At 39.1% G+C, this 144,179-nt stretch overlaps 5 protein-coding genes and 1 long non-coding RNA gene across 6 annotated transcripts; 2 read left to right on the top strand and 4 right to left on the bottom strand.

Moving 5' to 3' along the window:
- Positions 1-7,434: 7,434 nt before the first annotated feature.
- On the bottom strand, positions 7,435-8,883 carry LOC142100017 (forkhead box protein D2-like). Its single transcript, XM_075184017.1, has one exon. It carries the CDS (start codon positions 8,611-8,613, stop codon positions 7,570-7,572), a length of 1,044 nt encoding a protein of 347 aa, XP_075040118.1. The 5' UTR covers positions 8,614-8,883; the 3' UTR covers positions 7,435-7,569.
- Positions 8,884-36,953: 28,070 nt separating this feature from the next.
- LOC142100016 (forkhead box protein E4-like) lies at positions 36,954-38,180 on the bottom strand. The gene has a single exon (XM_075184016.1). The coding sequence runs from the start codon at positions 38,178-38,180 to the stop codon at positions 36,954-36,956; it is 1,227 nt and encodes a 408-aa protein (XP_075040117.1).
- Positions 38,181-72,436: 34,256 nt separating this feature from the next.
- CMPK1 (cytidine/uridine monophosphate kinase 1) lies at positions 72,437-84,849 on the bottom strand. The gene is made up of 6 exons (XM_075182038.1): positions 84,669-84,849; positions 80,170-80,316; positions 78,786-78,938; positions 77,946-78,022; positions 77,420-77,516; positions 72,437-75,772 (listed from the first exon to the last, which is right to left on the bottom strand). Exons 1-6 carry the CDS (start codon positions 84,813-84,815, stop codon positions 75,728-75,730), a joined length of 666 nt encoding a protein of 221 aa, XP_075038139.1. The 5' UTR covers positions 84,816-84,849; the 3' UTR covers positions 72,437-75,727.
- Positions 84,850-88,910: 4,061 nt separating this feature from the next.
- On the top strand, positions 88,911-110,621 carry STIL (STIL centriolar assembly protein). Its single transcript, XM_075182035.1, has 17 exons — positions 88,911-89,061; positions 90,590-90,694; positions 92,105-92,212; positions 92,999-93,111; positions 95,533-95,717; positions 98,599-98,846; positions 99,766-99,849; positions 100,716-100,802; positions 101,109-101,256; positions 101,343-101,452; positions 101,828-101,942; positions 102,672-103,655; positions 104,695-104,839; positions 106,909-107,134; positions 107,716-107,890; positions 108,051-108,307; positions 109,000-110,621. Exons 2-17 carry the CDS (start codon positions 90,624-90,626, stop codon positions 109,793-109,795), a joined length of 3,852 nt encoding a protein of 1,283 aa, XP_075038136.1. The 5' UTR covers positions 88,911-89,061; positions 90,590-90,623; the 3' UTR covers positions 109,796-110,621.
- LOC142099003 (uncharacterized) lies at positions 101,016-123,251 on the bottom strand. Its single transcript, XR_012678462.1, has 3 exons — positions 123,201-123,251; positions 120,820-120,892; positions 101,016-101,228 (listed from the first exon to the last, which is right to left on the bottom strand). It is a non-coding gene; the product is annotated as an uncharacterized LOC142099003 (long non-coding RNA).
- Positions 121,736-132,885, top strand: TAL1 (TAL bHLH transcription factor 1, erythroid differentiation factor). The gene is made up of 4 exons (XM_075182036.1): positions 121,736-121,879; positions 126,122-126,802; positions 131,123-131,217; positions 131,858-132,885. The coding sequence occupies exons 2-4, from the start codon at positions 126,183-126,185 to the stop codon at positions 132,277-132,279; spliced, it is 1,137 nt and encodes a 378-aa protein (XP_075038137.1). The 5' UTR covers positions 121,736-121,879; positions 126,122-126,182; the 3' UTR covers positions 132,280-132,885.
- Positions 132,886-144,179: the final 11,294 nt, after the last annotated feature.

Raw genomic sequence — 144,179 nt, 5'->3', positions numbered from 1 at the left:
TTCCAAAATGCACTCAGCATATATCTGGGGATATTATATTTACTTTATTATTTTATGTGAAGCCTTAACCTGGGGTGGGGGGGGGGGGTCAGCTCTTTGCTACACCCAAGCCCCACACATAACTGATAAATATCTGAAGGTAGCTTTCATTCCTGAATGCTGAAGTATAAACCAGTCTTCTTATATTAACATCAATTGGGTGTTTCAAACAACAGGACAGGCCAAGGAAGTAAATAAACGAACACATCACAAGGAGAAAATTAAAAAAAATCCTATTATTGACTCATAATAAATCTTTAATTCAAGTTTTCAAGGAATTGACAGCATGTAGTATGTTCTGTCTTTGCGTTTATGACAAAGAACAGAGGCTGATGATGCGTTTGATTACGTCATTCATTGCTGACAAAATAAAAGCTGGTCTTATATTCAGTTTATTCAAAGACAATAGTAGTTATATATTTTATTTTGTGGCCGATCGTCCACGAACTTCAATCGTGTGTAGTAGACATTCCATAGAGATAGATAGATAGATAGATAGATAGATAGATAGATAGATAGATAGATAGATATATTTATTTCCTAATACTGCTGCACTAGGGAAAATCGCTCTTCGGTGGTTCTAAGTAGTGTAAAGGGTTAGAGAGGGCGACTATAATTACATAACCTAAACAGGTCAATGCAACATTTGACACTAACAAAATAGCCTGTCGATGTATTTAAATAGATCGTTGTTTTAGTTACTGGGCCGGATCAGAGGTGGATCAATGACCAGGACAAGGCGATGGGCAATAGACCTACATCTGCCTGTCGCTAGATGAATTATTCAATATTCAGTATTAGCGTAGGTGAGGGGTGACTAACACAGGCATCTGCCAGTACATAGACGTGCAAGCTCACATTTCTATACTTCAAGCCAATAAAAGACATTTACGATAAATGTAATACAAATATAATATAAGTAAAATAATTTAAATAAATATATTTTATATATAGAAAATACCTAAGTGCTGAGTATGTAAGTACTTAACAAGTGAATACCACAGCCAGCTATTTTACCTATGTATCATTATTGCAGTATTATTATTATTATTATTATTATTATTATTATTATTATTATTATTATTAATTAGCAGAATGTAAAAGTGCATCAAAAATTCACACCATGACTGGTTTGTTAACTAGGGGTGGAGGCTTTATGGAAAATATATATATATATATATATATATATATATATATATATATATATATATATAACACATATATATTATATATGCACATACACACAATATAAATATTTTTGAGTATTTTGAGCAATGAAAGATATTTTTAAAGACCGTAAAGTAATAATGTTTTTTTTCCTCGCCAAAAGGATAAATAATATTTACAATACAATGCGACTACCTGATCTGTTCTTACATTATTACTATATACATGGATACAAGTTACTTGAAGTGTGGCCATTTGTCATGTATCAGTTGTGGCTGCAAGATCTGATGGGAGCAGATTACTCAGCCGCCCTGTGTGCAGGTCCCTCTGAAGGGAAAGTATCGAGTTAGGAGGCTCTGAACACTCAACCAAATCAGACAGACTGAATAGAAACAGGAGTCTGTCTATTGTTTAGCTCCAGAAAGTGTAAGTGTACTGTAAAGCAGATCACAGGAGACTGGGAAGTGTGTTGTCATTGTTTAAAGATAATCTGCTTTATTCTATACCAGGGAGAAACTATTACTAGAAAAATAAAATATCAAAAACACTGAAATGAGAAAATGAATTTCCAATATAAAGCACATTGTCCACTCACAGTTTGCCAACCTAATGCTCTTTAGCTGTATTGAAACAACAAGTCCGGTGCATGCTGGGAATTGTAGTTCAGCAAAGGCTTCTAAGCCATATGTTGGTAAATCATAAAAATAATAAATAGTATAATTATTTTTAACCATGACAACACTTACGGTGTATTATCTTGCAAGCAGGGCCTTCTTGCCTCTCTGTCTGTCTGTATTACCCAGTATTGTTTTATCACTGAATGTTCCCAACTATAAAGCGCTACGGAATCTGCTGGCGCTATATAAATAAATATTGAAGATGTTGAAAGTGATCATCTGATACTACCTCAACTGTGAACAATGTTGCCTTCCCTCAAGTAAATACATTTAATAAATCAATGTATTGTTTGATAAGAGGTTGCGACAAATGTTTATAGGAGCCTAAAAACAGCTGAAAGGATGAAAGCAAAAGTATTCACCAGGTGTCACTATGGCACCTGTCCTCACATTTAATTTGTGGCCTTAACCCTTTAACTGTTGGGCAAGACATTGCCCCCTTCCCTCAAGTTCCCAGGACCACTGGCAGGCATTAAAATCTGGCGACCACCCACAAAGTTTTGAAAACATGAGATTACCTCTAACTAGTTATACACTGTTACATATTCCATCAGGATATATAATTACAGAGCCACTAAAGATATATAATAGGTCTTAACCGCCTTCAAAACCTTATAATATGTATTCATTTAATAAATTGCATTTTCATTTTGGTCCGCTTCCAGGGGAGGAACGTTATCGCCTAAATACCACAAGACGTTTACTCAACCTAATAACTGGTAAATTATCCATTTCTTAATAAAGACTTAATTATATGAGTTATGGCATAAGTAATAGGGATTTTAGACATTTCTCCGATTTAAAAATAAATAAATTGTACCTGGGTATTTTTTTTTTTTACATGCTCTATAAAAAAATAGTTTAATTGGCAAATCATTAATTTTATAGCGCTTAAATTTTCGACAGAATAATGCCAGATAATGAATGTCAGTTGCCGTTAATTAACACACCCGACTGAAAAAGCTGTGAGTCTCAGGTGCCAGTTATAATTTGAAAATAAATATTTACTTTTTTTTTTTGCACAAATCACATCCATTCTAAAAAATGTATTATACAGAAACTCGAATGTTTAGTCAGAAAGCTTCCATTTGCAACAAGTACTTGAAAGGTAATTTAAATAGACACCTTAAAAAAATGAACTCACAAATAAAATGTAAAAAGAAAAAATACAATAAAAAAATTAACTCCTCCAAGCAGGGAATTTATGGCGATGCAAACTGAAATTCATCTTCTGCATTGATCCTCTCATCGAGTAGAGAGAAAGCATCTTGATTTAAGTTTCTGCAATTAAAAGCAAGTTGCAGCTAGGATCAAGCGTTCTATTTTTATCTGGCGTTTATAAATCTACAAACATTGGAGGCTTAGACATTCGCAAAGGGTGCCTTGTCTTAAGGCCTGAGTGTTTTATTGATCTCAGCGGAGTGATATTATGTCGCTACAGCATCACCTGTGACATTCCAAGCAATGCAACAGCCCAGCCTGAACATCCCAGCACCCATTTAAGCCTAATGGTCACTTAGAAAAACATTGGGAATTCTGGAGTTTATCTTCAGTTCTTTGCAAGCCAGGGAAAGTGTCTGAGCTGTTGGATTCTGAAGAGTTGCTTCACACATTTAAAGATCTCGGTTCTTTACAAAGTTTATTTTAGTGCTCTAGTTACTTAAATCTCCAGGCAGTGTCAAGATCTATAGCCTCCTTAGGATGATACATAAGACATATATAAAGTGGGCATTGGACTGACAGAGAGTTGAAGTTATCACTACAGATAACTACTAGAGAAAAGCGCAGCGAATAGGGCATATTCAATTGCCCGCGTTACTCGCAAAAGTAACGCGGCTATAAGAGTATATTATTAAACCGGATTTCATGTACACACAATCTAGGGTCTAAAGTCACAGCGTTGCGAAGGGGGATCGCCAAATTCCCACACACACACACACACACACACACACACACAATTAATGAAGGGTCATACGGCTCTACCATTGAAATTCTCATGTTTTGTTGTCTTCCTATGCTACTTTCTGGATGTCTCCACAGAGAAATGTCCACGTATATTGCATTTAAATGTGAACACGATTACGTGCAAGTGTACAAAGAGAACAACTTATGGACATATTTATAACAAGACCGATTGTCACGTGTTACTTATAATTGTAGAAAATGGGTTCAGAAAAAAAATATCTCAGAAGACACATTTTATGCTTTCTCAATATATTTATCTTAGTAAAATACTTATAAAATGAAATACATCTGTCACTGACATTGCGAAAAGTTCATCTCTATAAAGAAAAAAAACAACTAATAAACGAAAATATAATTGAGTGAGGTATATAAAGTTATCGTTTAGAAGGAAAGAAACTGAATTTACAAATATACATGGTGTAGAAGATTCTATTTTGTATCACCCCGCAAGCAAACCGTATCAAACAACGTGGATGCATTGGCAGGGAGAATTAATAATGCCAATTTGTTCTTAAGGTTAGGCCATGACTGAGCAGGAATAATGAAAATAATTATCTGGTGTGTGTGGTTTTTTTTTCTGGACTTAAATTATTATTCACTATATAAAATAAGCAGCGATTTATTTGCTGTGCTGAGATAGGGGAAAAGGTTAATGTGCTTAATGTGGATTTAAACTGTCCTAGACTCCCAAGGCTCATGTTATTACTGGGAGGGAGTAGAGATTTTCTGAGGTTTCATTGTGTTAAACAAACCGTGCAAACGGCAACTGTTCCTAATGTCTATTGTGCCCTGTGAACTATAGCTAAATAAGATTCAAAAATAATAATAATAATAATAATAATAATAATAATAATAATAATAAGGTAACAATAAATTGCAGGTTTTGTAGAAAGACAACAGGCTACAAAGTTTTATTTCATTTTCACCAAATTATATCCCCACTATGCTACGCAACCATAAGATTTATTTAAGACTGATATATCTCTGAAAACATGCAATGGATGTATGTACTGGAAGATTTATTAAACATCCAAGCCTTTAAAAAGAAAGACTGACTTAATTTAGAATTTTAGTACAAAATAACAGTACAAAGTTAAAGATTGATTGATTGATCTGACTTAGTATTATTCACGAGCGGTAGAAATGGATTATGGGATAGTTAGAGATCTAGACACTTTCACTTTGCTACTTTTTATATTCGTCAGTGACCAGAGCCCAGTTAGTGACAAAGTGACACCTGTAATTACAATTGTACCAATTACAAACCCACTAAATTATCTTTGGAGGTGAGAAAAATCAATGGCAAGCTATCTAATCAAGTAACGACTTGTTAAACTTTCTATTACTCATATTTAAAAGCACTAGTGACATTAATCCTATAAATGTCCTGTTCGTAAAGGGTTAAGTTTTCTGAGAAGAGTCGCTACACTTAATGATTATTAGACATAAAGCCTGGTCTTTTAACTATTTCACTGTCGGATGGGGCAGTAAAAAACATTCAAAGCAGGGTCAAAGTCTTCAAAGGACTTCATTAACAGACCCCCCCTGCTAATGAAAACTCCCCATACAGCGATTCAGCGTCCAGCAGACACCTCCCGCACATAAAAAGGATTTTACAGAACAGTACAAGAAAATGTGCTCGGTAAACTGGAAAAATGGATGTATTGGTCTGCACAGTGTTAGCAAATGTTCAGTCTTGTAGCTCTTTGTAGAAAGTTGGATAAGCAAGTGCCTGAGAGGGGAGAATTCTTTTCAAAAGTAAAATGTGTGTGTGTGTGATGTGCGACCCCTCTCTGAGGTACTAGAGAGGGCGAGATGAGTATTAGGAGCATATAACCAACAGACTCAAACCAGGCTTTGTCAGGATTAGGACAGATTAAAAAACAAAAAAACAAAACACTAACACAAACCGTCACCATCCCGGATTGATCTGTTAAACTGATTTAAATCCTTATAATGTTGTCAAAGGAATAGTTATAATTTAAATTTTCTTCTCAGTCAATAAATGTCTTCCAACAATTGTTTTAAAAAAAACAATAGCAAAAAAACACTTCTCCCTGTATGTGTATTCTATAGTAGAAGTAATTTCCTACCAGAAGACCGAAATAAATTTTGCTTGTTTGTTTAATCCAAATAAATTGCATTGATAATAGTATTGGTCGAATAATAAAATGTAAAAATCAAACCCTGGTTAAAATAAAAAAGTTACCTGAACAAAATATCCACAATTTATGTTTTCATAGTGATTAAATGATTATATGTATATGTATATATATATATATATATATATATATATATATATATATATATATATATATATATATATATATAGATATAGATATATAGATATATAGATATATATAATCACACACACACAATTTAAGTTTACACTGTAACAATTATTAATTATGTGTCAGCGAGTAAAAAACAAACTACGTCACATCTTGTGTGGTCAGCATTCTGATTAACAATCCTTAAAGAGTGATGAAAAGTTATGTTTCCACCCTACATTTATATAGTGATCAAGTAATTATTTTAAGTTCAAATTTCATTGGGCGCTATTAGTAAATGAGTCTTTAATTAAAGAGATTTCGCCCGTAATCGCCACTAATATATTGGCTATCACTTTCAGCAACAGATTCCGTCTGTGTTTAGATCAGGTATTTACAGTCAATTTATCATTCTGTTACCTTCTTAGAACCTCATTAATTATCCCAAGAATAGCAAGAAAGGCCGTCTCATTGACAGTAATTTAAGTATTAAAATAAAAAAACCTGCTGTTTATGTAATATAGACATTGCCTGTAATAAATATAGATTTAAAATACTAGCAAACGACATCTGTGTTGTTTTTGTTAATAACATCCCTCCCCCATCTCCAGAAAATAGACAAAAAAATGTAGAATTCACAAACATTTATTTAGATTTTCACCAAAGAATGGACAATCTTGTTTCTATTCACAAGCGAATTAATAAAATTTTAAAACACAGGAGAATGCACAGGCAGTGAACGTGGGTGTAAGTGGCCGCCCCTTTAAGAACTGATCTATATATATATTTATATACATAATTACATATACACAACAACACACCATTAGACAAAAAAATACCTTTTTTTTGAGATCTAACGAATTATTCTTTCTGCCCCATTCGATAGTTTGGAAATTACAATTTTAAGCGCTCTCTGCATCAAAGGGCCCATTCGTGCCGTATTGAACAAGTGTACACAAATCCTGAGATAATTGGGAACAGTGCTTATTACACAGAACTCGATTCGGTAAGAGCTGGCCAGCAGATCAATAACGATTTCAATGGAGGGGGGGGGGGGGGGGTAGGCATTGGTACATTAATCGCAAATACATGAACGCCTCAAGTTAACTGGAGGCCGAGACGAATGAGCTGCAATCACCTTTGGCAATTTAAAGAGTTAACTGGTGTCATTTTACCCACATCTCCACAGTAGAAAAACAGTTTATGACCCAATGGAATTTGTATAATGTGTTCAGTTATAAACTGTGGCATCAACAGTAATATACACCCAACATTGTACATGTATACATTTTATAAATAGACTTTTAATAAGGCTCTCTGAAAAGAAACAAAACCAGGAGGTGAGATCTGGAGGGGTCTGATGGCGAAGTCAAAAAAGTTCAACTGAAAAAAAAAAATTCCTACCTTAAATACACAGGTTGAGACATTTTTTTTGGGGGGTGGGGGTTTGATTAGAAATGACAGCTGTTAAGATTTGAGATTTTACTGGAAAAGTTCTGTCCAGTCTGTAACATATTTTCATGCGCCAAGTTTAAATGGTTTTGCATGGGAGCCAGGGAAGGGGTTAACATGGCAATGACCTGTGGCTGGCTCCCAGGTTGGCCTGTGTAGGGTGAGGTTGGGGCAGATGGCTGAACAGATCCCCCAATGATATTGTCTATGGAGAAGGATGTTCTTGTCTGTGAGTCCGTTTTTAGAGTCTGTATGATTGGCAAGGTGGGACTGAGCTGCGAATAGAAAGACTTTCGCGATAGTTCGTTGCCTATGAAGCCGGGCAAAGTAGGGCTGGAGAACACAGACGTCTGTGTGGGCAAAGGGCAATGCGTGGGTTGGAAGGAGAAGGTGGCACCTGGGTGGTGCTGGTGATAGCTTTGCAGCTGGAGCCCATAGTTGTAGCCATAAGGTCCATATCCAAATGCTGGCATGAAACTACCGGGGTCCCTCAGGATCTCTGTACTCTGCTGTCTCTTAAACCTCTTCCTCCTGCGCAGGAAGCTCCCATTGTCAAACATGTCTGCAGACTCTGGGTCCAGGGTCCAGTAGTTGCCCTTGCCAGGGTTTCCCGGCTCTCTGGGGATTTTGACAAAGCAGTCATTGAGAGACAGGTTGTGCCTGATTGAATTCTGCCAGGCGGGGAACTTTTCCCTGTAATAAGGGAACCGATTGCTGATAAACTCGCAGATCTCACTCAGAGTCAGTCTCTTTTTGGGGCTCTGCAGTATAGCCATAGTAATCAGGGCGATGTAGGAGTAGGGGGGCTTCACCAGGGTGTTTTTGGGGTTCTTGTCCACCCCTCTTTGGTTGGAGTCAGAACCAGAGGAGAGGTCCGGGGAGGCTGCGTCCTCTCTGTGCGTCCTGGAGATATTGTCGTCCGAATCGATGTCAGACTGGTAGTCGGAGTACTTCCCATCCTTCACGTTCATGTCACCGACCACATCGATGTCGGTGTCTTCAGAGAGCAGGGAGTTATCAGACATCTCAGTTCCCAAAGTCATCGTAATGAGAGCAGGAAGTCCTCGTCTACTCCCAATCCAAACTCCAGGACCCCCCTAGTGGAACAACTCTGAATGGGATCCTCTGTTACCCACAGCAAAAATCAGTGGCAAAATTCTCCTAAATTGTAAAGGTGGTAGGGGGGTGGGGGGCAGCATTCACCAGCTCAGATCCTGACACCCCCTCATCTCCTCCTCCTTACCCCCTTTAAAAAGTAGGAACTCCTCAGTAACCAAAAAAAATAAAATAAGTCGATGCACCCAGAAGCACTCTCAGCCTGATACTGCTGCCCTTCCCACTGCTCACTCAGCATTTGTACTGCCAGCCCTGTCACGTGTGCACGACGTCACCTCTACTAGGGATCCTACCTCTGTCTCTCTAACCTGATGTGAGCTAGTTGACACCTTTTAATGCCCAGGCTAGGAATCACATCATGGATTTAAATTCGAGGCTTAAATATTTTAGAGCTTTTTTATTTAAATTTTCATTAAAAAGAGCAAAATATCTACTGAAGTCCAAACCGACTCATATGTAGATGGGTTAAACAATTTATCCTAATTAAAGCACATCATCTCATTAAATTATCCTTATTTACCATTTGCAATTTGGACTAATGCCAGTATATTTAGGATGTAGTGACTGCAACAAAAAACTCCTTCTTTCCTAGAACAATACCTCGGTTCTTAGAACTTTTTTTTTTCATTACTATGGATAATCGTTATTCTGTGTTAGGCATTTTGTTAAATAATTCTATACTGCTTTTTATTTTAATTTACTCTAACACAAGGTGCCAGGGTCGTCGGAATAAAACCAACGTCTGTTTGGATACCGTAAGTATTTATAAGAAGAAAAATACATTTTCGTACATTTAAATATTCATGATCAATACAACCAATTGTTAAATAAGTTAAAACCAGTTAAATATAGTTACCTTGTAAACGAAATATGTCAGAAATAATTATCTGGGTTGTAAGTCGAATTTCTGAGTGTTTATCAAAATTGTATAAATGTTTAAACAAAATATAGAATAGTCAATCAGTTTTTAAGTTTGCTTTATTGTATTCCAGCGAACGAAACATTTACTGCAAACCTATGCAACAACTTTGACATCTGTTGATGAAGTCAATGGAGTATTACAATATTATCATTATGGTCATAATATTAACATACGTTAAAAAGAAGGTCCGAGTCTAATCAGAAAAGGGATCGAAAAGTCAGTAAAATTGGGTTAATGCACTATTCTGATTTAAGGATGTGAAATACATTGCTACTATAATACAAGATAACTATGAAGGTTTTCTATATGTCTGTGCTGTAATTACTCTGACATCCTAATATTTGTGTCTGAGTGAGAAGAGCAGATGTTTAAAATGCAGAGTAGCTCTCAACTGCATCTACAAACTGCAACATTACTTAATTGTATCAATCTGTACCCTCTGGCAGATGTTCTGATCTCCGTGTGGTGTAACTGCCACCGAGAATGGGGGGTTGTATTTCAACCATAATCATCCCAAAAAACACGTCGATGAATGGTTACTATACAAATAAGCGCAATAGCATTGTTGTGAATAGCTGCACATTCGGATTTATTTTACAAATGTATGTCATTTAGCAAGTTGTGCATGCATGCTTTTATTATGTATGTTTGTGTGTATTTTTGATGCATAAACATACTTTATTTTTTTTAAATAGGTGTGTAAAAATTGGACTTTGTCTTGTGCTCATATGTGTTATTCTTTTGTTTGTTTGACAAACCGTATACAGTTTTTTTTATGTTGTTCATAAAACATGCATCTTACTATTGAGATATAAGATCTTCCCCTTTGAAGTATACGAATTATAAAAACAAGTTTGCAAGGCTATTTTTTTTTCCTGGCTTCTATTTGGGATCCTAGAAGTTTGTCCATTGCATCTGATCTCCACATTTATTTCCATGTATCTTATGATGCGAGTATGCATATTGGTACTCTACTGATATCTGCTTTAGTAGGTGGGACAGAAATATTTTATATTGAGCATAGATGTATTTTATGTTGTTATTGAGGATAGATCTGCATTACATTGTTATCGACATAGGTGTTTTGTATTGCTTTGTTGTGCAAATATGGCATTCATTATATTTGTCCATTTTCTGTACAGTGGCTTCTCTCATTGGTTCCAAATGAGCACATCAATATTTGAAACATTACATATTTTTATAGCATTAATCTTGTTAAAAGTACATGTTTACTGGCACAGAAATTACATATATCTGCCCACATTCATCACATGCACTTAATTGTTAGCCATTAGCAAAATATGCTAGATCTCTCCCTCTCTCTAGGAATGTTTAAATCGCTTATCACACAAACTCTCAGATCAGCCAAGAGAAAACGTTTGTGTGACATGTGTATCTGCACAAAGGGTCCTCTCTACACCGAATCAGACTAGCATGCAGTCACTGTCATAACTCCTCTGGGCTGATGTATATTTATTTCTTACCCATACAGTAACCTTTTAATTAGGATTTATAGATTTTTTTTGGCCTTTGCCATTCTGTGCAGGCCTACCCTGCAACCTCCTGCACTGTGCACACAGATTAGTGTAATCTGTAATGAGCCATGCAGAAATGGGCCACATAAAACGACTCATTAAGCCTGCATGTACCATTCTCTGCAGTGATTTTATAGATCTATACGTATGCCCACGTAACTCGGGTGTCTAACTAGAGCAGGAAAAATTAGAATGATCTGTATTGTGCACTGGGTCAATAAACACATGACGCAATTGCAGATACTTAGCGCAATATTTTGCGCAACAAATAATGCAATATAACCTTATGAAGGATGGAGATAATATATATGTGTGTATATATATATATATATATATATATATATACACACACATATACATACGCACACACATATATATTGTATACTCGAAAATTTTTGACAAGAATAATTAGTTAATGAGTAATGCAGCTGTATATTTGAGGGAAAAAACTTTTTTTTTTATTTAATAAGGTAAAATAACACGACAGTTATATATTTGTAGAAAATCTATATTTTACAAGATCATGATATTGAGGACATGTGGCTTGGCTAGTAGAGCGGTTCTCCGACAGACCGTTTGCAATTAGATGGAGCGCTCCAGCTGACTTGGGAGATGTCATTTGATGTTGAAAAAAAAACCCCGTATGATTTGTTCGTTTAAAAACAACTCAAAACCACATTAATACGAGAAAATGTAATGCTCAAGAGGTCACAATGTGAATCACAAGAAGGGGCGAGGGATTTGACTATTTAGATGTAATGATCCATTCATTCTCTCTTTATACTTGTAAAATAGTGTATAGGATTTGTATTTGTATATAATCATTCATGATGCGGATATTTGAACATCTTGGGTTATTTGCATGGTAGGATTTGATATATTACTATTAACATGGATAAATCTACTTGTAGTAATTATTCTTGTTCTACTTTTGTACTTCACGATAGGGGGCATTGGACTTGCTGAGCTTGTGCGTTCTCTTTGCGCCTGAATCCAGCGCTATATTGTCTCTGCAAATTGTCAACGTATATTTTATCTGTAAACCTCGACTTAACAGTGCATGAGGCGGCGTGGTCGGTGGTATCTATGCTCTGCGACCCTGCTGTGCTCTGAGTCCAGACTGACTACCCCACAGAGAGTTATGGGTCCTATTTCTGGGGGGAGCATGTGCTAGGCTTGTAATGCGTCCCGTGGTGTGAGAAACTCCAGGGAGAAATTGTACTTTATTCCTACACTGTAACAGGTGTGAGTCTTTATGGACAAGATCCCCATCTCTAATACCATGCAACAAGGCCAGAGCAGCTGGCAGCGACTATAGTACCCACCAAATCGTGATAGCAACATTTTCTTTACCCCTGGCTAAAATCAACAGCTTCCCTCAGTATCTGATTAATGTTTGCACATTTCATCAGTGGTATGGAGCATCGCTTGTTGGTTGAAAATGAGTGCAGGTTGGTAGAGCTTCCTATTCTTGCATTTACCGAAATTACCGCAAGTTTTATCATTTGCGCAGTTGCTACACGACAATTGCGCGACTAAGCTGACGCCACACTTTTGGATCATTTGCAATTGCATCATTTGCATTATGTGAGGAGATTCCAGCGATTATTTGCATTGGAATCATGTCAACTTAATTAAGCGAAAAACATTAAAATTAAACAATATATATATACGCATATATTTCCGTATTAGCGCAACTTCCAAACAGCAGGATATTCTAGGGCTAGTGAAGTGATTGGACAGCCGCACTATCAAAAGTTCGTTTCCATGTCCTAAATTTAGTGTCTGCAACAATTGATTTATATCTGGTAGAAAAAAAAATACTGTTTGAAGGCAACTAATTACTACCTCAGCCACCCAAGATCAAAGTGTTGTAGTCAACTGAATGATACACTTGCGATTTTGAATTAAAACTGTTGTATATATTGTATATATAGAAGTATTTTTTTTATCTTAAACATCTATTTGTAACAAAAGACACAGGATACTTATGGCGTTGTGTCATAAATATATACTTATAAGCATTGTGTGTCTGTTTGTGTTGTCTTATGTTACAACTTTGTATCAAACATTTTATTTGCAACAAAAAAACATAAGTAGGGCAACAATGTATCAAATCTACACAAATAGTCTCACTCTTTAGTGACTTCTATTTAAAAAAGAGCTTGAGTAAAAGTAATTTGCAACGTACCTAAAACACATATTTCATATAATCAAATCTTAATGCTAAAATCGTTTGTATCCCAAAATCAACATAATCTATAATTACAGCCACTTAATTAAGAAGTGGATTGGAAGGGGGATAAAAAAAAAACAGCTGGAATCTTTCATTGCTCTATATCCCATAATCCAGATAACGTGCATTAGGATAGATCTGAACGGAGTTCTGTGATTTAATACCCCATATACCGCTTATTACATACATCGATTTAGAAAAGCTCTTTGCATCAACATTCAAAGGAAATGTAATATGGAAGGAAGATATTAATACAAACATTGTCATTTTATTAAGTAAAATAATAGTTCTGCATCTGTATAATAACAATTCTGGATAATTCTAATGTGTAAGAGAATGATTTCAGCAGCTGCCAGAAATTAGGACCGACCACACACTTTAAACCGTCATTAAATTTCCCTCTTGTATATTTGATTGCTCAGAGTAAATGTCACAAAGCATACTTTTCTTTTATACTGGTTTGCAAACATTTACCTTTTAGCGATTTATGAAAGCGCACGAATGGATCAGAGCAGAATTAGCATTCTGCTGTTTGGAGGAAAAACCATATATAAAAATATAAGTAAAATTGGCATTTTTTTAAGTTAGCAACCGACCACAATAGCACACAATGGAGGCAGATGCAGTTTTTAAAAGTTATTGTAAAACAACCAGCAGTAGGGCATTGTCAGTAAGGTGCAGTAACTTGTTATATACTATAGGCAAGAATATGTACTTGTGTGTCAATGGAAAATAAGTTAGACAGGGAAAGTCTGTCCACAAACAGCAATAGTAAATAGCCCCACCTACAGCTTAGTCTTGAAATGGCATACATAGAAATATTGTGATTTTACCTCTAATACATTGCAGCTGAAAAACACAAAGAGCACTAATATATATATATATATATATATATATATATATATATATATATATATATATATATATATATATATATTATACATATATAGTATACATACATATACACGCACATATATACAGCTGATCATCTAGCTATGTCCTACTATAAATGACAGCCGTATAACCTCTGGCTGCAAATCTATATCTACGCTTTAATTTTTTTGTCATTTTAGTAATTGTAAGTATTTTATTTTGAACCCTAAAAAAATAAAAGGAAATTTGTCAATCTTACATTTATGTGAATGTACACAGATTACCCTCCATACATAAATTACTTAACACCAACATGGAATCACATACATGAAATGTTCCTTAGTATTTCCTGTAATTTAAATCTATAATATAATGTACTTTTAAAAGTGAAATATATGTAATAACTTGCTTTAACCTTTATTTATTTGGTGTCAACCTAGTCAAAAGCACTATACAAACAGGAAACTGGATTTGGGGACATCAAACACTGCTCCAAACGGTGCTTACAATTTAAATTCTCTACCACAAGCACACAAATCCACACATCAGAGCCAATGTCAGGCGATAGCATAGAGCCCAAATGACCAGGAGTCTCTAAAAATCACCAATACCAGCAACACTTACTCATAGTTCTGTGCTCGTGTAAGTAAAGTCTAGATTGTTTTGTTTTGTTTTTTTGGATATCATTTTTCAATATAATAGCCAGACAGCCCTTAAACATAAGACAAATTTAATTTAAAAATGTCAAAATAACCAAAATTTACAAAATTATCAATATCCTGTATTGTTCTTAATATGTTCACATAAATGTAATAATTAATATTTGTAAATGAACTAGGACATTGTTTTTTCTTGACCAGTAGGATTCCCAATATTACGACAATTGTATGTCACAAAAAAGATTGGGAAACAAGTCTAAACTCTGAAAGTAAGCTAAGAATGTATATTTTAACTGTAAATGAAACAAATGGGCTGTAATTCACATTGACTTATTAATTATGACTGTATTTCAACAGTGCAATATTTACTGGTGTGTCACCTGTGTTGACAGACAGAGAGAGCCAATGTACTAGGCAGACTCTACGAAGGGGATTATTTCACAAAGGCTGAATTTTCCACCAGCCTGGCAGATCCAAGTATCCCTCATTCCTGACCACTCAAATGCTTGAAAATAGCCATTTTCTCACCTAATTGGACAGGAAGGAGGCAAACACAGATCTAGCTATCTGTTGAAAGCTGTGTGGTTTAGTAAGTCAGCCTTCAAATGTATAAGTACAGATTATTTAATAGACATGTGGATGAAGGAAAAATGAATAACTCTGAGCATCCCGAACACACACTTTTAGTAAATAAGCCTACCATTGCCCAATAATAATTCCACAGTGATAACAGTGGCGTAGCTTATTAACCTTTAAATGACTGTATGTGAGTGTGGTTTGCAGAATGTCAGACCGACCCCTCTGCTGCGTCAAGTCACCTGTTACTGAGTTCTCAGATCATTATGCTTTCAATGAAATGGTTTTCTGTAACCCATTGCTTTATAATGGAAGAATCTTATTTAAAAAAGTGAAAAAAACTGTCTTTCTGCAGATTGAAATGAAGGAATCGCTATAGCAATAGAGTATATTTTTCAGTCCACTGCTTGCTTACATGGGGCCTGATGTAGCGTTGGATGCAAGACCAACTTATGAGTGCAAAAAGCACTTTTAGCCAAGGATCTGTCTCAGTCGGAGTGCAAAGTGAACGGATCCTTGGCTAAAAGTGCTCCCTCTTGCACCCTCTCTGCGCTTAGAGAGGTGGAACAGGGAAGGTAGTGGGTGAGTGTAGCAATGTAAAGGCGGGTTCATGCATTTTACATGCTATGCTGAGTTGAAAGCAGCCACAGACAGGTCTCTAGGAGATGTATCATTTGCGGGTGCTTTCTGCTGGTGCAACATACCTTGCAGTATTAAAAAATAGAATTAAAAATATAATTACATTTTAAAATAAAGATGTGCACCCCTTCCAAACAGCATAACCAACCCTAGTGCTGTTTGGAGGGGGGGGGATGGGGAAGCACATTTTTTCTTCCATATTAATTTATTTCTACATTTATCAGATATACAACCAGGGTCAGGCTGGGCTGGAGGGGGCATGCCCCCCCCCCCCCTCAGGTTGGTCCCATAGGGGACTACCTTGGGCTGGGTCATCTACATTTTTTTCCTTTAAAATGTTCCTAATAGGCTGCTGAGCTGAGTCTTGCCCCCCGCTAAAATTTGCCAGCCTTCCCATGTTTACAGAGCTGCTCTGATTAACACACTTAAGTGTTAAGGCAGCACAGTGGCTCAGTGGTTAGCACATCTGCCTCACAGCACTCGGGTCATGAGTTCGATTCCCAACCATGGCCTTATCTGTGTGGAGTTTGTATGTTCTCCCCCGGGTTTCCTCCGGGTGCTCCGGTTTCCTCCCACATTCCAAAAACATACTGGTAGGTTAAATGGCTGCTATCTAAATTGACCCTAGTCTGTGTGTGTGTGTGTGTGTGTGTGTGTTAGGGAATTAAGACTGTAAGCTCCAATGGGGCAGGGACTGATGTGAGTGAGTTCTCTGTACAGCGCTGCGGAATTAGTGGCGCTACATAAATAAATGACGATGATGAAATGCATCATGCACACCGGCCCATAAGCCAGATAAAGAGATGTGAGTGTGCAGTTTGCATAGTCTACAGATCTGTGCTACTTGGAATACCGTGTAAATTACGGGATGCAATATACACTTGTGATTTCAGTGTAAACTGCACCCAACTCTACATCAGGCCCATAATATGAAGGCAGCTAAAAAATTCTTATGAGAATACAGCCAATAAACTTTCTAGGGTCTGGTCACATAACCGAGACTGACCCAATATTCGTGAGAACGCAGCCTGTTGTTTGTTTAGGAACCACAGACATCCCTGAAGCTGGAACATTATGTATGAGATTACAGTTCACGAAACTCCATTGACATCACACAGGCCCCTTGTGTTCAATACACAAAATAGCTGCTTATACTATGTGTAGGTAATAGGAGAACTGCAGTAATATAGGCGCTAAGTGAACTGTAATAATTAATGAAGAGATTGTAAGGGCCCCCTTACCTCTCTGTATGTATGTATTACCCAGTATTGTCTTATTAATGTTTGTTCCCAATTGTAAAGCACTACAGAATCTTCTGGCGCTATATAAATAAATGTTGATGATGATGATGATGATGTTATTGGATAAAGCGAAGTACCACGTTTTCGTCAGTATGTGGCACTGTTGCTGTTGTTAACAATAAACCTATGCATTGATGGGAACAGCAACAATGACGCCTACAGGCTATTAGACTGTACTCATTGCCAAAGAAAGTCATTCTCTGTATTAAGCCATTTACCTATACAGGGAATGGCTGTAGTCAGAAAATAAAACACTTCAGTATGTTTTTTAGTGATACTCCTTTTTCTATCAACATCCTATAACTTATTATACAGTTTGTTATATAACTGTTCATTTTTTTGTTTCAGCTTTTTCGCCTTGTTGTTGAATGATAGACACCTTTGTTTGGATAAGAGGAGACAACTTATTGTAGTATTTTTTATTGCACTCCAGGGGGATATTTTCCCATAGGAGGGAAGAAAAGAATGAAAACAATGAAAAATAACAATATTTATTTAAAAAGAACATGATCTAAGTTTTACGCTGCCAAACACCAGAGTGACTGCTGGCGCCGGGCCTGTAATTAAGGTATTTAAAATGCTTTAATATTTATCCTAGAAAAAGTAATTATTATATCAGGCTCAAGGGGGAAATATAGTCTACATCTGGGAGGGTCTGGATCACAAATATAATTAGTACCAAAAAAAATAAACCCAAGCAAGAGGTTGCATTAAAAAGACACAAATACCTAGCAGCCAAATGGGGCGCTATAGTAAAGTTAAAAGTCAAGTTCTCTCAAAGCTCCTCAAATCCAGTATGGAGCTGTAGAGTGTTACGAAACTGTTCCACAAACTGGGTCTTGCCACGGAGCCAGCAATATGATGAAAAACATTGAACTGTTTATTACAGAGAAAAATATCCAGGATGCAATGAACACAGACCGGTTCAGAATAGAATCAGACTTTAAAGAAAAGCAGATAGAAGGAGTAATGCAATTGTCAACTTACCTCCAGGAGAGATACAGGTGATTGATTAATGCTGTACAAGGAAGCAGGGGCTGGCTAAGCATGGATATCAACAGAAACAGAGAAAGCAGGCAGTGATGCAGGGTACAAACATAAACAGACTCAGGAACATCAATGACCAGCAAAGGATACTGGGATAGGCCGGCATATATAAGACACAGTCAGGTGTGCATGATTAACTAGCTGTGCTAGTTAACCCCTGGTAGTGGAAAAGGCAGAACAGCAGCACCTCTGGAGGATCACAGGTACTGCAGGGTAATAAACACACAGAGACACAAGGCAGATCATAAGACAGAGGGACAAGTCAAAACAGGTCAACATGTGGCATTAAAGGGCATTTCCTTTTCAAAACTGGAATGCTCCTGTCCCTTATCCATATACTCCCTAACCTGGGATTCATTCACCCAGGAGACTTGATTTGCGGAACAGGCGGCATGGTAGAGCCCACTCCTCACACGTCACTCTGCCTTGTCCTCTTACTGATGTAATTACTTTGAAAAAATAAGTGTGGTAACTATTAGTGCTGGGACTTTCAAAGTGTTACTGTGGATAAAATTACAAATCCGGGGAATATTATGGCTAACAAATATATGCATTTTTAATGGTCAGTAGTCTGCAAGGTCACACAATGAAACAAGGGACAGAGCCTAGGGGGAAAGGTAGGAAGCATACTCTCACCCACTCTTACAGAGATATAGCCAAATAGGGACTGTGTCACAATCTAGTGTCATCTAAGATAAAAAGACACCGGTGACTGGAGGCCACGATACCTAGAGCAAAATATCTGTACAGAACTTGATAGTGATGTATAAAATGTAATGTGTTCATAGAACAAAAGGGATATCTGGTCCAGAGAATGGAGTTGGCCTGAGACGGTGGTCAGCTCTACAGCCAGGTTGCATGAAACACAGATATCTTTATGGTAGTTACTGTACAGGAGTCTAATTATTATTCATATCATTATTGTAGATGTGTAAGGTGCCATAGTGCTCCAGAGCGCCGCACAGTAGGGAAAACAGGACATACATAAAACAGGGACATACAAGGTAGACAAAATAAATACAGACATGAAAACTAAGGGTATGGAGGGCCCTGCTCATTCTAAGTGGTAGAGGGCACACCTGAAACAAGAGGAGCGAGTTTGGCTCAGAGTGGAGTTTGGGACAGTTGTGAGGGTGCATTAGTGTGAGCAGTATCATCAGGGATAAGGTAAGTTCTAATAAAGAGATGGGTTTTAGAGAATGTCTAAAGATTTGAAGGCTGTGGGAGAGACTGATTGAGCGTGGTAGGGAATTCCATAAGTGGGGAGCAGCACAGGAGAAGTCTTGTAGGCGGGAGTGAGAGGTGGTAACCAGAGACAAGACAAGGCGCAGGTCAGAGGTTGATCTAAGAGGGCGGGAAGGAGAGTATTTTGATATGAGATTTGAGATGTATGAGGGGTGGTGTTTTTGAGGGCTTTGTAGATAAGGGTGAGTAATTTGAATTGGATTCTGGAGGACACAGGGAGCCAGTGAAGGGATTTGCAAAGTGGTGCAGCAGATGTGGAGCAGTGAGAGAGGAAGATCAGTTTTGCAGCAGCATTTAGGATGGATTGAAGTGTGGATATATGGGTGTCAGGAATGCTAGATAGCAGGAGATTGCAGTAGTCAAGATGGGAGATGATGAGAGAACGGATAAGAGTTTTGGTAGCATGTTGAGTAAGAAAAGAGCGTATTCTGGCAATGTTTTAATCGATAGGACTGGGCGAGAGTTTGGATGTGAGGAATAAAGCAGAGGGCAGAGTCCAATATGAATGATTCACAGGTACAAGCAGAAATAAGGATTCAGATGCACAGTTAACAAATAACGGCAGTAAATAGTGATAGTCAGAGATATAACCAAGGTCTAGCACCCAAGGACTGGCACACAAGGGGCGGACAAACGATGGGCAGAGGTATAGCCAAGTTCTGATATGCAGGCGGTGGACAGATATTGGTTAGAGGTATAGCCAAGGTCAGGTACATGGGAATTTCGCAATCACACATGCTCTATACTGCTCAGAAAAACACAATAATCTGGCAACTGCGTGCTGGCATTGCCAGATCTTTATAGCCCCAGGTATGTACCTGGCACCTGTAGTGACTTTACTGCCTGTTTAAGAAATCACCTCTGCATTCCATTACCAACTTTCAAGTCAGTGTAGTCCATGTGGATCGCTGTCCCAATATCACATGTTGCTTCTCTGCCCCACTGGACACTAATACAGCAAATATACGTTAGTTGTACCTCTTAGTTGCCCTTTACTCTGCAATCACTTTTATCTGTGTCTTTTATTTGAAATTGAAATAATCTAGTAAGCACTGGGCCTGCTAATACTTTAGTTATTTTATGACAAACGGTGTTGATCGTTGTATCATCTGTCAGTGTACCAGTGCTGATAGCAAGTGTAAATTTCAAGTACACAGAGACCTATCAAAAATGTGTTTTTTTCTGCAGGAGCACTACTTTGCTAGCAAAGTTATTCCAGTGACGCACAGTAAGGTGTTAAGTTAGCTCAGCTCCAGGGAGCTCTAATTCAACTGTGTAAGGCTAAGTACACACTGGCCCGATGATTGCAGGAAAAACCACCAATCAGTCGACATCCGACCATTTGGTCAGATATCGTGTGAGTGTGTATAGTGACACAATGATCTAAAGTCGTCCCAAAGTGCCGGTCATCGTTTCATTTCGTTGGTCACACTGGTTAATATTTTCTGACCAATCACCGACCAGATTCTAGTTATCATTTATTTAGTACATTCTACAAAATGATACCTCAAATCTGATTGGTTGCTATAGGCAACATCTCTACTTTTTCAAACCAGCAGTTTAGTAAATATACCTCATTGCCTTTTTAAATTTCCACCTGCAAAGTCGCCGAAAAATCCTTATTTTAATACATTTATCCTGTGGAGTGGTTTCACGGGCAATTTGGGTGAAAATAGTTAAATTCCCTGACAAAAATTACAGCTTCAATATTGCTGCCCTCAACCTGACTGGCAGCATATGGGTGAAAGGAGACAGATTGATTATAGTAGCATAAATAATCATGAATGCATAAAATGCTTTATACATTCCTTTTCACTATGTGTCTTATGTTGTATTTAAAGCACAAAATACAATCAACATAAATGGTGCACTTGTCAATTATTTTGGAGGCTATGAGTAGTAATAGATCGTCTGTCTTAATTGATTCTCCAGTTTTGTTTGAACATTATAGGTTCATTATTAAAAAATGTAAATCCTTGCTCCATATTGACTTCACCAATTACTGTGTTCTGCGTATGTACCAAACAATAGCCAGGGTAAAACAACAACAGTGGGAAGAACAAGACAATAAAATGTGCTAACAGCAGATGTGTTAAACCTAGAGAAACAAAAGTGCCATTAATAATAAAAATGAAAACTAAAAAGTATTTTTTAGCGAGCAGGGACTTTTCGTGGCAAACAATGGACAGATCGAACATTTCAATGGTTCCCTTTCATGTTTTAAGGAAATGTTATTGTTAAATTAACAAAGCTTATACTGTTAATACACTTGTGGAAAAGGGGGAATCAAATTATAACGGCATTTGACATATGAATAACTTTAATAAATGCCTGAAGCTAGTGAATGTGAATGCTTTTGAAAAATTTTAGGTGCAAGTTCAACTTTTGTATTTTATGAATAGACGCTAATTGTCTGCACAAACTGTGACTGGACGGCACCATGAATATTTAGTGACTGTGACTTTGTAAAGCAGCAGTGCGCCACCTTGTGGTCAGTTCTGAAATTGATACCTGGTTACCAACTGTTATTATCGAAATGTTTGACAAACAAATAAAATAAAAAAAACTGTATTCATTTCAGCCAACGAAACCATGTACAGTTTATACCATGCAATGGAAGACAAAGGGCCTTATGTAAAGTTGGATGCAATTTACACTGAAAACGTAAGTGTAAATTGCATCCCGTCTTTAGATCCGTGCGGAATACTACGCAAATTGCACAAAAGCAACTCTTTATCTGCCTTATGGGTTGGTGTGCATGATACACTTAAGTGTACACACACACACACACACACACACACACAGACAGCCACACAGACTAGGGTCAATTTTGTTAGCAGACAATTAACCTACCAGTATGTTTTTGGAGTGTGGGAGGAAACCGGAGCACCCGGAGGAAAACCACGCAATCACTGTGCTGGACTGTTACTACGAGAGTAACCTCCGTTATAACACTACATGGATTGATCTGTGTGTGGAAGATTTAGACGGAGCAAATCATTAGTTGAGAATGGTGTTCAATCATTAGCACTTATATCAAGTACTGTACTACAACATCAGTGTTCCAATATATTGACACTGTGTTAATGTAGTAATTATCTCTATCCACGCTAATGCCGTTATATCACTAACAGTGAGAACAGTTTTTGACTCAATTAGTTCCTTTCTGAGGGTCTGTTCAGAAGTTTTTATTGAGAACATAAATTATCAAGTAAAGTGTGACTCTTTCTGAAGAATACAATATATTCAATCTATGATAAATAAAATTGAACTCATTGAGTCATTATCACCTTAGCAGTTTCTACTTTCTAACTGCAAACGGACGGGTAGTGTGTAATGTAACCAAATAGGGAGGAAATATTATCATTTCAACTATCTCCCAGGTTTACAGCATCTAATCCATAATTGTGATTATCAAATTACAAGGACAATAATTTATATGTTTATCCCTCTGACACATACATTGATTATGATTAGATTGTGTCATGGATTCAATCTAGTGCAGTATCGTGGCTGGACATTATTCTGTCCATTTTAACAGTTATATTTCTGTTCTACATGTCTTCTATATTCCTATTTTAATATTTCGCTACTAGATGGTTTTTATGTTTAATTATTCAATAAAGTTGTATTTAACAGGAAAATATTTCTATTGATTGGTCATCTTTTTGTAATCCATGAGAGTACCCCCATACAATCTTTCCTTATCCTATTCTTTGGATTTTTCAAATTACAAATTAACCTACCAGTATGTTTTTGGAGTGTGGGAGGAAACCGGAGCACCCGGAGTAAACCCACGCAAACACAGGGAGAACATACAAACTCCACACGGATGTGCTGTGAAGAAGCCTCAGGCCTCCAGGGAGTGCAGGGGTAGCGGGGAGGGCCTCGTGGAGCGGCCTGAAAATTGTCTGGCCTCCCTCAACTCTAGGGTGCACCCGTTGTAGTCCTGCCACTTTCAGGAAGGGATAGTGTTAATGGACCATAAAAACAACTAAAAGACACAAAGTCACAAAATCTGCATTGTTACCGATATTCATATGTAGGGTGTTGAAGAGCTCAGATAACAGTAACATAGCTAAGCTGTCACTCTGCCTTGTGTAAGAAGATAATGCAACTATTGTGACAATGATTAACATTGAATGTTTGTACATTTATAAAGGGGTGCGCTTTGTGTGAATGGGATCCAAGTGAATAGCAAGCATGCAGGGAATTATTCTCTTTTATGCAGCTCCACATTTTTGTGATGTACATTACAATACAATATAACAATGGGGTAAAGTGAAAAGAAGTAGACAAGGTCTTCTGCAAAATAGGATACAATAAAACCTTAAACCAGAAAAGATAGACACACTAAGGGAAAAAAAATACCAAGTTGGATGTTTAAGTTTTGTTATATCTATGGGCCCTGACATTGTTAATCTGTGCTGTTAGGGGACCCTGCTCCTTCCACTATCTAACTCTCAGTCTGTAGCTTACAGTCTCTCTCCATTCCCTTCCACACATCACAACATCACCCTGGTCATATGCAGTCCTGTCCTCACTAACAGAACCACACGAGGCGACAAGTCACTGCCTCCTACAAGACCAGCTCGTTCATCTTCTGCTGCTGTGGCCATTCTGATTGGCTACAGGCTGCTCTCTCCTCGTCCAATTCAAAACCGGGGGCACCCTGGACAAGCAGGTCATGAAGATACAATAAGGTGCTTAGACTGTAGTCAAGCGTATCTTAAAAACAGAGCACAGGCCAGCAATGGCCTTTGTTAAAGTTCATTAAAACAAAATAATGAAAGGTCACACATGACATTTATTTATACATGATGAAATTATAAATGTATATTCTATAGTAAATGTCATCAGTTTTTCAACTCAGCTTTTGATGTCTCTGATTCCCTGATAAACTACTATTCTGTACGGCTTGACAACAAAGAGCATTTTGCTACAGAAAAGCTCTGTTCTATTTATCGATTTTTTGTTTTAACTATAATGTGTGGGAGGGACGGTGTCGCAGTATTAACACACAGAGCTGGGGCCATGGGTTTCGTCCCATCCAGGGCCACTTTTTGTGTAGTGTTGGAGCAGGTTTCCTCCCACAATCCAAAAACGTACTGGTAGGTGAATGTTAGTATTTGTGCGCTAGAGAAGTTAGATTGCAAGCCCCATTGGGGCACGGACTTACTGACAAACGGCAAGCACATAGTTAGTCAGTTTTCATTTTCCATTCCTCATCTCCCGCTTGGTCCTTTCCAGGCTTATAATAATATGCAGACCAGCAGTGAATTCTTTGAGATGGTCTCTCAGTGATTTATCACCAGAGCAGGCTGTGGTCCAGCAATGCTGGTCTATCCACTACAGAGACCCCCACTCTTCTGAGCATGCACAAGGGTAAGGGGCAGTGAAGCCAGAACTGAAAGCCCAAATGGAGCCCTATTGCACAAGTCCCAACCACTGCATCTGCTCCAAAAAGCACCTGGGGGTTTTCTAGAGCGGATTGTTGCCACCCCAAAAAAATGTTGCTATGGGAAGAGACAATGGTGTGTTATGCCCCTACACCCATGGGTTCAATAATGGGAGAGGGGACTGGTGGCAAAGCAGATGTCACAGATTTAAATAAACAAATTACACCTCCTTATCTTTGTTTAATTTAATTTAAATTATGTTTATGGAATGTAGTAAAAGTATGGAACAAATTATATACTGGTTAATACATGTCTCAAATTCTTACAATTCTCAGCGCTTGTGCACTGACATTTTTAAAATAAGCACATCGTTAGAACAGAAATAATGGAAATATCCTTACAAACTGCAGCACCAAGTAAACGGAAATCAGGAATTGCAGCCTGCAGAGGGCGATATATTCCCACAAAGTATACCCTGCAGGCTCACTATGTTACAGATAAACATTAATATTACCATAAATCTCCACTCTGATAAGGAAATAATCTCCTTAAACTGGGTACCCACCTATGCAGATCACACGATAAACGACCGTTTGTTCAGATATTGCAAGAGAGTGTGTACACTCCCGCGCTCACGTTTTATCGTACCAAAGCATATCACATCTGTTGATTTGGTTTTCTAAACATCCTAAAAATCACAATCAACGATGGAACAATGTCGTGCTGATGTGGAAGTGTGTACGCACCCACGACCAGGCAGAGCTCTATGGAGTGTGCAGAGTCATCATCATTTATTTATATAGCGCCAACATATTCCGTAGCGCTTTACAATTGGGGACAAACATAGTAAACTAATAAACAAACTGGGTAAAACAGACAAAGAGGTGAGAAAGCCCTGCTAGCAAGCTTACAATCTATGGGACAATGGGAGTTTGACACATGAGGTTAAGTCTACATTGGCAGTCAGCCCAGCCAGACTGCAAAGGTAAAAGTGACTCATAAGCTAAATGATCCTGTCACACAACAATGGTTATCAAGGGGTAGTTGTATAACAGGTGGTAATAGGGTAATGTACTGAGGTTAAGAGGGTGGTTGAAGAATATTATAAGCTTGTCTGAAGAGGTGAGTTTTCACAGTGCAGAGTCACGATCTTCTCCACAGACGATTATGACAGATGAAGAGCACAGATCTGGAGGTAAATCGTGTAGGTGTGTACGCATGAATCGCCATGATCATCAGGATTTTCAATCGTTGTTAAAACTTTTACAGAAATCACGTCTGAAGTAAGGTGTGAACCCAGCTTTACACAGGGGCTGCAGTCAGAGAATGAAATATTCTTTAAATGCTACAAATACGTGTAATACATTAAGTATGTATATATGGCTGCAGACAGGAACTATATGCAAATAGGGATGTGCTTTAGTGCCCTCCGCACTTAAAAGAACTTAAGCCAAAAATAACCCCCCCCCCCCCCCCCCATTCACTGTACCCCTGCAGTTCAGGTGTTGCTCATCCCAATCAGCTCCATTGATAACTCTTCAGTAATTGCATCTTACTTCCAATTTACTCCTTGGGGTAAATGTATCAAGCTGAGAGTTTTCTTGCGTGTTTGAAAAACCAATCAGATTCTAGTTATCAGTTATTTAGTACATTCTATAAAATGACAGCTAGAATCTGATTGGTTGCTACAGGCAACATCTCCACTTTTCAAACCCGCCGGAATCTCTCAGCTTGATACATTTACCCCCATTTTGGAGGTCAGGGAGAAGTTACCATAACTGGCACCGGCGGGTTTCAGCATCTACTGAACGTTGTAGGTTCTGGGTACGGGACTCTTTTAGTCCAATTAGTGGAGAGGGGAAGTTATTAGGGAAATTAATTATACATTTGGGTTTTATTCTCTGTACATAGAGCTTTTACAAGACATGCAGATATAGGGATTAATATCTACTTTACCAGGGTGCAGATGTGTAGTGAACTTGGTACCTGATTGGACAGGATCTGAAGCCTTAATCTAATCATATGCAGCATTCACATCTCAAATGCTGGAATATTGAGGGGCTCGCGTTAAGCTGAACGCAAATTGCCTTCTTGGCCTATAATGTGCTTTTTAACATCCGGGCATTCGCTCAATCCTGTAATTTAGGAACTAGTTCTTTGTGCGCTTACCCAGAAGTAAAAAAACGTATTCTACTTTAACAAAGCAAATTGCGTTAAATTTAACATGAGTCACTGAATCTCCACCCCGGGAAACAGCAGCTGTGACCATGTGACTGTGAAGGTTCCTGGGGAGTCACTAAAGAAAAGGGAACGACCCTATATATTGAAATGTTGACTATTTTGGAAATAAGCAGCCCAAGAGATTTTAATTTATTAACTTCAAAAGGAAATAGCATGTGTGGCGCAGGTATCCTTAATGGAGGATGGAACAAGTGTTCTATAGATCTCATTTCTTTAAATGTTTTGCATGGTAAAGAAGTTATACGATTATTCTATCATTCTGTAATTTTTCATCATGAGGTGGCCTATAGGTGGAGCTGTTTGCTTGGATGTGAAGCACATTTATTTTTTCATTTTGGCCTGTAAAGTAATTTTCTTGCCTCGAGCTGTCAAACAAAACAATGTTTCTTACTCCATATTCAGTTCTAGAAATTACTGCATACGCATTTGATCTTAATTCACATATCCAATCGTCCAATATGCCATAGGTCTGTTTTCCATAAAGTTCTTATTTTGCTTGGACCTCATCAGTCTTGTTCCACCACAACTGATACAATAATAATATTGGGGCTTATTGGGAATTGAGTACTATTAACTTGATTTTGGGGCTGGTTGGGAGGAATAGGCCCATTTATTAAAAATAAATGTCATTCATTTAATGTTAGTGCTGATGTGGGGAAATTGGTCTATTTACTAAATGTGGATGTTATTAATGTTTGGACTGCTGTGTGGGAAATAGACGTAATTTATTAAGTGGGAATGTTATTAAGGGAACTAGGCCTACAGTGTTCATTAATTGCTCAGTGTTCATAGGAGGTGAATAATAACTATCTCTTTTCCAAACAGGGCCCCATCATTCCAGGATCCGGCCAAGCAACAACTGAGCTTAAGACTTTGGCAGCAGCATCAGGTACTCAAAGCTGCAGTAACAGGTAGAAGAGAGCAGCGCAGTCTGCCAACTGCTCTGATTCTGGTTGGAATGTCCACTTTACACTACTCTTCTCAGGGACGGACCTAGACTTTATGTTTGGGGGGGGTTTAGCATAGTCACACTCCCTTCATTATGACTGGCTGGTCCCGATTGGCCCCGTTACCTGGTCATGATTGGCCTTGTCCCCTTTGATCGTATCTTAGTGATTTAAAATGCATGCTTGTGCTGTTGTGTGTGGATCAGTGGTTAGCACTTCTGCCTCACAGTGCTGGGGTCATGAGTTCAATTCCCGACCATGGTCTTATCTGTGTGTAGTTTGAATGTTCTCCCCGTGTTTGCGTAGGTTTCCTCCAGGTGCTCCGGTTTCCTGCCACACTCCAAAAAACATACTAGTAGGTTAATTGGCTGCTATCAAAATTGACCCTAGTCTCTATCTCTCTGTCTGTGTGTATGTTAGGGAATTTAGACTGTAAGCTCCAATGGGGCAGGGACTGATGTGAGTTAGTTCTCTGTACAGCGCTGCGGAATCAGTGGCGCTATATAATTAAATGGTGATGATGATGATGATGATGTTGTGGGTGGGGATTACCCCGATGCCCCCCACCCCCTGGATCTTCCACTAACTCTCGGAAAGAAAGACACACATGCACCTACATTTCTGGTCTGTTTGAAAAGGTAGGAGCTTGGGTCAGCCTAGCAAACAGTTAGCCACGCCCTTTATGCTGACATAAAGGATCAATAAGAATCCACGATCGCCGGGGTGGCTTCTATAGACCAGCCTGGTGTATTACTATTTCATTTATGTGTGTCTGTGGTATTAAGGGGACGGAGGGTTTTGCTCATTTCCAGAACATTACGCCACAGAGATCCTATGGTACTCAGATTAAGGTGGAGGCACTGAGCAACAAAGGAAGCAAGGCAAAAATTTTACTTAAAGACAGGACACACAAATCCGTACACCATCATCATCATCATCATCATTTATTAATATAGTGCCACTAATTCCGCAGCGCTGTACAGAGAACTCATAAGCTCAGAATGAGCTGTAAGCTCCAATGAGGCAGTCCCTGCCTCATTGGAGCTTACAGTCTAAATTACCTAATATAGACACACACACACTCACACACAGACACACACACTCACACACAGACACAGACAGACACAGACAGACAGAGACTAGGGTCAATTTTAGATAGAAGCCAATTAACCTACAAGTATGTTTTTGGAGTGTGGAAGGAAACCGGAGCACCCGGAGGAAACCCACACAAACACAGAGAGAACATGCAAACTCCACACAGCTATTGCTGTGAGGCAGAAGTGCTAACCATTAGGCCACTGAGCTGCCCACACGTACACACGTCCGAGCAGAACAAGAGGGGGGTTACAACTAAAAGAAAAAAGTGTTGCCAATAGCAACCAATCAGATTCTAGCTATCATTTTTTAGAATACACTAGATAACGGATAACTACAATCTGATTGGTTGCCATTGGCAACATCTCAACTTCTTTTTTTTTAGTTTTTAGTAAACCTACTCCTAAGTCTAGGTCGTATCAGTCTTTTTCTCTTTAGGTTATATCACTAACAATGCCAGCTGCCTAACATAGAAGACGTCATCCTGGTGCTTTCTTGCTGTGAAGGAATTACTAGTCCCTAACATGGCATGCCAGTCTTTGGTTGGCAGAGCAGTATTGTGACTTAAGATCCACAATAGCATTACAGCCACAGGATGCCCATCTGTCCTTGTCTCTGGCATCCTGTATCACTGCTCACTGAGTGACAGCAATTTACATGAACACCTGTCTATTTCTGTACCTGCGTATGGGTTGCTCGCACCATTCGCTTCTGTAATAGTTTTTTGGAGCAATCTGTAAACCCAGTAAGGGTGTAACTCTAGCTACAATAGTCTGTGCAACTGCTATGGTGCCGAGTAAGACAGGGACTTTGTCCCAGAGGGAAAAATGTTCATTATGGTATTATCTTAATATGGCTTCATAAAAAATGTATTCATTCATTTTTTCAATTTGGAAAATGAGGATAAAATGACTGTATATATAATTGAAACTAGTATACCAGATTGCTGCTAATGTAAATAGTAGTCTGGCTTTTGACTGACGATGGAGCACAATTTTGCTATGGAGTCCAGATATTTATAGTAATGCCCCTGATCAGATGTGTAGCTAGTTCTATGCACAGAATGTGTTGTTTGGCAGCTAAACCTCACACACATATTTAGCCTAAATCACTGTGATTCCTCAATTGGGCTTTCCAAGACCGACCCACTTTAATACAAGTGCCCTTGTGTACAGAGTGAGCGTTTCAAAGAGGGCTAAATCAGGTCTGAGATGTTTGACGCCACCCTGCTCAGGGACCAACACTTGCACAATTGTCTTGATTGAGACCCCACGGAGTACGTGCCAGACCCCATGCATGCTCATAAGAGCAGAGTGGGGGCTTCAGAAGGACCAGCATCCTACCACTCACCTGATGGAGGGATGGCAGTGAGCACCCCAACACTCACCTGCTGGATGGATGGCAATGAGCACCCCGCCACTCACCTGCTGGAGAGATGGCAGTGAGCACCCCGCCACTCACCTGCTGGAGGGATGGTAGTGAGCACCCCGCCACTCACCTGCTGGAGGGATGGCAATGAGCACCCCACCACTCACCTGCTGGAGGGATGGCAGTGAGCACCCCACCACTCACCTGCTGGATGGATGGCAGTGAGCACCCCACCACTCACCTGCTGGAGGGATGGCAGTGAGCACCCCACGACTCACCTGCTGGAGGGATGGCAGTGAGCACCCCACAACTCACCTGCTGGAGGGATGGCAGTGAGCACCCCACCACTCACCTGCCTGAGGGATGGCAGTGAGCACCCCATGACTCACCTGCTCGAGGGATGGCAGTGAGCACCCCATGACTCCCCTGCTGGAGGGATGGCAGTGAGAACCCCACGACTCACCTGCTGGAGGGTGACAGTGAGCACCCCATGACTCACCTGCTGGAGGGATGGCAGTGAGAACCCCACGACTCACCTGCTGAAAGGATGGCAGTGAGCACCCCACGACTCACCCGCTGGAGGGATGGCAGTAAGCATCGCATGACTCAACTGCTGGAGGGATGGCAGTGAGCACCCCACCACTCACCTGTTGGAGGGATGGCAGTGAGCACCCCATGACTCACCTGCTGGAGGGATGGCCGTGAGAACCCAACGACTCACCTGCTGAAAGGATGGCAGTGAGCACCCCACGACTCACCCGCTGGAGGGATGGCAGTAAGCAGCGCATGACTCCCCTGCTGGAGGGATGGCAGTGAGCACCACACGACTCATAGCAGCCTTTGCATGTCTCACTGGCCCTGAGATGAATCATTTTTAATGCAGCACAGTGCACTACCTTATTGGCACTCGTATATTTTAGGCTTTAGCCTATTTAGTCACTTGAAGATAATTCTGGCTGCAGTGAGATATGATGCACCGGTGCTCAGCTGCCTTCACTGGAACGGATCTGATCATAGATCTTTATGAGAGACTCTCTGTACCTACTGACATTTGTTTGATTAACTGGCTGGACCTGAATGCTGCTGGTAATATATTTCTGTCTGGCCAGCACATGAAACAAATGTCAATCTGTACAGACAATTGCAATTCATAAAAGAGATCAATGATTTCTTTGATCAGATCTGTGCAACCTAAGGTCATAGTGAACATAGCTGAACACTATTGCATGATACATTTATTTATTAACAGTTTGTATAACCAGCATACATATTACACAGTGCTTTACAGAGAATATGTACAAAGCATGATTCTTAGCAGCACTGTAACACAGTGGTTAGCATTGCTGCCTCCCTGTGCAGGGGAGGCAGCAATCCTATCCGACCAGCATCCTATCTGTATGAGTTTTGTATTTTATTCTAGTATTTGCGTAGGTTTTCTCCCATAGTCCAAAAGCATACTGATAGGTTAAGTGGCTTCTGATATGATTGACCCTAGTCTGTGTGTGTGTTTTGTCTGGTTGTAAATTTAGATTGTAAGCTCCAGTGGGCAAGGACTGATCTGAATGACTACATATATGCTCTATATAGCACTGCGTAATATGATTGGTGCTATAATATCAAATAAATAATATTAAATAAATACTGGATACGAGACGCAGGAACCTAATGATCCATAACGATCTATACAGTTTCTAAGCATGTTTAATGAATGAAACCGGATTTAAAAAATTTGTTCCAATAATAATCAATGTGTCAACGTGTTGATTATGTTTACCACGTGTAACCTGTTCAAATGAATATTGTAAAAGTCCTTACCCATCTATAAGTTTTGATACATTTTCTGCAATGAATTGAAACACAAGCAGTTGAATCCAATTATACAAATATACACATTTCCAATAGACTTTGAACATTAATCGCTCAGGATGTATATGCATAAGTTGGTATGAATCTGAAACATTGTAAATCCATTTATTGTCTGTGTTTCAATGCATTACAGAAATTGTATGAAAACATAGTTGGATAAGGATGCTGACGCTTTAGGAATCTTTGAGCAGGTCAGAATATTTTTCATCAATTTAACAGGTAAACCATGATTTATAGGGGTCACTGAGAACAGCTGCATTATTCTGGTGCTCTGGCTTATTACAGATATTGGGCCTGATATATCAATTCATTAAGGCATGTATCTGCCGATTTTGTGTGTATCGGCGGCAAAGTCACTCTGCGTATGGCACCTATACGCACAACTCGGCCGATACGCACAACTTGGGAGATAGGTACATGAACGTAGCTCTGTCCCCTCCATCGTCGTACGCAAAGGACACTTACTACAGCCTACGATTTCAGTTAGAGAACTGGGCGGGAAAGAGGAGTTTTGCATAGTAACATACATAGTAACATAGTAACATAGTTGATGAGGTTGAAAAAAGACACCAGTCCATCAAGTTCAACCTATTTTGGATCTCCTGCGATCCTGCACTTATATTTGAAAATTAATCCAGAGTAGGCAACCGCCCATCTGTTTCAATTTTGAAAATCCCCCCAGACTCAATATTGCAATCCAATTTTTACCCTATATCCACTACTATCCTTTATTTTAAATTAACGGTCGTATCCCTGGATACACCTTTCCGCTAAAAATTTGTCTAACCCTTTCTTAAACATATCTATTGAATCTGCCATCACAACCTTCCCTGGCAATGAATTCCATATCTTGACTGCCCTTACTGTAAAGAACCCCTTCCTTTGCTGGTTGTGAAATTTCCTCTCCTCTAACCTTAGGGGATGACCACGAGTCCTGTGTATGGTCCTTGGGGTAAAAAGTTCCCATGAAAGCTCTCTGTATTGACCCCTAATGTACTTGTACATAGTAATCATATCTCCTCTTAGAAGCCTCTTTTCTAAAGTAAACATGCCTAAACTGGCTAACCTTTCCTCATAACTTAATGACTCCATACCCTTTATCAATTTTGTCGCCCTTCTCTGAACCCTTTCTAGTTCCAAATTATCTTTTTTATAGAGTGGTGCCCAGAACTGTACTGCATATTCAAGATGAGGTCTTACCAATGATTTATACAGTGGCAAAATTACACTGTCCGAATTTACAGTAGCGGCGCGCCAAACTCAAGCGGGCACAGCCACGTCCGAATCCAGCTCTAATCAACTGAAAGTTACTTTTGTTTCTGCCGCATCTCTTGCTCCAGCTACAGGGTTAGTCTAAGTCCTGATCAGTAGTGACGACAGTCTCGTATGCATGCTATAACATGTGTTTGCAAACATGAGCAACTGTAAAAATGTATTTTTTGCTCAGTAGACATTAAGATCATCCTAATAAATGTATTTAATGGAAAAAAAACAAAAACACTTATTTTTTAAACTGTTTTATCATTAATGTCTATATTATTAATAGGTGACATTAATTCAATTTTTTTTTTCCCTGTTTCCCTGTGCATTCATTTGCAACTTTATGATCCACATCGGTACTGGGGTATCCTGCAGTGTCTTGTATATTAGAGCAGAGCAGACCTGTCCCCGATTTCAAGAACACGCGTATCTAGAGATCTGTGTCTTGATGAATTCAGGAGTATACAAAGCCTAAATATGAGCGCATAATACTGCAGGTGGGCTGCGTTCAGAGTACGTGACTTGATGAGTCAGGCCCATTGCATTTATAAGATGTAAGGTAACACAAAAGTGTGAACATTATTGTTTTACAGATTTAAATAAACATTGATCCAAAACAAGAGAGCAATAATTATGTATCCATAATTAAAGAGTCTGAGAGAGAGAGAGAGAGAGAGGTAGCATGACAGAGGAAGGGAATACAGACATAGCGAATGCAGAATAGAGAGACCAAGAGGAAAGGTGGAAGAGACAGAGAAAAAGAAGGGATGAGAAAGAGAGATACAGAAAAAAGAGAGGGGGGAGACAGAGACCGGAGGATACAGAAGAGGTTGTGGGACCGACAAGGGGCGATAGGTATAAAGAGAGAACCAGACAGACAGGGAGATTGAGAGTGACAGAAAGACAGACAGACAGACACAATATATATATAAAGAAAGAGAGAGAAGGGGAGAGAGGTGGATAGAGAGGCATGCGGACACACAGAAAGACTGACGGACATATAAATACACAGGGCCTGATGTAGAGTAGGATGCAATTTACACTGAAATCAAAATTGTAAAATGCTTCCTGAAATTTACACAGGATTCCAAGTCGCACAGAGAATACTATGCAAATTGCGCAAACACACCTCTTTATATGCTTTATGGGCCGGTGTGCATGATACACTTAAGTGTATCAGTCAGAGCAGCTCTGTAAAGCAGATAAATTAATAAATAAATGAATGTAAAAATAAATAAACAATTGTGCTTCTCCCCACAAACAGCACGAGGGTTGGTTAAGCTGTTTGGGAGGGGGTGCACACCTTTTTTATTAAATGTAATTATTTTTTTAACTTCTTTTTTCAAAACAACAAGGTCTGTTGCACCAGGGGATAGCACCGGCAAAATATACTTCTCCTAGAAGTCTGCATAACTCAGCATAGAATATAAAGAGTGTGAACACGCCTTTACATTGCTAGGCTCACCCACTACCTTCCCCGTTCCACCTCTCTAAGCGCAGAGAGGTGCAAAGGGGAGAGATCCTTCTCAAGCGGAGTGCACACTCAGATGGATCCTTAGCTAAAAGTTCTCTTTGCTCTTATGAGTTGACTTACGTCTGAATCTACATCAGGCCCATAGAGAGCAGGCACAACAAGTGGAGAGACTAAATCAGACAGACGCCAGGGGGGTATATTTACTAAATTGCAGGTTTGAAGATGTGGAGCTGTTGCCTATAGCAACCAATCAGATTCTAGTTGTCATTTGTAGAATGTACTAAATAAATGATAACTAGAATCTCATAGGCTGCTATAGACAACATCTCCACTTTTTCAAACCCGCAGTTTAGTAAATATAACCCTAACAGGAAGAAAAACAAGAACAATTGGGAGAAGGGGGATCAAAATTTGAAAATTAAAGACACATTCAACAGTCTGAAGCGGAAATGCCAAAGAGATTAAAAGGAAGAGAATAAGAGATGGTGAAGATAATAAAAAACATTGCAGTTGTTGTGCATAATAAACAACAGAAGGGTGCAAGTCTCTGGGACTTGTAGTTCCACAAAAGCTGGACTACTACAGGTTGTCTCCACCTATTCTACAGTGTAAGGGTTATTGAAGTAGATCTCTGGTGTTAACTCATATATGGAAACTTTGAAGATTTAATATTTTGTAAAGTACAAATTCACAGTGAAAAACAAATTCTCTGAAAGTGTAATTTCATAAATATCTCTCATTAACCTTTATAACATTTGCACTTAGTTCAAAATATCGGAGTGGGACAACCCCTGGGACTCCAGCTGATCTAGTACCACAAGTTCCACAATGACAGTCCCTCTGCCTTATAAGATCATGACAAATATATGTGTACATCTGTATATGACGTGAACGTTACTTAGGTTTCATTTGACACCCTCAACAGTCATTAACAGATTAAATGCATCGGTATTTTAAATCAAATTGTATCTAAAAAAAAAAAATAATGAGGTCATAGTGCAGATTTATACCACAATATTATTTACAATGATAATTGTTCCGCTGATCGCTCACACTAAACATGTATTCTGCCTGGATACAGCATATAAAAATAAGGAATTAGGCACAAAAAAATAATAATAACCGTGAATCGTAATTCTATAACAATAAATAAAAATAACATTAGTGGCTTATTTAAAATACATACCAGGAATAGCAACCTGTGTCTCCCTCTAACTGGCGTGGAACTACTAGTCTCAGCACGCCCTGCCAATAGCTCCACAGCAGCTGGGGAGGCACGAGGTACTAAAAGCCTCGCCGTAACGATTTTAAGGCTGGTCTAACCCTGATATAAAAAAAACATGTTATGAATGGCAAAAAAGTATCAAACAGAATATTTCTGTGCTACAAAATATGAGCAGGTGGGGAACAAAATTAAAGTATCAACATGATAAGGGTAACTATGTTACAATTAATTAATTATTACACTACAATATTCAGTGCATATTGTGCAGCAACGATTGTCTTTTCTGGAATGAAAGAAGTTTAAGGTAACGTTCTGGAATGTCTGAAGTCCATTACAAACAATAAAACAGTTACTTTGATTTACATGTATCTTTCTAGCCCGGAAGAAAAGTTGGTTTGTCTCATATAGGAATTGTTGTTGTATTGACAAACCCCATTCATCTGGGGAGTGGGTAATGTCAGGAGCTGCTCCGTGTGTCCTATACAGGTCCCAGGTCTTATTGACAGTCTGTTGGTGGTGCCATATATCTGAGAGTTTGTGGGGGAGTAGCTGGCCTGGGGCACCGAGATGTGAGGTGGAGATGAGGAGTATGAATAGGCCAAGTTGGAAGACATGGAGTTGGCCGGTCTGTTTAGGAGAGACCCGACTCCAGTAGGACTAACTGGTTGAGTCTGAAAGCAGGAGAGGTCCCCTACGGAACAGCTGTTGCCCATATTCTCCAGGTCTCCATTTAAACCCATGGAGTGGTGGTTGAGGTCCGAGCCTGGAGATGGCTGCATCATGGACTGCTGGTTGATCAAACTGTCTATGCTGAACATCCTGTGCTGAGCTTGTCCAGACCCACCAGGAGCCTGGTAGTGATGGATCATGGCTGGGTGGTGGGATGTGGTGTGTATCTGATGGTTATACCCAGATCCAGCGCTGGAGTAGAGGCTGTTAGGAAAGGAAGGTCTTCCAGCTGGGGTAGGGGTGAAAGCGCTGCTGTTCTGCATGTATCCAGGGTAAGTGGTGATATCTGTCCTCTTGAACCTCTTCCTCCTCCTTAGGAAGCTCCCATTGTCAAACATGTCCTCTGCAGCTGGATCCAGGGTCCAGTAGTTGCCTTTACCCGGGTGACCAGGTTCTCTGGGGATCTTCACAAAACAGTCATTGAGGGTCAAGTTGTGTCTGATGGAATTCTGCCATTTCTTGGAGTTCTCTCTGTAGAACGGAAATCTTTCCATGATAAACTTGTAAATGCCCCCGAGGGTGAGCTTCCTCTCTGGAGAATTGGCTATGGCCATTGCAATCAGGGCGATGTAGCTGTAGGGTGGCTTCCCACGCTGGACGGGACGTTTTCTTCTCCTACCACCCGCAGCTTGGAGGTGGTCATCTTGGTGGCCAGTATTTACCTCCTCAGCAGGGCTGCAGTTCCCCTTGGGCTCAGACTTGATTGAAACACCCTCCTTGACCCTGACGGACCCTGGTGAGTCCATAGACATATTGGGGGAGCTCCCCATAGGGCTGGAAGCCTCAGTAGGGGAATGCTGTGAGTCCACAGTCATGGTACACATACCTGAATAGTAGGAGAAATTTGCCAAATTCATAAACAAAACCCTCTCAGATTCCCCTCAGTAAATGTCATCTGGGATCTCTCCAAGCAGACCAGGTGCTGCGCTCACTCATCCCACCCTTCTTATATATCAGCCAGCAAAAAAAAGAATCCTGGCGCCTCCCAACTTCCCAGCACAATGTCAAAGCCTTTAATTACAATGCCCACCCCTAATGGTCCAGAGATAGCCTTTAACCCAGCGCAGATAAGCTCCTACTATTCCACACAAGCAGTTATCCACGCTGGGTCAGACGTGTGGACACGCAGGTATTTGCCTTAAAGGAAAGCAACCTATGGATCTCCAGCTGTCGTGGAACCACAAGTCCCAGAGAGCTGAAGAGGCACAGGTCGCCTAAGCCTGTCTTAGAGGCATATAATGGGTTGGCACATGAATCTGTGCCTTCTGGGTGGGCTGGTACAAGTATATGACCTGAGGATTTGTGGAAAGGTAAGAAGAGGTGTGACTTTATACATGTAAGGAGAATTCATGGCTTGACGACGTCGAATTGAATATTTCTGCTAGGACCTTCCAGAAAGTTGTCTGATATAGTGGTATGCTTCTGGCACTGGTATACACTTTTATTGCTAATATTGTATTACAAAATATTCTCAATTGTTGACAAGAAGAAAACTGTTATATTAATGGCCAAATTTGGTCAATTCTATTAGCAACATATATTAAAAAAAGCAAAGCAGGATCATGTAACCATTTCAGTGCCAACACTATCACTTAATTTATTATAAATCGTAGACTTCACGCCTGGCTCTAACGCAAGTTAAATCTAATACACACGGTATTAAGTTAGTAAGGATTTAACAAGGATATTCTGCCCATATTTTAACAGGTTCATCTACACATTTAGGTATGTTATAATTGTCTTATTTTATGTTTTGAACTATTCGACCAATTAAATTATATTGAAAAAGCAATATTCGCTATATAATACAATTCCTGACTATATAAAAAAAACAATTACGTCGAACATAACGGAGACTATTTCTTTTTTATTCTTTATTTGATTTCTAATTATTGTTATTAAATATATATATATATATATATATATATATATATATATATATATATATATATATATATATATATATGTATATATATTTGCGATAATGGATGGAAAGTTCTCTACAGATTAATGTCTGAAAAGTAATACTGTCGTCAAAGTTTAACACATCTTTAAAAAAAACCTGCAATAGAAAAACAGATAGTAAATGTATTTGGCGAAACAATATTAGAATTAATTTATATCTTGATACATGAACGATGCTTTCGACGAGTTTTAACGCCAATCTGCAGTTTCTTCCTAAATATTGAATCGGGGATCCCTTATCATAGAAAAGGATCTAGTGGATTAAACGAATAAGAGGTCATGATAGCTGGATTACTGAGCTTGGTCTGGGAATCACGAATAGCACCTAGCAAGGGAATGTTAATTGATATCTCTAGTAATAAGGGTATTATTTATATAGCGGTAAAATGAGTCCTTAGTAGCTGTGTAATTGGTTTGTTAATCACCTGGATATTCTGACCCTCCATTGCCGGCGTGGGAAAATAATTAAAGACTTTTGTATCAGACCAGGGGGGTTAGTGAAATGACCACTGATCAGAACTCACCTTTGCCTGACACTCACTTGTAACCATTTACATTAATACAACATGTTAATTCCTGTTTAACGTCAGTCACATTAGCAATCACCGACCTCTGACATTTCTTAGTATATTGTAAACCTCACCAATTGGAACTGAAATCTTCAATTTGTCCAACTTGGATTTAAATGTATGTATCTAGCTTCACTGTGTACAAATAAAACGAAATAAAAACAAATTGTCTGCTTCTTGATTGTGTTGTTCCATTTTCACATAGTAAGTGTCATAGATTTTAACGTCAGATATTGGATAATATCAACATTATCCAAAGCTACAACAGGAAGAGGTTACACTGTAATAACTCCACCTCCATAAACATGGTTGCAAACACGATCCTATAGTTGCTTTTGTTGAAGAATCCACATTTCAGACTTCATAATTTCACTGTAAACTTATATGGAACTAAACCCCTACTAATAAACGTGTAAATGTGATTAATTAAAAAAAGGTATACAAAAGTTGCTCACTACATGCTGCCAATATTTTGTGAATCTGTTCTAGATCACATCAGTGACTTTAATAAATAATAAAAAAAAAATCTGCCCTGTTTTAGGACACTTAAATGTGGGAACATATTTTAGTATCTTCCTTCCTTTGGAATTAAGGAATAAATGTGCTTAATATTAATATTGTAATAAAAAAAAAAGTCTATATATATAATAAACTTTCTCACTGCTTCATTCTCTCAAATAATAATAATAGTACTATTTTATAATTATACAATAAAATAAAGTTACATAAATGGTTATATCCAACTTCAACAATGTAAATGTATGAAAATTGAGAGATATGGTATATTCTGTTGTACAAAATTTCTTTGTTAAGAATAAAATTAAAAAGTTCAATGATAAAGCTGCAGATCACAGCTAACCTTCACTTCAAGACTGACCTATCGTTTGCATAGGTTTAACATAACTTTTTTTTAAATAAAACTACAGCCATATGATATGAGGTTTGTTCGGTCCATAAGCACCATGTTTACTTTTGGGTTCCAGGTACTATAACCATTAATGTGGGTTAATCTGTGTCCTGGGCACGGTTGGGTGTATGAAGGATTATTTATAGGTTATGCATATTGGGCTAAGGGGGGCACAAATAGGTGCTGAACATGTAATATGGGTGCCAGCCAAGTTAGTACTATGGATGGCTTCTTTAATAACTTGATGGATGTAGCAAAACGATATAACCCACAATAGCCAATCATGAATTCACTTTGGTCCTTCGAGTGCAAGCTTGACTTATGAACGCAAAGGTCTGGCTGGATGCTATGGGTTACAGCACATTTGTGATTTTTTCACCAACTTATTAAATTAACCCTAAAAGTCTCATTTCTATACACACAGATCCCTGCTTATGATGACAACAGAACGACAGACCTTTAGGTTGCTGTATTTGATAGGTTGTAGATTGCTAACAGCCAATCATATGCTGGCCTCTATGCCCCTGAGCACGCCCTCCTCTTTTCAGATTTGGCTGTTGATTCCTGATGAAAGCTGGGGTAAGGGTATACAGAAGAGCGATGTACAACCCCTATAACATGGCTAAATAACACTATGGGGGGGAATTCAGTTGGCTGCGTTACTGCCGAAAGAAGCGCGGCCTGCACATTATTATTGATATTACGGTAATAGTGCACCTTATTACCGTTAATAGAGTAATCTTTAATGCTGAATTTTGCTTGCAGCTCAGGGAGCCACGAGCAGAAATCAGGGTTAAAATTACCCTATTAAAACTGTTTTAATTGTGTTGATTTAACAGTAATATAATTAATGCCGCGTTGAGCGCGATCAAATTGAATTCCCCCTATGAATTGTTTTCATTATGTTTTATTGTTAATTTCTTGTCCCTTGTATTTCTAAGGCTAGGTACACACGGGCCGGATGATTGCACGAAAAACCTCCAATCAGCCGACATCCGACCGTTTGGTCAGATATCATGTGAGTGTGTATAGTGACACCATGATCTAAAGTCATCTCAAAGTGCCGATCATGGTTTCATTTGGTTGAATACAGTTTAATATTTTCTGACCAATCACCGACCGGTCATGCAGTGTGTATACACTCATACTCACCATCTCCATAGAGTTTACAGAGTCAGGCTCTTTTCAGCCGATGCCAGCAATGAATCTCCCGGTGAAGAAATGTAGAGAGTGCTGTAGAAGGAATAATTAATTTGTTTGTTCTGAGTCAGAGGACCTCATTTAGAGTCGGAGGCAAAGTCCGTTTTAGGAGCATCCAACAAAAAAACACTATCATGCATGTGCAGAAAGAACCAAATCCGCCTGCATCTTGGACACTTGCGCCTAAAACAGACTTTGCGTCCGACTCCAAATCAGGTCCTATATGTTCATCACGTGTTTGTGCAGACTTAATCCAGGTGCTCTACTTTCATAGCACAGTCCTTAATCATATTGGTAGGCTCATGTTAGGCTGGGTACACACTACAGAAAATTTCTCCAGATGTGATAACTTTAATTATTTTACCAACGACTGAAAGTCCCGATCAGCTGCCGATTCATGTGCACACACGATACACGTTTTATAAGATTTACTGTCAGATCTGTGCTCTTCATCTGTCATAACCATCGGCTGAAAGGATCGTGACTCTGTAAACTCTATGGAGATCTGCCTACACTGCTAGTCGTCAGAGGAGAGCTGGCAAATTTTAGCCCGCGGGGCAAGACTCGACTCAGCAGCCTATTCGGAGCATTTGAAAGGAGAGAAATGCAGTAAACAGAGACAGGGACTTATGTCAATGACTAAAACCTTATCTGTAAACCACTGCAGAGTATGTTGGTGTTATATAAATAAAGAATAATAATATATAAGGGTAAATGTTCATAGCTGGACTTTAAAGTTACGCTGGTGATCAGGAAATCCCCTTCATTGAACATCTTAAAACTAACATTTTCCAGGATCCCAGTCTAACATCTCGCTCTATAATCTGCATGTAACAGGCTTTGAGTCCCATTGCGGAAAAGAAGAATGTATAGTAAGTATTGAAAGTTCCCTTTAAAGTTAAAATTAGTTTACAGGAGGGACAGAGGTATAGGGGCTTATGTAGAAATGGGCGCAAACTGCAATGTCTGTGTATAATAGGTTTGTTTAACTTCTGCACATGCCCACAAAGCACTGGTTAGGGGGGCAGCTATTGGTAGACTGCATCACATCTTGCACTTACGGCCGCTTGCGTCCCTACGTGCTACATGAAAAAACAGTCAGTATTTAACTTATGTGCAAAACAGAAAACTAATTTGCACCCCTTGCATTGTAACATGGTTTTGTCCAGGAGACTGAAATAAGAAGCTTCTCAATTTAAGATCCTTAATGAATCAGGCCCCATGGCCTTATTATTATTATTATTATCATTTATTTGTTGGGCGCCACAAGGTTTCCGCAGCGCCGTACATAGTAGAAACAGTAGACCGTACAGGGTTAAACAGTACAGAACGATAAACACAAAGTACCAATGCTTCAGTAACTCCGGGACAGCCATAAGGAGTAAGGACAGAGCAGAAGAACAGGTATGGAGACACGGGGGAAGAGGGGCCCTGCTCATAAGAGCTTACATCCTAAGGGAGGGTGGACAAATCAGGCACGAGAGGGAGCTGGTGATGCCAGGGGAGTGAGGGAATAGCGAGCAGAGTAGATGAGGGGTTAAGTGGACGGTTGATAAGCTTTGAGGAACAGGTGAGTTTTAAGTGCTCGTTTGAAGGAGCACAGATTGGGAGCGAGACGGATGGAACAAGGGAGGTCATTCCAGTGCAGTGGGGCAGCTCGGCGAAGTCTTGGAACACTTATCTGTGTGGAGTTTTTAGATGTTCTCCCCGTGTTTGCGTGGGTTTCCTCCGAGTGCTCCGGTTTCCTCCCACACGCCAAACAAAACATACAGGTAGGTTAATTGGCTACTAACAAATTGACCCTACTCTGTGTGTCTCTGTGTGTGTGTGTGTGTGTGTGTATGTGCGTGTTAGGGAATTTAGACTGTAAGCCCCAATGGGGCAGGGACTGATGTGAGTGATTTCTCTGTACAGCGCTGCGAAATTAGTGGCGCTATATAAATGATGATGATGATGATGATGATGTCAGGAGTCGAGAAACTATTGGTTGCTTGACCACTAGTGTAAGTTACAAACTGATTGTGATGACCATCAGCTTACATGTGTCTGGCTCAACATCCCTTGTAAAATGTGTCTTTATTTGGCCAAACAGGAAATGTTTCTATATTTTGGCTAATTGACCTTAGATATGACCATCTTTTCTGCCAAACAAGAACAGGAAACCACTAATATTGTCACTGAAAGTCGATACATTGTCACATCAATTCTTTATTGAAATGTTGAATCACTCATATTATAAACTAATGTGTTTGTGATGGGAACAGATGTATTATAATAAGTGCATGAATGTTTTAGCCATGTAAATCTCATAGAAGACAACACGGGTGGTGACACTAAGTATAATGGACAGATACTTTATGCAGCATAGACAACAGATTTTGACACTCTCTTCATATTCCCTGAAACGGTTTAGTAAGAATTTCCTGTGCTGGGTCATTGAGTTATTGCTCAGTACATTCCATCCTTCCACCAGGCAGACAATATTCCACCTAATCCGGAAGTGCAGTGCTCATGTGATGTGATTTCGGGGTCAAGTCTAATTTTGACCCTGAGACTGCTTGGGGCATACAACATGGTTTGGTCGTAAGTGATTGACATTATTCACAGGTAAGAAAATTTGAAAAAGTGTCAACTTTAACTACCGAACACAATGTAAAATCTCTTCACAGCAGAGTAGAACTAATATTCCAAAACCAAATCCTTCACTGAAAGTGGACTGTTGTACATGGCTTAGTGGTTAGCACCTCTGCCTCACAGCACTGGGGTCATGAGTTCAATTCCCAACCATGGCCTTATCTGTGTGGAGTTTGCGTGGGTTTCCTCCCACAGTCCAAAAACATACTGGTAGGTTAATTGGCTTGTTTTTAATTGACCCTAGTCTCTGTCTCTGTGTGTGTTTATGTTACGGAATTTAGGCTATAAGCTCCAATGGGGCAGGGACTGATGTGAGGGTGTTCTCTGTATAACGCTGCGGAACTAGTGGCGCTATGTAAATAAATGATGATGAGTCTCCTAGTCGACTGTTTAAAACTAGACACAGCAAGACATCATCATCATCATTTATTTATATAGCACCACTAATTCAGCACCTTACATGTGATAGAGATGCCTTATAACTATCAAAGGGCAACTTAAGTTTGTATGTACTTTTTACAGCTCCTGCCCTTATTTCCTGGAAGGCTGTACAAATATGTGTGAATATTCCTATGGAGATTGTAGCTATTAAGAATTTATACTAATAAACCAACCCATAGCTGTATTTTCTTGCGTCGTTAAGCTTGCTTTATTACTGTATTGTGAACAACTGTTTTTTATTTTATTTCAGAGCTCATCGTTGTACCATATTAAAAACAAATATTAGAATCTATATTTTATATTAATCTATATTATATTTAATATTTATTCTTTACACTTCAGTTGACTTTCAAACGTTGCAAATATCTGATTACTATTTTAATTGATTGTAGAATGCTTATAATTGTTCGTAGCCACCAATCAGATTCTAGCGATCAGTTATCTAGTACATTCTATAAAATGATAGCTAGAATTTGATTGGTTGCTATGGGCAGGTTTGATAAATCTATCCCAAGGTATTTTTGTTCAATTCATATAGAATGCAGAGACAACATGGTGTCAGAAGAGCCTTTGTTTGTTTTTTTCCCCTCTGAGTTAATCTGTCTCAGGTCTATAAGTGCGTCCAGATATACACATAATATTGTGTCTTCATTTATGATCATCTTCCAACTGAATTTACTAACATGCCCAAATATGATCTGATTTGTTTGGCTTTGGTTATTTTTGGGTATCATCATCATCATCATTTATTTATATAGCGCCACTAATTCCGCAGCGCTGTACAGAGAACTCATTCACATCAGTCCCTGCCCCATTGGAGCTTACAGTCTAAATTCCCTAATATAGACACACACTCAGAGACAGAGAGGGAGACAGACAGAGAGAGACTAGGGTCAATTTTTTGATAGCAGCCTACCAGTATGTTTTTGGAATGTGGGAGGAAACCGGAGCACCCGGAGGAAACCCACGCAAACACGGGGAGAACATACAAACTCCTCACAGATAAGGCAATGGTCGGGAATCAAACTCATGACCCCAGTGCTGTGAGGCAGAAGTGCTAACCACTAAACCACTGTGCTGCCCACTGGGCTACACACTGCGATGCCGCAGTATGTGTGGCCGACATTACAAGTACTTAATTTTTTTTAAGAACACTCATTTTTACCACAAGGCCTATTTTGCAATGTCTTCTGTACACATTTGCTCTTATAATTACCAGACTATTCATCTGCAAATCTCTCTTTAGTTGTGCAGACCATTGTTTCAACTACGCCCTTAAAGATTCCTATTGTTTGTAGGAATATTCTACTTCTGCCAATAATTTCTTACACATACTCTGTTCATGTCCATTCTCTGTTACTTCCACCACTGTGTTTTCATCATGATCAGAGCTGTACACCACCAAGCAGTTAAACAGACAATTCGGAGATTCTCATCCCCAATACACTTACCATATTAGTCTGATAGCTTGTAACAAGTTAGGCCTTTTGTGTTACATTGTTTATTTTCAGACATTTTTTGCTTTGGTAATGCGTGCTGGTGGCAAGTTACTGGTAATTACCTGTAAGAGGATAAGTGTTTGTTGCCCAAGGCTTTAGCACACTGTCTCTGTCTGTTTCCTTCCATCAGATGGACACTAATCTCTCTATTAGCAGAACACCCTGGCAAACAATGACCTGTGAATCAAACCATTAAGGAGAATGTTGTTTCACACCTTCACCCAACCTCAGCCATCTTTACCCCACACCACTATATATAGTCCTTGGGTTAACCCTTCTACAGCTAAAGGGGTAGTAATGGAGACACATACATAACGGTATTTATGAAAACTGTTTTACATGAAAAATGTGATGTATCCAATAGCAAACTATCAGCCACTTTGTTTCATTTTCTCAGTTCAGTTACAAAAATATCAGCATTTGATTGGTTGCAAACAGCGTTTCTTGTACGCAGGTTTTCATAGACACCCCAATGTAATAGAAAAAGAAGTCCTGATCAGCATGTCGATTCATGTGTACACACTATACATGTTTTAGAAGATTTACCCTCAGGTCTGTGATCTTCATCTGTCATAACCATCGGCTGAAAAGATTGTGACTCTGAAAACTTTATGGAGATCCTGATCGTGAGTGCGTACACACTGCAGACTTGGAAGGACGTCGTTCCATCATTGATCGAGATTTATAGTCCGGTTTAAAAAATCAAATGGGACGATTCACCGTGCTTTGGAACGACCAGTGTTCTTTATTTCAGTGTACACACTAATGTAATATCGGGCCGAACAGTCTTTTATTGTGTGATTGGCCCCGATAATCATCCTAAAAGCCTGTAGTGTGTACCCAGCACAACTAGAGAACTATATAAGGACTCTGGGAACTGTGAGAGGATTATATGCTGCCTGATAAGTGAGGATTACCAAAGAAGTGGCACACTTTGCATAGGCAAACCGATGGGGGGTTTCCTAGTGCTTAGAAACCCCCCTCCAAGCCTGGGGCACTGTATAATTGAGGTGGCTGGACCCTGCCCACGCTTCACACGACTCTGCTTGAAAAGGGAGAGCTGCGTGCACCTAACAGTAGTGCACGCAGCATTGCCCGTGTATATTATGGGGATAGGAAGAGTTGGAGAGCAGCCAAGCACTGTCTAAAATTATAGCCACGCCCCCATGCATGATGGTCACGCCCACATGGCGGCGTGGTGTGGAAACCCCCCTCTACAAATCCTGCATTTGCCCCTGGCTTGGGGCCTGCTGTTCATAGTGCGTCAACTTATCAGTAGCGACCACTGTAAAGTAATGGCGCCCTTTGGTGTCAGAACATAACATAGTTTTGAATACTTATTTTGTGCCTTCTGTATTTTTAGCAGGGTTAACTCATATACAGTGAAGAAAATAAAAGTATAAGTATCTGGTGAATCAACTGATCCAGAGCAAATGCCATTTGCCGACAGCCAGATCATATTCTATCTAAGTATACCCCCATTAATAAATTGTGCGAAAATTGGGAAAATTTGCAAGAGGCAGAAACTGATCAAGAGAAGTGTTCAGTGCCATCTCCAGGCTTGGTACAATATGTCACTATTATCATCGTCGTCGTCGTCATCATCATTATCCTTTTTAAATACCTTTCATCTTCTTCATCATCCAATTTAAATGCCAGTCTAAGAAGTAATAACAGATTTGCAGCCCCTTGTGATCTTGTGATATAAAACTTGGAACCAATGATTATCCTTACAAACATTTTGCAGTCGATCTTTGTGTTGTTAATATTAAAATAACCCTCTTTACTAATGGGTCATAACATAGAAATACCATGTATGTTTTAAATAGAAGAAAGCAAAGTATGATCTTTATTCATCATCATCATCATCATCATCACCATTTATTTATATAGCGCCACTAATTCCGCAGCGCTGTACAGAGAATTCACTCACATCAGTCCCTGCCCCGGTAGGGCTTACAGTCTAAATTCCCTAACACACACACGCACACACACACACACACACACACAGACTAGGGTCAATTTGTTAGCAGCCAATTAACCTACCAGTATGTTTTTGGAGTGTGGGAGGAAACCTGAGCACCCGGAGGAAACCCATACAAACTCCTCACATATAAGGCCATGGTCGGGAATTGAACTCATGACCCCAGTGCTGTAAGGCAGAAGTGCTAACCACTACGCCACCGTGCTGCCCAATCTTTATTAAAGTTAATCTTTATTTCTACCAGATTTTCAGGGGATATTCCTTAAAATATCTGTGCAGATTTTTTTCTAAGCCGTTTTGTTAAACACTCTGAGTAGTGTGCAGTGTGATGTTTATCAGGCTGTGGTTGAATTTGTGGGTCAAGTTATACAAATGAATTTAAACACGTTCTCTGTCTTCAATTATTTACAAAAGCAGTCAAGATGTCAAAATGTTATGTAAGTCAAGCTTTGCTTTTCAGCTGTGAAGTCCAAAGAACAGACTCTTATATTTACTATGTACTGAATATCACTACTTTGTACAATTCACAAGAAATTAACCGAAAAGTCCTGTCAGCTCACTGCAGGGGAAGTTCCTGTCGGCTTACCTGAAACAGGCCTTCATCTGATCACTTTGAATCTCCTGCACACCCTACGCTTCACTGCACAGATCTAAAGGAGATGTCCTTATAGATGTTTTTTGCTCTATATTACAGACTGTTATCCAATGTTTTAGGCTTCACTGTTCCAGTTTTACAAAACAAACATTAATAAATAGATATTTTATATTTTACGGGATAATTTGCACATTTTTCCATTTTTAGTTTACTTATCTTAATTTATTATATATTTATAGTGCAAGAAATTTGGGCCTATTTCCACGGGTAACTTCTGCAAACTTCCCAAAGTCTGTGTGTGTGTGTGTGTGTGTGTGTGTGTGTGTGTGTGTGTGTGTGTGTGTGTGTGTGTGTGTGTGTGTGTGTGTGTGTGTATGTGTGTGTGTTAGGAGATTTAGACTGTAAGCTCCAATGGGGCAGGAACTGATGTGAATGAGTTCTCTGTACAGCGCTGCAGAATCAGTGGCGCTATATAAATAAATGGTGATGATGATGATGAAAAGTGATCAAAAAATTTCAGGAGAAATGGTAAACTCTTATAATGCATATAAGGAGGTACCCTTGATGCTGGGATACAGGCTTAAATGGTTTGATCTAAAATATGAATCAATATCTCATGTTTTCATTTTGCTAGATACACACAGATATGCAGTGTGACGGATAAGCGCTGACAACTGTCTTTTTGTTTTGTATACATATATGGGCATTTATATTGCCATGCAGCTGATACCATATACAATATGGGATATACCGAGTGCGGGCTTATTGCCATGAAGCTGGTACCATCTACAATATGGGATATACCGAGCACGGGCTTATTGCCATGCAGCTGATACCATATACAATGTGGGATATACCGAGCGCGGGCTTATTGCCAAGCAGCTGGTACCATATATAATATGGGATATACCGAGCATGGGCTTATTGCCAAGCAGCTGGTACCATATACAATATGGGATATACCCAGCATGGGCTTTTTGCCACGCAGCTGGTACCATACACAATATGGGATATACCGAGCATGGGCTTATTGCCAAGCAGCTGGTACCATATACAATATGGGATATACCGACGCGGGCTTATTGCCATGCAGCTGGTACCATATACAATATGGGGTATACCGAGCGCGGGCTTGTCTTTTCTCTTATAATGTTGAACAGGGAACTCGTCCTTTTAATACCACATTTATTATCCAGACATAATACCACATCTATTATCCAGACATACACATGTACAAACCAGGGTCATTTTTTGGAGGGCCCTGCAGTGTGTTATTTCCTTTAATGCTCAAAATATAATTCGAGTGGCTTCAAAAAGTCCAGCCTCAATCCCCTTAGACAAAGAGAAGGCAGTGACTAAGACTGACCGGTCTCCACGTCAGACATTAACAGATTTGGACATGTGTGGGATCCATGAGCCCTATCTATAGGGAAATCTAGTTTTGGATGCCCCGACTATGAACAGGTCACCCTTAACACTCCGAAAAAAAAAAAGAGCGAGAGAGAAAGAGAAAGGAGCCTGAGGCAAAATGTTCTGGGTCTAATCCTTTCTGCCACTCTGCATATTCATGGAACATTGTCATAACACATCAGGCTGTTTGGTAGGACAAAAGATCTGTCGGCACCCCCCTCCTCATTCCTCTGATGGGGCAGGAGACAAATGCTGAGTAAACACTTGGAAAGAATTCACTGGGCCCATTCTCACAGTGATGAGAAAGGCCCGAGTCTTTCTTACAGGCCCAGAACTGCTCAGTACATTAAAGTACGCCCCATGTGCCGTGAAAGAGGGGCCTACCGATGATGAAAACATGGATTATCTCATTCCACTCTCCTTGTATCAAACAACCGCCTGCATTCTGATTGCACTTGGTCTGACACGCAATTACAAAAACAAGGGACGTTTAGGGAACATGGCAATTGTTCCTGAAATTTAACAGATGACCTTGTTCTACTGGGAAAAACATTAGTTGTTGGCATGTGGCCCCTTATCTTGTCATTTCAAAGACCTCTAGTCCTAAGGTCATTGTAATGTATTGTAATGCAGGCGATCCGTCCGTTTCACAGACTTCTCCACTTGTACCAGATATTCTCGAAGGGGTACTAAAGAACAAACAACAACAATGAAGAGGGTTTATCCTTAGTTAAAAATAAACCTTGTCCAAATCTCTATTTTTTAGATTGCAATATAAAGTACATGGGAAGGCTTTTTTTAAAATAAACTGTAACAGACAAGTTTTAGTTCGGCAACATGTATATAGCCAGAGCTGCTGATTACATTACATGCAATTTGTGATATCAGGGAAATTGTTTTAAAAATAATAATGTAATATGTTATACAAAAGTTACCTAAACTGGAAAAAAAAAACCATGGAGGACTACCCTTAACAAACAGCTGGAGAGCACTGCGCGGTTTCTGCTACCTGGTGAGTAGCCACCGGTTTAGCCAGTATACTGTTGAAAAATTCCAACACCAAAGTGACACCATAAATAAAGCTCAGTGCAGCGCTGTTTAGGCCACATCTGCTTTTGTATGTCGATGGGATGATTCCAATGCAAGAATCGCAAAACTACATAAAAAATGCAATTGAAAAAATGAGCACTGCATGATTTACCTACGGGGACAATCTTGAAATTTTATAGTGGGAGATACTACAAATAAAATCTATTGTACAATGTATATTGTACAATAGACATTGTACAATATACAATGTCGGTCGTTGCGGTCGTCGCGGTCGTTGGCAGCGCTCGGCCAACGACCGCCGCCTCTCCTCCACTCTTATCACCTCTTCCCACTCCAGAATCCAAGACTTTTCCCGTGCAGCCCCCCTTCTCTGGAACGACCTCCCTTGTTCCATACGTCTCTCTCCTACTCTGTGCTCCTTCAAACGTGCACTTAAAACTCACCTGTTCCTCAAAGCCTACCAACCATCCACTTAACCCCCATCTCCTCCCTTTTGCTCGTCCTCCCTTCTCTCCTCTTGCCTCAACTGGCTCCTCTTGTGCCTGGTCTGTTTACCCTCCCTTAGGATGTAAGCTCGTATGAGCAGGGCCCCCTCCCCTCCTGTCTCCATACCTGTTCTTCCGCTCCGTCTTTACTGCATATGACTGGCCGGACTTTCTGAAGTATTGGTACTTTTTGTTCATTGTTCTGTATGGTTTCACCCTGTATAGTCTACTGTTAGTACTGTGTGCGGCGCTGCGGATACCTTGTGGCGCCTAACAAATAAATGATAATATTAATAATAATAATATATGATAGAGATAAGCATCACAGTGACACATACAGGATTTTCATGGGATTCACTCGATGCTTACTTTTTGTGAAATATTACATAACATTTTGATATATGGATAACATACATAAATTATACACACAGATGTATAAATGCAAAATGCATACAACTAGGTAGAATACTGATGTGAATCCTGTCATACTATAATCAGCTAACTTAAAATGTATTTTTAGTGTAAAGGCTCTGGCAGTAGAATTACAGCTTATTTTTCAATTTTCTTAGCATCTAATGGACACTACTAATTGGCACGGGAGGATTTAAGGCACTGTGAAGATATTGAGCTTATTTGTAGCTTTTTTTGCCCACTCAGCTCTAAAGGGGCTATAATCACTGTTTTCTCTGGAGTGCAGTCCCAATAACAATCACTTCATTTGACTACTCTGCTTGCGGGATAGGGACTAAGTTCAATGCCCTCCTGCTTTTGACAGGTCCACAAGGAAGCAAAGTAGACTTGTCCGAAGTAGAATGTAGATCCGGGGCCAAACTCCCTGCTTTAAGCCCTGTCCAGTTCTTGTAGTGTGGACTCGGTGCAGGCTGGTCTCAGATAACCCAGATAATTCTCCACTGGACTGGGCACCTGTATAACAGATGGCAGTAACTAAGCCTCCACCAATTCCTGGTGTTACAAGTGGGAGACTGGGAAGCCTGGCTAAAGTCGAGGAACAAAAGGCATCCGTTTGTTTGCCCATAAAAGATAACTCACTAATCTCAATTAACTCGTCAGTGTCATTTTGGCCAAAAATGGTTCTATAGCCAACAAGTCATTTTGATCAACATGGCTGACTGGTAGTGGAGGGAGCTGTACAAAGTCTTTAGCCAGCAACTGACACAACTTTTCCAGGTGCCTGCATGTGACTGGTGCACTGATAAGAATCAGTGAAGCCAACTTGCGCTCCTTTAAATTAATGAAACATGTACATGTGAATAAAATCATTTGAGAGAATACAGCCAAGATAATTAACTGTGTTCAGAGCACCGGACTATATTTTCTTTTGTTTTCACATACAAACAGTATGTAAACCACTATGTGTCAGCATATGCAGAAATAGAAGAATTTTGTGCACAATATAGCTATATTGGGATAAGCTCACCTGCCAACGTCAAGGCATCTCCTGTAGGTGAGTCCCTAGTCAGTTTAGCAACAAGTATACCTTTGGGTGTCACAATTTAAAACCTTCCTGTGTCTCCATTTTCAAAATATGACGCAATCTATGAAGGGAGGGTTCTGGCTCCCCAAAAAAATAGAAAAAATAGAATCAGTGAAACCAAGTTGCACTCATTTAAACTAATGAAACGTGTACATGTGTATAAAATCGTTTGAGAGAGTGCAGCCAGGACAATTAAGACCACTGTGTATGTGGAAACAAAATAAATTATAGTCCGGTGCCCTGAAATAAACAGCATATAAATCACTATATGTCTGCATACACATCAGGTAGAAGAATTTTGTGCTATATTGGGATGCGCTCACCTATTAACGTCAAAGCATTTCCTGTAGGTGAGTCCACTTACAATGGCCTGCAATACAGTATGGGACAAGAGGGGATACCAAGCTGTTTTTTTATTTATTTTAATTATGCCTGGCTAGATCAATACATCCTAGGAACCTAGGGCCTGACTGATATTAAGGACCTATCATGGCTTTCTATTTTGTTTACTGGCTCCTACTACTCACTGGTAAAATATAGCTAGCCAGCAGGGACTTCATTGAGCTGTGTGAGATGTCAGATACGGAAGTGTTTGACTGATGTGGTGAACAAGGTTTTCTATGAGTTAAGGATTGCTCGTAGACCTGGGACTACCAGACAGACACTTGCAGCTGGCAATCTCTGCCGGTCATTGTCTGGATCACACGATATTCCTAGCTCTACAAGGGTCAGTGTGGGACCTCTCAGACAGAAATAATTGATTGTGGCACCTTCTGGAGGAGAAATTACACTGGTATAAATATATACTAGAGAAAAACGTCGGTAACCGCCTTAAATTAAACTGAAATGTAATGACTAAATTACTTAATTAATAGAATTCAATAACTTGTTTGACACTACATTACATTACATAAATAACTATATTATCAATCACTATTTTAAAGAAACTAAAGAATTTATTTTTACAATATAATATATATATAAGTTCTTCCATTGAAGTTACATTGCCGGGCATGAACCCAGCAACACGGGCTGATATATGTGACTGCAAATAACTGTCGCAGCTTCCAGGCCACCCAGCTGGTCACATGTTCCAGGTTACCCAGCAGGGCTGCAAAAAACTGTCACAGTTTCCAGACCATCCAGCAGGTCACATGTTCCAAGTCCCCCAGCAGGTGCACAGGGAGAGTTCACTAACTGTCGCAGTTTCCAGAGCAACCAGCAGGTGCACAGGTGTATTACCAACTGTCACATTTTCCAGAGGACAATGGTAATGCATTCTTGTAAATGGTGGGCAGACATTTTTTGCAAAATAACTCAGAAATGACGCAACCAATTACAACCCAAATATTTTTTTGTAAATCAAGACCTTTAATTTGGTATATGGTGTGCCCTGCACAGACAACGGCATAATAGAAATAAGTCACTCATAAAAGTCGTACTTACGCTATCGATATATAGATGAAATTGGGCCCTTTACTGCTGATATGATCATATATAGGAATGGGCACTGACACTGCCGCTATAGCATAGTAATATATAGAAATTTACACTTCATCTGAAATATATGGGAAGTACTTGTACTGCGGCTATAATCTTGTATAGAAATGAGCACTGCACTCAGTATAATAATGATGTATGAAAAATGACACTTCTGCCACTAGTGGTCTAATCCTGTATAAGAATAGATAGAACTAAGAACATACTAAGGGCAATAGGAATTATACATAGAATAGTCTGCAACAACTCTCTCTCTCTCTCTCTTACTCTTATGGGGCAGTGTGCTAATATATGCCATTGGGCTGCTCTAGTATCCCTCTTTATCTTTGGGTGCACATGTACTCGGTCACGATGACATACCATTAACTTTAATTAATTAACACAGCACAGGATCTTGCAGATGGAAAATGAGTAGGAAAGTAAAAAAACAATATATCACACTGTGAAAAGATGTCCTGTTGGCAGATATTCCAGTCTGAGGTCTGAGATCACTTTTATATTGGATCATATGCATTTTAGGTTAAGGGCCCTTTAATTTGTCAATTAAAAATATATCTTATGTTGGCAGCACGGTGGCTCAGTGGGTAGCACTTCTGCCTCACAGCACTGGGGTTATGAGTTCAATTCCCAACCATGGGCTTGATTCATTAAGGATCTTAAATGAAGAGGTATCTTATTTCAGTCTCCTGGACAAAACCATATTATAATGCAAGGGGTGAAAATTAGTTTTCTGTTTTGCACATAAGTTAAATACTGTCTGTTTTTTCATGTAGCACACAAATACTTGATAGCTTATTTGTACACTGAAATTTAAAGTTGATATTTGTGTGCTACATGAAAAAACAGTCAGTATTTAACTTATGTGCAAAACAGAAAACTAGTTTGCACCCCTTGCATTGTAACATGGTTTTGTCCAGGAGACTGAAATAAGATACCTCTTCATTTAAGATCCTTAATGAATCAGGCCCCATGGCCTTATCTGTGAGGAGTTTGTATGTTCTCCCCGTGTTTGCGTGGGTTTCCTCTGGGTGCTCCGGTTTCCTCCCACACTCCAAAAACATACTGGTTGGTTAATTGGCTGCTAACAAATTGACCCTAGTCTTTGCGTCTGTCTGTGTGTCTGTGTGTGTTAGTGTGTGTGTGTGTGTGTGTGTGTGTGTGTGTGTGTGTGTGTTAGGGAATTTAGACTGTAAGCCCCAATGGGGCAGGGACTGATGTGAATGAGTTCTCTATACAGCGCTGCGGAATCAGTGGCGCTATATAAACAAATGGTGATGATGATGATGATCTTATTGACAGAAATTAATTGCGTGTTGGTCATTTGTATGGTGGCACAGTGCTCCGCAGTGTCAGACAATCGTGAAAATAGGACATATATAAAACAGGGACCTACAAGGTAGACAAAATAACTGCAGATGTGAAAACAAATGGTAGGAAGGACCTTGTTTATGAGACAAATTACAATCTAGTTGATAGAGACCATATTTCTTTTTGGAGCATGTGAAATTTTGCTAGATGGTCTCGGGAGGCCGATAAATTAAAATAAGCATTTCATGAACCAATTACCAACAAAATAGTTTATTTTCTATTTGGATAGCAAAATAAAAACTAAATACAAAACTGGTGGTTGAAAGAGTTAAACATACCGAAAAATCCAATTTTCCTAGTGCAAGAAAACAGTAACCATCTATTACCCAAAGACCAAACATGTGCCTTTCCCATCCATGTGTCTGTCAGGTGAATCCCAGTGTAAACAAAAGCAGTTTAATCTCCTAATGCTCCATTAAAAGGCTGCCATTCACTCCAGGAGCTCTGCTCTAAGGGGTCACATTACCTTTTCAGATGGCAGTCATGTCTGACAAGTCTGTGTAAGGGCTGTCAGCCGTCTATCTCCCTTTCAGCAAATATCAGATCTTGCTCAGATCTCCGACAGTAAGGATATGTTGGTGCGTGCCACAAGTTCACTTTTATTATAACACAATAGATGCTAAATAAATCGGAGCTATAAATTGGATAGTCTAGAGTAAGCTGGCCCAACCTTCGGCTCTCCAGCTGTGGTGTAACTACAAGTCCCAGCATGCATGTCCCACCAACTTAGACCAGAGGTGGCCAACCTGTGGTTATCACACTGCTATGAAACTATAAGTCCTAGCATGTATTTCCAACCTTTGTTTGATGGCATGCTGGGACTTCTAGTACCATAACAGCTGGAGATCCGCTTACTGCTCAACTTTGGTCTAGAGAAAGTGGTAATTTTACCCCAGATCAAGGGCTCACACTTGCTCCCCAGTGCACAGTACATGTTTTAGAAACACTCCTGCTTTAAAATAATCTTTTTATTGATGGTCGGGGTGAAGCAGAGCCCGGATTGGGTAAGACACAGCATAGGCCCATGCCATGGGCAGGAGTATATGGAAAGTAGCATTGTTACATTGATTGCCGCAACTCATGCCTATAGGCATGCATGTGTTGTACAGTAGTTGAGCAATGCCCGAACCAATTAAATGATCTTTGAAGAAAAATATTGTAAAAAAAATTGCACTGGAAACAAATTCATGCATTGCAACCTGTTAAAAATGTAAATGTCTGCACAGGATTCCCCCTTGTTTTCACATAAGGACATCTTGGGGCAGCACTGTGGCTCAGTGGTTAGCACTTTTGCCTTACAGCACTGGGGTCATGAGTTCAATTCCCAACCATGGCCTTATCTGTGAGGAGTTTGTATGTTCTCCCTGTATGTGCGTGGGTTTCCTCCAGGTGCTCCGGTTTCCTGCCCCACTCCAAAAACATACTGGTAGTTAATTGGCTATTAACAAATTGACCCTAGTGTGTCTGTGTTTGTGTGTGTGTGTTAGGGAATTTAGACTGTAAGCCCCAATGGGGCAGGGACTGATGTGAGTGAGTTCTCTGTACAGCGCTGCGAAATTAGTGGCGCTATATAAATAAATGATGATGATCTTAGAGTTTTTTCTTGCGGGTCTTTATATTGAAAATGTAATTGCACAGCAACGGTGTGAAGGTGCGACGAAAACTAATGTCCTACAAGCAGGTCCTTCTGGTGTTAACGAGTACATGTTAGGTGCAGAACCTATTTAAAATGTTAAACTAATTATACTTTGGTAACCAATGTAGTTCACTTATACTGGCTAACTGACTATAACATTACATTTTCAACAGGTAATAACCAAGTAAACAATCAACTAGTGTAGCATATAATGAAGCTGCAAGCAGGGCATTTTATACATTCTTAATCCATAGCTTTATTGTCGGAGACATTGTAACATTTATTGAAGAGGAAAACCAATCAATCACTGCAAAAGTAATAATATTTTGACAGACAAGCAACTGTGAGGCAATATATTTACTTCTGCCTATTGCTTGACAATTTGTGAGTACTGTTGTTTATGACAGCCTAGCGCTGGCCGTTTAAATTACTATACGGATCTCAGGTGGGTCTGTAATTAGGCCCTAAACAGAAAGATTAATTAAAAGATAACATTGGAAAAGTGACTTGGGTGCAGAGATCACAAAAATTGTAACCAAATATGACGACATTGTAGAATATTATTTATTAATGACTCTGCAGTTGGAACCTATAAATGGACTTGTTGGTGAGCCCTGTAGAGCCCAGTCTGACACTGGCTACAAGAAAATCGTTGCCGCATCTGTGTGTCAATAACAGGGCTGGATTAAGGGAATGGAGGCCCCTTGGCTAAGGGGGCCTCCATTCCCCCGTGATGGGCTGTACACCAGCTAGCCCTAGGGTAATCCGGCCCTGGTCAATAATAAAATTCTCAGTCCTACGGGCACTGGCAGATACGATGGGCAGGACAGTACAGAAGTGACCGGACACTTAGTACGTGATAATAAGCTACTGTAACTCTTATCCATGTCTAGCTGCAGGCCATTTCTGTAAATCTGGATTCCCAAGATCCATGTTTGATCCATTTGACTGACTCTGCGGAATGCTGACAACTCCAGAATCCATCACTTACTGATGCCTTCCCAGACTGAGGTGACCAGTGTAAGGACTGCTTACTCAGGGTGGTTCTCATGCTGAGTGTGCAGGACACAATTCAACTTCCCAACTCTGTTGTTTTAGTGTTACTTTATGAATAAAGTAAGAATGGAAAAAAGACACATTCAGGGGAATCGGTCTGCGGTCTGTATCATCCCTCCTGGAAAACCCCTAACACTGTGTTCTCGGACAGACACTTCGTAATGGCTATTCAAATCTATTTCAATGCTTAAAGTTCTATTATGTCCTTGATAGCGATATAAACGTGTTATTGTGTGGTTTTACTGTCAAAATAATAGGTAAATCAGGGAAACACGACAGCAGCTGCATAGTGTAACCAAGCCGGTCTCTGATTCCCTAAAGTAGTAGGAGCAGGACAGAGGTAACTGCCTTAGTTGTACTCAGTCCACCTCTAGATAACAGATAGAAGGGAAACAGTTCAGCAAAATTTGGGATTTTCCAAATGTCGGAGTTCTCAGCTGGCAATTACTTAAAATTATGTTTTTAAATAAAAAAAAATCAATAAATACAAAACAAAAACTGAACTATACATTTTAAAATAAATTTTTATATCTTGAAATTATTTTTGTTTTAATAAATATCAATTACTATATCTAATGTCATCTATCTATCTGCATTGCGTGCAGGTCCGTTCAGCAGAGACAGGCAGGGAGTGTGCTGCCAGGCCACTTTGATTGTGTTTAAACACAATCAGAGCAGCCGGGCAGGACGATTGCCCCGATCTATTGATCTATCTATCTATCTATCTATCTATCTATCTATCTATCTATCTATCTATCTATCTATCTATCTCTCACATATCTATCACATATATATCTCATATCTATCTATCTATCTATCAGAAATATATCTCATATCTATCTATCTATCTATCACATATACATCACATATATATATTTATATATATATCTATCTATCTATCAGAAATATATCTTATATCTCTCTATCTATCTATCTATCTATCTATCAGAAATATATCTCATATCTATCTATCTATCTATCTATCACATATACATCCCATATATATATATATATATATATATATATATATATATATATATATATCTATGACAAATATATCTCATATCTATCTATCTATCTATCTATCTATCTATCTATCTATCTATCTATCTATCACATATATATCTCATATCTATCTATCTATCTATCTATCAGAAATATATCTCATATCTATCTATCTATCACATATACATCACATATATATATATATATATATCTATCTATGACAAATATATCTCATATCTATCTATCTATCTATCAGAAATATATCTCATATCTATCTATCTATCTGTCTATCTATCTATCTATCTATCTATCTATCTATCTATCTATCTATCTATCTATCTATCAGAAATATATCTCATATCTCTCTATCTGTCTCAGGTGCTGTATAGAGTCACAAAGACACAACATTCCTTTCTTATCCCACAGATCTGTTATCATGAAGTGTGTTTACCTGGCAGATTAGGCTCACAAAGTAGAAGTATATTTTTAAGAAATTTTAAATGAAAGTCTCTTACTCTGATGATTCAAAGCTTTTGTCTGACTTAAAACAACATGACCCTCTCCAAGATGCTGACGGAATTCTGAGGTTTGACAGCTGCCTCCATATTTTCTCATTGTGTTTGCATGAATCTTCATACCAGTCTAACCACTACGCCCAGTGGTCTAGTCCTAGTTCATATAATCACAACTGAACAAGGAACGTTGTAACCTCTTCACCTCCATATCATTCACTTAATTGAGTTTCGTTTCATCACTACAACAACTATAAAGTGCTAAATCATTTTTTGCTAGCCCATTTTTTTTATAATTTAGGCTGATGGTAATGTGCATGAGATATGTTGTTTCTATGTGACCAGGACCTAAAGAAGAACTCCACCCAAAATTAGAGTTATACTGTGATACCCCTGTCTACAAACACCAGAACCCCTGGGGCTTGTTCTCTACCACCCACTAATCATGAGATACCCATCCTCCCAGGCAGCAGAATCTTTCATTTCAAATGCGTGAGAACTTTCTTATATCAATAGCACTGAGTGGACAGCTGTGGTGGCTGACCAATCAGAGCTCTCGTCGTAAGAGGTGTCGGAGTGCTGAAATTCTATAGATAGACAGACAGATAGTATAGATAGATAGATAGATAGATAGATAGATAGATAGATAGATAGATAGATAGTATATATAGATAGTTCCTCTTTAAAACATTTTGAACACGTCTTGGTTACTGAATATAAGGACAAGGACTAGTCTTACAATGTACAAAGAACACCAAATATATAAAGAAAGAGATGTGCCAGTCTGTTAATCCTAAATACCATCGCAGGTCCTTTGAAACCAGTCTTCAATTATTTCTCTGTTTTACGCACTTCACTGACAGGGCCTCCGAGCCAGTTCTAGAGTAATTGCAGACTAACAAGAGCCTCATTGATTCAGTAACATTTTAGCCGAGAGTCTGAAAAGAGCCCAGGTAAGACTCATAGTATGTCCAAATGACCTCACGTTTTTTTTTTAATATTATCCTTAGACGGCAACCTGCATTTTCAGACTGACACAAAATTGAAGGAAGTGATGACAGCTTCCAATTCAGTTGAGGTATGAGGTAGCAGATTTTAGTTCCAAACAAATCCATTCTGTCTCCAAGTCAACGGGCGCATAATATGCCCTTAAAGGTCACAAAAGCACAAGAGCCTTGTTAGATATTAAAAAGCAAATTGCGAAATTAAATAGACAAATTAACATTAATCCTAATTGTCACAAACATGCTCCCAGCTTTCGTGACTTTGGGAGTATTCGCTGTATGAGGTTACACACGATTCCAGCCCACAGTCTCTCTCTACCTATCATTCAGGTTATAGACCTTCTGAATCGCCCCCACACAACGCTCTCACCCCCCACACACTTTAGGTTTGCCACCACCTATTGAATAGGGAAATAGGACCCACACAGGCACACAAGGCTTCTGTCTACTCACAGGTTAGCAAGGCCCCCCCCAGAAATCAAAGGGTTAACGCTTCACACCTCCAGACTGTTAGTCAAATGTAAATGCAATCACACACTAGGCTTGTTAGTCAAATGTATTAACAAATCGCACACCGGCATTCAAAGGGTTAACTTGGTTGAGTTATATTCTTCTTAACAGGCTAATGGATTTATTAGAGTATCAAGGATGCTACTTACTAAATTTATAGATTTAATATACAAAGGTACAGGACATTCAGATATATATATAAAAAAAAAACAATAAACAATTGACATAACAAACACAAGCAAAACAGTTTGAAATAAAAAGGGTTACATTCAGAGTTTAATTTACATGAGTTGTATAATCTGTGCCCTGGGAAATTTTCTAGGAAGATGGACAGCTTATCAATGTTGATTGATTTTCCCAAAAGACTGACAACTTGTCAATTACTGGTCTCATCTTTTAAAAGACACTTCCACACCTGTCCCCATCCCCAGAGGTTGTGGTCTGTGATACTTTTTTCAACCACCATTTGGTGTGACCTAACTTTTCTGTGGAGTGTCACACAGACCCAATTTTATTATTAATAGATCCCCTATGAATCTACCCATGTATTGACACTAAACAGGACTAGGTATAGGGTATTAATTGAGCTTATACTCATTTCCTCAACTTCTCTGTGTGGCATAAATCTTAATTTGACATATGAGCTGCCCTTTTCCATGCTATTGAGGACTTTGTCATTGGTCTCTACTTTTATTGATTTTAAGTGGCATATTTTAAAACTGAATTATTATTGTCTATATATTATAACCAAGTCAGCACATGATCTCTTTAAGCCAGACACCATGCTGAGCAGTTTCCAAAAGTCTATTCAGGTGTCAAAACTCTATCCCAGGCCAGGATATATCTCACCACAGGGGCCTTTGAAGCTGCTACAGGTGACACTGCTATCTTCTAGCACTGGGATGTGCAGAGTCACTGAATATTCACACAACAGACTTTCTAACTTCACATTTTACACTTTAGGAGCTCAACTTATCAATGGATTTAGTTAAAATACCATATTTACAGTGCAGTTATGATTTCTGCCTTATTCCCCATAATTATGTGATTGTTTAACCGTATAAATAACTGTAAGTTCTCTATGTTCACGACACTAATGTCGAAATAATCCAAAAAAAATTTTATTCTTAAAATTTGAGTCTCCCAACCTGATTAGGTCAGCAGTGGACTTAGGCAAGTGCTTCAACATTCAATAAGGTATGATAGATCCTTTATGAATTGTATATATGGATTTGGGGCAGTTAATGGGCATCTGTATTGCCATGAACAATACCCCTTAGTTGTATGCAACTACTTCATCTATAAACATTGTTTCTGAGTACAATGGCAAATGGTGGAAGAATTGTTGCACTACGTACCGTGCAAATGTGAATTACAATATCCACACTATGACAAGTAAGGCCAAAAGTCGAACGATGATACACGCTTTTTTGTGATAAGTCATGCACATACCTACTAAGGGGTTAAGTCCACCGCATACTCCAGCCAATAAGATCCTAGGGGAGTGGAGTAGCTATCCATATATGTTACCCCCAGTGGCTGTCTCCTCCATTCATTTCACAAACTCCCTCCAGCCCTCCCTTATTTTCAATAAGAATTTTGAGTCTGTTACCCTGATTTGATGCATTACTAATTTCTCTTCTTTATAGAACAGGCACAGTTAGGCAGGAAAGCTTTGTGTCATGAAGAGAGGCATTAACAGTATGCAGTTTATTGTACAAAAATAAAGTGAATAGTAGTGGTGTGTGTGGATGCAGCAACAACCATCCACACTAGCTTGACAACAATAAGATGAAATGCTGCACTGTGTGATCTAAGGACATTCTAAATGCAATGAATAGGGATCTGAGACACTGGATCGCATCACACAAATATGAAATAGCTGTAATAACTTGGCTGATCATTTCCAGTCACCAGGGAAGGCACTCGCTTCATGGGGAACAAGGAAATGACTAATGGCCCACTATGCATGCTGATAGGAGGGCCATTCTCATCCCCTTCTGCAAACACATGAGATGACAACTGTAACACCACACAGAACAATGTGCCACTTCCAGAGACTGCCTGCTGAATTACCTGTGCAATGTTGGTGGAATACAGAGAGACACAGATTTTGCATTTTAGGGATGGAGAGCAAAATTATTTTTGTGCTTACGGTGCAGAATCCTCCCCCCCATTGCTGGTACCTGAGCCCAGATGTTAAGCTAACTGTGTAAATTATGTTCAGCATACACCTTAAACCAATTAAAAAGTAAACTGCCCAAAATTAATATAATCTTCTTCTACTGTTCAGATAAACTTATAAATTTCCAGTCTGGATCAAAATAAGTTATTAGGTTTGAGGAGGTGGACAAACCCTCTGCATCATAAAAGTATCATAGCTTTTTCTGTGGCTATTGACAGGACTGGGAGACACACCAATATAACTACAAATACGGTAACAGGACTGGGAGAGATACTGACAGGTCAGATAGGCATCAACAAGCAAGACCGGATTAAGGTTTGGGAGCCCCTGTATAAGTGACTTGGTGGGGCAGGGGCGCACTTTGGGGAGGGGGGGGGGTGTTCCAGTTTCCTGGAAACCCACCCCTTCATGACCCGAAACTCAATTTTAACATTTATCTGCCAGTACTCTCAGCCTCTTTGCTTCTCTTCCAGGCTGGTAATAGCCAGATCCCCTTCATCTAAAGGACCTTCTAACACCATGAGGTCATGTGACTGCAGTAGTCACATGGTACACAATGGAGAGGGGCTGCTGCAAATCTACTTGTTCCAGTGTGGCTACTGAGAGTAAAAGAGAATCAGGTAGAGCAGTGTTCTCGCAACAAACATTGCTATATTTCTACTGCATTCAGATGGAAACATTGTTTTCCCTGTCATTATTCATGTGTGATATGCTTTAGGCAGCAATTAATCCCAGAGAAGTCTTCAACAGAGGAACATTGAAGTGCATTAGCTAATTTACATGTCAACAATATGAATATTACAACATTATGAACGAGTATTCCCAAAGTTGCACTGCATGTCTTTAAGTGATAACACTAAACGAGATATACTTAGTAATGGACAGAGAGCGATTCTAATTGTACTTTGGTTTTGCTGTGGTCCTCTTATGAATAGTGAATCCCACACTGCGTCCTGTTCCAACAATGAAGGGAGGCAAATTTTCTTAACACTTTCAGATTGCAGCACGTTAAAAGCAATACATTAAAGTTTATAGAACGGGGAGGGGGGGAGGTGAGGTAACTATAACAAGTGCTTTCTGAAAGCTTTGAGGAGTTTTTCCAAAATGGGTATATGTGAATAGTGCTTATTTTTCATGTTGACCAAATACTATACATAGGCTTTCTATAGATCTCTATGGTAGCAGAACCTTTATATTTCTTTACTTGACAGTTAACAGTCGCACACTTAGGGGGGATTCCAGTTGCTCAAGAATGCTGGGGTCTAGGAATGTCTAGGAATAATTTTCTTACTGGCAGGGGCAGATGGAGAGAGCAATGACTCAGTAAGGGGGAGTGACCGCAAGCGTCTGGTCAGGTTAACTAGTTGCAAATGAGTATTCACTGACTACAAACTACTCCTTTGCAACTAGCCCACCTGACCCAACGCATAAGGTCAGACACCCTCAGCTGTTACATTGAGATTTTACTCAAACACTATTACCTGCCTTTGGAGTTACTGCAAAAAGCTCATCTTACTGGACAGGTACATAGTATAGGTTATTGGAAATGTATTGAACAATTTCATTGTTGGGTGGAGTCATCCATTAAATTCAGGTGTTCTCCATAAAACACAACTAAAACATTAAAGTAGAAGACAAAGCACTTTTTTTCTCCTGAACCCTTCCCCTAAATCAACTAGGGATCCCAGGTATGACAGGTCTGTTCAGTAAACTTGTATATGCACCTTGGAGAATCATCCATTGCAGCATCACAAGCTCTGTTTTTTTTTTTCTTCTTGTATTGGCTTGTAAAATACTATAGAGCAGGGGTCGGCAACCTGTGGCACTGGGATCTCTTTATCTGGCACGCCAGAACCGCTTCAGTCAAGTAGTCGAAGATGGCTGAAATGCAGCTGTGTGTTCGCAGCAGCTCCTCTCATTTGCCATTTCGGAACTGAAGACGCCTGAACCCTGGTGAGTTGCACATGAGCAAAATGAACTGCCTCTTGCTGTATTATGTTTAATGGTAGATTGTATTTATACATGCAACTGGTGGAACTACTGTGTGGCATAATATGAACTTAGGGCACTACTGTGTGGCATAGTATGACCTGGCTGCACTACATTAATACATTTGAAACCACACAGCTATAAAGTTTGTATATAATTAGGAATATGTATTTCATTTATTAATTGGTCCTGTTACTATTAATGTTATTAGCATGATGTGACAGGATGGACCACCTATGCCACCCTATCTGTTGTTGCTGGGAACCGGCTGGGCTTACTTTGCCACCGTTCCCTTTCGTTATCCCAAATGCGCCCTCTTGCTGCAGTAGGAGGGGCTTATAATACTGCCACCACTGAACTCCTTTATGGCGCTCAGAACCACGTTCCTTCTGGGTAACTGTCACTGCTAGTGTACTCCTGTGCTGGTACACTTGGGCTGGTAACTCCGGACCTCTTACTATGGATCCGGGTTGCTGTGGATGGATCCTCCCTGGCCTATCACACTGACCAGAGCTGCAGGTAGCAGGCAGAGCGGTGGTACTGGAAAAGCTTGGGTCCAAACCTCAGAATCAGCCAGAGAACGGATTAGATTTTAGGGTCTAATCTGCAGGTCACAGGATTACAGCAATATTGAAGAAGTTGTCAAGCAGGTCTTTGAAGCAGAGTGATGTTTATTGCTCAAGTGTCCTGGCAAAGACAGTCCCACTGATTTAAGGTATCAGTGGTCAGGTCAGATGGAACATCAGAATGATACCTTTCAGACACATGCTATTTTTAGCATCAGGATATACTCTATTTACACAAACATGGATTTACATGCATTGCAAAGCCACTGATATTTATGCTTAGCTATGAAATTCTTAAAAACCTTGCTGTGATTTCCTGGATTTTATTTCAGAGGCAGGAGACCCACTAGCAAGTCAAAAGGTCTGACTGGCATGAATACTTCAGACAGTCGCCGAATACCCATTCCCACAGAACAACAAAAACAAAACAAGCTACTTCCCCACATCACAATACACCAAAGGCTTAGTAAACACGGGCTCATTGTATCAGATATATACATCAGTAATAGGCATATCCTATAGCAAGGTTAAACAAGAGACGAATTTCCTCCCCTGGTCTCAGAAATAATGATTTCCTATCTCACAATATACACAATATAAAAAAATAAGTGCACATGCAATTACATAAATAAGTGCCCTGCGCTATTTGCTCTAAATAAATTTTTACAGAAAGTTATTTAATAGTGATCCAGTCACACATGATAATAATGATAGATAAAGGTTGCCGACCCCTACAACAGTGTGAGCCAGAGGTGAATGTCTGGCACAGCACTGTAGGTGAGGGTGTTGTGGTGGGTTAGTGCGATGAACTTAGGTGCTTGTCTGTCTGTTCTTAATCCTTATGTGCGGTTCCCTCTGAAGTTGTTCCAGGTGCTTCAGTTTCTTTCCTCTGGTGTATTTTCCAGACTGAGACCGAATGAATTTGGTGCTTTATCTTGTGGTAAAAAAATTCTATTAACCAAGAGGAACTCAATGTGCAGGATACAGAGTTCAGCCTTGAGGCTTTCCACATGTTCAACTACTTCATTTTAAAGGGGAACTCCACCCACATTTTCTTTGCGATAGATATATTTTGAAATTTGCTTAATGGCTTCCTCACAGACATATATTCTTCTGTATGTGATCAGCGCCATTCCACACAGAACGAGGACCGAGGAAACTTAGTGTGGACAGACATCATTGATGCAATGCATTGTGGGAAACAACATGGCGAAAAAACGCCTCATCTTTCTCCATACAAGTGCCACAGCTGGCTGAATTAATGTTCTTACATCAACGGTTGCCACACGAAAGAAATACAGCCAGGTGAACGAGCCCTCGTTGGATCCTGCAGCCAATGGCTGCCTACACACACAGGAGGCAGCCATTTTGTGGGATGAACCAATATTCATGCAGTCAATTCAGTCACTAGGAAACCTTGCCAACACTGAGGCACTTCATGGCCAATATTCATTAAGTAATAGTTTCCAGTGAATGCCTAGGCCGAAGTCTCATGAATATTAAGTCAAACCATAAAAGGACTTCTCCATTGTGTGTGAACCATAGGTGCACGTTCAGACTGGGCTAGACAGTTACTGCATTTTGTATAGTAAGTGCGTAAACAAACACACACACAGTACCGTGCTCTAAGTTAGATGCTCTCATACTGCCCCTTTTCTCCAGGTGCAGGTTGGCACGCAAATCTAGCTGTGCGCATATGCCTGCACCCACTTTCTGCGCCATGCGCTGAGCATTTTCACACAAGCTACGCAAACTGGCATAGTATTCACTCTGCATCCGCTTTATGCAATACCTAGGTGAACAAAGAATGAAGATACACCTATTAAATGACTGATGTTACCCCACACATAGAGGATGGCCAGGAGATTGACACACTGCAGTAAGCACACGGAGATCCAGAAGAGTTGACTGACAGAAGTAAAAGTGCAGATTCTAGAACTCTGAATTCTTTTGTCATCTGCAGCGTCAGCTCCTTACTGGAGACCGGCTAAGCAGCAGCAGAGTTTACCCAGCTTCTACACTGTTTAACCAAAGGATTTTAAGCTTTAAACCTTTATCTGCAGGCCCTGGTGAACAATAGTTAAACTACTTCCATTAGTCGACCTTTTCCATTACTGCTAGTACTTCTCGCTCCCAAAATATAGAGGCGGCTGATACTTTTTAACCTCTTGTTTGCCTAAGTAGCAATAGTTTAGGTGTAACTGCTCTGCCCTTTAGCAAAATAAGGATTGAGAAGGGATTTTTGTATATATATATATATATATATATATATATATATATATATATACACACACACACACACACACACAGAGGAAGGAATAAATATATTTTTATTTTGGGTTGTCAAAGGTGGTCAGTCCCCCACTAATAAAATAGTCCTAATACTCTTGCGTACCAGAACAAATATTAATTAAAGAAATGTAACCAACTTCAAACCAATGGCAAAAGCAAAATAAAGGATATTTAAAATTGTATGAAACAGCCACTTACTTTTCTCCTTAACTTTTTTTTAAAGAAATAATCATATACAAATAGATATTGCATATATTTAATAAACTATTTATAAACAGATGGAAGAAATTACATGGTGGACAGACAATATCAATTTTAATTAAAATTAAATACAATTTGAATTTCAATTGAAACCCCATCCCCCCCCCCTCCAAAAAAAATAACGACATGGAAATATCTTTGCCTGTTATGTAATTATGATCATCCTTTCTAAGAAGTACTGTATATACATGCCAGATAGACTTCAATGTGTATCAACAGCCAAGAAGTATAATATGTAAGTATATAGTAGACTACTCATTGGAGCTACAGCACCGCCTAGTGTTCAGTTTCGGAATCCCCCTTAAAAAAATAAACAATTATTATTATTATAATAATATATATATATATATATATATATATATAAAAATATAATGGGAAGTAAAACAAAAAGACAAGGCACACAATAGTGTAGTATTTTGAAAACACAGTTAATATATACTGTGTAAATCAGAGAATAGTGCAGTGTATAGACAAACACCACTCTAGAGAACCAGACAGAACATACATGCCAACTCTCCCGGAATGTCCGGGAGACTCCCGCATTTTGCGAGAGTCTCCCGGGCGAGTGTGGCAATCTCCCGCATCTGGATAATTCTGCCCACAAGTCTGTTTGATCACACATTGTTTGGTGTGTTTGTTCTATCTTATACTTAAACTTTCTGATCTTCAAATCCAGGAGCCTGCGGAGGAGGTGGGCGTAACGGGGGGGGGGGGGGGGGGGGGGGCTCCAAAAATGCACATAATTTTGGACCCGCCCCCAAGACGTGATGACACAAAACGCGTCATTTGACAGCGGGGGGCAGGGCCAAACGCCGCAATTCACCGGGAATCGTGGCGTTTGGGACTTAATTCTGCCCACTTCAACTTTAAATTTCAGTGTACAAATAAGCTATCAAGTATTTGTGTGCTACATGAAAAAGTCAGTATTTAACTTATGTGCAAGACAGAATACTAATTTTCACCCCTTGCATTGTAACATGGTTTTGTCCAGGAGACTTAAATAAGAAGTTTCTTAAGTTAAAATCCTTAATGAATCAGGCCCTAGAACCTGATTGGTTGCTCCTCCCAGTGACCATAGGTGGCAGTACATTGTGATTGTATCTACGCAGTGTATGATATTCTCAGCGAACTGCTTCAGGTCTTTGTGAATAAAAGGTTTGCAGGTAAATAAGCCCCAGCCTGTGATTTGTTTGAGTATACAGTTATCCACAAGATGATCACACAAGCATAGATATTATTTCTTATTCTGAATTTCATATAGACTATGGCAATACCTGGACCAGTGATGGAAAACAGACAATCCTCCGTGCCTTTGTCGTCAGATTTGGTTGGTTTTTTTTTTATCACTTACATAAAATGTTTATGTTATTACAGCTAGGTGTTTCTTTCTTTGCTTGCTCAAATGTATTATTAAACTTATTACCAAGCCAGGTGCTGTCCTTGTGAAGGTTAGAGAACTGCCCATGTGGCCCCTGATCTGTCCTAGACCAGTGTTGGTTAACCTGCGACACTCCAGGTGTTGTGAAACTACAAGTCCCAGCATGCTTTGCCAATATATATAACAGCTTATTGCTGGAAGGTATGCTGGGACTTGTAGTTTCACAACACCTGGAGTGTCACAGGTTAGACAACACTGTCCTAGACTCTCTAGAACAGTTTGTGAAAGCACTTGTTACACCACAGCTTGAGTAATCCTGGACTGATGTTGTAGAATATTTAATCATTTTTGAATCCAGGTAGATGTCTTGGGACTAATTTGGTGTAAAACAAACTGCTGCATGTAAGGGTAGCTTTACTGACAGGCATGGGGAAGGCTTGAAATAAAAGTGTTGGCTGTATGACCTATGTGTAATATAGATGAGTTTTAATAAATCTAACAATAGGGATCAAAATAACATGCGATCAGTTTGATTAAAATGTAACAGCTGATCACCTCTATGTGACTGAAAGTGACAGAAGTGTGACTCATTTTAAAAAAACAAATCATTTAAATCAACACAGATCAGGTTGTACTATAATATTAGGATACATTACATACAGATACAACTTGAATACAAAGAAATAAAAATTGAAAACATTTATTTTTTTTTACTGAAGAGAATATAAAGTGTACAGAATACTTCCTACCACCATTTAATAGTCAGGCATGGAGACTGGCAAGTATTGATACACCCAAATACTTAAGAAACAAATAAAACTAAAGAGTTTGCACCTGGAAATTAAGTAAAGATGTCATGATATTAAAGGACATTTACGAAAATTGGTCCAAACAGTGTGAAAAATGGTGATTTAACTGACAGTAACCAAATGACTGCTTTTTTTTTTTTTTTTTAGTATTTGTTTACTATGGGTTATGGGGGTTTTCCACAGTTACGTGCTCACTGTTTTTCCTAAATGTCCCCCAATGAATCATTTTAGTGCAACATTCTTCCCAGTAAAGTTATATTTCCTCTCACTCCCTTCAGACATAGCAGTGATTTGTCAGCAACCTGCACCCCGTCTTTAGAGATATTACTGCAATACAAGTATACAAGAGAGGCGTTTCAAAAACTGCGTAATATGGTTGGATAAGCCAGATGTATGCTGAGCGGGAGCAAGGCCAAGTGTTTAGCCATGTAGAGTACTCAGAGACCCCCTTCCCGCCAGTTTGTAGTGCAAAACAAAACAGATTCTCCCAACATTTACACAGCTACAGGGGTGTAGTAATCTGGAGGTCAATGTCACTATAATTATTTTTGCAAGAGAAGCAGAGACTGTACAAACAGTAAACATCTGTGGAAATGATCTCATTTATATGATCCCTCTACTGTAAAAGCAGCCAGGTGCAATCATATGTATAACGGCAGAATGTGTGGCTGCCTACATATTTACATAGAATGTGCTGCCTTCATCACAGGAAACTCACTCAACATTTCCTATTTCAATAGAATAACCATCTATCAACAGCGGGAGGACAGTGAAAGCATTCTCACAACTTGGAAAGAAATATATCCACTGCATTTTATTTTTTTATTAAATTACAAAAACAAAACAAAAACCAATAAAACCTTGTTTGGAACATTACAGTGAAAATTTAAGCAATTATATCCGGCATTTGTTCCCGAGAGGCACTCTGGCTGTTTAATATGCTAACTGACCCGCAAGCATGCTAATTGCGTCCACCGCTGTCCCCCAGTTCCATGTCACCAGGCTCCACCAGTGAAAAGCACCAGGATCTAGTTGGGAGGGGAGGGACAAGACACCACTTGGTATACAATTAGTATACAGTGCCCCCCTCGGGTGTACTGGGAGAGGTAGGGGAAAGTCTTCTTGCTATTGGTTCTACATAGCCTATGCAGAAGGGTCCTATTTAAACAAACAAAAATCCCTTTAAAAGAACCAACAAGACCTTCTGTACGGCTGAATGGTAAAGGAGCCAGGACTATGAGACATGTAAAGAACAAGCGTTCGTATGAAGCGGTCTGGACTCTACTATGTTCCTACGCGCAGTTTGGTCTCTCGCTTACAGAAATGGGGCAATTCCCTTGAGCCATCAAGGCTCTGGAAAGCTTAGGGAATAAAATCTACAACATATATGGGACCCACCCACACCTTAATGGTAAGGTGTTATTAATTCACTTTTATACACACTGTCTGAACGGCTGTTGGTTCCCAAGGACAGGAAGTTACCTGCGGGAGCCATTGGTTTCCACATGTAATTAAATGCGTTTACATTCTGTGTTCTGGAAACAAAGCCCATGACATTAGGTTAGAGTACATTTTTAAAAACTGTGCACATTATGCTGATAAAATATCCACTCTCACCTAGAAGCAACAACATCCGATGAGGATTTTAACTTGTACCCATCGTCCACACAGTGCAGACAACCATTCTGTGGGCCGAACCAATATTCTATCTATAACTAGGATCATCACTGACATAAAGGCTGATGTTCTGCCTCGTTCCTAGTTTAGCGCTGTGATTAGTTCCGAATAAAACGATTGGCTGCATTTTAATGACTATTGGTTCCGCCCACAAAAATAGCTTCCTCCGTTCTCTATAAACAACAGGTACGCATTGAAATCAATATTCAAGACCGGCTTGTGTTACCTTCTTCCCGTACTCAATACAAACGGTCTGCAAACTCATGGTTCCTTTACATTCGGTCTCCATTTTATTTCATGTAACATCATTTCATTCATATTACTTTCACAGAAATACAGTTAAAAATAGGTACCGATTGCTGTAGGGAAACTAAATCAGCCAAAAGTCTACCCATCAACATATTTGTACACATGCAATATAGGCGGGACATTGAATTTGCAACCTGAGGTCAATAAGCTCTTTAACCTGTCCTGTGCTTTTAACATCTGCCTTTTACTAATGTGGGCACCAATGTTTCATGAGAACAATGTTAAACTACAGAGGATGCACAGGAGCTGATCTGGTCTAGACCTAACTTGTCGATACACCAGGTCTGGATAACCTGTGGCTCCCCTGCCATCTATCAGCTGGCAAAGCATGCTGGGGCTTGTAGTTTCACAGCACCTATAAAGCCACTGGTTGACCAGACCTGGTTTAGATATAAAAGCTGGACAATATTTCAGTACCAACAAAACCTGCCTTTGTGAACAATGCATTCTCACCAGTTGTGGCAGTGAGAATTATTTATTGAGGTATCAGGATTAAATTGTAACGTGCACCTAGAACAGAGGTAGATGATTATCCATCTTCATTTAAAGGGCATCTAAACCCAAAATATGAGTTGGTCCAGTATATAAAAAGACAGCAATTAAAACTCACAAATATACATATATTAAGGCTCCCATGTTATCACAGGAGGTAAGATATGACATTGTATGTGACTGTTGGCTCTCTCTCTGCAAGCGTTTATCCCTTTAAGCCTCCAAACGGCAGACTACAGCATCCTTCTATGGTGCTATGGACGTGAAGTTGGGTGCACACAGAAACCAATGCCTCCCGTATGCTGAAAACCTTACTGGAAAAGGTCTATAGTTCTGATGAAATATTATACAAAAACAGTGAATCTACATCTAATTAGGTCTTTTATATAAATCAACCTATGTTTTGGGCTTAGAAGTCCTTTAAATATCCGGTTAACTGGTCAAAACTGTCATATTTATTTTAGAGAAGATGTGTTGAAGCTTACATGCACTGCAGTAGTTCTAAAATCAGTTCTCAGTCACCCCCCCACCAACGCACATATATCAGATCTGTCAGAAGCACATGTGTATTAATCAGTGTCCGACTCATTCTACTTACTAATTCCCCTGTAATGTAAACGAGAAGGGCACTAGTAGCAGGGCGTTTACAAGCTCCACCAAGTTCTGACCAGGAAACCATGGTGTTCGAACGCTACTATGCTTGCAGCGTTTTCACACACAATCCCTGTAGTGTAACGGAGGGACTCACTTTTAAGTAGACTGTCTGACACTGCCTGGTTTCCACATGTAGTTAACTGCTTTTACATTCTGTGTTGAGGAAGCAAAACCCACGAAACTAAGTTAAGAGTAAAAATTTAGAAAACTGTGTGCATTGTACACATTGCTATAGGAGGCCTCCTGATACAGACATTGAGCTTCAGTATTGGGTACAATACTTACACTGTTACATAAACTGGGATAGGCGTTAGGATCTCCTTAAAATTATTGGTAAGCCTTTATTATAATGTGCAAGGTTAGAATACGGCGGCCATGAAGACCTCCACATTTAAAATTGGACAACAAAGTTTGAGAATTGAACCAGTAATGAAGATATAGTCTATCCATTCCCTATAAACCATTTCATGAGGACGCAGTCCAGCGATTCGATCGCTGCTAGTGACATGACTTGGCCCTGGCGCACGCTCGCTGATGTCACTGCTGAATGGATAGGCTGAGATTTCATTAACAATGGCTGCCACCAGCAGGTACGCAGCTGCACTTGATTTATATATATATCTAACACCGTGAATGGAGAGAACAGCACATCATGTCTTATGTGTATTTTCTGAATAAATAGACGCGGTAGTGTTACATTAGAAGGACCCAGTAACTACCACAGCTCTGCTGCATCATACAGAACACAGGAAGGAGCTAATTCGTTAGGTCGGGGAACACGCAACCTGTCTGTAGTGGAAACGGATGGAAGCCTGTAGGTTACAACAGGTAGACAGAAGTGAAGGAGATATAGCAATAAGATTATACCCAAAATTACAGTGTTTACATAAAAAAAAAAAAATAGAAAAAAATATGCACTAGATAAAGTTTGTCCCACATGACATGAACACATCTCCTCCAAAACGCGTTAGTTTCCTTCCTGGTCAAAGATTTCCTGGACTTTGATGAAGACCTGAAAGAGAAACCATGGGTAAGAACTTTCGCACCAATACCACCAGTTATATAAACCACCTACTGCACATGTGGCCACCAGAAGGTTCGGTCACAAGATGCTGGTTTCTGTTCAAAGCAATGTACGTTTTTGTTGTGGTAAAGGTGAAAATAAGACATAGCTTAGTTAAAAATATTCAGCGTGACTACACCCCCCCTCCCCCTTTTTAATTTATGGTTTTTAAATACTACACGGCCCACCAGAACATGGCAGTGGTTGTCTACAGGAAGGTCATGCTTAGAGAATTACTGACAACTAAATATGTAGTTTTGGATCGAGATCACCAAGAAAATTTAAAGTACAAGGTGTTCTTCCTATTTCACTGTCCAGTGTTACACTCTTCCCTTCCGCTACCCCGATTCAGAGACACCAGTGGTGCTCGTATGGCACCCCTGTGAATATCTCATCAATGCAAATGGGAAGTTAAAGGGGGAGGGGCATCGACAACTAGTGAGGACTGCTGCACTGGACTGTTGGATCTGGGTGGTACAAGATCAAGAAAAGACCTCAACAAAGGCAAGTACAACTAGTTCTCTTTTTAGAACCACTGTATTGTACTAAAGTAGCCAACACCAGAAATCAGCCAGGGATCAGACCACAACTATGTAATTATACACTTTGATGCAGGAACATAACATATTGGGGGTGATTCAATTCAGTGTGCCGTCCCACAGGAGCCTCACGCGTTTTGCAACTATTAACAGGTATTACAGTTCCTAAACAATTGGCGGGTTTTATGTTATGAATATTCCATGGGAGTCTCCGCACGTGATGTTACGACAGGACTTACCCTGGAATTGAATCCCCCCCATCATTGTCCCAAGTGCACCATATGGCTTACAATCCAAAATCAGGCTTGGTGCCCTCAGACAACATGAAAGACGTACATGTATATTAAAGACAGCAATATTTCCAGAAAGGAAATATAAATGTTCCTGTTAGACGTTATGAGAGTGGACAATATATGCAGGTGTTGTTCAATTACAAATGTCTAAAGAGACCTGACCACCTGGGAAACTACTGTTTTTTTTTAATTAAATTATAAGTGTAGGCTGATGGAAATTTTTAGCATAAAATATTTTTCCCTTACACAGACTGTTAAGGACCAGTAAGCAGCACGCACAGTATGCAAACACCGAAACTGGGCAGCAATGGTCAAGCTCTCCCTTCTTTATGTCAGCTCTGCTGGAGCTCCAGACCAGTACTGAGTACAAGAAGCACTGAGACTGGAGAAACAGTGCAGCTGTAATGTCAATCAGGCAGTGCCAAGTACGGACATGGAGGAGGGGAATGGACAGAGGAGACTAGGTCAGATATTGGCATACTGGACCAGATACCTACCAGGACCTCCCTCGGACAAAATATCACCATAACATTTAAAAATAATAATAATAAAAAAAAAATTAAGACTCAAACATTGCACAACTACGGTTTGCAAATTGCAGTAAACTAGAAACAGTCTGGAATTGAGCAAAATAGTTCATTCAATCTTAACACTGAATGAACATAAAATACAAAAAGGAAAAAAAACAACCCCACACAATAATAATAATAATAATAATAAACATATATTAATATATAATATATAGTCTAGTAGGGAGTTATTACCTTATCTACAGAATGAGAGGCATCAACTTTCCGCACTTTTCCTCTTTGCTCATACAGGTCAATGATTGGTCGGGTGGACTGAAGGTAGGTCTGGATTCTGGAACAAAGGAAAAACTCATTGAGATTCTGTTTAACTTCTCCACAAACAAACATACATCTCTCTTGGAGACGTTTGTGTTCACTTATTTTTTTTTTGCTTCAACATAAGACAACCTAGTTTTCCTTACTGCTGTTGAACACTTTTCATGCCTAATGGTATAAAACAGCAGTGCACACTTAGATTTAGCTATACACAGGCACTTTAAACGTGCACACGTCAACTACATGTAGCGGAGACAGCCATTTTATTGGCTAAACCAAAATGCAGCAATGTCAGCCTATCACTTCGCTAGGAACCAGTGATATCACTTTGTGAAACAATCGACTGCATTTTTATGAATATTGGTTCAGGCCACCAGAAGGCTGAGACCTGGATGCACAGGCAACAAACATTCTTTAAAAAGGGGGATGAAATAGCTGTAGATACCTCTTTTCTAAGCTCTCCCTGTTGTCATCACTTCTTCCACTGCTCTTCCCTCGTTCCAGACAGCGCCCGATGCAAATCTAAGATAAAGGATAATCAGTGAGTGAGAAGCAGATACGAACATTACCAGGTCTTCTATATACAGAAAGCAAAATTCTAACTAAAAATGACAATTCTATAAGAACATACAAGTAAAAAAAAAACACATAAAAGAATGATCACATGACCCAACCCCTTCCAGTACAAATAGCTATCGCCACAACCCACAGATGTCGTATCGTGGCTAAACACTGTACTACGTAGGTTATCGGACTATACGTGAGGGTGTAGAGAACTCACAGCTCACTCATTCAGAGCCAATGAAAGCTGGTATGATGAGGTCACCATACATCATGAGTACATGGGATGGTCCAGAAGATGGCTCACTTCACACATCATGTAAAAGGGACTATAAAGCCGTTACACGTTTAGTTATAAGTTGTCTGTTTGGATACCTGGTTAACATGCAGTCGCATGTAGATAACAGCTACTCTAGGAATACACAAGTGTTCCGTTTTGCATCTCAAATTCTGACAATGTATAGAAATTCATATTTAAACGATACTAGTTCAATATTGGAAACTTTTGTACTTTAGGTGTGGTGGCCTGTCGAGCTGGTCATATATCCCGGGCAATTGAAACACGTTTTAATAATTCTATACATAATATTCATAGTCCAGCAATTGCTCTACTCACACCAAGATCTACGCAGGTTCAAATAAAGGAAAACGGTCAATCGTGTTGTTCCCTATAGAGGCTTTCTAGGTAACCAACCAGTCAGACCGGACGTTCTGTGCTTCTTACCTCATTATCACAATCAAAGAAGAGGACAAAGGAGACCTCCGCTTTCCCGGTCATTGCCTTGTCCCAGCCCTGTAGATTGTCCTCGTTTCTGGGGAAACCGTCAATGAGGAATTTATTCTTGTCAGCGTTGGCAGCCATGGTTAGCTCCATTGCCTGGACAATAGAGTGTTGGGAATTACTCTCGATTCACAACTGTAAAACTAAAAATGTATTCTCTCCATCCAATAAGGCACAGGTTATTTTCAACGGTGATGTCTGGCGACACCTCGCGGGCAATTGAATCTCCCTCTACATCTTATTAGTCTTCCACCCTCCAACTAGGTTAATTGGCTGCTAACAAATTGACCCTAGTCTGTGTGTGTGTTAGGGAATTTAGACTAGGCCCCAATGGGGCAGGGACTGATGTGAATGAGTTTTTGTATAGCGCTGCGTAATTAGTGGCGCTATATAAATAAATGGTAATAATAATAACTTAATTCTGAGCCTATGGAATTAGAACAGTGGCTGTCTGCTTACAACTTTAACAAAGAAACTTCATTTCAAAGTCTTAGCATGCTGATAATTGTAGTTCAGCCTCATCTTATCTAAACCGTGTTCAAGGAATCATGTTTGTTGTAGATTACAGTACAGTAAACTAGGCGACATAGCTGTATTGACACGTGGAAGTTTTTACTCGAATGATCAGTGTATGAGTCATATACAGCTGCTATAAAAAGCAACAAGGAAATAGCATGTCTTAGGAGCACGCTGTGACAGGCCTTTTATCTCAGTGTATAGAGCAGACTTGGCCAACCTCTGGTTTTCCAGCATCAATCTTTATCTGCTGGTTCTAAGGATGGATAAAGGTAATCTCAGAAAGGAACGGCATAGCCGCAAACGCTGAGATTATAGGTGAATATGGTAGAGCAAGTGAATTCGTGCCATTTAGCTCTGTGTGACTAGTGAACTATTTAGTTACCATATTTCAAGTGCTCAAGCAGTGGCTGAATTTGTACATTCACGTCATCTGCAGTAAAAACTCTACAGATACCGTGAATCATCATCAGTTATTTATATAGCGCCACTAATTCCGCAGCGCTGTACAGAGAACTCATTCACATTAGTCCCTGCCCCATTGGAGCTTACAGTCTAAATTCCCTAACATACACACAGAGACAGATAGAGACTAGGGTAAATTTTGATAGCAGCCAATTAACCTACCAGTATGTTTTTGGAGTGTGGGAGGAAACCACAGCACCCGGAGGAAACCCACGCAAACACAGGGAGAACATACAAACTCCACACAGATAAGGCCATGGTCGGGAATTGAACTCATGACCCCAGTGCTGTGAGGCGGTACGGACATCCACACAGTCCGTCAGCCACAGATCCTAGCAATGCTCACCCTCTGCAGCAGGCTGATTGTAATCTCAACTGGGACGATCTTCCCGTCTTTTATGTATGTCTCAATGAGCTCTCCGTACTGAGATCCTGGCCTTTTCCTCTCATCTCGAAGAAGGTCGCCAGCTGACAGATGGGTGTAACCGTACTTCTAAAAATTGAAAGAAGTGACATATGTTTTTTCAATCACAACGCCTTAAAAGGAAAATAACAATACATATATGAAAGATGACAGGAAGAAGTGATCGCCAGCTTTGGACATCGGAAAAGTGCCTAAACATTGAAGTGTTCCCATTGTTTTTCAACTCCTTAAAAACAGCTTAAAACTGTGTCTGTAAACTAGTCATCCGATAGAAATCTTCTATTGGAGAACTTCACTGAGCATGCTCAAAAGTACAGTGACTTTACTGGGAGGAACTGCAGGTCAGGCAATGCCAGAAAATAGGATAGTGGTAAAGTTTCACCTTTTACAAGCTTTTTTTTTGGGGGGGTTTTTTTCAGCCAGAGAGCAATCAAGGCAGCGGTCTGAGGTGGAACTAGTAAAATAGCTCAGTGTAAGGGAAAACCGTTTAGTTGCATCCAAAAAATATGGAAAACTACTAAAATGAGCATCTGTCTTACACTGTGATTAATCTAAAGAGTATTTTTGTGCTTCTAGGAAATGTGGCTTATAATTTGCAAACGCAAACAGTGTTGTTCTGTGTCTTGCAAGGCTCTGAAAGCATCAAACTTGTCATTAGAGTTTGGAACAAGGTCAGGATTTAAAAATCGCTTTCCAGATGCTGCATAAAAATCATAAAATATGGTTTTCATTACAGAATTTATTTTTAGGTAATGAGTTATGTAGAAAAGGGAATAGCTGTTAGTCACGAACAGCACTCACCTGAGCCTGCATGACGTGTGTGTGTGTGTGTGTGTGTGTGAAAAAGGGTTAACCAAAAACAACTACCTGGTCTGTCTAAAATGATTAGATCCTTACCTATCTATGCCACACACTAGCTCTGCCCTACCAACTATGCCATCACCAAGGTTTTTTTTATGAAGAGCTGACACTTTGGTTCTCCTTTAGAACCTTAGAATCTAGAACAATTTACTTTAGTCAGAGTTACCATAGACCACAATATTCTCCCCGGTTTTCAACTATGTAGCGTTTTGACCAAACTGTCGCGTGAATTCATAAGAACACAGAGATTTAACTTATTAAGTGTAATTTAATATGGAAAATACATCCACAATGCTTAAGATAAAACAGTTAATAAAATTACATACAAATATAATGCAATTGTTTCTTATAAAATTAAGAGGATAAAACACAGAATTGATAACTCACGTATAATCAAGTTTCTGGAGCTGGGAGAAGCAGAAATATGGGATACTCTTAAATATCAGATTGACTCCCAAAAGTGAACAATTTATTAATCTAGGTACACACTACAGAGATTTCAACCAACTTTTTATGCCGAGCGATTTTACATGCGATCGATGTTCCGATCGCCCTTTAGCGACTTTTTACAGCCATGTTGTCATGATCAATGACTGTTTGGTACTCACTGTTGTGGATCGGTCGGAAACTTATACACACTACACAACGGAAACGAGATTGGAACGAAAATATTAAACGGTACGACCAACCAAATGAGGCGACAATCGTCTATTTGGGCAGACTTTCGACCATCGTGTCACTACCCACACTGACCCGACTTTTGAACGAGCGGTCGTATGTCGGCTGATTGAGCCGATTATTGGACGAAAACCGTGTAGTGTGTACCCAGCTTTAGAGGTATACTACAGTTTTAAAAAGACTGCTGGAGCCCCCCCCCCCTGCCTGCGATGCGAGAACTGAAAGGTCTATATGCAAATGCAAATTAGGGGTTTATGACTCCTATTGTCAAAAACCTTTTCTAGTCAGGATTTATTTACCCTGTCCTAACTTATCACCAGTATGGTTTACAAACATGATTTTACCTCCACACAAAAGGTCATAAGTTCCCGTTCATCTGCATATCACACATGCCTCTGGTAAGTATGATATTGGAGAAATGAGATATTATATTTTCCTGTGACCCTATTCAGCTTGAATTTGTTATCAACATATAACCCTGTCTCTGCAGTCGGCATGTCTGAGGTTTCCCTGAGGTGTGTTAGATTTCACTTTACTGAAAGATATTTTCAAAGGCTTTCACTTTTGCGACCTGCCATAAATGGATCTGGGCTCTTATCTTCCAGCCCCCTCTGGGGAGTTTAACATAATCAAACACATTGATTTACACAGCTCCTCTGAGCCATGTCACACTATTTCTAGGAATTAATCCACAAACACATTTGCAGATTTATATGCCTAAAAATTAGCTTGCACATGACACTGTTGTACAGTAGTCTTCACAATTAACCAATTGTATAACTAGAAAAGCATGATACTGCAAACAGCACAAAAATAATAACATACATGTTAAATTTAGTTATCCTGTAAAGTCAAGTTATTTTTATCCTGCCCACCCGGGACATAAATTACCCTGCCTGCCCATTCCCCATGCATTGCACAGGGCATCAATGAGGAACCCTATTGAAGAAACACTGTTCCCTAATATTAATAGCCCAATTCCAGCTGGTCAGCCCCTCATACGATTCTAGCCAGGAACAAAGTCCCAGAACAGAAAGACTTATCTAATGGTCTTGCTTTAGTATATTGGCAGGCACATGTCTGTTAGCAGAGGGTCACTTATATTTTACAGTATGTATATTTTAGATATAGTAGCCCTTTCATCCCATCGTGGGAAGCATATGATTTGCACAAAGTTTTTTTTAAAAAATTGTAATAACCAGACATTTTAAGGACAATATTAACACAGAGAGTGGACTCCAACACTCTCTGACAGAAGTTATTGACGTTTGTCAAAAAAATGACCACACTGTCCTAAACCTAATCCTTAATTGAACTACATGGACACAGTTGTTGGACATCCCTTTCTTCAAAATGCACCTAGTGTGCGACACTGCAGTGTGTGCAACTACAGACATTGTAGTCGTTGGTACCAGATTTTCCTACCATTGAAGCCTGGGTGGTCGATGTACAGAAAGGTTTGGTGCCAAACACATCCCATTATGTGGTCAAGAAGTTTTCTTTTGCAAAGTTACAGGCAGTTAAATATGTGTGCATGGGGCATTCACTACAACTTTAACTATAAGTATATTGCCGAGTACAAATTCTACACAGATAGCACGAAGCGAAGTCTGTGCTAAATGACAACGAAGTAGATTCCTGGGCGGTTCCGCTGCTATACGACAGGTTCAGGCTGCATTATTGACACATCCTGCATACTTGGCCTAAGGAATAGAAGTGTAGAGCCAGCACCACTATGCAAGTAGCAATTAGTCCTGCAATTTCTCACAGAATGATAGCGGTGGTTTGACTCAGGGACCTTCAGGAATATGTAGCTAGCTACTAAAAGCATTGAGGTAACTAACCCAAAGATTTCTTTATTTTTTTTTCATCTTATTTTTTTTTTTTGCAACGGTCTCACCAATTTTTGTTCCTTTTGCTGTCTGCTGCACCTAGACACACCGAACCCTGTGTCTTTCCAGCAAAGTCCCATGAGAACCTGAATGAGGCTGTATTAGCTCACTAGAAAATGGAGTGTTGGCCACTGTACAGGTCTATGCACTTTAGGGATGGTTCACAGGGGCGTTGAAATACATTGCTAGCTAAAAGCGTAGGCACAATCTTGAAGTATTTTTTCCGCTTCAACAGCAAAGCTTCCCTACATTAATGTACCATGTACGTAATGAGCATTCCCATACAACTAGAATATTTTCCAGAGCATTAACACTTTTGAATGCAGCAGGCAACATCAAAATTAAAGCAAATAAAGGGTTAGTCAGAAAGCATTTGTACAGGACCAATCTCTTACATTATTATTTTGACTATTGGCATATAAGCACATTAAGTAGCCTTTCCAAAAGCGTGCTTAAAATAACAATAGCGGACAGATTAATAAAATATTTTTCATTATACATAAAAAAAAAATAATTGACAAATAGTTTCTGTGGTAACAGCGATTATCCAAATGGCAGAGCCGTAACTTAGAATTCTAGCGCCCTGGGCGAGAAAGACAAATGCCGCCCCCTAGCCCTCAATTTTAGCCAAATTAACCTAAAATATTCCTAAATTGCGCCCCCCTTCAGCGTTGCACCCTGGGCGGTCGCCCCTGTCGCACAGCCCTAGTTACGGCCCTGCCAAATGGGTCAACCACTTAGAATTTTTGATAATAAATAAAATTATCATTTTATGAGCAAAGTATTTTGGACTAGTGTCTTTCAGCCTGTGACTGACAGGGCATGCTGGAGCTAGTAGTTCCACAACTGAACTATAGGTTGTCTAATACATTGTACTATGGGAGTGGGAGAGAGAGATAATCATTGCTGTGCAGAGACAGAGCAGTAACCCCCAATAAATAAATAAATCTTACACCCCTCCAATGACCAGCTAAGCCCCATCTCACTCACCTCCACTATCTTCTCACACTGGGTGCCCTTCCCAGCCCCGGGCCCGCCGAGAACGAACACTACGAGAGGTTTCATGACAGCGCTGAGGGCAGAGCGGGCAGACACTGGAGGGAAGCGGGACAGAGCGCCCAGTGCACGGAACAGCATACAGAGTATTAGGGAGGGGAAAGCCGGCTGTCTGCTGAGGTGTCACTGACAGGAAGTGACGTGGCTCAGCCCGCTAGACCCGCCCCCTTTTGGGCAAGACTCCGATCGTTAGTGGTTGAATCACCAGTCAGTTATTGTACGTCGCTTCTACAGCCAGGGCCATCGTGTCTATGGGCATTTGCCAATAGTATGATCCAGCCGTGGTCGTGATGGTTGCTGGCATTTGCCCTCAACTTGATTATTTAAGTGGCTTTCTAATAAGATAGTGAGGTTTTAAATTTAAATACATTTACTTGTAATAACTGACAGAACTAAGTTATTTTTTTGGATTTTATTGATATCTCTGGTAACCATATATTTGGTTTCATAATTGAGATGTCTTTTGAATTACACCTTTACTACTGTTTAAAGAGGGGGGCACAGGTAGAAAGTGCCAGGGTCCGAGCCTGGCTGTGGGCCCTGGTCTGCCTTGTAATGGGAGGAACCTCCAACCTGCTTTAGCCCCACTACCTTGGGTGGTTATGGAAGGGGCCCCAAGAAGTCAGAGCTGTAACTTAGAATTCTAGTGCCTGGGGCGAGAAAGACAAATGCCGCCCCCCCCTAGCACTCAATTTTAACCAAATTAACCTAAAATATGCGTAAATTGCGCCCCCTTCAGCGTTGCGCCCAGGGCGATCGCCCCTGTCGCACAGCCCTAGTTACGGCCCTGCAAAAAGTTGCTTTAGCGAGGCCCGAAATTTCTCTTGGCAGCCTTGGTCATCTATTGAAAAATGGAAAAAAAACATACCTAAAGAGAAGTCTTTATTACTCATCTTGAAATCTTCCTTCTTACAGTAGAAGCCATTTACAAAGAACAAAGCTGCATAAATGCAGCTTTGAACTTATCGAGAAGCGTGCAGGTTTTCAGAGCAAGATAGTATTCATGGAGAGGCAAAATTTTGCACAGGCAGATAGGAGGGGTTGAGCATAGTGAAGACATTACTACTGAAGAACGGAGTAGGTGCAAGAGTGCACTTTGTTTTGTGAAGAGATGTGAGCCAGCATGGATAAATACCATTAATAACATACCAAAAATAACTGTTTTCACCTTACTAAGTTTGTGTGGCATGTACTTTATGTGTTCCATCTCTTTGCTGACAGCTGGTATCTTTAAAGCTGCCTGTGAGAGGAATCTTTTCTATGTCTAATCCCTCTTAATTAGAGGAATAGTGTTATGGTTTCAGTGTCCTGCTTGATGTTTTATAGGCAACACAAATGCTCATTACAGACTGGTAGATACCTACACAAGTGTATGAGCAGTGATAGGTGACCAATTTAAAAAGGTACTACTGACATGCTATGCTTTGCAATTTAAGCTTTTTATCTCATTTTAGCAGCCCAGTGACACATGGATTGTTTTTCTTTTTTCTTTCAGGAACAAGAGGAAAAAAGTTATTTCAAACATATCTAGTGTTTATTGCCTCTATGTATGTGCAATTCATATTTTTTTATTTTATACAGATGGAAAAATACAAAATCACACTTTATTTTCTAACAAAACTGCAATGCAAAGCAAGGATAAGACTGCACCATGCATTTAACCTTCATTTATATCAAATAAATTATGGGTTTATTTGTCCTTTATTTTGGTTTTATTTGTCTGAATTCATATAAGGATATAACTTGACTGTGTACTAGGCACTAGGGAGTTGTTGTAATGTCAGCCTTTTAAACCTTTTTGTGAACATCAATATCACAGACTAATCATATTTTTCACATATAACAGCCCATTATATTCTCCTCAATGATTCTCTATTGCCCCCAGGAATTCTGCACAAAGATGTTAGTACTTATTCCTCAAATGCGATAATAGACAACAGATAACCAAGTTAACCAAACCAGGGTCAGGAAGTAGATCAGCAATAGCAGTACTAATGAGCAGGGACAGTCAATGGTTCAGGCAGAGTCAGCGTACAGGAGAACAGTAGAAATAATGATCCCCCAGGTAAGAGTAACTTAACCAATGACGGGTATTACATATATTGGGATCAACAATTTGTAAATGACATGTGCCACTAAGGAGCACATGCAGGGCAGGGCTGGCAAATTTTAGCCTGGAGGCAAGACTCGACTCAGCATCCTATTAGGAACATTTTAAAGGAATGCAGGTGGCCCAGTGACCCAGCCTTAGGTAGCCCACTATGGGACCGGCTGGGGTGGCTAATGCCCCCTGCCCACCCTGTCCCTAAACACATGCTTGCCCATGCAGAACCAACTTCCATTGAGGAGCATAAGCAATGGCAAAAATGGACAAGTGCACGTCTAATTATGAACCTCACAGCTATATAGCTGTAAACTTGGTAACTGTATAGGAGATTGATCCCAGACACTGTTATTTTCTTGTATGTTTGACATTAGAGCAGTGCACCCTCTTTATTGTAACCCAAAAATGTGCTAATCCTAATTAAAGATGTTTAATTAGCATAATTTATTCAGTACAGGTTATTGTAACCAAAAAAATAAGTTGAAAAATGAGAACAGACCATTGTCTCATAGTGAAATTGTTCTTAGGTTCACTCTTAGGACGATGTCACTTTTGAACTTTGTCCACCCACACTAGCACATAGTAATTAATATGTAGTGCATGTCATCCAGCGCCTGCTCAACCAATAGGCCTAGTGCGCAGGATTTTTTTCTTGGGGTGGGGGGTGTCGCTGTTTTTTTCTACTGGGTTTTTTTCTGTTCATTTTTTTGTTTTGTCATGGCAGGTGCAGGCTACTCATTGGCGCCGGCCTTGGCCTAAAGGAGACAGCCCCATCAGTCACCATTACATGACTCAGATGCTGTTATGCTGACATTGAGAACAGGTCACCGTTCTTAATCCAGTCTCACGAAATGTTGAAATCCTTATTTTGCGAAACTGGACCAAGAACTGTGGCCCCTACAGATAGGTAGCATAATAACAATCTGATTTGCTGCTAGGCTGCCTATCACCTAATGGTGACAGACTGCTATATCTTACCCGAGAGTAGAATGTCGGTCCATCGTACTGTCAGCAGGTAAGTGTAATGCTGGTGATAGCAAGTGGCTGGAGGGTGATGAAATGACTGAGGGGACAATGACATGGTGGGTGCTTGTTGAAATGGCTGGTGGTGATGAATTGGCTGAGATAATCATAAATTGGCTGAGGGGTTTGATGAATCAGCTGGAATGTGTTAGACTACCAAGGTATTAGCCGAGGGCAACCGAAACAGTTAATCAGGCCCTGATGTTGTAGTAATGTTTATAAACTCTGTAAACTGTTTATAAACTCTGTAGGTTAATTGGCTGCTATCTAAATTGACCTTACTCTCTCTCTCTGTCTGTGTGTGTTAGGGAATTTAGACTGTAAGCTCCAATGGGGCAGGGACTGAAGTGAATGAGTTCTCTGTACAGCGCTGCGGAATCAGTGGCGCTATATAAATAAATGGTGATGATGATATACAGCTTTTTTGCAAACCCTTTGTTTTAAGTACTTATAATCTCAATGCTTCTAGGTTGGCGTCTTTAGACTTTAGTAATACCGCTTTCATACTGCCGCCCCGGCAATATCCCGGGTTTTTGGTGCAGTATGAATGGGGTATTACAGCGCAAAGGTAGGAACAGTTCAGAGTGACAGGGGCCTAATTCTCATGGACCCACTGTTTTAATAGTTGCAATTACTTTAAATGCATATTTATGTAGTATCAACTGCAAACCAATCATTTGTAACTCCAATGCAATTGTTCACTCTTCGATAAAGCATAATGTGACTACATCCACAATACGAATGGACATAGTGATGAGCGGTTATGAGACAGGAACAGGATTAGATCCGGCGTCTGCCCTGTTGCTAGGACACCAGACTCCTGTCAGCCCGCCGCACTGACCTCTGTACTGCGCATGCGTACAATCCATCCACTCTCCCCTTCCCTCTTTGTTGCCGTTAGTGGTTTGAATTGAACAGCTGTGATAGGCTCATGCCCTTCCCTCTGACCGTTTCCATTGGTTGAGATCGAACGCGTGTCGCTTCTGATTGGCTGAGGGGGCGGGAATAGCGTCCCGGGCCCTGGGGACGTGCTGGCGCCATATTTGTAGTTCCAGCTGGTGGCTGTGAGGGGACCGGTAACTGTCAGTGTGTATCCCGGAGACTCCTCCCTTGGGAACTGCCGCCATCCTTACCGCCCAGGAGCGGTACCGTCCAGTGCTGTAGGAGCAGACAGGGGACTGCATCAATGCTGAGCTCCAGGTGAGTCCTATGATGTCCTCTCATCAGTAATGTTATTTATTGGTGCAGAAATCTGACTTCCCTGCTCTGGCTGTTTTCTGGTATTCTAAAAATGTATTTGTAATTTAATGTTGAAGCTGATGTTTGCATATTAAAATAATCGTTACTTTGCAATAATGCTTTGTCTGCAGTCCTGATTATGCTGTGTCCTTTTGCATGTCATTTATAAATCAGATATCCTATGAGTTCATTCTCCCCCTGCACTACATTGCACATCTATGTCTGGTACATTGTGTACATTGTATTTTTTGCTTCCCTTCTTCTATACCAGTGTTGGCTAAAGCTGGGTACACACTACACTGTTTTCATCCAATAATCGGCTCAATCAGCCGACATACGACCGCTCGTTCAAAAGTCGGGTCAGTGTGTGCAGTGGTCGAAAGTCTGCCCAAATGGACGATTGTCGCCTCATTTGGTTGGTCGTACCGTTTAATATTTTCATTCCAATCTCGTTTCCGCTGTGTAGTGTGTATAACCTTCCAACCGATCCACAACAGTGAGTATGAAATTACAGTCATTGCTCACAACATGGCTGTAAAAAGTTGCTAAAGGGACGTCTGCTCTTCCCTTTATCGTCCTAAACAAGGCTAGTGTGTATGCAGTCCATGGACCGAGCGATCGGAACATCGGTCGCATGTAAAATCGCTCGGCATAAAAAGTTGGTGGAAATTTCTGTAGTGTGTACCTAGCTTAACCTGTGACACTCCAGGTGTTTGTGAAACTACAAGTCCCAGCATGCTTTGCCAATATATTGCAGCTTATTGCTGGAAGGGTATGCTGGGACTTGTAGTTTCACAACACCTTGAGTGTCACAGGTTAGCCAACACTGTTCAATACTGAACCCATCCCTCCATCTACCACATTTTATTTCTTGTAATTTTATTTAAGTGTCCTGACATTAAATACATTTGTATTGATTTTTAAACTTTGTGTCCAAAATAATAACATTTTGAGACAAAAAGAAAGGCAAGGTTACTTAATGGGGTAATTGTCACATTTTACATTTCCATTGTCTCTGTATTATTTGTTACAGGTACGGATATATAGTGTTATACGAATAAAAACGTGTTATTTGCAGGGATCAGATTCAGTTTTTGTTTACTGGATCTATCAGTTTCTTAGAGTATGGTCTGTGGACTTTAGCTTCCATGGATTCCATATTTTATCAACTTAGACTGGCAATCCCTGTGTAAATATTGCTCCTTACTTTATTAATAATTTCTAATGCATGGAGTAGGCTTAGTTAGGAGCAATAAGTTGTACATAATGCATTAATTTATGCAAAAGTCATAGCTTCAGTCAAGCCAAGAATATACATCTTGGTCGAAGTCTTTGTCTAAAATAACATGTGTATGTATTCTTTCTCTAACAGTCCAGGCAATATCCACTTGTGATCTAATAACCAGTCTTTGGAAAATGTTAGTGTCTTGTATGAAGTAGAAACAATGTAAAAATAATTTCCCATTTGTATTTTTTTTTTTTTTTTTAGTTTGACTCTAATGTTTTAACGACACAAATGCAAAATGAGTTTGAAGAAATTACAGCACCACAAGGAAGCCAATCCTACTTCCAATGAGAATCAGATTAATATGAGGTAAAACATTTGTTCTCTGGTTTTGTCAGTTGTCCGACTGGCAATGGCCTGCTAGTAAATGCACTTGTTTATTTCCTATTTGTGCCCCTTTTTGATGATAAAGTTGGGCAGCCATGAGCTGGGGTTCCTGTGTTACATTTGCATTATGTAACGCTTCATAAATTGATATTATTATTGGTTTACATATTAAACATGTAATATGTTTTTTGACAAGGTTGTCAACACTATTTCCACAATATGAGCATGCATTAAATTGTTGTATTGTGTAGGTTAGCAGCAAAAACAATGTTTACACTGATATATATATATATATATATAATTATAATTTTTTCTGTTGGAAATATTGACATTTGGTAAACAGATATTTATGATGAAGTTCAGAGACTGAGTTTATTGGCAATTGTACATTTTGCCAGATTTTAGTGTGTGTTTGGTTGTGGGTCTGTGTCTCTTGGTGCCCTCCGTTTTGTAGTGGTCAATGATAGGATAGAACTGTAGCCAATCAGATCATCAGAATGTTCACAGTAGTTGAGTGATGCTGGTCTTGTGGGAGGGCAGTCATCTGTCACATGGGTGTTTATTCTGATACCAGTGCCATTTAACAGGACTGAGAAAAGTGCTTCATACATTTTCACTTCCAATGTTTGGAGGCAAGGTGTGTCTTAGTCATAGGTAGAGGACAGGGCTGTATAGGCAGTATCATCATGAAAATGAATGGTGTCGTACTGACGCAGGAAAACTGCTTTGTCAAACGCGCCTTTATATGAAACAAAGTTTTTTTTTTTTTTTTTTTATTTGTTTGTTTTTGAGTTTTGTCCTTTTTCAATGACAACTTAACAGGGCTGTTAAATGGTAATGGTTTCTTCTACTATATTATGACAAAACAACTATTCTGTTACCAGAGATATCTGCTCCAAAAGATCACAAGACGACTACTTCATAGCAGACAAAATGGGTATCTGCATTTTCTACTTTGGCATCATACTTGAGTTAGTTTTTAATCTTCTTTAACAATAAAAGCTGCCACTTCATAACTAGTTAGAAAGAAGTCCTTGTTTCCTGTGTCTATATTTGACTTTCACCATATCTTACTGACACTTTGATGAGCTGTCAAAAACTTACTCTTGTTATCCACATTTAAAAAAATATATGCTGCAAATTTGATAACACAATGTGTAATTGGTCAGCTGTTATTTACTGTAGTTGACTCCGGCATTATACAGTATTTGTGTACTGGACAGATGGCTGGAGACCTCTTCACCTGCTGGAGATCTGCCTACATCTGTTGGAGGTTTCTAAAAACATATGTAATTCAGTAATAAGCTTAGCAGTTAAATTCTCATCTACATTTACAACTGTTAAGTTTATGTTTAAAATTTCCCAGTCTTAATTTATTTATTTTTTCTTTAGGAATATGTCAAACAGGATGTTGCCTATAAATTTCCCTCCATCTAAAACTGTCCTCTGGGATTCAACACCCGTGGGAGATACTATAGGATTACATTTCAGCTATTACAGGTAGTTATGATATAGTATTGCCAATCAATTGTTACTGACAGCTGAGTATTGTGCAAATGGTACAAGTATGTATTCTAAGATACTTCTGGATTATTAAAGTTAATAGCTTTTTATACGGTTTAAACATTTCCTAAACGTGATTTTCACAGTAAGTGAAAGTAAGTTGGTGGTCTAGCTTTTGGGGGTGCTGACTCCGTAAATGAGATGTTTGCTCAAGATATGTGTTTATTTTATTTTTATTACGCCTGTTTCCCATGTCATAATATAATTTGCAAATGCTTGTTTACTTATTACTGTTGGATGTTGTTTGCATATAAGCATTGGGAGTGTGTTTAGTTGTGGTAAATTGTTGATAAACCAGAGATAAGATAGAAGTTCTATGGGGAACATGGTTGTTAACATCGTTGTGTGTGTGTGTGTGTGTGTGTGTGTGTGTGTGTGTATATATTCATTTTAATTTTTTTATTTTTCACTTTTTTTTTTATTCCAGTGAGTCCTCTTGCCTTTTTGTTTTTTAAAGTGCAGTTTAACTGAGTAGTGCAGTCAAACACCCTTCTAGCAATGCTACATAGATGGAACTTTGTGGCACAAAAAAACATTTTAAGCTCCTCCGCTTCTCCATAGCTCAGTAGGTTGACTACTTTTCAGCAGTTAGCAACAATGTTTTAATAAAGTAAGAACAAATGTCTGTGTGTTGTGTTGCCTACCTGTTTAGTGTAGTTACATTGTTTTTGGCACAAATACTCACCCATAATTTTTTTTTATTTCTTTGTCCCACCCCCTCAGAAATCCTCGGTTGCTGCTGTCTGAGAAAGCTTTGCGACTCTCTTATCGTCACGCCAAAACAGAGAGAAAATTGTTCTCTTGCTTCTTACTTGGATCTTTTTCCGTGGATGATGGTTGGTGTCCATTTGTTTTGCTTTTCTTAAATAATTGTCTCTTATCGCTCTTAACTACCAATGAAATGCTCATATATTTAAACAGGTTCTTTACCTAAACATAAGTTACTCTTTTCCTATGTTCATGGTGGCCGTATAATCGTACAGGGCTGTGATTGCCAAGTTGGCTAGTTTTAGGCTTGATTTTGAGTTGGGGGGAACTCCTTAGGGTCAACGTTTCTAAGTATGGTCAGTCCTAATAATAGATTGTTTCAGAGCATGCAGTGTGCAGTATACCTGTTAGTTAACAGAGATTCCTAATGCTAAAGTACCACACTAGCTGCAATATACCACTTGGGATGTTTGATACAATCAGCAGTATATGGTAACTGGTGGTAAGTTTGGCAACATCGGGTTGCAGCACCTGGGAAAAATGTTTGAATAATAGAGAGAAAAAAGTTTCAGAATTTGTCAAGTATGTATAAATTTGGGGTAGTGTGAATAATTTTCCGATAACTTATTCCCTTTTTAAGGCCTGTTTATTGGGAGGGGGGAAATTGCTTAGATTACACTTGAGTAAAACCCCCTCCTTGCTTAGTTACTGACCCCTTCGTTAAATAAGTAGCGCTGAAACAAGCTAGGCAAAAACTTGGAGAGAATTCAGCGTTGAGCAACTGAGGATTGAAGCCATCTAGTGGTTTTGATTAGCTACAATGAGGGAGATATGCAGTGAATGTCACACCTGATTGGCCAGATGCTACACCCATTAATCAGGTGCCACAATCACCTCTCGCCAACTGTCCTGGCATATTTTATTTACCTAATTGCCTTCTACCCTGTATGGTCCACTGTCTGTATTTTGTACGGCTTTGCGGAACCCTTGTGGTTCCCTATAAATAAGGATTAATAATAACCCGCAAAGCTGTTTTCCATGTAACTGTGGGCATCTCCTTGAAAGAACTTCAGCTGAAATGTTACGTAAGCGCTACAGAATTTGCTGGTGCTATATAAATAAATGTTGATGATTTACAGAAGGAAGTGGTACCAAAGCCAGACTACCTCTTTAAAAGGATTATCCAGCCAAAGGGCCCTCTCTTACCTCTATCCCTCTTCCACCTGAGAAGTGGAGATTTCTCTCTTAAAAGCACCCCCCAGACAGATACTACTGTGCGCCGCCTGCTGGTTGTGCTCAGGTGTCAAGAATATGTTAATGGATATTTGGAAGAAAAAATTGTAATCTAATAAATTATAATGTGCTCTCTAGGGTGTTCTACAGTGTTATTATAAGTATGACAATTTTATCATTTTCACTGTGATGCCATGGTCTTCGTTACCAATAAAATCGCATTAGATAGAAGTAGAGGTTGATTAAATGTTATTACCTGCTTGGATGGCTCCAATTATCCATCATCCTGCTGTGCATTCCCATCCCCTTATAGACCAACAAAATAATTACCGTATAGACTCGAGTATAAGTTGACCCGAATATAAGCCGAGGCACCTAATTTTACCACCAAAAACAGGTAAAACTTGTTGACTCGAGTATAAGCCTAGGGTGGGAAATGCAGCAGCTACTGGTAATTTTTTTAGATGTATTCATTATTATATTTTTTATTTACACCTGTATATGCATTTTTATTGTACACATTTTTATAACGTGTGTTTTTCAGTTTAATGCTATTATGTCATTTTGATGTATGCTTTCATTGTTGTGGAAAATAAAAATGTGTATACACATAAAATACAAATAAATGATTAACTGTGTAAGTTGTGAGATTTTCAAATCTATTACTTGCAGTTTGGTGGGGTTGTCAGTTGTCAGGACTTGAGTTCCAGGGTCACTCTCACACGTTTTTGTTGTTGTAACGTGCTAGAGAGATTTCAGGCTCCAGATCCTGTAACTTCATCTTCCCCTGTCTATCCCCATTTTGAAGTTCTCCAGCACATTTGTGTTTCTCAGGGCGCCATACTCGTTGCTGCTGAAAATGAAGATCGCTCCGTGACAAAAAAAAAAAAAGAGAGAGAGTTTTTCACCCTCTTACTTACCCCGCAGTGGAACGCATGTGCGTTCCACCAACAGGAAGTTCGGCATTTGGAACGCAAACTTGCGTTCCAAATGCAAAACTTCCTGTCAGTGGAACTCACATGCGTTCCACTGCGGAACTAAACAGCTTAGGGACCGGACACCAGGAAGTTCACCCGTGTATAAGCCGAGGGGGCCTTTTTCAGCACACAAAAATGTGCTGAAAAACTGTACCTTGTACAGTTACCATATTGTTCTTACACTCTTAGACTGTTGATGTTTTTGCCTTGTCTAGAGTATTATGTAACTGGATTTTCATTGTGCAGAACTTTATTATTTATAACAATGTTGTAAATATACAAATAAGGGTTTGTTTTCTGTATGCCCTCCTTAATATCCCTGTTTTTGTTGTTTCTTAGATGAGGAAGGTATAACGTTAACAATTGATCGGTTTGATCCAGGCCGTGAGAAGTTGGGTTGTGCAGGAAAAGTTCCATCTACTCTTTTGCCGGGAGATTTTGCCATCCCCTGCTCTGTTTCTTACAAAGAATCTGGCGGAAACGTGGTGCTGCACACCCCTGAGGACTTTACAGCCTCTTTTAAGGTAGGTTTTTTGACATTGTATTTATGAGCTTCTAAAGCCAGCAATTTAACAGTTAGTTGCTTCATTTCAAATATTTGTTGATGTATAAGGATAATGTACCCACTTGTTTACATTACACAGATACTGTCCTGGAGGGCACAGATCTTACTGAACACTTTATATGGATATAATATGTATGTATTCCCTGCATACCTTGAGACAGTGTGGTTTAGCCACACAAAATGTCTGTTAGTAGGAGGTTAAGTGCCCTCTGGTGGTTTTTAACCACATTTGACAATAAAATAACTTTTTGTGTTTATTATTGATGTGGTGAGTACCACAACCTTTCTCTTTTGATTTTGTCACTTGTCTAATTACTTTGATACATTTACCCCCTTGTGCTCCAATAGCAAAGTCTGGTTTCTTCATCTCGCGGGAGATCGGCGTCTTTGCAGCTAAAATTTAAAGGGGCGATGGCTTGTTAAGGAAAATTTGCCTTTACAAGCCATCGCCCCTTTAGATTTTAGCTGCAAAGACGCCGATCTCCCGCGAGATGAAGAAACCGGACTTTGATACATTTACCCCAAGGTCTCTCTTATCACCGAAGAGGGAAGCTATTATTACATGACTTAACAGATTCACTACAGTTACATCTCTATCTCTTCCTAATCCTTTCCAATGAAGTGTTCGGGACTGTTGCTTTTCTAATTATTGTATGTAGTAGAGGGTATTAATACTGAATGCATTACTCACCATTTATGTAAATCTATTTTATCTAAATAGTTATTTCCATATATTACGTGACTTGTGATCATAACCTGCACACTCTACACTGAAGAACCTGTAGATTACGGTTGTGCAAGGGCACAGTCTTATCATGATTACTATTGTTCCTGATGATGCTGCTACTTGCAGTGAGAGGATGGACGGTAGACCCTGTTGAATGTGCTGCCGGCTTTCACTCCCGCATTGCTACTGCTTTACTTGCCATCTCCTCACATTTTACACCAGAATGAGGACACAAGTCTAAGTAATATGTGATATATTGTTGTGTTAACTGGCTATTAAATCGGGTTTGCAATTACTATTTGATGCTTATAGGACTGTTTAAAAAGCAAGTAAAGCCATTATTGTATATGACCTCAACAATCCTCTTTATTGCGTAGCACAGGAATGATATAAAACTGTGATCACAGGTCATTTTCATGATACTTGAACGCAGTTGTTTTGCTGTGTATGTTGTCAAACTGCAACTATCATAATTATGCAATTCCTTTTCTGTACGTGCTTTAAATCTGAAGTCTATAATTTTTTTGTGTGCAAATCATTCAGTGATGATTGTTGCCTGAGTGGGAATCTCTTTTAGGATTATCATTGTTTATATTGCAGTACTGTACAGATAATATGTAATCCTTCACACAAGTTGAAGCTTACAGACTAATTCCTGTCTGTGCAGATAGGTACAGCTTATGTTGGGTAGTTGTGAAAAGGTCCAGATGGTTGATATTTATAGGTGATACACATGTGTGATTTTGCTTCATGCTTTATGATAGGTGTTCTCTTAATATAGAAACTCCAAAGAGAGGTGATGATTCCTACTCGCTAAAACTTACTATCTTAATAATAAAGTCAGTCAATTAATTCCAATAAAGATGTGTTACAGCTACAAATATCAGGTGATGTGATTATGTTGCTCTTTGGGATCCAACCATGGTTATAAATGGTCATTTTTGCCAACTGGGTGTAAATTTGTGATCAGAACTTAATACGCTGTTTACATAAGAAAAATCAATTGCACTAAAACACCCAAAACATATAACCTGAAATATTGTTTTAAGTGCTCATTTCTTATAGTGCATGAAAATGTATTAAGTCCAACTTACAGAACAAGGTTGATTGTACTGGTGTAGTTATCTATATAGGGAATGTTTGTATCCCATAAGATTTATGGTGTAAATACATATAGGTTGAGATAGTGAGGGTCTTTACACCTGTATCTTTGTCAGTGAGTTCACCTCTCTTTACTTATTGGTAATAATCCATTGTGATTGTATTTGCATTGAACACCCGTACATACTAAGAAGAAATTTGGTGGTGGAGATCCCCTTTTATCACAGTGACTAAAAAAAAACACATTGATTGGGGCATATTCAATTGTTGGCGTTACAGCCAAAAGTAACGCGCCCCGTACACTATTACCGTTAACGCTTCACTACCGGTATTATGGTACTTTTGTTCGCTGGATTTCAGCTCGTGGCTCAGGGAGCGGCGAGCTGAAATCTGGTTTACTATTACCGTAATACCGGTAATAGTTTTTCCGCTGTGAAAACTGCGGACAATTGAATATGCCCCATTGTGTTTCTTAAAAACAAGGCTGGTGACATCCCAACGCCTTGTTTCCGCTCTTCAGTAAACCTTTGTATCATAAGATTCCATTCTTAGGATGCATATTTTATATCTGTGGTCCTATGAGCCAAACACAGTACATATCAAGTACACGTTATGTTAAACTTTAACCATGCTACATACTCTTTATGGCCTCAATCCTTTTTGCATTGGGACTTGCTCCAATAGTTCTGGTAATTGGTGATTGTTCTGTACTAAATATTGCCATTGTGTTAGTGATGCATATCTGGTAGTAATTGCAATAATAGGTTCTCCCTATACTTAAGTTGGAATAAATGTTATCTTTAATACTTTATGGAAGATAAGTTTGAGCATATATTTTCGGATGTTGCTGTGATCTGCGGTCTTTTTGTGGGTTATTTCCTTCTCCCTCTGCATCTTACATACAAGGCTGATCTAGTCCTTTCTGAATGTCAAGTAGTAGGAAGGAGTAGGGAATTAGCTTTAATTGTATTGTTTTGCAGATGAAAAGAAATTCTCATATTTTTGTTTTAAGGGTCTGCAGAGCCATCTTCACAGCAGAGAAGCCTTGGATCTCTCCAAATTGCTCACTATGAGAGCTCATATCACTTACTCTGAGAACATGGACAATCTTCACTTTGATCTCTGCTGGGCGGCCGTCTCCGTGGCGAATACATTTGAAAGTACTCCCATAAAGCCTGTCCCAATTATACCCACGGCCCTAGCCAGGAACCTGAGCAGTCACAATAATATTGCACAGCTTCAAGGAACACACAAATGCGGGTAAGCGTCTGTATTCTGAGTGTTCTTTAATGAAATCAAAATAGTGTCTTTCCACAAATGCTTGTCCTTTTTGACCGTCGCAGTAAAGTGTTTTTTAAAGCACTTGTTTGTTTCTGTTTACTGATTCTATCTTCTCTTTTAATGTAATTTGCATTGATTGCATCTATACCAAAGTGCTGCCGCTGAAGGAGGGAAAAATCTAATGTAATCCAAAGCAATATCTGGCCTCTAAGCCAGGTTTAGTTTAGAATGTATTAAACTTGATGGAATGTATTTAATACATTTAAAAAAAAAATAAAAAAATATGTATGTTGAGATTTTAATTTGTTTGCACAACTACACTTGTGTGTTTTGTTTTGTTTTTATTTGAAAATATTTTATTTTAATATGAAATATTGGTCACGGTACTATATTGTTATACTATCTTTGTTTATTTATATTGTGTGGTACACTTACCTTTCACCTCAGTACAATTTCATCAGATTTACCAGTCTGTAATTTTAGTTTTAGATGTATTGGTTTCTAGTTTGTTAAATTTGCGAATATTCTTAAGATAATTCAGCCCCCTTTCAAAAAAACAGGTTTCTCTTTTATCCCAGCTGTGCTGTGTAGATTTGTGTTGTTCTATTATTGCTATATGCTGCTAATATATGATCCACTCGCACATCAATGTTTGTTAATATAAAGGGATAAATGTAAGATTTGAGTGATCTGTGTAAAGGGGTAGTAATTTTGGGTAAGAGTTGTCTAGGGAGGTTAGCAAGATGGTCTGGGAAATTTGATAAGCTTGCCAAAAGCGTTTGTCATAGTGCAGAAATTATATTACAGCTGCAATTGTTTCAGAGCAAAATCATAATAAATAGGTTAAATAAGCAGTCTTTTTTTTTTTTTTATTTATTTATTTTTCTCCTACAAATAGATATCTGACAATGGATCAAACCCGGAAACTGCTCCTTGTACTTGAATCTGATCCAAAGGCTTATACTTTGCCACTAGTTGGAATGTAAGTTTTCTGTGTGTGTGTGTGTATATATAATGTTTATTTGTAAGCTAATGTAACTCAATTGTAAACTGTCAAAAGAAACCTCTGTGTCCCTTTTAAAGCAATATAAAACTAGTTTGTGTCGAATTTGAAATGTAAGGGGGGGTAAAAATCTCTTGCTACGCAAATGCAGAACAAACCATAACAATAATCTGCAGGTTTGAGTGATTTGCTCAAATAGCCACTAAATATAATGTACACACTGCCTTATGTAAGAGGGAGTCTATCATGACATTTGTGCTGGGTGCGTTTTTTGCCTATTTTAAAAAAATAAATAATAATAATTGTGATAACTTCTACTTTTAGAATATGGTCTTAAAATATGTTTTCCATGGTACTTTAGTGTATATGATTAGTAGAAGCGTTCTAGAACCTTAACCCATAGCGTTATGTGGATAGGACTGGTAGAAGTAAATGAAAGGGCCTCTTCTCTCAGAGCGCTGCAACAAAAGGTGAATTTTATGAGTATGAGTTTAATCGTAAAGAAATGCTAAAAGCTGCACATAAAGCATGCCAAAGTGCAGAACGTCTGTAGTCGCAAATTATAAAAGGTATAGATAGACAAACTAAAAATAAGGGGTGCTAGATGAGCCGTTGTATCAAGCTATACAGGTAACAAAATATAAATGTTTGAAATTTTATTACATTTTGCCTGTTCTGGTGCCAAAAGTGACACAAGAACAGGCAATTCCTGTGATCGGTGTCACACGTCGTCTGTGCCTGTTTAAGTGCTGTATTGGTATTCAAATGATCACATCAAGCTGAACCTTCCTTTACATCTGTATGGACAGTCTTATGTTGGTTTTTTTTTTCCTTTCTCTTTTCAGTTGGTTGAGCGGCATTACTCACATCCACAGCCCACAGGTGTGGGCGAGTTGTTTGCGCTACATGTTCAGATCTTCAATTAAAGAAAGGTGAGTGACAGCAAATGGCCCCATCACAACTCTCCATTTTTTTTTTTTTTATTTTTTTTTTTAAATTTATTTATTTTTTATTTATTTTTTAACCTTTATCCCTACTAATGTGCTATTGTGGTCAAGTCATATTGCAAGATGAGAATAAGGATTATAGTAGTAGTAACACCAGCTGAGCTGGATAAAGGGCTTTATTAAAACTAAGAATGCCGCTGTAGTTTTATGCTGCAGGAATATCCTTCTGGATAAGACTAGTCTTTTCCTTTACCTGGTATCTTTAATATGTTTTGGAATATTTCCTCCCAGGGTACTTTCAGAGGGCGGTAGTTTCCTCATCGTCCTTTATTCGCTCACCCACAAGGAGCCGGAGTTCTACGAGTGCGTCCCTTGTATTGACCACGATCACCTTGGCTTTCAGCTGTTGACCTGCGAAGAGGCATTACATCTATTCAAAGTGAGTTACTGCTTATACTGCATTGATTATTCCAGAAGTGCGCTTGGCTAAGAATACAGTCTCTCTAAAATGTGTATTTATTTCAGAATGTGGAATCCACAAAACAATCTTACCTTCATTTTGAGCTTACTACTCAGAGCCAGAATTCGGAAGCAAGCTTATTTAATGAAGTTTCCAAGACCATTTCCACCACTGTGTAAGTTTCTTAATTTTACTGAATCTTGCCGCATTCTCTGAATGCTGAAAACTGTATAGATTAGTGCAGCTGCTGTATCTTGCAGAAGGAATACTATAATCTTTTCACAGAATCCTTTGGTATTTGCATCTTTGGCACATTTCAACACCTTGGTAAATGCCCCCATGCTGTAAGCTGTTTAGTTTTCTTCCTAGATGAAGAAATATACTTAATCCTTACACTATGTAGTTGATCCCTTTATAGGAAACACTGTAAATACTTTATTAAAGTTTGCTGTAGTAACAGTTTCCAGCCAGAAGGTGAATTCCCCAACCTGACCATAGAGGTGTATTCAGTTCATATAATGTCTCACAGCCTTCATTTACCTCCTTACAGAATGAAACAAAATGTATCTCCCAGTAAGTTATCAGTAAGTGACCATGATTCTGGGGTAGAAGATGAGGATTTTTCACCCAGGCCCTCTCCTCGTCCTCATCCTTCCTTTCAACAGGTAAGATGACAATGTCTGGTTAAAACAACCAACTTCTTTGGGTTCAGTAATTTCATGCTTAAATAGGAAAGTATGTAAATGTGTCTGTTATCTTTTGTTATGCAGCTTCCCCTCCAGTCCCGAACTTAACTTTAACATAAGTTTAACTAAGCAAATTATCTCAATATGCTTCATTAGGCTTGTATATCTTTACCTTCCCTAATTGTTACCATCATTATTTTAATGCTGTTAGCTCTACCCCGGTATTTTATCACCTAGGTTTTCCGCGAGGTACCAAGTGTTGTATATATTTTTCTTAACCTTTGAGGCAGTTGTAGACCTCAGAGCAATGGTAAGATTGACTTTATTGTTACAAGGGGAGAACTTGAAGTTTCTCCTATTGTCTGCACAATTGGATTTCCTAGCAACTAGTGCAGCAGTTATTTTTAGATCCGTTTGTAAAGATCTATAAGTATTGCTTTGTAAGGAAGGCCTAATTCATGTCTCCTCCATGTACATATCGGGGACTTTGTATGTGAAATCCTATGACATGTCACAGGGATATCCATTTCATATGTGGAAGTGCAAAGTACTTTAGCATTTAATACACCGCATTGACTTTGAATATTTGGTATGCTTTCTGGTCCTAACACTGGTACTTCTTGGCTGTCATTTATAGATTGATTTTTCATGACTTCTGTTTCATGGGACAGAGGATAAGTCTTATTGAAATGTATGTTCTTCTTGCAGGTAACTAAGATCCACCCGTCTGTTCCGGAACTCTCTCTGGTGTTTGGCAGTGTTCTAGAACCAAAACATGGGACTCAGAATCCAGAGAACAGTTGTAAGAAGATGCCGCCGTATTCTTCCACTCCACAAGGTGTAAATCAGTTTCTAAGTGCATCCTATCACAATAATGATATGAATGGGAAGGAGTCCTCTCTAAAGCCATCAGGGGTTCATTTAAAAAATGGCAAAACGCAAGCATCAAAACAGTCTAACCGGAAATGCTCTACTGCTGATAAACCACACACTCATCTGAATTCAAATGAACAAATCAGAAGAAATTCCACATCCTCAGCTTCATCCTCTTCTCTTTCTACACCTCGAACTGGTTCTTCCCCAGACACATCGGTTCATCAAGTCAAAGGCTCGTCTGAGCTACAGCTAAACTGTAACATGAATGGATCATACCAGGAGCAACCAGCAATGACAGCAGGTTATCCAAGACAGTCGTCATTACTGCATTCTCCAATCCCCAATGTGACTTTTCCTCTTCAGACAAGGCAACTTGCCGAAACACCAAAACCAACTCCTAATTATTCCCCTTGTCATAAAACCAATGTTTGTAGCTGTTGTCACAACATTGGTCCGATTCAGTGCCATTCGGTTAATTCTTGGCCAGCTGTGAGTTATATAAACCATTATGGCATGGAGAGTCCTTTAGAAGCTCCTGGGAATGTCATCCCACCTTATCAAAACATGGCTTGTTCAAATGTCTGCTGCGGTTGCCAAAAAAGTACCGGTAGAGTACGGAGTTGTTCACCTCCTATAGACAACATAATGTCACCTGGCAGAAGGGATTCCTTGCCAGTGAATGCTTGCAGCTCTCACCAGTGCCCACATGCAGTTCCTTCAGCGATGCCCGCCCCTGGTGGAATGTTAGGACTGTCGACAGAAGCTTACCAACTCTTAGCAGACCAGGACAAGCAACTGAAACTGCTCCAAGCTCAGGTTGGTGGAGCTCCCAGTTAATTTCATAATGTTCTTCCTAGATTAAAGGGTCCCTTAACTTTTTAAATTACATGTAGCATTATAGAAGATCAATTAAGCGTTGCTAATATCGTGAACAAATAATAGCTTTAGAAGTTTCAGAATGTTTTTAGAGCTGCAGATATTTGAGATAAGGGTCCATTTAGACTACTGATCAGTAATCCTATTGATGGACGCTGAAAGATTTCTTTCCGAGCCTAAAATGTTGGCTACAGGGACTAGAATATATGTCTGTCTTATGGGAATGTTTAGGTTTGCATGTGTGAATGTTGCGGGATCAGTGCCGGTCCTTTACCAAGCACAAAACAGCTTTGTCTCGCGCCTTCTTGACTTAGTGTTGTCACATAGCATTACAGAACAAGATGGCGGCATTTACAGGGGAGCAATTGGGCAGAGGGAAGGTATTCTTACATAGTACAGAGAAGGTGCATAGTACGCCTAGTTGTGTAGCACAATACAGAAAATATTTTTCATTTTGCAGAGCAAGATTATTAAGTTTAGGTAAAAGCTGCATTACTTACTATGCAGATTGGCAATTATGCGCTTTTTTTTTTTTATATTCTCTGCAAAAGAACTTGAACTTTGAGATCGTTCAGAGCTTACAATCGTTTGGTCTCTTCCTAGACTTTCTAATGATGCCCGTTGTGTACCTGTGTTGCACGTTAACATTGAACTTATTTCCTGGTGCACTTTGAGCAGTGCCATTTAAATTCTTTACCCTTGCAGCATTGTCGAATGCAATAAGCAGTCCCCTGATTACTTTAAGCCGTAAGATAGGCTACACCCTGCAGCGTTTTAAGAATTAAAGGTAAATGTTCATATTGATGAAAGTGATTGCTCTTTCATGGCGCACCATAGGTACATGGGATATGCCTCCTAGTTTACACCGTTTATACACTCAGTTTTTTTTACCATGTCTGACTAAATACCTTCTTGTGTAACTGTCAAAGTGTCTGAATGTAAAATCCCTACTGTGTAATAATAAATGTGTAACTTGCAGATTCAGCGCTTGTTAGAAGCCCAAACATCCCAGGGTGATTCCAAGTATACACGTTCCACGCAGAAGTGCACAGAGACCACAGCCACTGGGACACAAGACTCTGAGCACACCAGGAAAAGCAGCGTGAGCATCGCAGTCAGTACAGGTACTGCTCCCACTATGTGTTATTAGAGCACAGATAGACTGCACAGTAACATGAAAAGGGTACTACACGCAGGAGGCATGGAGACCTCTAGTGGGCCATTGCTTGATGAATATAGTTTGCTGTGTGTCATTGCTGTCAGTAAAATCTAATGGGAGCTGACAGATGAAATAACTGGAATGCTTATACTTGGCTAAATACGTCCACTATGCTCTTTCACTACTCTGCAGCAGGTATCATCACTATCAGGCATCCAGAATTTAAGTGATGGCTTTGCAGACGTGTGCAGGGCCTGTGATGTTACAGTAACCCGAGGGACTGTATTTTTTTGCCCTCTGATACTGTCCTACAGATGTACGAGGACCTTCCACTGCTGTTGTAGAGTGGGAAGTAGTACTTGTACAGAACTGCAGTGTAAAATCTGCCTTCATAGCTCTTTATCTGAACATTTCATTATTGGGGCTTAGTGGTCCTTGTTATACACATTACAAACAGCTTCCTTTTCATCTTTCTTCTGTGTATACATTCATTTACACTGGATAGACCTTTAATAATACTCCAGGGGGTAATTGAGGGAGCAGAGTATTGACCTTGTTTTCGAAGATTGTCATGAACAGGGAGAGTTCCGATGTAGTGGGGTCATCTTAGAAAACATTGAATGTTTTCATAGGACAAAAGTTTAGTCCATTTCATGGGATCAGTTTTTTTTTTGTTTTTTTTGTACAGATTCTTTATTAATATCTTATATACTATGTATTCTGTGCTCTGATATCATAGCTATTTGTTTGTGTTGTATTTGATACTTCAGAGATCTTATGTTATTAAAAAAAAGTGTGCCTTTTTATTTTAACTATAAGGTGACAGTATGAATAGTGGCCAGCAGGTGGCAGTATACTGCAAATAGTGTTTATCCCTTATCGGTGTCTTTTCTGGAATTCTAGTTAAAAATTGTCCCTATTGAGCTATATCTGGCAGGGGAAACTTGTGGCAAACTGCTGTGGTACTACAAATCCCAGCATATAAGCAGAAAATAAACTATAAAATGCTCACAGCTACTTGAATAATAACGTATGATTCTTTCATCTCTGGATTTTTGGGGGGGGGGGTTACACTTATTGCACAAATTAGGAGAGGTATCAGTGCTGGAAACATTCATAGGTGTTATCGGCACTCAGTGCTTATGTAGAAATTTTGTCCTCACCATGTTCTCTTCTGGATCCCCAGAAATAGATTGTGAAATACATTTCCATTGTAACGTTTATCATCATCATCACCATTTATATAGAGCCACTGATTCCACAGCGCTGTACAGAGAACTAATTCACGTCAGTCCCTGCCCTATTGGAGCTTACAGTCTAAATTCCCTAATATATATATATATATATATATCACACAACATTTACCAAAACAATGGTGCCTGTGATCCTTGCTTCTGAGTTCATAAGATGATGATGATAGAGATTGTTGGATATGTATATTGGGACTGGACAAATCTGGGTGACTAAAATGTGGCCAGTGGAGCCCCAGTTATGTACGCTGTGCCCTTGTTCCGGATGGCATCCTCCTCCTGCTGTGCATTGGAGTTGCATAAGCGCTGAACGCTGTGAGCGGCTTTATAGATGCAAGGCCTGGCGCTGTAAATTGCTATTACAGAGGTCAGACCGGCTCTCGCTGGTGTCTGGTGACGTCACATTGGGAATATCCTAGAGGACTAAAAGTGACTTAGTGCACTGCCTGGAAGCACTAGGACGCAAAGATCCAAGTACATGGGGGTAGGGAAGAGTTCAATGGGGAACAGGCTGGTAAAATAAAATGTTTGCTGTTTTGAGTGGTGGTTGTGGTTTGTTTTTGTGTCGGTGTAAATGGATCACACCTCTTAAAACTTTGAATTCTTAGTTACAATATTGCTGGCTGCTAACTTCACCTAGAAGTTTTTGTAGGTTAATTGAGGTAGTTTGGTGTTGGCATTGGGTATCTTCCTTTATTGGCGGCATGCAAGTGTAGAAGTGTCTATATGTAGGAAAATACGGCATTCTGAAGTGGTAAATTCTGTGACACGTCTAAACTTCTAGGGGCAAGCTTGTTTTGGAACTCCCCTCCATGTCCTGAGGAAGAGGAGTCTCTGAACAAACAGGATGAGTCTGAACTTTGTAATGAACTGAGCGCTGCTGTGAACAATGAACAAGATACAAGTCGCACCAGCATCGCTTCCTCCTTAAAGGCTGTGGACATTTGCAGCTTTGCAGAAAGCAGTCAGCTGACAGAGTGTGGTGGCCGCTCTCCCCCTGTGCTTCTGCCGTGAGTAACCTCTCTGACATTAGCCGACTTTCTTCATATTCCAGCATTTTACTTAAAATACAAGTGTGTATTTGCTTATTTGGTATGTGTGTAATATAATTTTCCCCACGACTTAATACCTCCCCACCTCCCAATTAGAATGGTTATCTGTTAAAACAAACTGTTTTTCTGGGTGGGAACTTTGGCAAACACATTTTACTAGTTTGCTTACTTGACTTTTTCCCCTTATAAACGTCTTATTGATTATGTGCAGGTTTTTTTTTTTAATATGTACATTTTCATTACAAGTTTTATAGTTGGGGCATTATCTCAACATTCCTGTTAAATAGTGGTGGTGATTTTTAGCTAATTCTAATAAAACTTGTACCTTAAATATAAATTTATTTTTTGTTATAAGCTTTGACACAACTCTTTGATATTTTTAATTTAAAGTAAAGACGAAGCAAATTCTTTTACTTTTAGTGCCAAAATGTTACAAGTTGTAAATGTTCTCGGGAATCCATTAATTATAATTATAAAACACATTTTTATTAAATGAGCATAAGTTTATTGAGCACATTTCCTTTCTTTTCTCTCTGCAGTGTTTGTAATGTGCAGAATACATCCCGTTCTTCTCTGCTGCAACTTGATAGGCGATTGTCATCAAATGTCAGCATGGAGGCTGCCTCCCCGGAGCATCCAGGGAACACACAGACTGCGGATCTGGGAATGTCTATGCCCAATATGCCCCCAGAGAAGTTTTACCAGGATTTGCTTGTACGTTTTATTTGCATAATTCTTAAAGTGCAATTTTTTTCCCCCGATGTTAGTCTGGAAGTATCATCATAAAAACTGAATTAGATTGTTCTGCTAGCGTCTTTTGTACAACTTATACAATACATCTAATATGAAATGAAAACTTTTTTCGTTTCTCCAGAGTCAAGTAAACAATATGCTGAAGACGTCGTCCTCTCCGAACGAAGAGCCTAGTGACAATGGTTCCAGAGCTGGATCTGGAGCATGTGGATCTCTTTCTGAGAAGACCAGCGAGCATTCGTCATGTAACACCAGCCAGACTGACCAGGGCGATGTACTGAAGGCCACGCTTAGACAGCTGAAGTCACTTGGGGTGAATATGGAGGCAGAAGCGTCAGCAGTGAAGTCAGACAGTTCGGACTCTGGAGACAATGCATGGTAACGTAATGATTGTGTGTTGTCTTTTGTTTTCTTCTAGTCCACAGTCCTTTACACTTCTAATTTCTGGTATACTTACCAGCTAGCTCTACAAATGAAGATATATATATATGTAATCTCCACTTCTGGACTCTGAGAATGAAAGATAATGGAGATGAGATTTTAAAGGATAATTCTGAGTTTTGAGTGGAATTTGACAAGCTGTATCCCGACCCCGGTAGGGTTGGCCACAGGTGAGAAGAGTTCAGCAGACACCACAGAACTCTCTGCTCCTGACCTGGTCTTTATATCAGGCTGGCAGCGTATTGTACACTGACAGCTCACTGCCTGGGTAGTGTATAGGATTATGGAGGGCAGAGACAGGCACTTAGGATGTCAGGGGACCTGCCAAATCCCCTACCCCCAGACCTCAGCTAAATAACCTTTGGAGAAGGAGTGTAACACGTGATATTTATTATTGATGGATTATGCACATTACACATCATGTCGGTAAGCCTATGGAGAAGCAATGCAGGGTGCCTCTGTCAACTTAATATTGGGGAAAACAGAACTGTAGTGTCATAATGGATTAACTTGTGTTTAACTAGATAAACCTCAAATCGAGAGGCTGCAGTTGGCATTATGACTGCGCTGTAAGTGTTCTACACAGCATAAACGTATTCCTGGTACTAATTGTTCTCCTCTTTCTGCAGTGTTCTTGCATGCATCAGCCCAGAGGCAGTCATCCCCAGACTAAACTACATGTCCTTTACAAATATTGGCTTAAGTGGATTCGTCCCCAATGGAGTTGACTTGAGCATGGAAGCGAACGCCATTGCCTTGAAGTATCTGAGCGAGGCCCAGCTGACACAACTCTCTCTCAATCACGCAAATAAAAACAAACCTCCGGATTCCTCCTCTCACCACAATCTCTTCTCTGGGAGCACTGACAAGAGCATGGTTGGTCTAAGTTTAATTTCTCCGAGCAACATGTCGTTTGCCACAAAGAAGTACTTGAAGCGTTATGCCTTGATGGAGAGTACTGACAGCAGCGACGATGAGCCCGACCTACCCTCAGGAAACAGCTGTACAAATAGCGACCAGTTGGTTAGAAATAAGAGTGTGTCGGACAATAGAGAGAGCCTGGATTTCGGTTCTGGACCTAAAGTAAACCTGAGAATGTCAGACAGAGACGCTCTTGAATCTGCTCACAACCCAGAAGTAAATACATTGAGGAACATCACAAACGAGATGTCTGGAAAGGTTCCTGCAGTACAAGCATCTGAGGAGACCTCTCTGTACCTTCTGAAAGATCTCCACACCAGGGCCAAATTCACATCTGGAAAGACCCAATTCACTGGACACCCTGAGAAGGAGAATGGAAGGAACTCGCCCCTCTTCAACGCAAGAGACTCCAGTTCTTCTGGTAAAAAGTTTACCGGTCCTGGAAGTTCAATGGGGGACATCTTGGATGTCAACCGCCTTCGCCAGCTTCCCAAACTGTTTTAAGGTGTTCAATATACGGCAGTCAGTGAATATACTGCCAGCTTTCCTTCCTATGGAAGTACACGTCCTGTAAATCTGAGCAAATGTGACAATCACTCCTTAAAGATCATTCAGTATACCGATTGCCTGGAGACAGCTGAGGCAGCTTTTCTGTTGACTGGTGCAATGCTCAGCCTATCGGTTCACTAGGATGTAAGGAATTGCCTCAGGTTCCTAGTTAATTGAAAATGGCATAACTAACGGGAAAACTTTACAGTACCCTTAATCATGGCTTCACACTGGGCAAGTTCACTTCTAAAGGACATATGGTTTTGGCTTTTATTTGTTAATTTTAGTTTCTCCTTAATATTGAGTTTTAAAGGTTCCAGCAATGATGAGGCTAAATACACGAAGGATACAAACTTTTACCATGTAGGAACATATTCACAAATTACCCTACACCCTCCTAATCTTTGCTTCAACATGTTGATCAGATCTCTCATGCATGTAATTATTCCACTGTCCCGCAGTTCCCATGTGCTTCCACTGAGGGGTAGTGAGCTCTCCAAGATTGATTATGTTTTTCCCTAGAACACAACATAATTCCAGTTTTATATTAATGATGTCCAGCTCTATTACCCTACGCTAAATAAATAAGGTCACAGTTTGCACTTGTGTTTTTATGCGTGTCCCCCTTTTTGTGTATGTGTTTGAAGCATTGTATACAAATGGTTATGTCTGCGTACCTTGTACATCTAATTTATTCTGTGTTTTTTACATTTGTACTTGTGTATGAGTTAAAATATTTTATATTTTTAATAAAGGTCAACAAATTGTTTTTTATTCAAGGAAATAAGCGCTGGATGTGAGCGAAGTTTATTTTTGTGGGGAAGATAAATTGGAGAGTAATATATTGTTAGTAGAGTTTTCTGCTAGAATATTAGTCATATAGATTTAGAATGTATTTTTGGAACTAGCGGCATAGTGGACATCACAATATGATACCCATATTTTATATTCTGCAGACTAGTTAATCGGCCCTCTACTTCAGTACTGCCTAACAGGTCATGTTCTCAGGATAGCCTCACTGGAGAATGTGTAATTGGTAAGTTGGAGACGTCCGTTCATATTTAGGGATGTTGTTGGGATACACTGCTTCTGCGACTACTGGTTAACAGGACAGGTAATATCACTAATCTTGTTAAGATTTCTAACTTGGAGGAGAATTCAGGCAGCTATGATTAAAGTTCAGGACCTTGAAAGTCTGGATACTGTCAGTAAAAATAATATTCCTAAAAAAGCCTTCAAAATATTAGGGTTTCTGTACTTAGTACAAAACGTTTTACATCAAATCGTTTAATGTATAGGTGACAAATTATGCAACAGGTTTAGATGTAGATGTTCAAATTGATCGATAATTTAACTCCTAGGGGTATATTTATTAAACTGCGAGTTTGTAAAAGTGGAGATGTTGCCTATAGCAACCTTTCAAATTCTTATCTATTTAGTACATTCTACAAAATGACAGCTAGAATTTAATTGGTTGCTATAAGCAACATCTCCACTATTTCAATCCCGCCGTTTAGTAAATATAACCCCAAATTTCTCTACTCTCGCATTAAAATTGCCATGCGGAGAAATCGCATGTACAAAAACAACAATCGGATAGTATTGCGTCTCTCAATTGTATATTGATGTGATTGTACAGACATTCAATCATTCAGAACCATAACTATGACAAAAAAAGTTGGTGGTCAGCTTTGCCTTTTATTTGCCTACCAGACATTTACTGCAGTAGTCGAGACCGTCACTTTGCTGTGGAAGCAGGTCCGCAAATCGTGTGGAAGAGGGGAGATGCGGGAACATAAAGTAACCTGTTTAACCGCTGAATCTGACTTTTGCTATAGCACTTTGCATGGGATGAATTGTTTAGGTTGACAAGGAGAACTGTGCCACATTACAGACCTCTTCCTCTTACCCACAGCGACCAAACACAAGTCATAAGCAGTGTATTTCGGGCACTCCTGCAGTTGCTATACCCCACTGTACATCGGTATACTGAGCGAGGTTTGTTCTGCTGTGAACACGTAGTTGGTGTATAGAGCCAGGATTTGACATGACAGTTGTCCCACGTGTTGTATTAGGGATCACTAACCCCTATCTAGTTGTTCCCACCTTTGCTTGGGCTCTCCAGCATAAACCTCTTTATAATATTCCATCTTCAGACAGGACTTCCTACTAATTGGCTTGTAACTGCTCGATCGGTAGCTAAACAGCACCTATATAATTGGCAATAACTTGCATCCAAATAACTTATTTTGCTAGAGTTTGTATTAAATCTTCTGAAATGTCTTCTTTACGGTTCTAAAAATACATAATTCCAAGCTGATAACGCGCTCCCTCTGTCATTAGTGACAAGGTCACACATTATTCGAAACTTCTTTTGAAGGCACGGGGCTGTGAAGTTTAATATTACAGGATAGCGTATGGAAAATCCTCCCAAATTGCCTGATTTGTAACAGTCGGCTTGTAAAGTCTTTTAACCTAAAAATAACACCCTCTCTGCCGTCCAGGTCTGTTCCATCTCCAGCATATCCTGTGGGGTAGAGGAAGTGGGCTGGAGCCGATAGTGTTTCCTGGATGTAACCTAAACATCAGAGACACTCGCTAGTGACCATGCTTTTATATTGTAAATATCCTTTCCTGCCTTGTAGAATAGGCCCGGCATTGCTAGCTGTCTGCTTCGTAAGAAAGCAGACAGATAACGCTATACCCAAGACAAATATTACACCATACAGGTTGCACAGGAGAGGAATGGACTGGACAAAGTAACCCACCACTGATTAAAATCATTGTGATAATCCTCTTATCTTTCAAGCTGTTGGTTACTTCTCTTCTGACACACCTCTAATGCTTGCCTAACAATTTAATGTAACTTTGTTTACCCTTTTTTTGTATTTACTAATATAAAAGCTCTTGTCAAAGCAGTACATTATTTTAATTACAACAAAGCAATTTCTGATTGGCTCCCAACTCCCAGTCCGTCACAAGTCTGTTAACTGGCAGGTCCAATGGGCAGGTGATGCTCATTAACATCTGGAGAACCACAATTGCCCAATTCTGCACCCGTTATATCTGTATATTTGTTGTGCAATGTGTCTCTAGAACTAACCTTGTATTTGTCCACATTTCTGAAAAGTATGGCCGTTAGTCTAACCTCTTTACAGTAATATTTTAGTGAACGCAGAAAAAAGTGCTACACAAACAATCTTTGACGGAATCAAACCATGACCCTGGCGCTGTAAGGCAGTAATGCTAGCCACTGTGTCACCGTGCTCCAAAGATGTTTTTCATAGATTTGGTGCTGAATGCACTTTTTAATACAGATGTTGGTGTTTCAGTTTACATAAAGTATTCCCAATGTGTTCTGCTGGCTGCAAAGAAAATGACCTTTTGTCTTTCGTACAATTTGTTTACTAATCTGTCACCTATATCTTGAACTCAATCACGGGGTGATATTCATCACAAATTAGAATGTTCACATTCCTTTTTCCAATACTAAAACTAGCTTTCGGCTAAACCCCAAAAGCTCTAGATATAGGCAGACGAGCATAGAAGTTTTCTGAGTATTTAAGGTGAAAAATAATTGAGTGTCACACTTCATTACTATTCATTACTTTTTGGAGAAATATCTGCTAAGTCAGACTGCACGAAGAGGCTGCATCATGTTTAATTTTACCTCTGCTGCCCAAGCAAGGAATAGTGTAAAATTGAAAAATTTGGGTGTTTCTAGCAGTTTTTCTTTCCTTCTCCTGGCACTAGAAAAATGACCTGAAAATGGTAGATAAGAACTTCTTAAAAATGTAGTCAAGAGATCCTTGTTACATTCAATGTACACATATATACAGCCAAAGCACTGTATCAACGTCACATCACTGGTAATATCTAATTACTTCAGTGCCTATTTATGAGAAATTGACATGAAAATGCACAGGGAAAGGTCCTTCAGTACTTTAAGCGAAATGTATTTTTAGAAAGAGATGATGGTAATACTGTAAAGCTGACCAAGCATGATCCAAGCTACCAGATCACTGCTATTTAGCTACTGCTGTGACTAGCCAGGCTGGGGAAATCTTTCTGCATGGGCTGAGGGGCTGTTAGTATAGTAGTTTGTTTCTCTATGCAGGCTTGGCTAACCTGTGCCACTCCAGGTGTTGTGAAACTACAAGCCCCAGCATGCTTTGCCAATGGAACTTCTATCATGGAGTTTGAAAATCTTGCTCGACCTCGTTTATGACTTTTACTTCCCTCAAGGTGCAGGTTTCTGCCTTCTGTGTTATTTTGAGCACTTGCTGGTGCTTATTGCTGCTCCTTGTCAACTCCCCTGGGTCCGCTGCTGGTTCTCCGCAGTTTCTACTGTGAACTCTCAGCCTGATGTTATGACACCACAAGAGTCTCGGCTGCCTCTTTTTTAGTGTTCCTCCTTTCCTTAGAACAGGCCTGTCCAACCTGCGGCCCTCCAGATGTTGTGAAACTACAAGTCCCAGCTATCACCTGGTTGTCTACCAGCAAAGCATGCTGGGGCTTGTAGTTTCTCAACACCTGGAGGGCCGCAGGTTGGACAGGCCTGCCTTAGAACATAAGACTAAAAGCCTTGCATGCAAACCTTGCACCAATACCGCCATAACTAAAGAAAAATAATTATACCGTCACATGACCAATCCATTATTTTGGAGTCCGATGTAGTTTGTGCCCTGTAGGTCATTTGTCGAATTCATGTTCTTAGCATAATTTATATCACCTGTAGCTATTGCCTGCTTCAACCCTTGCGTCAGAAGTGACATTAGTAATATACCTATGCATGTCTTTCCTCTCCTAATTATAATGCTACTCATTAGCTTTCTTTATGCCAAACTGCCCTATCTTAATCCAACTTTCATGAGGCTGCGACCGATTTCCTTTTACAAATGCTGCAAATTTCAGACATAATTGCTTGGTGCTCAGGCCAGGCAACCACCCTTGTATAGGCAGCTTTAATCACTTGTTAAGTTAAAATGAATTTGCCACTTTAGATGAAACACAGAACTAAAATGAGGCCTGTGTGTACCCACCAATTAGAACCATCGATCTAACCAGCTGTTGTCATTGGCTGTTGAACTGACTCTTGTCAAGCCAGAATAACAACACAGATGTAAGAACAAATGTGACTATAGCAAGACCAGCCTACGCGAAGGCTATGGGACCCTACAGGATATACAGGAAAACACATGAATCTAATGGTCCCTTCATCAAAGCCTATTCTGCGCAAGGTTTTGGATGACTAGGAAATTACCGAAACAGGACAGAAGACTCAGAACTTAGTGAAAGGTCATTGAACCTTCATAGCAATCCAGACCAAACTTCAGGCTCTCAACTCTTTCCTGTTTCCTGCTTTGCAGCTGAAGATACAAGACTATTTAGCACTTTTGCAGCATTCCTGACATCCGCCACACAAGCTGTAACTGGCACCTTTCTCTTACTTTGTGAAATATTCTTGATTTATGGAAGTATTCAGACCTGGTTTCCGAGGATAAATGTAATGTAGCTACTACAGTTCATTCTCACCACGGTTTTAAATGGACCTGAACCAATATGCAGCCTATTAGGAATCATGACATCACTGAAGAACTGCCTGACTAATATGAAGGGCTGGTTCCTAGTGCATTGAAGTCCACATTGGTACAGCCCAGATAATAGGTGTTTCGGATTTGTGCATGTGGCAGATCCACTTACCAATTCTCTCCAGGGTCATTTTGCTACTGAACAATTGCAACGCAACACATCATACATATTACTATCTGAATGGACTTTGATACATTACAATCTCCTCTATGTAGTGTTTAATGAACTTGGGGCCTGATTCATTAAGGATCTTAACTTAAGAAATTTCTTATTTCAGTCTCCTGGACAAAACCATGTTACAATGCAAGGGGTGCAAATTAGTATTCTGTTTTGCACATAAGTTAAATACTGCCTGTTTTTTCATGTAGCACACAAACACTTGATAGCTTATTTGTTACCTGAAATTTAAAATTTATATTTGTGTGCTACATGAAAAAACAGTCAGTATTTAACTTATGTGCAAAACAGAATACTAATTTGCACCCCTTGCATTGTAACATGGTTTTGTCCAGGAGACTTAAATAAGAAGTTTCTTAAGTTAAGATCCTTAATGAATCAGGCCCTTGGTCATAGTGCACTTTTTCTGTATATTAGCGCCTTTACATAAATTAACAGAAAATATAATAAGGAATATCAATTATGTTCATTTGGTCAATATTCAAAAGGAGGGACATCTTTTTATATCTTGGGAATGTCCCTGGTAATTACAGACATTTGGCAATTATGATATTTCAATATTTATTTTTTGAATATATGTTTTAGGATTGGCTGCTGATAAAAAAAATAGACCAGGGTATGTGTGTGATAGAGAATTTAAACTATAGGCTGTAATGGGGGCAGGGACTAATGTGAATAACTAAATAGTCTCTGCACAGCGCTGCATAACATATATAAAGTATAATAAATAATATTTCAGGCAACAGTGTCAGAGGAATACAGTCTGGGTCCCGCACTGAGTGATGAAAGCCAAATAAAATAAGAAAATAACAATCTTTGTGGCAACTCAGTGCCCAGACGGACTGTCCTGTGTCCTTTATGAAGCTGGAAACAGGAAAACATTCCTGAACATGAGACCTAAGTGGTTTCGAAAGTTCCAAATCAAAACAGCAAATACAGTCATTAGTTTTACGATGGTTTCCTGCTTCAGCAGGTACAATGTGTAACACACACAGGAAGTGCTATGTGAGGCATTAGGGGGTAATACAATCCCAGTGTGTAATTTCAATGACAGAATCCCCCAATTAATGTAACAGTGATGCCTGCAATGATTAGAGCTGAAGAAGATATTGCCAGCCAAACGTGCTATGGGCACATACCGGCAGTCTAACATTCACCCATGGCGCCATAGGCTTCCAAAGCACATTGTATCCATATCGTTTCATTTGATTTTTAAACTGAACTAGAATTCTCGTTCAACAATGGAACAATGTCCTTCCAATCCTGCAGTGTGTACGCAATCAGGACCGGCAGTGTCCATAGATCTCTATGGAGTGTGCAGAGTCACCATCTTTTCAGCAGATGGTTATGACAGATTAAGAGCACAGATCTGACAGTAAATCTTGTAAAATCTGTATAGTGTGTACACAGGGATCGGCTGCTGATCAGGACTTTTTTTTTTATTTCAGTCCTTGGTAAAATCGTTAAAGATATCACAACGGGAGAAATTTTGTATAGTATGTACCCATCCTTACCCAACCTTAACCTTCATTGACCGGATGTAACAGATTGGTTTATAAATAGTGATTGATTGAATGATTGATTACTATTGGGAACACTATTCTAATACAAAACAGTTTTCTTAAAACTATTGAGCATATTGTAATGGTATTTCTTACACTGACTAGTTGAACTATTTGCAACCATGGTTCAATCTGTGTAGTCAGAGCATTAAAACTGACTCTTAGGTAGACCAACTTGAACGGAAACAGGACCTTACAATGTTTACAGGGTTAAATCAGTTTCTAGGGAAACAGAGCGTTCGAATGTTCAAAGTGCTAGACCAGGCCTGTCCAACCTGCGGCCCTCCAGATGTTGTGAAACTACAAGTTCCAGCATGCCCTTCCAGCTATCAACAGGTTGTCTGCTGGCAAAGCATGCTGGGGCTTGTAGTTTCACAACACCTGGAGGGCCGCAGGTTGGACAGGCCTGTGCTAGACCTACCTGTAGTCAATGAGAGCATTAGAAAAGTTTCAGTGTTAGAAAAACCTGTAGCCAATCAGAACTTTAGAAAGTTCACAGGACCAGACTAATCTGTAGCCAGTCAGAACATTGGAATGGTAAGAGGGCTTGATCAACATGTAGTCAATCAGGCTTTTAGAGCAATCACTGGTCTATACCAGCTTGCAGCTAATTGTAGTATTGAATTGGGCATTGGTTTATACTGCCATGTAGAAAATAAAAGTGTTAGAATATGCACAGGCTTAGATCAACCTATAGCCCACCAAATCATTAGAACTTTGACTAATCATAAAGTCACTCCAGCCTCTAGTGATTTGGAGCATTAGAAAGTTCTTGGAGTTAGACCACAATGTGTCCAATAAAAGCATTAGAATGTTCAGACTTGGACCATAGTGAAAATGTCACTATTCATTAGGTTAGGCCAATCAGAGCATTTGAATGTTCACAACTCCAAAGTTTACAGACCCAACTGCAATACTATCAGCAACAAAATATACATGAAGTATGCCTCTATATGAACTGTAGATCATTAAGTTAAATTATTTCATAAGAACTCTGCAGTCCACTTTTCTCCTACCGTTCAAAAACATAATGATAGGTTAATTGATGTTGACAAAATTGAACCCTAGTATGATAGATAATTTAGACTGTTAGCTCCAATGGGGCAGGGACTGATTACATATTCTCTCTGTACTGTATAATATGCTAGTGTTATATAAACAATAAAAATTAAATATATACCTCTCCGCTGCCTCCTGAATACTGCTACTTTAGACTTGTGGCAACTTAGGCTTTTTCTTTACCTAGCAATAAATTAATAAAAAAAAGTATAATTTTCACAAGGCTGCGGGGGTCCGTAGGAAGTAGACAGTAGGAAATAGAACAGAAGACAGAACTTTGTGGACGGTAACTGAATGTTTGCAGCATTTCTTACATCCTCCTCACATGCTGCAAGTGGCACATTTTTCCTTATTAGATTGTAAGCTCCCGTTAGCAGGGCGCTCTACTCGTGTTTTCCTGCCTTCACTATCCTCTCCCCCTCCGCAGTCATAACAAGCACCTTCCATCTGGTGTCTAACTCTCAAGCCGTAGCGCCTCTTGGACTATTTGTTACGCCCATGCTCCTGGCACAGGTGTGCTTCATTCTAGGATGCCCCCTTGTTTGGTCTCGATCACTCCTCTGTACCTGTCCACCCAGCATTATGCAATGTGTTACTGCTTGCTCATCGTGGGCCTGCTTCATCACGGCACACATACAGAACGTAATGTGTTTTTTTTTTAAACGCACGTAAATTGGGTGTTCACACACCTGAATCCAACAAGGAACCTATCTGAGAAAATGTCTGCTGATGAATTTGGGTGTAGATCTGCTCTGCTCTAACAGAGAATACACTGCAGGATATATCCAATACATATGTGGAATATAAACTCACAAATGAATGCACAGAAAACAAAATAACTATGCCATTAATGTCACCTTTTAATAATATAGGCATTAATGATAAAACATTAAAAAATATATATATATTTTTCCATGAAATACATTTATAAGGATGTTATGAATGTCTACTGTACAAAAAATAAATTTTTAAAGTTGCTGCTGATTGCAAACACATGTTATAGCATGCATGCACAGCCGTCATCACTAGTAATTGGCACTTAGACTAGCCCTGTAGCTGGAGCAAGAGATACGGCTGAAAAACAAGCCCCTGAGAGATGCCCATAGCTAGGATTGAATGCTGCTGTGTGAGCTTGATATAGGCACGCCCTTACTGTACACTGACTACGGGCATACGCTCCTACCTCGCCCCATTCCCTACCTGAAATCATAGACTATAGTTTGTGCTCTTTGCGCTCAAAGATGAATTGAACGTTGCTTCGTTCTGTGGCGTATAGTCCAGTTCTGGGCATGCGCACAAAATCGTCGTTTACGTCCCTTAAAACATCAGGCCCCATATGTTTTGTAGCTGTTCTGCCCTACTATGTAACTCATTGCTGCTTGTTCATTGTTTTAATTTGTACTTTGTTTTTTCTACCTCCCATTGTGCGGTACTGCGGACCCTGGGTAGCGCCTAAATAATTGCGAATATATAAATGATAATAATAAGTGTGATCACTCTTCATATACTACATCTTCATCCTCCGTGACAGTATGATACAGTAATATGGGTACTCTAATTATACACTAGACATGTCCTGCAGAATGACGGAGAGACAAATGTAGAATAATATATAATTATTCTTTAATAATGTGGTGCAAACAGCAACCCCATTTTTTTTTGTTATATTTTCTAAACAGCCCTAGAAAAATGACAAGCTCAGATTGGTTGCCATAGATTACAGCCATGTTATTAAATAAGCGCCGATAACTCCAAAAACATACTGGTAGATTAATTGGCTGCTATCAAAAATTGACCCTAGTCTCTCTTTCTCTCTCTCTGTCTGTGTGTGTATGTTAGGGAATTTAGACTGCAAGCTCCAATGGGGGCAGGGACTGATGTGAGTGAGTTCACTGTACAGCGCTGCGGAATCAGTGACGCTATCATCATCATCATCATCATTTATTTATATAGCGCCACTGATTCCGCAGCGCTGTACAGAGAACTCACTCACATCAGTCCCTGCCCCATTGGAGAGTACAGTCTAAATTCCCTAACATACACACACACAGACTAGGATGGATTTTTGATAGCAGCCAATTAACCTACCAGTATGTTTTTGGAGTGTGGGAGGAAACCGGAGCACCTGGAGGAAACCCACGCAAACATGGGGAGAACATACAAACTCCACACAGATACATACTCATGACTCCAGCGCTGTGAGGCAGAAGAGCTAACCACTAATCCACCGTGCTGCCCATAATATATATAAATAAATGATGATGATGATGATGATGAAGTACCAAAATACCCTCAGTGTAATGATTATAGAGTAAATGTGTATATATGTGTGTGTGTGCCCCAGAGACACAGCTTGGCTAGGTAAATAATATTCAAGTAATATTTAATAATATGCAGCTTACACTGAAAACAAAGTCAAACACCAGAAAGACAAATTCTTTATTTTCCCAGCCCTAAACCTGCCACAGGAATGTACAGAATCACCTTCTCTGTGTACATGTCGCCTGATTGTTTTTCTTTTTAAATAACAGCAAGGGCGTTCACCATCTACAGAAAGTAATGATCTGCCATTGGTTGGCTGTTACTCACCTAACATTATGTTTCCAGGAAACCAGCCCAAGCCACCAGCAACTAGCTGGTTAATTTTTCCATGTTCAAGTTCCTGTCAAACAATAACCATTATCAACCATTGGGGGCTTTACTGCCTTGTAGCTGTTATGACAAAATACAGAATATAATCCCTCACATCCACTGTAAGGGGCTGGTGTAAGAGTGATGATGTCACTGATTACTGATAGCGATGACATCACTGCCTAATAATAGGAGTATTAAAGACCGGCTAATCGGCACAACCTTAACAGTACTAATGTTTCAATGTTATAACTGTACAATTATATTAATTATATACAATGTATTTTATGGTTTACATCAATCGCAGATCCCATATATCCAATAGGCTCCAAACCTTGATTATGGATCTTAAAAAAATCTGGGTGCTGTCCTTCTGTTCCCCTAATATCTGCATTCACAATAAATAAATAATATAATAATAATATTATTATAATTAATATCTGCATTAAATATCATGGATGATTTAGCTATGTACTAACTAGCAGCATTACTCTGCCAATTGACTGTAACTCATTATATTTAATTAAGCACTGGGTAGGTGTTCCTATATTTAATAAAACACGCAGGATAATAACCCAGCAGTGAAATGAAGTTTAGAATTAGCAGTTTGTCATGGTGCATTTTAATAGTGATATTCTACAATGTATTTTCCTTAACAAGCTAGAAGAAGAAAAAAAAAAAAATAAAGAACGAAAATCCTGCAAGGCATCTATTGCTATGCATATATCCCTGCCATATTTTTCCTCCTTCTTCGATAAAAATTGCCAAATAATAATGATTCATTTCATAAATAATGGGTTTAGGAGCTTATCAGGGCAGGCTGGCCACTGCTGCCTCCTTATCTCACTTGGACACATTGCTGAAGTGTTCCTCTCTCCATACTAAATAGGAAGCTAGACTGGCTGGGGGATTAGATCCAATTCTGCAACCACCCAACTACTCCCCTAAAATACACCCACTGCAGCCATGAATAGGCCACAAAATGGCTTCAGTCACTTTTACAAATGAAAGGCAAACGGTGAGTAAATCCTTAATGTCTTTTGTTTCGTTTTTTTTTTTTTTAGGGGGGGGGGGGAGGTGGTTGGTGAAGGGTGCTGTGATCGGGCGGGTGTATGGGGTCACTGGAAAGAAAAGGGGGGGGGGGCTCTTAGTTCGTGCGGGTGTTTTTTTTTGTTTTGTTTGTCGATTAACCCTCAGAATTGCAGATACTGGAAAAATGTCATTTTTATTTCGATTTATGACATGTGTTGGTCATTGCAGAGGCAGAGAATATCAAAGGGGTGTCTATAGGACGGTTCTGTGTAAGATGAGTATATATGATTAACTTGGTCGCATGTATGTGTATGTTGTTATTTCCACATACGTTACATATACGTGCGAGAACATATATCTAGAGAGATGTATATAACAAATATATATATATATATATATATATATATATATATATATATATATATAATGGATACATATACTGAATCCCAATGACATAGACGTTGTGCCGTATATCATGAACACCGTTACCGTACCGATACAGACCTATCTCCCCCACTTACACCCGGTGTGTGGCCTTTCCTTACCGTATATGTCTCCATTTTGTTGGGTATTGGAAATGTTATTTTTTTTTGTACCCTTATTACTAATATATAAAGCGGGACATTAATAATATGAAGAAATAAAAAAACATTTATCGAATAATGTAATATTTTTTGCACGGTTTTACTGCTAGTAAATCCATATCTCCTATACATGGTTTAGGAAAAGACTTATATGTGTATATGTATTGTATCCACTTGTCTGCTAGTTAAAATGATTTACTATTTAGTTATCTAAGTTGACCAAACAAAAGCGATATAAACACTGAACTGTTTATTAAAAAATAGTGTATATATAAATACATTTATTTATTTTGATAAGTGCGTGTATATACATATATATATATATATATATATATATATATATATATATATATATATATTGTGTGTGGGGTTGTGACTATATATATCTATATATCTATATCTATATCTATATTTATTTATCTATATATATATATATATATATATATATATATATATATATATATTTATATAATCTAATAAGCTGATCTATATTATTTGTCTAATAATTTATTAATGTAACATTATTTTATAAATATTATTCCAAAGTTGATAATATAGAGTATTCATATATGTATATAGAGTACTCATAGAGTATTCCTTATCATTTCTAAATGACACGAGTTAAAATAGTACAATTAATAGAAATATATTATTAATATTATGCTATTTATTATCATGATTATCGACAACAGGTTCGCTGATTTTATCGCGGTCTGTTTTTACCTGTGGCATAAGAATGAGTAGCCGCGCGCTGTATAATGAAGTGACGGCTTCTCACAGAGGCTTTTGATGTATTGGTGAGGGCGGATAAGGAACTATGTGATTGGGGAGGTTTTATTGGGGTGGTGCGTGGGGTTATACAGATAACGGTACACAGCTTCTGTCTGCATCCTAGATATACTGTACTATTAAAGACACATGGGTACAATTTGATCACCTCGATAACACAAATACAATTTTTTTACTTAAGTGGAAAAATAATTATTGTGCCTTGTGCAGGACAGAATGAAAACGATCGCCCTATTATATCTGCCTAGTAAATGGGTAACCATGACTGATCCCATTGTTAGTGAGTAGAGTATATATTCTATTTCATTTAATATACGTCTTTTGTTATTTATATGAACTAAAGTATATTTTTCAATACGAATTGTTAAATGTTGTTACATATGTTGCATTCCACTGTTTACATCTGTTACATATATGTGTAAGTTTATCTTACGTTCTAGACAATAAAGGTTGCGTCATTGTCATTTGTATTAACCGTTTCACTGTCACCCAACCAGCTCTTTAAATGAGGCTGAGGGGGGGAGGTTTGGATAGTTCTGCCGGACAATAAGGGGTTAAAATACCATGACTATGAGACAATAATGTGCTCTTTTTTTATTAACTTGTCTGTTACTGAGAGGACGAGGTGCTAATAACAGATTTACACGGAATAGAATGTTGCAAATAAAACGTAATCAAATACAAAACTATTGGAATTAGGGCCGCTAAATTAATATCAAAACAATATGCAGTATTGCACGGTATTATATATTTTTTTCAGGTTAACTGAATAATAAACTATTATCCAACATTGTCTTATAAGAACGTTGTAGATGGTTTTGTTGGAGTTTGATGTCTGATTTCCTATGAATTCCGTTTATTCCTGGAATATTATTATGTAAATGACTATATGACCGCCTTGGGTGAAATGGATAATGTCAACGTTTTAGCAATTTAATGCAGAGCACAGTACAGCCCGGTGTATAGTGTGTGTGTGAATATCATTCAATAAACGATATTAGTATATATACATTCACAATAGAGGGTACTGTTTATATACACATCATACACTGGGCTGTATTGCGCTATGTAGGCACTGTTTTTTAATAGTATATGTATATATATATATATATATATATATATATATATATATATATAAATATATATATATATATATATATATATATATATATATATATATATATATATATATATATATGTTGTATACGCAATGTATTGTTTATAGTTTGTGCATATATTTATTATATATAGTATAGTATAGTATATCAATATATACTATATACTGTGTAAATTATATAGTGAATGTAATGTTTACGATTGGAGGAAAGCTTCTCTCTAAAAAGCCTCTGTAGGTTGGATTTGTTGTTTACAGCTTTTGGGGCATATAATGCATATGTTTCGCGTTAGATACATTTTAACTATAACAATAATGACATAGAAACCCTCAGCCACGTGTGGTGGAAATTGGAGTTTCATGACCCTTCATGACCAATGCCTGAGTATGTTGATATAAATTGTTGTCTGTTAATATATGTATTCTCGTCTACAAACTCCCAAACGTGTGTGTTCATGTATATATATATATATATATATATATACAAATGCATATGTATGTGTATATAGAGAGAGAGAGAGAGAGAGAGAGAGAGAGAGAGAGATAGAAAGAGATACATATATATTTGTAAATGCATATGTATATATATATATATATATATATATATATATATATATATATATATATATATATATATACACACACATTTACACATACATATGCACCATCAGTGTTTTACCTTAATCATTTATCGTCTATAATTAAAACATATTATTAGTTGTATTATTTGTATCGGTTGTCTACGGATCAGCATGTCCCTCAACGGTGCGTTTCTCAATTCCTCTTTTTAACCCTTCCATTGACATTATTTGCTACCACCCCCCAGGCTCGGGTTAGACATTGGCATTGCCACTGACACTGCGCTGCCTCCTCTGATATCTTCTACATTACTGTCCCCTGCAGATATGTGATTAGCGCCTGTATTGTCCTGCAAAATTAATGAGTAGTCACAATATTGGTCCACTGTGAAGAATATGGGTACTCTGCATAGTGGAAAACGATGTGACTATAGAAAGAGATGGAGGCCACCTGCGGTTGTCTATCCCTGATGGACTACAAGTTTCAGCATGCCCGGTCAGCCTGACAGGCTGGTACTTATAGCTGGTCAACAGCTGGAAGCCTGCCCAATCTATATATTTTATAATGTGCCCCCTACTGTATATTATAAGAATATCCACGTGAGTTAGTTAATGTGACTTCTAAATTCTGTAACTATTTACAGTGATGTGTGCTTTATAATGAACACAGAAGCGATGACATCAGAACTCATCAGTTATACAAATATTATTTACAAGAACTTAATGTATTAGCTATTAGCACCCCTCCTGCATTATAGAGATGTAGTGAAGTTTGCAATTGACACAGTAAGAATCCCCAAAGCCATGTTCTGCGTATGGGAATATATATACATATATATATATATATATATATATATATATATATATATATATATATATATATATAGTTTTTTTTATTTCATTTTATTTCTTTATATTTGACGCTTATTGATTGGATTTATTTGTTGGTGGTAGATGAGTCATTGATAATGAAGACTAATCGATGTTTATCATATAATGATGCTTAGAAGGGCAGATGATCTGTTTATGGACCAGCAGATGATAATGGATAGAGTATTTCTTGTTACCTATATTACATGTTGCTATAACCGTGTTTTTGTGTTTCGTATATTAATGACCCCCAGGTCACATCCTTAAATGTATTTTATTTCCCTGCCCACCAGGTAGGGTTTCAGTGGGAGGTGACAGCTGTGGTATGAATACTGCCCTCCGCTGCCCCTGAGGATGATGGAGAGGTTGGGGTCCGATATGGGAGACTCTCAGGATGTCACATCTCCTCCCCAAGACACAGCGGAGGCGGAGAGCACGCGTGGCGTGGAGCTGAGTGGGGTGAACGAGGGGACGGCCCCCAGCTCCCCCCCTCGAGCTGTGCCGGTGATTGAGCTGCTGAGGAGGGGGGAGGGATCGGGTAATATAAAGACCAGAGAGCAGGAGCTGAGACTGCAAAGCCTGAGGACCACTAAACTGTGCAGAGCCCCCCTGACTCCGGCCACGGAGCTTTGCAGAGCCCCCCTGACTCCAACTTCAGAGCTCTGCAGAGCCCCCCTGACTCCAACCACAGAACTCTGCAGAGCCCCCCTGACAGCAGCCACAGAACTCTGCAGAGCCCCCCTGACTGCAACCACAGAACTCTGCAGGACCCCTCTTCTGGTAGCGGGACCACCTCTCACTGCCACAACAGAGCTGTGCAGACCCCCTATTCCGCTGCCTGTGACTGGACCACAAGCTGAGCAAGTAACTGAAGCCCGAATGGTGCAGCTGAGTCCCCCAGCTGCTCTCCCCTTGCAGACGGCCGGTAGAGCCATGTTGTACGGATTGAGTCAGCCTCTAACCCCGGGAAACAGGTTGGTAGCTTCTATTTCCCTCTTATTTCAAGAATCACAGATCTCTCTGCATTATGGGGATTGGGGAGAATATCACATCCAGTATCACCTGCAGCATCTCCACATGGCTGTCAGTACCTCCCACTGCCCATCCTACTCTCTGCTAATATATCTCTTATGTCCCTGCAGATGTCAATCATTCTCTCAGTTGCCTTTCTTGTATTTTCATATTGTACCTGATCATATTCTCAAGTCACTATAACTTTACCTTGTTATCATTCTATGTTTTTCAATAATATTTCTATCTCCACCCACTGCACCTTAAGGGGCTTTCAGGATTTACCACCCAATTAATTATATCTGCACTGCACCCCACTTATCTGGTTATAGCTGTCTCACCTTGCAGAGCGTCTCACTACCTATCACCCAAACTATTACACTTGCAGAGTTCTCATTTCATCTTATCTAAAGGATCTGATCTGCAGAGCATCTAGCTACACACACCATACCATTTTTCCTTGCAGAACATCTCAGTACCATGCATTAAACCATTTCACCTTCTTATTCTATGTCACCCAAAGTATTCGACCTGCAGAGCATCTCACTACATACCACCAATCCCATTTCACTGGCCAGAACTTTTGTAGTACATTCTATCCAATCCCTCTTACATTGCAGAACGTATCAATAGTACATCACATGCATATCATCTAACCCTGCAGAACTTCTCACAGCTACGTCTTACCCAAAGCATCTCAACTTGCTGAGTTTCATTCTAAGGGCTAGATTTACTAAACTGCGGGTTTGAAAAAGTGGAGATGTTGCCTATAGCAACCAATCAGATTCTAGCTGGCATTTATTTAGTGCATTCTACAAAATGACAGCTAGAATCTGATTGGTTGCTATAGGCAACATCTCCACTTTTTCAAACCTGCAGTTTAGTAAATATACCCCTAAATCTCATCCAAAATATCTGACCTACAGAGCCTGTCCTACTGTACAGCTCCTCACTTCAGCCATCTCATCCTACGTCTTCTTGCAGTGCATCTCAATTATTCTTATTGACATTCTCTAACCTACAAGGAATATCAGCACACGCCAAACATTATTTTTACTGCAGAACACCTTTTTTGCTATAGGCAACATCTCTACATTTTCAAACCCGCAGCTTGATAAATTTACCCCTATGTTGTAATAAGAGCAATTAAGCAGTCAAATCAGATATCTCAGTACAGACATCACTACCCAGCTAAGACATCCTGTTCGTTTATTCAAATTATTCAATACTGTAGATAATTCTATTTATATTTCTTTTGGCTGGGTTGTGTCTTTCATACACCTTAATTGAAATGTAAGTAGGTTGCTTACTGTTCCTGTAAGGAATAGGAAAGGCACAATTTTGGTTGTTTCCTTTAGCAGTCAAATGGTTACCTATACCACCGAGTACGGCAGTTAAATCTATCTCTGACCATCTCAACCAAACAGTCAGCACAGCTAAACTCTCACTAGACAAAATCTAGACACATCAACCTTCATTCTCAGCATACACACACACACACATATATATATATATATATATATATATATATATATATATATATATATATATATAATCGTTTTATTTTGTTTTAACATAGTCCACAAAAAAAATTGCAGATCATTTGTACACACTTTATTGAGAGCATATAGACTACACATCATTATAATACACCTTATCATAACTAACAAAATATAGACATCGATCATCTTAGGAAATCCTACCAAGGGCAAGATTTACTAAACTGCGGGTTTGCAAAAATGGAGATGTTGCCTATAGCAACCAAACAGATTCTAGTTATCATTTGTTTAGTACATTCTGAAAGCAGACAGCTAGAATCTGGTTGCTATAGGCAACATCTCCACTTTTTCAAACCCGCAGTTTAGTAATTATAACCCCAAGGCTATTACCACACTCCATCAAAACCACCTAACCCACACTACATCTTAACACATCCTGCCAAAACCAATATTAACCTTCCTGCTGATCACCCCTCCCCACAACAACAATTTAGGAAATTACTTTTAAAAATATGTTGATTTTCTTATTGAAAGAGTCTAAATGAGTGGTTTCTAGGTCTAATCATGACTAGCGTGACAATGATTTGCCTTTCACACACTAATAAGAGCTAATATTGATTAATAAAAGGATGAGATGGGTACTGTGTAATTTGCGGTAAGTCTCAACCCTGCACTTTGGGACAATGGGAAACATGGCTATCTGGGTCATATTGGCCTTGCTAGAATTTTTTTCCTCATTATAAATCTTGTAGCTGTTCTCTTCTTTTAATGGTTAGTCTAGATATACATTTAATTTCCACTTATAATAGCTTAACGATTTTATTATTAGCACACCAGTGTATTACATTCAGATATCTTTGTAGTGGGTCAATCAGTAATCGGGTAGTGATAAACTGGAATTCAGTAGCCAGAACATTTGTCCTTCGGAACAATAATCTGCTGTTTTGATTGCGTGAGCTAAGCAGCAGCCACAAGGCTGACAGAACATGCTGCAACTTGTAGTTCCCCAATAGCTGCAGAGCCGTAGGATGCCTACCTGTGCCATGGAGCAAGTGTCAGGTCCACTATAGAAAACCCTCCTAGCGTTTATACTAACAGAAGCATTTATTATGTTCTGCCATTAAAGCATTGATGAATATTGTAGCAATTAAAATATACCTTTACTTTAGGTATGTTCTTTAGACAAGTTATTGGGGTGAATGTTTAGGAACCTTCTTTATAGTCTGTACTTATAATTTCACATCTTGATGGACAACGTTACAGCACTGTGCGATATGTTCTTGTTTTAACTAATAAATAATAATAAAAGTAAATAATAACACTACAATGGTTGATCTAAAATCTTTCATACTGTTTTAATAGTGCCACATTTTAGTGAATTCACAGTTGCTGACAATTGAAAGGCATATCCTGTAGCATCGCTGTGCTAAAGACTAATTATATATAAATACTATTAAGTTTCTTTATTAAATCTTTCTTTATTGCACCCTATATCCTCTTCCCATATGGATTGTGACGGCTACTTCCTCTATCTTTGTAATTGTATCCTTTTTCCTGTTCTGCGTTCCTTTCCTTTTCATATCATTAATGATTCCTTGTATTGCTTCTCCTGATGTTCCTTCCCCATCTCCCACCGACCCTTTGTCTGCTACCATATTCCTGCACCACGTGTCATGTGCCCCGTTTACCCCAAATATTTGGATTTTTCAGTATTTCCAGTTCAATAAAGCCACCAGTTCATCCAGTGGATTTGTCCTATCATATATGAATGAAAATATTTCTAAAATAAATATATAAATAAGAGGATGATTAACACGTGAAGACACTGATACATGTGTTGTTACAACTGTTATTTAATTACTTAAATGACAATGTAATAGACTGCGTGACTGTATGGGTTTCTATTGACTATATTCTATGACTATATTGTATTACATAATTATTTTTATTTCTGTACAGTTTTATTTGTCCCTTGTCTTATTTATTTACTACTGTGTATTTTATTACGTGATCACAGTGTTTATTTCAGTGCAGTGTTACAATATTTAAATCCATATCCTTGAGTGACATGTTCCCTATATCTTGTCGTCCCGTCCTCCATTTTGTATTCTAGCCATTCAATACATTTTTCCTCTGTCATTCTCTCTCACCTTCTCTCTCTCTCTTTCTCGTGACATTATACACCGTCTGGAATTAAACCTCGCTTCTGAAGCCACACATTTTAAGTAGCCTTATCACAAATTGACAGCTATATTTATATCATATTTCTCAGTAAATGTGGGATTGCAGTGTTTTAAAATATTACAGCTATGTGTTTTTGCAAACACTTGAACCCTTACTCGCCCTGAGGTATCACAAAATGGCCGCTGAGTTCTGGGGAAAATGCAACATTCCCAGTTGTAGCATTATATTATTAAATTGAAAGTCTTAAATGAGAGGAATTTCAAAATATTGACATATGGCATATAGTATTAAAGCAATATGTTACCTACATTTTTGTCATATAGTCGTATATAGTGTTACACGCCCCAAACAAACACATCTATCTCAAAACAGGAAGGAGATGGGGGCTGAAGGTGTAGACTTGAGAGGCTGCATTTGTCCCAAGGGCAGTCTATTGCCCATTTCTGATTCTGATAAAAATTGGTTTTAAACATTTTGGAACTGAAAATATATAACTAGAATTGGGAACTTTAGAACACCCGATGATAATATTTTCAAAAAAGGCCTTTTTGTGTAAACAAATTTGATCAAATTTTAATGGGTATCTTGCTATTTTTGCAGTGGCTACTATGGAGATTCGGAAACCTACCCAATGTACAATAACAATGTAAGGGTCAAGAGGCGGTCAGGACCATATGAAGTGGAGGTCACAGAAGGTAGGTCCTATGCCTTTAATTATGTCCAATTGAAGAACAACTACTTGTATTTTAATAAGTATAGTGTAAGGTTTAACCATTTTTGTATATGTTTAATATTCTGAAAAGCAGCTAGTTCTGTTCTCAACTAACTCAGTTCAATGAAACAGAGTTAATATGATTGAGAAGAGAATATTATACTGATTGTACGATAATGAAAGATTTTTTTTCTTGCACAATAACAAAACCACCTGTTTGTCTCTTTGAAGAACTTAATATTATTTAATCAAACTGCAATTACAACTATGAAGCAATGATTTGTACATTTCCCGCAAAATCATAGACAATGGGGTTTTGGGTCAATTTAAGAAATAGTTGTATATTCCTGAATTTTAAGGGGTGCAGTGCAAGGAATAAGACTGCTAAGGGGGAATTCAAATAGCCAGGAGGTGCCACAATGTGTCTCTAGTACATAAATGTACTATAACCCATAGCTAATGATTTTAAGACTGTTTGTTAGTGATACTATTGTGTTTTCCATCAATGTTTTGCCAGAACTCTAATTGTAGTTATTTTTTGTAATACATCATAACCTCAATTTTCCCATTTCTACTGTTATTCCAAATGTCTAATTGCTAATCCTATTAAACGTATTTTGCAGGAGGCCCTCACACAAAGGTGGTGCGTCGTATCTTCACAAACAGTCGAGAGAGATGGAGGCAGCAGAATGTGAATGGGGCTTTTGCCGAGCTCCGCAAGCTGATCCCCACTCATCCTCCAGATAAAAAACTGAGCAAGAATGAAATCTTACGTCTGGCCATGAAATATATCAACTTCCTAGCCAAACTTCTTGATGACCAAGAAGAAGAAGGCAACCAAAGGAGCAAATTGATTAAAGATAATGGCATCGTCCAACAAGATCTTCTGCAAGATATGTTGTCTCCAAACTCTAGCTGTGGAAGTTCTTTAGATGGACCACCCAGTCCTGATAGCTTCTCAGAAGACCATGACACGATGGACTCCAAACACAGCCGAAATCTCCACCAGCCCATGCTTCCTGTAGAGAGCAATGGACAACGATGACAAGTTTATGGAGAATGGACTCTCTACTGACTGTCTGTTGACAATGACCCATTGATTTGGGTAATTTAATCCATGAACCCTGTGTATTGACATAGTAGGGATGGCAAGAAAATATTTATCCTTATGGTACTCTGAGAAAAACCCAGAATGTCTGAACGTACAAACCATATCTACAGTCGACTAACCAGGACTAAGGAAGAGGTCTCTTTAACCAATATCCTATCTCACGTCACTTTTTTTGCGAGGGTTTACCCAACATTTATAAATATGTAGCAGTTTGGTAAAGCTATAGTAGATAATTGGGACCAGCGTTAACATATAAGTGAGTTTACCCTATATAGCTGAATACCAGAGGACTCACACTTGAAATGAGCTACACAAAGATTTTTTAATTTAACAGAAAATCCTATTTTTAGTGCATATGAGAAGAACATTGGCTTTTAAGAAGCTAGATAAGGTAAAAAAAAGGTAATATTCAGGTGAAGGGTCTGTTATAAACACATCACTGGTAACAAAGTCTCAAGTTGTGGGACTTGGACCCCCCCCAAGAGCTTACAATGGAAATATTTTTACTTGGTACCTATTAAAAAGAAGGTACAGTATATATACATTTATTTCAGACTTGTTCAGTTGACACCAGTATTTTTACTATTTGTAATAGGTAACAGAATATCACGTGACATTATAACATTTTATTCATTAAGGCTTTTGGTAGCTCGGGCAATATTTGTTTTTATATAGACAAAAAAAATGTTACACACTGCCTTTGTATAGGGCAGAACGTCCTGCTTTTAATTTTCTTAGCGTGACCTCAGCTCAGTGTTCAGTTTACAGCTACCCTATTTGTTCACAAATTGGAAACAACACTCAATAGGAAGCATTTATGAAAATTGTTCCCTTTGAAAATGAAGAAAAGTTGCAGTAACCGATATCAGCCAATCAGATGTGTACTTTCATTTTCTAAACTGTACTAGAAAAAAACACAGTTGGAATCTGATTGGTTGCTATAGGCAACACCCACTTTTCTGCAGAGTTACCAGTGAAAGTTTTCATAAATGTCACTTAATCATTAAAAAATAATACTATCACTCATGCATAGTCGCCAATAGTTCCTAATTTCCAGGGACAGGGATTTAAAGATTTTAAAAAATAAACTGGGTCCTTGTAAATGGCCCTATTTTCAATATCAATACGATTCATTCTTGTCTGCATATTGGATGCTCCTCTTGCTATGTATCTCTTATTTTCTGGGCTTCATAAATTCATATTTATTGAGTAGATGTATTTAAAATGCAGAAAATATTTGATAACATATTTGCCAACTGTCCTGAATTTCGAGTGCCTGGTTTTAATGAGTCATTTCCAGAACTTATTGTCCCTATTGTTTTTTTAGTATTGAAACATTCCTCTTTTTCTTCCTGCTAGATGTAATTTTCACCATCTATTCTTATTCTCCAGGCTTTATACATTAATATTTAATGAGTGGGAGTAATTAAAAGGCAAGAAAGTATACTGTTAAAAAATTCAGTAAACATCACTTGATGGGGATTTTAGTGCTGAAACGGTCTTGCATGTAACATGCTTAGATCTGGAAATTATTTTAAAATGTTGGCATCTATGTTATAAGGGACACGACGGGAATTGTATTGCTCCAAGTTCTACCAAGACAGTATTGCGCGAACTGAGCTTTGAGGCATCAGTAACTAAGAGATAGATTTACTAAAACATCTAAACAAAGAAAATAGAGGTGTTGCCCATAGCAACCAATCAGATTCTAGCTATCATTTTCTAGAATGTACTATGTGAATGATAGCTAGAATCTGATTGGCTGGTATGGGCAACACCTCCACTTTTCCTTTTTAGAAATTCTAGTAAATCTACCCCTCAGTGTCTCTGGAAACGTAAAATATTGTGAAGTAGGCTGATGCTTCAAGCTTGGACAAAATAAGTAGACAATGACTAGCACTCATGGTAAATTATCATAGGTAACTGTGAGCAAAAGGTGTGGTAACCAGAGCAACCAATCAGATTCTTCCATTTTGCGTGTACAGTTTAGAAAATGAAAGTAAACATCTGATTGATTGCTAATGGTGACAACACTTTTTTTGTTTCCATAAATGTCACATAAAATGACTATTTAATAAAATAGGCCAAGTTAAACACATGTGCTGTAACCCATAGCAACCAGTCAGCTAGAGAGATAAAAGTTGAGTTTTGATTGGTTGCTACGGCCCACACCACATAATTGTACTTTGCACTATGTTATTGAATAAGCTACATACTACTTGGCATAAATTACTGCCTATTCTTAAAAAATAATGGCTTCTTCTTTATAGTCATGTTTGGTATGTTAATAAAAACAACATGTCAATAGAATACAAAGCCACACAAATTGTTTCTCTCCATAAAACATTATTGAGGTATGCATCAATCCACCAGCTGTTTTAAAGTGTTATTTTTCTTGTAAACGAAGAGTATAATAATGTTATAGCCTACTGTGTGCAAAAATGTACCTTTGTTTTATATATATATATATATATATATATATATATATATATATATATATATATATATTTATATACTGCCACTTAAAACCAGTCACATATAAAGTATACACATTGCATACACATTACAGTGCTATTAATTCAGAGCCAGGTCTTCAGAGCCAGGTCTGCGGTTGATCACTATGAACTATAGATCTGAAGCTGGAATAAATAATGGTAGCAGTTTGAAATGAAAACTTCATATATATATTTGGGGTTGCATAATAAACACATGGGAGCTTTATGCTTATTCGGTAGCTGAACATCATTGTATTTGATGTATATCTGAACGGCAAGGCAGAGAGTTAATATGCATTTGTCGCTCACAAACAGTGAAGGCAGCCATTTTGTGGACTGAACCAAATTTCACGAGCAAGCAGCCTATCCATTCACAAGGAGCCAATGTTTCCTAGCGTCTGTAGTTTCTAGTGAGTAACCATAGGCTGCATTTTTAAAAATTCGCCATTTTACAATTGGCCACAAAGTACCATTATGAATTCATTGTAAGAGTTTTAGTTAATGTCAGACTTTCCTACAGAACTAAACTAAATTGTCCAATTTTCTGACAAAATGCCTCAAAATCCAAGCAAACGCAAAATACACTTTTTTTTAATAGTACATTCAGATTTACCAAGACATGCCAATCACCCTGTCTTGGAATAAGACCAATAAATAAAGGTTTCATTATTTAGGCTATAAACGGGGTCAAATTGAGTGGTCAGCAAAGGTACACCCAATATATTGCAATGGGGGCATATTGTCTCTCTAAACAGTAGTTGTATTAAACAGGAGAATTTTCCCATATTCGCCCTAATAAGAATCCACTGCCAATATAGGTCTATAGATCCGCGAGATGTATCAGACGTGTTCTGGGTATTAAAGGTACATGGACCTTTATACATTTGTAAAGTAAATGTCTTCTCTCCTATCCGCAAATGAACAAACTGAGGTTCGCCCGAGTGCTTGCTTATTGTTATTGGAAAGGTACATATATATGTATAAACGTGTGTATATATATATATATATATATATATATATATACATATATATATGTATGTATGTATATATATTCATATATACATATTTATACATATAAATATATATATATGTATATATATGTATATATACATATGTATGTATATATATATATATACATATATATATGTATAAATATGTATATATAAACATATATATGTGTATATATATATATATATATATATATATACATATATATATATATATATATATATATATATACATACACATATATATACATATATATATATATATATATATATATTTACACATATACACATATATATATTTATATATACACACATATATATATATATATATATATATATATATATATATATATATATATATATATTTTATCACTCTTTTCTTTTGCTTGTGTTGGATCTCGATGTACATTAGAGCACTTTCCATTTATGTCGTACTGTTTGAGTTAAGTCTTGAGTTTGTTTTCTGCATCTATTTTTACAGAGCGTGTGTGACCAGGCCTGGTACCCATATAACCGTTCCTCTACCCGTCCAGCAGGGGAAGGGTTACGTTCGTTTGTAAAGCCATTTTGGCGACTCTGTCTAATGTGTATCTAGAAAACACTTTTTTTGTTTGTTATATAATGTAATATTGAAGATGTTCCTAAATAAAAAATGATATAAATATGTGTTACTTCTCTTTGAATGTATCTTCCAAACAGAATAATCATAAACGTAAGAATGAAAAAGAAATTGCGACCGTGTTTTGTCTTTTGTTAGGTGATTACAATTTAGGTTCCAGAGCGCTTACTGCTAGGATGAGCGTAATCACTCAATAAATGTTTCTGATTTTAGAAGTACTTACATTAAAACACTTAATTTAAATCAGTGACTGGAATATACAAAAAACCCCTAAAAAACTATTTTAAATATAGAGTATATATAAAGCAAACACATAAATTTTGCAATACTCAATTGTAACTTTCATTCAAATGTTTTCAATTATGCAACGGAGATCTGAATGATACAAAATAGCAGCCTTATTAACCCCTTAACGACTGTGGCGGTTAAATCCTCTAGGATTAGGCCCATTATCATGGTTTTGTCCTGCATGTTTCGCTAGACATTACTTTTTACTTTTTCGAATGTTATATTTTTAAAGACATAGGGGTTTCTTTTTATAACATATAGATATAGACAGTTTTTTTTATTTTACATTCTTTAGCTAAAAACATTGTGAAAAATATTCTCTTGCATAATGTTTTTCATTGTTGCTTCTGCATATTCAGAGCATTCCTAGAAAATGTCCATGGACTGTATTTGTCTATTTCTTCTGAGTACAGTGATACCAAACACATGTACTTATAAAATACATGCCAACTCTCCCGGAATGTCCGGGAGACTCGCAAATTCCGAGTAGGTCTCCTGGACTCCTAAGAGAGCAGGCAAATCTTCTGCATCCAGCCCACCGGGAGCCAAATTACGTGATTTCGTGAATTGAGTCATTTTAGCCTCTCCCCGCAACAAAATGATGATTTTGTCACGGGGGCGGGCCCAAAATTACACGATTTGTCCAGCCCCTCCCCCTTCCGCCCTCCTTGGGATCTCCCGGATACCAACAACACAAAGTTGACAAGTACGACTTATAATCAAGGGTAAATCTTAGGGAATTATAGGGACAGAAAAAGGAATGGTTATTGTTTTTTTGTGGGATTTTTTTTTTCAAGGAGAGACCTTTAAGATTGTTCAGAGAATTCAATAGGTCTCCCATATTTTATATTACTACAAGATCCAATGCAAACTGTACCCGTCATCAATTACAACAGCAGTTGCTATTAAATCCATGTAAGCATGGATCTAACAGTAATGCCTTGATTGGGACAGTTGACAAGTTGAAAAGTGGAGGTGTTGTCCACAGCAACCAATCAGATTCTAGCTATCATTATTCTACTACATTTTAGAGTAGATCTATTTCCTCCCACACTCCAAAAACATACTGGTAGGTTAATTGGCTCCTATCAAATTGATCCTAGTCTCTGTGTGTGTATATTAGGGATTTTAGACTATAAGCTCCATTGGGGCAGGGACTGATGTGAGTGAGCTCTCTGTACAGCGCTGTGGAATTAGTGGCGCTATATAAATATATAAATGATAAATGGTGATGATGACCCTGCTTGTGAGAACATCATTTAGGTTTGGGTGACCTTTGGCTCGTCAGCTGTGATGGAACAATGTGTCCCAGCATGCTTTGCCATTCTCTGGACTCATAACTTCTCCCCAGTTGGAGAGTGACAGGTTGCCCACCTCAAACTTATAATCTAAACCAGCAACTGTAGGCATAGTAGCCCATGCCATTATTATTGGGCCAGTAGCCCATGTCCATAAGCAATAGACTTTCTTCTATCCTAAAGTAATCTAAATATAAAAAAATTAAGAAACTCAGATAGAACGACCAGAACTTAAGGGTTCAGTACACGAGCAGCCAATCAGAACAGTTTTCCCCTGCTCCAGCTGCACAGTCCCACAGTCATGGTATGAACAGCCCAGTCTGGCATCTGGTTGCCATTTTTGCAGGGGGACCCCACACTTGTTGTCCCTGTGTAACCAGCCCACACTCTAGCATGGGACATTGTTACGCATTTAGGGGCAAGGGATATCTTTTTAAGATTTACTGTGTATATATATATATATATATATATATATTCTGTATATCTTTACTTTTTTTTTTGCCTAATGTAATTAATGAGCTGCTGCACTTTTGGGTGTCACTGTGGGGTGGAGAAGATCTGAGTGGGCAGGTATGACTTAAGTAATAGAAAAGAGGTTGGTGTGATTTGTAAAAATTTAGGTCCCTCTCATATTTTTTTCATATACATTGGATGAGAACGGGGCAGTCGGTCTTTCGGAGAGATCGTGTAGATCATTTGTGACTTCATTGCGACCTGTTAGCACGACTAGCACAGAGGCCATCAGGGGTCATAACCTGACCACATTTCTTACCATGCCCCATAATGATCATCTCGATTTTGGAGACCACAGTATCAGGGGTCGTGATCATTTTCAGCCCACACATGCTGTGATATGAGGACAATTGCTCAATATAGGCTGTGGTATTGCAGATTATTTGGGCACCTTAAGAGGCAGCTCCCATAATAAAGCTAATGATTATGTAGCTTTGTGTATTGCAGTCTCCTCCGGTTTTTAGTGTCTTCTCAGTTGAAGCTTTAAACCGTAGAAGAATGGGTTAATGATTCTTCCACACTTCGGCAATGATGTCTTAAAATTAAATCAGTTCAGGATCTCCCTGTACAACTTGTACAGTCTTAGCGGTTGGACAATATCAGTAGGTACCGTAGAACAGTCTGCGCACAAATATCAACTTTAAATTTCAGTGTACAAATAAGCTATCAAGTATTTGTGTGCTACATGAAAAAACAGTCAGTATTTAACTTATGTGCAAAACAGAATACTAATTTGCACCCCTTGCATTGTAACATGGTTTTGTCCAGGAGACTGAAATAAGAAGTTTCTCAAGTTAAGATCCTTAATGAATCAGGCCCCAGATTATTAGCTCTTCATAGATGACATCCTTGTCTGCAAGTCTTGTTCTCGTCCCAAAGCCTAGCATCACCCCCAGCATCTGCTTATGCCACCATAAGACACCGCGCCCTCGCACCACCCAAGTCTTTATGGGATGTTTATGAACAGTAAGCAGAGCCCAGTTTTTACACCCACATCTGTTACGCTGATCTCTTTGTAAACAGTGATTAAACAAAGTCTGTAAACAACACTTAAAGAGCTTGGCCAAAAAAAAAGAAAGAGTAAAACTTTGTGTCATGGAAATCAGTCGAGTCCTCCCAGGCAGCAGATGTGGACAGACTAATAAATGTTTAAGCTGACACTGTGGAGAAATCCTTTGTATGCCACTCCTGCGTATTCATGTAGCAGAAGATGAGTTAGCTAATTAATTCCATTGATTAGAAGTGTCTCCTTAACCCATTTATCGCCAGAAAGGTAAACTTTTATATTGGAGGAAGAGTTTCTGTACCTAGAGGAACATTATACTGAAGGATTATTTGTGGAATTCGTATTTAACAGGCGTTCCTGTGTTGTTCAAAATATAATGTTTGGTAACTTCTGGTGATATTCTGTAATATTCTGCATGATTGCTGCAGCTCCTTCACTCAGTTTTGTCTGGAGTTTCACAGGTTAAGCAGGAGCACTGAATACACAATGTCAGGGGCCTGAACTACATGAACACCAGATCACAGGTAAGTAAATGTTTAGGATGAGGTATAATATGTGAAATTCCACCTTAAACTGAAGCTACAGTTTTATGTAGAATTATTTTATAATGTCTTTGGCATATTGCCACAATTTGAAGGTGGTCTCCTGTTTAATCTATATGCATTATACATGGAACACTCTGCAGATATAAGACTACACTTCAAAATAACATGAATGCTGGACATTATAAGATACAATTCAGAGCCGTAACTTAAAACTTTAGTGCCTGGGACGAGAAACAAAAATGCCGCCCCCCTAGCTCTCAAGTTTAACCAAATGAACCTAAAAAATTCATAAACTGCACCCCCCTTCAGTGTTGCGCCCTGGGCGGTCGCCCCTATCACACAGCCCTAGTTACAGCCCTTAATACAATTCTATTACACTCTACACAGACATAGGACACTATACACCCAACATGACCTGACCACAGGGCCGGATTAAGGGAATGTAGGCCCCTGGGCTAAGGGGGCCTCCATTCCCCCGTGAGGGCCCCCCCCTCCGTGATCCGAGCCGCCCCCAAGGCACTTACCTCCTTCTCCTGGCATTGCAGTCCTTCCCCGGCACGCTGTACGCTCTTTACTGAGGAGATCTCGTCAGAGTGAGACTCACGTGATCTCAGTAAGGAGACTACAGCGCGCCGGGGAAGTACCGCAGTGAAAGTGCTCAGCACTTTCAAGGGCCCCCTGGATGCCCGAGGTCCCTGGACTGTAGCCCAGTTAGCCCTAGGGTTAATCCAGCCCTGCCTGACCACTGGACATGATCATAATACAATTCTATTACATTCTATATAGACCTAGGGCACTATACCCCCAACATGACCTGACCATTGGACATGATCATAATACAATTCTATTATACTGTATACAGACATAGAACACTACACCCCCAACATGACCTGACCACTGGACATGATCATAATACCATTCTATTACACTCTATACAGACATGACCTGACCATTGGACATGATCATAATACAATTGTATTACACTCTATACAGTCATAGGACACTACACCCCCAACATGACCTGACCACTGGACATGATCATAATACAATTGTATTACACTCTATACAGTCATAGGACACTACACCCCCAACATGACCTGACCACTGGACATGATCATATTACAATTCTATTACACTCTATACAGACATAGGACACTACACCCCCAACATGACCTGACCATTGGACATTATCATAATACAATTCTATTACACTGTATACAGACATAGGACACTACACCCCCAACATGACCTGACCACTGGGCATGATCATAATACAACTCTATTACACTGTATACAGACATAGGACACTACACCCCCAACATGACCTGACCACTGGACATGATCATAATACAATTGTATTACACTCTATACAGTCATAGGACACTACACCCCCAACATGACCTGACCACTGGACATGATCATAATACAATTGTATTACACTCTATACAGTCATAGGACACTACACCCCCAACATGACCTGACCACTGGACATGATCATAATACAATTCTATTACACTGTATACAGACATAGGACACTACACCCCCAACATGACCTGACCATTGGACATTATCATAATACAGTTCTATTACACTCTATACAGCAAAGCCGTAACTTAGAATTCTAGAGCCCGGGGTGAGAAGGAGAAATGCCGCCCCCCTAGCCCTCAATTTTAACCAAACTAACCTAAAATATTCTTAAATTGCGCCCACTTCAGCATTGCGCCCTGTGCGGTCGCCCCTGCCGCACAGCCCTAGTTACGGCCCTGCTATACAGACATAGGACACTACACCCCCAGCATGACCTGACCACGGGACATGATCATAATACAACTGTATTACACTATCAAGGAATTAATTTGTAATAGGACAGTCACGGCTTTAACTCATACTTGCCAACTCTCCCGGAATGTCCGGGAGACTCCTGCATTTTGCGAGAGTCTCCCGGACTCCCGGGTGAGTGTGGCAATCTCCCGAATTCTGCCCACTTCACTAGGAAGTGCCCCACTTCCTAGTGAAGTGGGCAGAATTAGATCCCAAATGCCGCACCCTGTCAAATGACGCGTTTTGCGTCATGCCTTCACGGAGCGGGTCCAAAATGACAAGCATTTTGAAACCCCGCCCCCGTCACGCCCACAGGCTCCCGGAAACCAACTATGCAAAGTTGGTAAGTATGATATATATATATATAAACTCCTGTAAACAATATTTGCATAATTGGTGAGTTTTGGGGGTAAATGTATCAAGCTGAGAGTTTTCCGGTGGGTTTGAAAAGTAGAGATGTTGCCTATGGCAACCAATCAGATTCTAGCTATCATTTTGCAGAATGTACTAAATAAATGATGGCTAGAATCTGATTGGTTTTTCAAACTAGCCGGAAAACTCTCAGCTTGATACATTTACCCCTTGGTGTCATTTCTTCAGTGTTCATTAGGAAAACTTGTATATTAAAAGGAATAACGTAGTGATTACTGATACTAGAAGTGACCTGTATAAAACACTCAGCTTGCGGTCTTGTACCTTTATATGGTTATGAAAATGTGCCTTATATAATATCCTTATAATGTACATTAGACACATTATGTCATATAATGTAATGTATATTACATATGGTATTTTTGTGTTCATTTGTAGTCATCACATTTCATGCTTTTACTTTTCACAATAAACTCTCCTGACTTTACGCTGTAATGTCAATCATTACATTTGAACCATGGACCCCCTATGTATATAAATGTTTTGGAATTAGTAAATAAAAACATATATTCTTCCATTAAACTGGAGAAGGTCTCTCCTGCCCAACAAATCGAAGCAAAGGAAAAAAAACTTCCGTGTATAAGAATTAAAATCCCCTAGGATCAGTCACAGACCCCTCCGTTTGTTCCTGATTTATTTAATATAGGCTGCCTGAATGAACTGCCTTTATCTCAGATTCCCAGTACTGTCATCAACAGTGTGTGAATAGCAATCATTGCTCTCAATGAGCTCATATGCATAGTGATGTTTATAGGACTCAGCTTACAGTCTCCCCAGAGTCCAGTTTCCTTCTCTCTCCTTTGTGGAAAATGAGAATATATGAAGGCAATGGAGGCTCTGCTGCTAGAAGAGACATATTGAATTGATTACAGCTATTTCCCAGGTGCCCCTCTGTATATTAATTAAATTAAGAGGATGGTATTTTATCATTTATAAAGGCTTCCCGAGCAGAACTGAATAAGGTACAGAAACATCTTCAGAATAAGGAAAAGCCCACCTTAAAAAAACATATTTGTATTATGTGAGAGGTGATTACCTTTCAATACTGTATATGTTGTGGCACATTTCATACATGTGACTTATATGTGTGTGATGATAACATGTAAAGTCAGGTGCCACATGTAGTCTCATCATTATAGAGTCCTGCGCTCAAATGTATGAACAGGATAAATAATAGGATGCAGTTAAAAGACATAACGGACCTCGTGTAAGAAGCACACTGGGTCTGTACCACAACACGTCTTTGCATTATATCAGTGCACCCTGGATGGTCGGCCTAGACCCTGGATCATGGGTAACGTCTCCGCAAGGCAGAAGTGCACATAGGTGGGTGAAGATGGAGACATACTGTGCATTAGTATAAACGTCAAAGCCCATCCTCCGACCACTGGTGGGCCACCACCGTTCATTAAAGAGAAAAACTGCTTTATACTTTTTTTATTAATTGAATTAACATTGAGATTGTCACTTTGTGCATGAATCTTTTTGTTATATTAGTGAGAATGTTCTTAGGGATGCGATTCAACATAGAGGCCGTAAAATGGGTCCCATTAAAGCTGTGAACTGGTGCAAAATGCAGCTCCTATCTTTGTAGTCAAAGTGGCCGTGCACCCTGTGAATTACCGACAGTGACGGGGATGCAGTGGCTTTGGGGCACAGAAGTGGGTGTGGCCTGGTGATACCAATTTATCCAATCCCCAGGCTCCAGCTCTGCTCTTCTGAGGATAGTGGGGGCTGGAGATGGATCTTACGTTCCCTCATAGCCCCTCCATCAAGAAATGCCCCAAAACTGTGCCCCCTCCATCCCTTT

The sequence above is a fragment of the Mixophyes fleayi genome, chromosome 8, assembly GCF_038048845.1.
Source record: "Mixophyes fleayi isolate aMixFle1 chromosome 8, aMixFle1.hap1, whole genome shotgun sequence".
Taxonomy (NCBI): domain Eukaryota; kingdom Metazoa; phylum Chordata; class Amphibia; order Anura; family Limnodynastidae; genus Mixophyes; species Mixophyes fleayi.
Note: the sequence above shows the minus strand (reverse complement) of the source record. Positions and strands in the feature narration are given on the sequence as shown.

Coding starts and splice junctions, on each gene's coding strand:
- LOC142100017 (XM_075184017.1), bottom strand. CDS start 8,613: ATGACTTTGGGAACTGAGATGTCTGATAACTCCCTGCTCTCTGAAGAC.
- LOC142100016 (XM_075184016.1), bottom strand. CDS start 38,180: ATGAATTTGGCAAATTTCTCCTACTATTCAGGTATGTGTACCATGACT.
- CMPK1 (XM_075182038.1), bottom strand. CDS start 84,815: ATGCTGTTCCGTGCACTGGGCGCTCTGTCCCGCTTCCCTCCAGTGTCT. Junction 78,939..80,169: donor CAATCAGCCTGCTGCAGAGG/GTGAGCATTGCT, acceptor TCTATTGTCCAG/GCAATGGAGCTAACCATGGC. Junction 75,773..77,419: donor CCTCTCATTCTGTAGATAAG/GTAATAACTCCC, acceptor TTTCTCTTTCAG/GTCTTCATCAAAGTCCAGGA.
- STIL (XM_075182035.1), top strand. CDS start 90,624: ATGAGTTTGAAGAAATTACAGCACCACAAGGAAGCCAATCCTACTTCC. Junction 103,656..104,694: donor TGAAACTGCTCCAAGCTCAG/GTTGGTGGAGCT, acceptor TGTAACTTGCAG/ATTCAGCGCTTGTTAGAAGC. Junction 107,891..108,050: donor AGTTTTACCAGGATTTGCTT/GTACGTTTTATT, acceptor TCGTTTCTCCAG/AGTCAAGTAAACAATATGCT.
- TAL1 (XM_075182036.1), top strand. CDS start 126,183: ATGATGGAGAGGTTGGGGTCCGATATGGGAGACTCTCAGGATGTCACA. Junction 126,803..131,122: donor CCTCTAACCCCGGGAAACAG/GTTGGTAGCTTC, acceptor CTATTTTTGCAG/TGGCTACTATGGAGATTCGG. Junction 131,218..131,857: donor TGAAGTGGAGGTCACAGAAG/GTAGGTCCTATG, acceptor CGTATTTTGCAG/GAGGCCCTCACACAAAGGTG.